This window comes from Panicum virgatum, chromosome 5N, assembly GCF_016808335.1.
Source record: "Panicum virgatum strain AP13 chromosome 5N, P.virgatum_v5, whole genome shotgun sequence".
Taxonomy (NCBI): Eukaryota; Viridiplantae; Streptophyta; class Magnoliopsida; order Poales; family Poaceae; genus Panicum; species Panicum virgatum.
The window spans coordinates 48222021-48348821 of record NC_053149.1 but is presented as its reverse complement, the minus strand read 5'-3'; the positions used below and the strand labels follow the sequence as shown (position 1 = coordinate 48348821).

Genomic DNA, 126801 nt, shown 5'->3' with positions numbered 1-126801 from the left:
AGATACTGACTGGGCCAGTGACCTTTATCTGGTTGGGCCGGGCCAGATGCCCACAAGTCCAAACGCATGTAACTTTTCTACCATTCAGTAGAGTCCACTAACGTGACTCACAAAAAAAAAACAGAGTCCACTAACATTCTGAAGTTTTGCCAAAATTTTCCTGTGAAAGTTTGAAACCCTCTCATTTACACTACCTGTATATTCCCTCATTTGCCATATGATAACCTCAGTTCCCACATCCGCCTCCTGCATGATCCTAAATTTAACATGTAAGGTGAAGCTTTGTTTCAGCTCAGAACAGCCAAGCGGGAAGCTAGCTCACTGCACGTACAGGTCCGTCGTCATCTCGTACGAGATCGTGCGCCGGGAGCTTATCACTGGCCGACCGGCCGGAAGCCCGCGGACGGACGGCTTCAGGGAGATCGCTGACGCTGCGCTGGAGTGCAGATTCTCCAAGACCGAGGACGCTGCAGGTAACTAAGTCTTTGTTTTGTTGCATCTAAAATTATAAAACTTTATAAGATTCTTCATCACATCGAATATTTGAACGTATGCATAAAGTATTAAATATAGCTAAACAAAATAACTAATTACGTAATTTATCTGTAATTTGTGAGACGAATCTTTTGAGTCTAGTTAACCCATGATCGGATAATAATTACTAAATACAAACAAAAGTGCTACAGTACCAAAATTCCAAAAGTTTTTGCAACTAAACAAACGCTAAGCAACACACTCCGAACTGGATACCCGATCAATTTGGACACCTATTCTTCGTCTCCTAACGACGGAACCCTTCCTGCGTGCCGTTAGGTGCGGCGATCGCTGGACGTGGACGATCGAGTAGTGTTGGTTGTAATACTTTGAGATAGATAGCTAGATTCAGTGAACGGAGCTCAAGGGGCCGGCCTTTAGGTTAAGAGAAAGTCCGGACCCCTAGGTTCCCAGTCCTAGGTACTACGGCACTCATTCACAGGAGGTGGTGCGTGCAGGCTTAGGGTACGGAACCAGGCTAAGCGGCTACATGGCTCCGGACCTCCCCGGAGAACGAGCGCGCTTCTCTGAACCTGCAGGTTCCCAGGGGTCCGAACCCCTCTCTTCCATGAGGGGTCTCGAGCTAAGTCACTAACTAGCCAACTCAATTCGAATCACAATCACCGCACAAGAGTAAGAAGCCACGTGGGGGTTAGCGCAAACAGAAAGCGTAGATTGAAATTGGAATGTAACATCCTTAGAGGCGAACTGAGAATAAACTTTTCCTTTATAACTAGATGTACATGAGATGTGCGATGTAAGCCAGAACACGGATTTACGAAGCCGGAGCTGTCCGGACCTCCGGGCCCCCAGTCTTAGGTACTACGGTACCCGCCCTAGGGAGGTAGAGCATGCAGGCTTAGGGTACAGAATCAGGCTAAGCGGCTACACGACTCCGGACCTCCCCGGAGGGTGAATACGCTTCCCTGGACCTGGTTCGCAGAGGTCCGGACCCCTCCACGGGGGAGGCTCACCGGACTGGAGCACACGGAAGTACTACCTAGTTACAAAGGAAAAGGCTTTATTCCCTGCTGGGCTTCTAAGGGTAGGACTTACAGAGATGTAGAGTCGGGGGTGCGACCGGAGTCGGCTTTCCGCCGGAGCGGGCTTAGTGCGACGGGAGTCGGCTTTCCGCCGGAGCGGGCTTGGTGCGACCGGAGTTGGCTTTTAGCCGGAGCGGGCTTGGTGCGACCGGAGTCGGCTTTCCGCCGGAGCGGGCTTCCTCACATGAGTGAGGTATGCTGCGAGCTAGGATTTGTCTCTCCGCCGCTCGCAGCTTGTGAGGGGGCCCTTGATGGGCGCCCTGACTCTTGCCGGCGAGCAGCGCGCGCCGCCGCCGACGGTGGCTGCTCCACAGGCACGGTTGCCCTTGGAGCAGGAAGGCGAGAGGCGTGTGGCGCGGATGATGCCACACCCTCTGTCATCTCCACGTCGTCCACACGAACCATGGAGACGAGGAAGAGATGAACTGCGACCAGCTAAATGCCCCTACCTGGCGCGCCAAATGTCGTGGTGCTGCAAACCACAGCCGGGTGGCGGAACGCACACCGCCTAAGCTCAGAGGGTGTGTACTCGGGGATTAGCTAGTCCTTGTTCTATCTCGCTCAAGAACACGATGAACACAGCGGGATTAGAGTGGTTCGGGCCGCCGGAGTGTAATACCCTACGTCCACTGTGTGTTGTATTGCTCAAGACTGGGTGAGCCTGTGTGTGCTCTGGATTGCCTAGAGTCTGTCTCTGGGATCTCCCTGCTAGAAGGAGGGCGTGCTCTCCCTTTTATATGTCCAAGGGGAGCACGTACAATGAGCAGGGCCCCGACATGTGGACCCGGCGATGTATTATAAATTACACTTTGACCTTCAATGCCTCATATCCGGAGATCTTGTCGTCGGCTTCTATGCGTAGTTTCTGACCAGGGATGGTCTTGAGCTGTCCTGTCAGAGTAGAGTCTAGCCTCTGCAGCCGAGCGTCGAGGTCATGATGAAGCGCCAAACTACTGACTCAGTACACTGTAGCAGCGTTCACTGTTGCTCCAGTTAGTAGCTGGTCATCATGACTCGTCGCCCATGCGCACAGCGCTGAGTATTTAATGCTTGTCTTGGTAACTGACGAGCCGCCTCGGTAACTGGCGATCCACAGTGTGGACTGACAAAAGCTGTCCCGTGCCCAGAGGCAGCAGAGCCTGCCTCGACCACTCGCACTTAATGTGGGTGGGTGAGGGAGCTTCCAGCGGAAGGTTTGCGCTCGCGCCCGCGTCTGCGTGACACGTGGCGGCTCTGGACCCCTCCCGATCAGCTAGCTGAGCCGAGAGCTCTCGGGGGTCCGGATAGACACGTGGAGGTCCCGGACCCATCTGCTGGAGTCCGGATGGCACGTGGAGGCCCCGGACCCACCTGCGGGGGTCCGGATCCGCGGCCACATGTACTGAGTATTTCCACCTCTAGGACACGTGGTGACACCGGACCCGTCCCCGAGCGGGAAGCGGGTCCGGGACCGTTGGTCCGGTGAGATGGAGTCGACCCCAGAGATCCGGCTGCTCAGCTCCTTAGGACGTAGTTACGGATAACTACGCGAGTCTTGGCACAGTAGGAGTGGGTACCCCAGTTGCAGAGTACCGACAAGTAGCTAGTGCTCGTCGGAACTGACCCACAGCGTGAAGCTCGGGCAGAGCACTGCGCACGACTCGGGCCGGGACTAAGCGGACGTTGAGCTGATGTATGCTCCGGCGGATGGCGTTCGCCTCCGACCTCCCCACCGCCGAGTTCGGTGTCGAGGACGACGACCACCACTGCGGCAGCCGATCTGAGAACTGAGATCTGGTTCCCGGCCGCACAAGCAGACAACACCACCTACTTGCGTGAACCACGGGGTACATGTCCGTCCGCGTCGGCGTCCGTGTGCGCGCGGCTCGCCGCACGACCAAGCCGTGCGCGTGCCCGCCGGTCGCCGGAACGCTGCACGCGGCACACGGAAGACGGGGCAGCGCGGAGAATCGCTGCGGCGGAGGAGGTGTCCCGAGGCAGGCGCAGATTCGTTGAGATACCTACCTGGCACAGTGTCGACATTGGACACTGTACGTTGCTATTCCTGTGTCGTGACTTTTTTGTGCGCGTGCAGCCGTGCATTCTTGTCGCTTGTACGAAGAGAAAACCTCTTGGCCAGCGTACGGTAACATTTGGTAGATGTCCTGTAATTTGTACGAGTGGGTGGGCCCGTCTTGTTGCAATGGATGATGATGCAGCAGTGAGCCTACCTGATGACTGATGAGCAGCATCTAGTTCAGCTCATCTTCAGGTGCGAGCTGACCGAACGCGGTATAATTTTGACGCAGACCGAATCTCTGGATCTGTTGTGTTTTCAGATCGAATAATACGCAATGACCGGGTCAACCCGATTTGACTATGACAAACGCTTTCCGGCTCTCATCTATTATTTTATTATTTATTATTTAATTATTTGGCCAACAAACGGAGCCTTTACGTTTGTTCTTAAGGTTTAGAAATTTCCAATCGGTGGAAAAAAAATTAAAATTACCCACCACTGCCATTACAAAAAAATTAATCTAAAATACCCATATATATATTTATAAATTACCCACCAGTGTCATTAAAATATATTTCTATTTATAAATATATGGACGTGAAGACCTAGATGAATCCGCCGCCGCCTCCTCTGGATTTTGCTTGGCCATGGCCGTAGTTTCCCGACGCGGCTGTATTTTACCACGGCGCGCCGCTGGATTTTGCTTCACCACGCACGGCCGTAATAATAGTTCGTTTCATAAAATAAAATAATATGACAAACAGATAGATAAGGAATACTATGACAAACATGGTGGTTCAATTGAGGTCGGATCGAGGAGCAAGGATCTGTACATCGAGGCTAGAGTTGTGGCATCTGCCATTGTTGGAGCCATCAGAGAAACTAAGGATGTGATTGGTTACTTGGTCTATCTCAAGCCTGGATAAAAGATATGCAAGGCCAGCATAAGCCAGGCTTAGACAATGCAAATACGTGTTGTTTCGTTGGGTGGACATCACTTAGACTGGTTAAGGTTATACATGATTGGTTGCCTGGCTTGGCTTGCTTCTTCTCCACCAATGTGATTGGTCCCTCTTTTTGTTTTGGTGAGTTGAACTATCATCAACGCTCTAGCTTCTTCTCCACTGAGCTAGCACCACTGAGCTAGCAACGACTCTTCCTCCATTGCTTCATGTCGCAGCAGCTCAACTACCTCTCCCTTGAGTCTGATTGTAGATACAATCAAAGTATCAGCCATCTAGCACCCAATTTCTCCATTCAAGTAGCAATGGGGAGCATAAAAATCATCTACCATCGAATAAGCAAGAAGCAAGAGGAAAAAGAAAAAGAGAAGAATGATTACCCATCCCTGCCCCCATTGAATCTGATATGCTAATTTGATTTGACTGTAGGGATATGGGATAGCAAAAACAAAAATTTTCTACCACATAAACCAGGATTACTGCAGTTATAGATCATGAGATTACCACTAGACGCGCGGTTGCGGAACTTCTGTAGTGCGTCGGTGTAGTGCAGATGGAAGCCGGCAGTGCAGTTGCGTGAACCACCTCACGAACGGCTCGTTCTTATACAGCAAGCGCAGCACCTCCATGAAATCCACACGTACGGGAACAAGCGTCGCGATCCGGACTGCTAGGTCCGCGAGGGCGACCTAGGGCTTGGCGCACAGGAGGGGAGGGGACGGTACTGTAGCAGCACGCGAGAAAAGGCTAGGGTTAGCCTTGGGTGTCCTCCTTCCCCTTTCTTTTATAGCCCCTGGGCGCTCCCTTAGGTGGGCTCCTCTTGGCCCCCACCTTGGGTGTCTCTTTTGGGCCAGAGAGGTCCATTAGTGCACCTAAGCCCAGTCTAATTTGGATCTCATCCTTATCAGACTTCTTTCCTTTAATTGTGTGATCCCATGGGCTCACATGCGAATAGACATGACCCGAGTACTCTTACTCGGCCCAATAGTAGACAGCGGCCTCTAGCAAGACATGCCAACTCCTATACGCACGCAAAGATCATATCAGACAAGCCGTCACAATGTCATATACATGTTGTTCCTTTTGCCTCACGATATTTGGTCTAGCTCCAAACCAACCGCTCTTTCTCGATCTTGTGATTCGGAATCATTGGTTAACTCTCAACCCCAGTATGGCCATACATTTCCTTATCCGAATCACTCGAGGGGCCCAGAGATATCTCTCTCTTGCAGAGAGGGGCAAATCTCATCTTGACCGATCATGTCTCACAACATGCTTCTTGACAGACCCGAAAGCCACCTTTATAACTACCCAGTTACGGTGTAGCGTTTGATGGCTCCTAAGTAAGTCGGTTCACATCTTAAGTACATACGACGATCTCAGGTCTTGGACACAGCGTACATATTGTGTAATAAGAAGTCAACATCTCGTGTTGGGTCAGTTCAGTCTCATGTCTCACATGAGACCACATTATTAGTTTGACATCCCCATGTCCATGACTTGTGAAACGTAGTCAATCAACTAATACTTGTGCCAGTCTAATATTCATGTGTGTCCTCACATGAACTCCGACTAGAAACATTTTAAAATATCTATACAAGTAAAGAGTTTTACAAATACTTCACATAATTATTAATCAATACAAGTTATCATCCATGGATATTCAAGAAACACTTTATTAACCATGAATACAAAGAAATATAATTGTCTCTCGGGCATATTTCTAACATTGACACCATTTATCTCTGATTCCTTTCATAGCCGATCGATTTGCACTACTGGGGGCAAATAATGGATGGTCTGTGAGCTCTACTGCTATGCTTATTTGGCGGAGGGGTGCTTTTGCACTACCCAAATCTGGCTTAGAGGGATATGCAGGGAACCAAACATTGGTGGGCTGCACTGCAGAAGTCTGGCTAGAGGCTAATCCTGACATCTAATCACACCCTAAGTACCCTCACGTTAGGCCATTGTTTTTCAAGAAAAGAATTCCTATGCATCATAAATGAGACAGAATCTTTTTGCTGGTTGTCATCACACGTTTCCATAACTGAGACGGACTCAAGGTCTAGAAATTCCCACAGTAATAGAAAAAAAATTAAAATTACCCACCACTGCCATTATAAAAAAACTAACCTAAAATACAAATATACATATTTATAAATTACCCACCAGTGCCATTAAAATATATTTATATTTATATATATAAATCTATCCATCATTTTACATGTCAAACTACATATCGTGCATACCTATAGAATACTAGCTACACAAACTATTAACATATTTTACCACACGTATATCTTATTATAGTACCAAAATCTCGAATGCACCTTCACGATTATATTATTATTAATCAAAATAAACAAGATAATTCTAGATTTTGCACTATATTAGACTATCACGTGACCTGCAGTGATCGAGAGGGTGACCAAAATTGGGCCAGTGATGAGGATCATAGAGTTGGAGGCTAAAAGCAAGGGTAAATGCTGCGCCGCAAGTTTCTTCATTCTCAGTGGAGTCTGGAGACTGTTCATCACCTACTGTCTACTGGTGATGTCTGAACGTGCATGTCCGCAGGCTCAATGCAAGCGGATGGCCACTACACATCCAACCTAACCCTTTTCCGCAATCCTCCTGTATCCCTATCCTTACCGAGGGAGGGTCCTTGACATTACTTCAAAGATTTGTTGCCGACATTGCTACAAGACACTACCGCACCTCACTATTAACACCACAAGCTCAAAAATAAATTAACACCACAAGCAGGTCAGGAATCAGGACAATATCGATCAGGCCATGATTGGTATAGTAAGCTCATCAGACTTGAATATGAACATAGGTTGTTGAAATTCTGAATGGAATCTTGTGCTCTGCAATATGGAGATTTGTTGGCTTTCAAAAAGCAAAAAAAAAAAACTTAGATTGATTATTCCCCAACAGAAACTAGTCCATGGAGGCATGTCGTCATGCAATAGACGACAGAATTAAACATAGTATCAACAGACGATTAAGATGGTCATAAAGTAGGGAAGCTAGCAAAAAAACATCTGAGTCAGTTGAATTGAGCAGTGGGCAGCATTACTGCAAGGGCTAGCAGATAAGAAATATGTTACTACTACTAGCGAATGGTAGTAGCTAAGATCGAGGAGATAGGCAGTCATGGCAGGATTAGGGTTGTGCGCTTGCCATGCGGCCACATCACTGACAAAGAAAGATGTAGGCAAAAGGAGACACCACTGCACTAGCAGCAGAGAAGCACTCTTGATTACCGAAGTAAATAGTATGTGATAAGAAAATTTAAATTTATGAATAATAATTAGATTAAAATGTAAAATATATTTAGAATATAAATACTAGCCGCGCATATGCGCAGGTCACCTCACTAGTTTGTAGTGAGTTTCGAGCTGAATACACAGCCGTAATGACCAAGAGGCCATGCATTCGTGTAGTGTGAGTATGTTGTAAAAATAATACTATATACGGTATGTAATTCCAAACTGATTGTTATTGCGGCAGGCTCGAACCAATTTGTCCCCAGCTTTGGCATCATATCATCTGAATGTGTAATCTGGATCATCTGCCACGCTAGGATAGTGAAAACATGTGGAGCACTTTACGAAAATATATATAGCAGGTAAGTGGACGGAGTCTACTCATTGTGCCTGCAATTGCAATTCATCCAAACGTAGCAGCCGAGCGCCCCCGCGCCGCGCCCTCCGACCATTGTTCCGGTGGCATTGCCGTCCTCGGTCCACCTCCGCTGCCAGCGTCCACTTCGATGTCAAACTCCCCACCTCAAACCCATCACACCGGTTATCTGTTACCACCGGCGGCGCCCCGTCTTGCCGCATCGCCCTCGCAACCCTCCTCCGCCTATGGTCTTCTCTAACCCTCTCATCTTTCTTCTAAGACCGCCGGTGGCTCCTGGCGCCCCAATAACCCTCCTTCTTGAAGTCCGGCCACGGCAGCTTGGGGAGAGAGATGAACAGGCATCTTCAACGACCACTCCCGGGCGCAATGAATAGAAGTAGCCCTATCCAGGGTTAACCATTTCGTTTTCCGGTCAAATCCCGGTGTTTAGCGGAAACGGAATTCCGTTCCGAAATTTCGGTAAATTTCGGCGAATTTCGTTGAATTTCGGTCGAAATTTGTTGAATTTTGAATTTGAAAACGAAATATACCGAAAAATACCGAAATTTCGGATCCCGGTAACTAGCGGAAACGAAAAATTTTCCGAAATTTCGGCGAAATTTCGCCGAAATTGTTAACCCTGGCCCTATCACGTCGGCACATCTCGCATGTGGCTAGCGGCAATAATTATGGTGACTGGTCCAGATTGGTCCACACACTTTGGAGCCCTACCAGCAGAGAACAGCCTGATCCAAGTCCAGCACAGATAGAAATTAGGATTAATTAGATTTTTGCCATTATAATTATCCAAGTTCATAAATCTATTGATAAAACTATTGGCTGGCTGCACTTGCATAGCATGAGGAAAACGAGCGTTTTACCAATAGTATCCTCCGCCACAGCCCAGCTATACGCATCATTTTATTTGATGAAACAGGCGGCTCTTTTTTTTTCTGTGCGAGAGGATAAATTCATTTCAATACACTGCAAATCTGCAACGTATTTGCGGTGCCTTTTTTTTATGGGCCTCGCACTACTGGTCCAGTGGTCCTAGGACCCGCTTTTGGGCAAGCCTCGCGCCATCGCCAGAGTGCGTGAACTGACGCGGGGAACGCCCCCGTCTCTCGCCCAAATGATGCCATGCTCTGTGCTCTCTGGTGCACCGGCAGTGCTCACTGCCCACTGGTCACTGCTCCGTGAGAGTGAGACCACCGCGCGCCAGTGGCAGCTTGGCACACGGACAACCCAACTAACCCTACCAAGGTAGGTAGTACGAGAGCCTTTGTTTCTTCGGTTATTACCTTTTCTTTGTAGCCGCACACGTACGGTGGTGTCACAATTGAGAGGCTGTCACTCACTTGTCCAGCATTTCGTGTAGCCTCTGCTCGGTATCCTCTGCCGGCTTTTTGCCCAACCATCAGAACGGGCGCTCTACGATTACGAGATAGATCTGGCATCAAAAGCGCCATACCTCACAGGCTCACAGTCACACCCATCAGTTAGCTCCCTCAATGGCTATGTGGCCGCCCAGCTTAAGCTCAAGCGGGTAATGGTCTGGTTTGCAACTGATTTTACTGGTTTGGGCTTCATCTGGTTGGTCTTTGGTCTGGTGGAAATGGACTAGTATTAGAAAATAGTTTGGCTTAGTTTGATTTGAAGGTAAAAACAGTTTGGACCAATTTGAATTGGGCTTGAATGGTTATGTTACAAATTTCTTCAAACCACATGCTGGCTACCGCATCTAAAGGCTTGTCCGGTGGATTCGCCAGCGGCGGCGCGGCTCGCTGGCACGGCTCTACGTCCGATTTGTCGTCACAGGCTGCCAACCGCCATGCTCAAAAGTGATTAGCTCAACTGGACATCGGCAGCTGGATCGTGTACATGCGTGCTGTCTTTGCCCACACATGCTAGTAGGGTTGTAGCCTTGGTCACTGCGGCGAACCGGTAAAAACCATTTGAGAAGACTTTTGTTTTGATTGAGGCTAATGCATTGGCTTGGTTCGGTTCCTGCATCAAACGAAGTGGAAGTGGATTGGTGTGGTTCCATGGAGAGACAATTATTTATTTGGGGGTGGGGTGATTTCGGTTCAGTTTCTGGATCATTAGCAGGTTGACCTTAAGCCCGTTTCTTTTAACCATTATATTGCTTCGTGCCATTCATTGGAGAGCGGAAAGGAAGATGTGCGCGTGAAAAAGAAAGCGCATAAGAGTATACATAAACGTTGAGGTAACTTGTATCAAGATGTCTGTAACGTGTTCATAACATAGAAGCAGTTTGAAACACGACCTGTACATCTACAGATCTACTATTTGTTATCCTTACCATGCAAGACATTCTGTCTTGCTTCACTTGCTACCTATTCTGTTGCGGAATAATATTGTCTCTTGCTCAATAATACACTATTCCCTTCGTTTTTAAATAAATAATGATGCTTAGAATAAAAGTTAAAACTTTGTGTATTTAAAAATGGAAGGAGCACTCTCTACTACTATTTCTTTGTAAACACTCCTCGGTGTGCAAGCAACTCTAGAGATTCTGGATGCAAGCATGGTCGTGGCCAATTCTCATCATAGATTTGTGCTCACAGGGCGCAAATCATTTTATAAGTTCTTATTCTTCTAAGTTATTGAGAATTTCTTAACACACGACGGATCGAGCAGAAGCTGAGCATCCACTACTAGAAAACAGGCCTTGGGCACCGGCTGAGAAAGGTCAAAGGCACCGGTTTCCCAACCGGTGCCCCGCAACCGCGACCATTGGCCTCTACTTAAGACACCGGGTTTTTCAATCGGTGCTTTAGGCCTCCATTGGTACCGGTTGGAAATACCAGCCGGTACCAAAGAGGCTGCCACGCTGACGTAAGGTGGCAGCCCCTTTGGTACCGGTTGGTATTTCCAACCAGTACCAATGACCTCTTCCCTTTTTTTCCCAAATCCAGTTTTGTTTGTTCTATTTATTACTATTTATTCTTTTATAATTGCTAAACGCACTCAAACTCTATAGTACTCTACGTTCATTGGTTGTTCGTGTTCGTTTTCAGAGAATATTTGAAACTAACTAAAAGTGAAATGTGAGCATATAATTAAGCTAATTACATGAACTAATATATTTACAAATTTACAAACATCAAGGCATAATGTTTAAAAATATTTACAAATGTACAAGTCATGTTAGCCGTCCAACTACTAGTCCCCTCAGGATGTCGATGAAAGTCCTCTATCGATGTGACCATCGTGGTAGAACTCGCCTCTAGGATCCAAGATCTCGTTCAAAATGAATCCGGCGAGCTGCTCGCACACGGCGTTGATTCGATCAGTAGAGTAACATTCATCCCCCATTTGAGACATCTATCATTTAGGAAAAAAGCATTAACATTCTGTGCGTTAGTACAATTATAAAAATATACTAGTGAACAGTTTGGACGTACTCTCGTTTCTTCATCAGTAGCCTTCCCGCATGGAGTCATGATGTGCAAGTAGTCGCATACGTAGTACCCGCACCAATCAGTTCCTTGTTGTTATCTCGCACACTTAAGGAGAAACAAATAAATTACTCAATTTAGAATAATTTGGGATTATATACTTAACTAGACAAATCTTTATGAATGACCATACCGGATAATCCATGTTAACGTTCAGTTCGGGCCTCCATTGACCACGTCCTTTGTTATTTTTCACAATTTTTTTCCAAACCCTACGCTCAAAGTTAAGTTTGATATTCAGGAATTGTTATTAACAGAAAAAAGATTTGATTGTGCAAACTGAACTTACCTGTTCAAGGGGTCTATGATATGTTGGATTGCGGAATATGGATTTCTCATTGAGTCAAAGATTATAAGATTGCCGGTCTCTACGGAAAGTATGAGTAAAATCCAATGATAACTGTAGATATAGATAGGATATATACATAATTGTATTAAACAACTTAGTATTTATTTAGTAATATAACAGAGGAATCCTATCTTCTTCTTCTACATTATTATCCAGCTCAATTCCTCTTTCGCCATGCTTGGTCCAAACATAGTAGTTCGGCATGAAACCACTATTGAACAAGTGACTATGGATGGTTCTTGATGATGAGTAATCATTCTCATTCTTACAGAATTTGCATGGACAACGAACGAAACCGTCATACTTGTGTTTCTCGGCCGCTTCTATGAATTCATGCACGCCATCAATGAACTCCTTTGAACGCCGATCGGCCATGTACATCCATTGCCGACTCATCTAGGTCCACAATACATTTATATACATCATTGTAGTGTACAAATAATACATTCATACTATATTAAATTTGAATTCAAATATATAATTGATAATGCTTATAACTATAATAAATAGATATTATTCACTTATTAAATAAATTAAATGATAACTGTTTCTAAAAACCAATTGCTAAGTTATGGAGAAAAATAACTAACCTTTTTTGAAGAAAAAAATCGCCTCCCCTCCCCTCACTCAGCTGCCATGAACAGTGAGTTCACGGCAGCTTGGAGGGGGGAGGGGTTGGGGTATTTATAGGCGTGGCTCAAAGGCACCGGTTGGTGCTCAACAACCGGTGCCAAACAAAAGGCATAGGCACCGGTTGATGTTACTAACCGGTGCCTTTGTTGTGGGCACGTGGCGGCACCGGGCCATGGCAAAATCCGGTGCCATTGTCCACCCTTTAGGCACCGGTTGGTTCCACCAACCGGTACCTATTCCTCCATGTGCTTTTGGTACCGGTTGGTGGCACTAACCGGTTCCTATATTGAAGTTTTGGTACCGGGTGATGCTTTAACCCGGTACCAAACACCTTACCTTTGATCGCCGCTGGCCAAAGGTACCAGCTGCTTTTGCAGCCGGTACTGATGCGTGGCATCAGTACCGGCTGCAAAAGCAGCTGGTACTTTTGGCCAGCACCTTTGGCCTGTTTTCTAGTAGTGATCCGGCCTGCACACATCATCTTCCTCCAATGCATCGCCACCAAAGCTCCTCGATACACGTCTGCGACGGTGGCTTGATGCCAAACCTCGCTCTATGTTCAACAAGGAACAGAACAATTCACCACCACAAAAATTCTCAAAAAACCCTAACCTGAAACCCGCCACCCGTCGTTGGCGGAAGCTATTATGCGTGCTCTACAATTAAGATGGCACCATTAGCCCAGTATGACACCCATTTGATGTTCCTAATTTGACGAGAAATGGTCAACGATAATCTTTCGCAAAGCGATGGCGCCACCACTAAGAGGATCAAATGCTTTACAAATGACGACATGTCAGTCATATGGTCAGAATAGGTGGCGTGCAAGCTAGAAACTTTCTGACTAGGGATCAGTTCGCTCGGCCAAAAATAGCGACCATTTTAAGCTACCAAAACATGCCTCCAACCGTGGCAATAACGCAGAGCCGAATTCCGCCCCTCGTCGAATTTCTCGTACGGGCGTTGTTCGCTCCACGTCACGTGGGGCTTTCGACCAGCGTCCGGACGGTTAGAGAAGAGCCCAAGTTCTGTGGCACCGGTGGATCGTGCAGAGCTTCTTCATGATCGGAGCTGCAGGACCATGAGAAGTACACGCAGGTCATTGGCTGGCTCGCGTCGCATCGCAAGGCGTGGCCACTTTCGCTACCATCCATCTGCTTGGCCTCCAGTAAGCCATTCGGATCGGGGCTAGCTTGCATCTGTCTCTCCAGCAAAATAATGAGTACAATTTGGCGCCACGTAGGGGAACGGAATAAACAAATGTTAGATAAACCGTCGGGCAGGAACGGCCGAGCCTATAGATGGCCAGATGGGCGGCCCTGCCCAACACGATACTAACCCGATTAGGCACGGTACCAATTGGGCATGAGACGACGAGGCACGATCGGCGAGCCGTGCCGTGCCGGCATGCTGTGCCGCGGCCGCGGCCCTTGACACGACGCGAAAGGCACTGGGTCGCGATGGCACGGCGGCCCGAGTGTGTCGTGCCGACCCATGTTCGTCGCCCGCCCCCGCGCGTCGTTGTTGCCGGCCGCCCCCGCGCGTCGCTGCCGCTCGCCGTTCGCGCGACGTCGCTGCCGGCCACCCCGGTGGCTGACCCGTGCACGCCGGCCGCCCCAGCGGGCCGCCCCGCACACGCCGGGCGCCGCTCGCCCGCGGCCACGCGCCCACCGCTCGCCGGACCTCCCCTGACCGCCGGCCGCCACCGCTGGTCGGCCCTCCCATGCAGACGCGCGCGGGAGAGAGATCGAGAGAGAGAAACATAGATCGAGAGAGGTTGCCTGTGGCGGCTGGACGAGGGAGAGAGGTTGGCTGTGGGCTGTGGCGGCTGGATGAGGTTGGGAGAGATAAGGATTAGGGATTTAGGGTTGAGTGGAGAAGTATGGATTATTAATGAGCCAAATTGTTCCAGATACAAAATTAGTCGTGCCTAATCGGGTTAGGTTTGTTAGTCGTGTCGTGTCCGGATCAGCACTATGGGTCAGAGTCCAAACCCAGGCACTACCCTATGCATAGGTTGCGGGTTGGGCTGGATTAGGATAGATTTTTTTTCGTATCGTGTCTAATACAGCCCATTTGACCCAGGCCATTTGACCACATCAATAGCCGAGCCCCAGCAATCCCCGCCACCCAGCGCAACTACCCCCCGCGTTCCGTGAGCCCCCGGGCCGCGCGGCCACGCTCTTGTCCACGAGTTGGACCACGACCAGCCTGACCGCCTGAGAAAAAAAACAACATGCCTCGGCCGTGCGGCCGGGCCGAGCAGATCGAAGTGCAGAGGCGCGAGCAGTCCACGATTCCGCGGCCGCAGCGCGCAGCGCACACAGGCCTCCTACCTACCCAGACACAGTTGCCTTCCCCCCACGCGCGACGACGACGAGAGTGCCACTGTGCGAGTCCCCTCATCGCCCTATTTATCCACCCCGTGATCCCCCCACCCTGCGCTGCCTGCGCGCACCCACCCCACCCGCGAAAACGCTCGCGAACCAACTCCACCACCACAAAGGCGGCAGGGGGTCCGAGGCGCCGGCCGGCGATAGGCACGCGCGTGCCGCACCGCGCCGCAGAGGCATGGGCGTCCTGCGGAGCACGCAAAGCCTGCAGGCGGAGGTGGAGGAGCTGCGCGCCGCGCTCCTGGGCGGCGGCGGCGGGCACGGCGCCGCGGCCGGGTGGCGCCGCTCGGCGGGCGCCAAGCGCGCCCCGGGCGCCGGCGCCGGCGGGGCGGACGCGCGCGCCGTGTGCGTCACGGGCGGCATCTCCTTCGTCGGCTTCGCCGTCGTCGACCGCCTCCTCCGCCACGGCTACACCGTCCGCCTCGCGCTCGAGACGCAAGGTCAGCACACTTGTCCTCCCTCCCTCCCTCGCCCGCCGGCCACCTACCTACCCCCGGCCCGGCCGCCTTTTCCCTCCCTTCCTTCCTCCTCCTTGCCCTCTGCGGGTTCCCTGCCTGTCGTCGTCCTTCGCCCCCGGCCCTGGTGGTCGTAGTTTGCGTTCCCGTCACGCACCTCGGAGTTTGAAAAATCGGGGGAAAACCCCGTCGGCCGTTGCTTTCGCCGCCCTGGAAAGCGCTCGCGCGCGCGCGAGCCTCGAGCCACCGTCCATTTGGTGGATGCGAATGCGATCGACGGGATTATTTATTAGCAGTGTCATTTACCCGCGGTCAATAGGTATACTACGCGATGCAGGAAGAATGTTCCTTCGCTTGACGCGGCGCCACCGGGATCCAAACATCACGTGCTTCGCCGCCGTCAGATGACAGGAGAAGGAACTATTTGTTCTCCGTTTCCTAATTTTATCCCGCGTTTGATAAAGACCTCTCCGGCGTATTTCGTTTTCCGATGAAATCTCGGTGTTTAGCGGAAACGAAATTTCGTTCCGAAATTTCGGTGAATTTTGGACGAAATTTGTTGAATTTGAATTTTAAAAACGAAATATACCGAAAAATACCGAAATTTCTTTTCCCGGTAACTAGCGGAAACGAAAAAAAACCCGGAATTTCGGCGAAATTCCACCGAAAAGTTAAACCCTACCTATTGCTCCTCTTCCCCCCCTCCTCTCTTGATCTCTCCTCTCCTCTTTCTGCACGATGATGCAGCGCTGCTTGGCCACCAACTTCTGCGAGCGGGTTGGTTCACTTAGAATGTGGCTCATGACAACCCTAGCACTAACCATAAATAACTCCATCTAAAGCATCTCCAAGAGCTCTTGTATCTATGAATAGCTAAATTTTTGATATAACTATTATGTAAAACGAAATAACTAGCAAAAGAAGAGATGAAATCTAACTGCTTCTCCAAATTCCAAAAAGAGATAGGCTAGCGTTCAGTGTTAGGCAAAGATGCCTAGCGGCACTCCCTGAATAGAAAAAGAGGATAGAAGATGAGGTAGATAGAGTTTCTGTTGTATTGAGTTTTTGTCTTTCTTTTTTTAAGCTAATTCACCCAAAATATAAGAGCTCTTGGAGATGCTCCTATAAGCGGAAATGAACCAACTGTTCACTGGCTCTTGGCCTTTTGCCACTCTTCCTCACGAATGGATGTGGGTTGTCTGAATCTCCTGCGATTCTTGCAGTCCACAAATCAAACGCAAGCAGACTGTTGTATGTCCCACGGCTGCCCATGTTTGTTTCCTGATGGAGACGCGACCGTAGAATCCACTGGGGGCCAGCTGCATCAAACGTTTCGTATTTTCTCCCCCTTCTGATAGCCATGACGAATTGTTAGTTTAACAAACTCGTTAGTGGAGTAACTAGTCCCCTCTACGTCTCCCGCGCTCTCAGCAAACATCGTGCGTCGGCTGGGTGCGTCACGCCGGCTTGCAACAGATTGGTGGCCAAGTAAAGCTGGAGCAGACTGAACCTTTGGTGCGAGAAAGCAGACAACAATTTGACAATAAAAAAAGAGGGATGGAACTTAGAGAAGTGGTGGTGCCATGGTGGAACCCGGGGAATGGGTTTAGGTTTCCGAAAGCCTCACCTCAACCTACAACTTTTCTTCGACGGGACACATGGAAAACTCCTTCGACGTAGAGTCTTTCGTTCGTCGGCTACCGGTTGATAGTGATTGATATTTATTTCTGTTTGCTACCTCATTCGTTCTAAATTATTGGTTGTTTTGATTTTTTAAGATTTATAATTTTTGCTATGCTTAGGTGTATTGGTTCTAAATTATGTTTAGGTGTATAGTAAAATTAATATATCTAGAAAACCAACATGGTTAATAATTTAAAATGGAGGAAGTACTATTTATTACGGTTATTACAGCCAAGTTGATTGGGATCTATTATTCGGTTTCTGACTGGCATGGCATGGACCGGTGGTGCCGTGCGCGTGCTGCTGTGTGTGGCAGAGGACATGGACAAGCTGCGGGAAATGGAGATGTTCCGCGAGGACGGCAGGGATGGGGTGTGGACGGTGATGGCCAACGTCACGGACCCGGAGAGCCTCCGCCGCGCCTTCGACGGCTGCGCCGGCGTGTTCCACACGTCCGCCTTCGTGGACCCCGGGGGCATCTCCGGCTACACGGTGAGTAGCACGGCGAGCCTCTTTTTTCTTTTAACTTCTATCAGTAGATTTTTTTTCCCCCGCGAAACATTCTAGCAGTAAATCTGAACCAGTAGCTGCTCACATCACTTTAGAAAAAAAGAAGAGGAGGACACGTAAGCTTTTACAACTGCGCGTGTGACATAAGCAAAAAGATGGTTTGCGAGTCTTTTTTTTTTCTTTTTGCTTCAGGAAAATGATTAAATGAAGAGTGCTAAGGGCCTTTTAGCAGTAGGATAAAATAGGAAGTTTCTGAAGTCGGAAGTCGTTAGATAAAGTAAAAAAGATGAAAAAGCGGGACATTGGGCTAGGGTAAGAAAGTATGAAGATCCATGTAAGACCAAGAGGCGATTGGAGATTTGGAGGGTAGTGCCGTGATCGAGCTGGAACAGATGTTACGATTGGTTGCCGCAAAACAGCGCAAGCACAAGTCAAGTGCCACACTGCCACTGCCGGTAACACCAACCGTATTTAATGAACCGGTTAAACCAGACAGTGATTTCTGGAACTCAGTCTGTCAACCCGTGCTCCCGCACGGACTAATTAAAATTAATGAGGGACCGAAATCGGCGACCAAAGGGGGTGAATGTGAGCCGATTAAAATTTCTTCCGAAATCGATCCGTCGGCCTATATCCCAAAATCACCACAAGCCCTCAAGAGTTCTAGATGAAGTTTGGAATAGCTATGGAAGAGCTAAACCAACACAAACAGGCCCTAGAACGAGTGAGCGAAAACTCGGAAGCAAACGAAAAAAACAGCAGACCTGGCAGACACAGACCGGTCAGACCGCCTGCTCAGACCGGTCGGGCTGGAAAAAGAATTCCCAGACCGGTCAGACCGGTTTCTTCGACCGGTCAGACCGGTCGCTCCCAGAAAGCCCGCAATCAAAGCTTCAAATGGTGAATCTCGATCAAATGAAGTCAAAATTCGATGAAACTCGAGAGATACCTTCACATCTACCCCGTAAACATATCCCCAAGAGATCTTTCCCAAAAGATTAGAGGAACTAGAGAATTCGAGGAAAGATCAAAGAGGATTGGAGTTTTCTCAAGAACGTGAAAAACCTTAATCCAAGGGACTCGTGAATCTTGAGAGTTTAGCCCTAGGCTAGATGGTCAAGAAGCAAATCACGGAGTCCCCAAACCGTCCAAGAGAAGGCTTCGATCTCAAAACCCACCAAAAGAGAGGAAATCAAGCCATGAACAAGAGATGAACGGGAACACACAAGAGCTGCTCAAAGGGGACCTCGATTTCATTCAAATTCATCGTGATTTACAGAGGACCTCACCTATACAAGAGCTAGACCTCCACCCATTCATCCACCCTCTCAAATTTGTGGACCTAGCTATAATCTAGACCACTTTTGCCATGGAGACCTCGGCCTAACCCTAGAACAGAGGAAGGAGTAAGGAGAAAACAGAAATGACTCGTGGCTTCGAGGCTCACCTGTCCAAGGGGGCAGGTGAGACATATTTATCGACTCCCGGGGGAGACCGGTCAGACCGGTCACATCCCAGAAATGACCTCCACTCTAAAATTCAAACTAAAACGCCCGTAGGGGCAAAACCGGAAAAGGGTACAAGATTTCATCCGACGGCGGAGTTTCTTTCTTCAACTCAAAGTCTTCTACGCGATGCCGCCACGTCGATGAAGATCCGGTTTGCGGTTTTTGAGGGGTCCGTGAAACCCGAGTAAGTGGCCGGTTTTGAGAAAACCGCCAAAACTCCTCGCGCGGGAAGATTCCCGCCTCCACGCCGTGGCCCTAGACGCCTTTCCCGCCTCGGCCTTCTGACGGCCCTAGATGCCGCCCGACGCCCATCACCTCCTCGCCCGCAGCGAGGCCCTAGATGCCGTCGACGCCCGTCGCCTCCGTCAGTCCCGAGACCGACGCCCATGCCTCCACGACTTGGCGTCTTCAACCGCTGTCCGCCTGCTTAGTTTTGTGGCGCAAACCAAGAAACTCGTCTTCCGTCGCCGCTTGCGCCCTCAATCCAGGAATGGACGTCACGGCTGCCGCCCCGGCCCGAGCTCCTCCACGGCAACTCTCCGTCGACACTCGACGCCCGTGTACCTGCAATCCAAAGACCAAGCGCACGATCACACCGCACGGTTGACAATTCACTCATCACAGGCAGGATAGAGTACTCAACATTCCTCAATTAATATAAAAATAAAGTCAATAATTATAATTATCCATCTCACGCTTTTTTATCTATTAAATATTCTAATACATATTCTAAAATATATATTTTTATTATTTAGTTACAGTAGATTTTATTTTGTGCACATCTATATGTATACAGTATATGTTTAGTTGAACTATTTGTTTGTGAATTGGTGTTCTTATGTCTTCCATCATATATGAATATATGGTGACATATATTGCTGGTAGTATTTTTATATAAATAATAATATAAACAATATATTAGTAATGATAGAATAGTAATTTTAGAATTTTATATTGGTGCATTTTAATATATTATTGTAATTATATAATTTAGATTCAGATTTATGAGTAATTTAACTTGTAATAATAATGACAATTGGATAATTTATATGTAAATTTAGGGGTATTTGTATTATTTTTATAATGGCATAGGTGGGTAATTTACACAAAGATTAGAGGGTTACTTTAGTTTTTTATAATGGCAGAGGTAGCCGGGTAATTTAGATACATGTTTATGGGGTTACTTTAGTCTATTTTCATAATGCCAGAGGTGGGTAATTTAGATACATGTTTAGAGGGTTATTGTAGTCTATTTTCGTAATGGCAGAGGTGGGTAATTTATTAGGAAAAATTATCCGATGGTTATTATAATTAGAGTTGTTGGATTGATGATTGGATATTTCTGATTTTTGTGAGAATTTATAGAATTTTTTTATTTTTTAGAGTGTCCACCTAGAATCGCCTTCACGTGGAGACTCGAAAGGAGCCTCCAATTAGTAATAGTAAGATGATTGTGGGTGGGGGTGGGGGGGGGGGGGCAACAGAGACAGGTCACTCTCATCATTGAGGGAGCGAGGGACCCGCCAGAGTGTTGACGGAGGAGTGAAGCACGAGGCCTAATATGTTTCTGACGTAGTGCGCGCCGCGGCCGCCATGTTCATTTGCTCGGTGAAAGTGAGGCAATTAGACGTGGATCGGCCTTGCTGCGTGGTCGGCCCGGCCCGCTGGATACGTGACAACACGTGTGCCAGCGAGAAGGGAGAGCCTGCATCGCAGGATAGCCTGACCCGGACACATGCTGCTGCAAATCTGCTGCGCCACAAACATTTAAACTAAGACCTGATCCATCTTTTTACATGTAATTTAGCCTTAGAGTGTGAAGAGATGGATTCCCCACGCCTAACTAGACTACCACTATTGGAGCATGTGCTGAGCTGCTCACCAGAGAGAGAGAGAGAGAGAATGAAAAGCAGTACCTTCAGTAGGACACTCACCAACCCGTGACTTTGGTACAGCTTGGGTTGAGGATCCAAAAGCAAGAATTTTTTTCGAAAAGAACAAAAGCAAGAATAGGTACAGCTTCAGTATATAGGATTGTCGGAAGAGGCTACACGACAAGGGAAATAATGGCAAGCTTTGTGAAGAAAGAGTTCTTGATTCGGACCTTCTCTGGCTGTACATGAACCTTTTGACATTTTGGCCTTCCAACTGACCTGAAGGCAACGCTGCCGACTAATGAGGGATCTCAAGTCCTACAATGTAGTAGCTGGGATGTACTAAGCATCTAGGAGTGGTGTCTCATTCCTGTATTAGATTCCTGAATCTTGAATTGCGCCTACCTAATCTTGAACATATAGCTCGTCCTTGTCGAACACTAGCAACACTGATCGCAGGCCGAGGCCTTCCAACTCGTTTCACCTAATCTAGCTAGCAAGCGCCTGAGATCTCCTGCCCAATGACACTTCCCAGGGCGTAAGGTTTATCGTCAGATCTTTGATTTCACATTTCAGCAAAAAAGAGTTTGACAATGCAACCACCATCAGACCACACCACTCGGCGGCTTCGTACGCTGGGACCTTCATGATGGGTTTATAGCACCCGAAAGTGATAGAAAACTCAAAGTCATCCGAGAGCCGAGCCTCCCTCGCTGAATGGAGCTACTGCTGCGTCAAGTCGTTAGTAGTTAGGAGTTCGGAGCAGCAGGTGCAGGTCCCTTATCACCAGTACAGCAGCCAAAAGATCGCCGTCATATGTTGTGGTTACTAAAACTGACCTGGACAGCCTTTGACTTTCATGCTCGTATTAAGTTCGGTAAAAATCTCGATTAGGTTGCTAAGCCAGTCTTTGTCCTTTCTGTCAATTTGCCTAACGCACCTAGACCTCATTTACAATCTATCTACTGCGGACAAATGCGCTTGTTTCACGAGTTTTAGCGGTGAAACATTTTTCTTGTGCTAGCAAGATATTTTGAATCGATCAGATTGTAGTAGTTAATGGAAGATTGAGATGACATGCAGGCTGAAGTGATTTGTTGTTAACACATGGCGATGTTTGATTTTGACAGAAGCACATGGCAAGGTTAGAGGCCCAAGCAGCGGAGCGGGTGATCGAAGCGTGCGTGAGGACGGAGTCCGTCAGGAAATGCGTCTTCACCTCTTCCTTGCTGGCATGCGTGTGGAGGCAGAACTACCCCCATGACCGGCGGTTCCCCACCATCATCGACGAGAACTGCTGGAGCGACGAGAGCTTCTGCCGCGACAACAAGGTGAGTTTCTTCAGGGTTCGGTGGTGGTGGTAGTGTGGTACTGAACTGCTGAAACCTGAAAGGCCCTCAGCAACCGTGGAAGCATTTGCCACCGAGGCACAGACCAATAAATAGTACTCTAGTTTTTTCTGTTGAAAAATTGAACCAACTAACGATGTGATCCATCGTTCCAGCTGTGGTTCGCACTTGGCAAGACGGCAGCGGAGAAGGCAGCGTGGAGGGCAGCCCGGGGGCATGACCTGAAGCTGGTCACCATCTGCCCCGCGCTCGTCACCGGCCCGGGGTTCCGCCGCCGCAACTCCACCGCGTCCATCGCCTACCTCAAAGGTCCGTACTGTGGAACGCACTACCTCGTAAGTACGATGCGTTGTTCACCAGTCATCATCATTCTGACCGACTCGCTTGACACATCTGGGGCCGCAGGCGCTCGTGCCATGCTCGCCGACGGCCTGCTCGCCACGGCGAACGTGGAGACGGTGGCGGAGGCGCACGTCCGCGTGTACGAGGCCATGGGCGACAACATCGCGGGCGGGCGGTACATCTGCTACGACCACGTGGTCCAGCGGCCCGAGGAGTTCGACGAGCTGGAGCGCCAGCTGGGGCTGCCCGGCGGCGCCGCGGCCGCGCGGGGCGCCGGCGACGACCGGCCGGCCAGGTTCGAGCTCTGCAAGCGGAAGCTGGCCAGGCTCATGTCCTCCACGAGGAGGTGCACGTACGACACCTACTACTCCGTCGCGTTTGACTAGCCACGGACCTGTCTGCGAACAAGGCTAGGATTGGCGCTGATGCATCTCAAGGCTAGGACGGGCGATACCGCTGGTGCTACTGACGAGCAAAGATGGCAGCAAGTGTTGGCTACTCCGACCTGCATTCAGGGGGTCCGTTTGGCTTGACGAGGGAAGCAATAGCTAGATTGCTAGAGCTCGTTCCTCTTGACCTTCCTGGTCGATGGGAAGGAGCAGAGAGCTCGGTTGGGAGTGTATGCAATGATGTACTACTAGTGAGGCTGAGTGCAATCTTGTACATAGTTTTGCCCCAGCAATAAAAGCCATGTTATGATGCGGCTATCTTTCACCCACACGAGCACACAGAAAATTTGTGCAGGTCACTGCCAAAGAAAACAGTTTGCACAACCATGCACAGAGTGCGACCGTGTGCATAGTTCTGCTGCAGCAACGAAGGTGAGTCACACCCACGAGGCATCCCAGCGCCGTGCCCAACCCAAGACTTCACCAAAACCCACACGCCGCGTGACCTGCTTGCAAGCAAAGTTTGTGCAGGCCATTGACGAAGAAAAAAAGTTTGTACAGGAAGACATTAGACATGGCCAGTGCACGTGTCACTCAGGAGCTGCGTCGTCGTCCGTCTCGGGGTCGCCTCCGGCCCCGGTCACCACCGGCGCCGAGAAGGACAGCCGGCCGAACCCCCAGAGCCCGACCTGGTACATGTCCGCCCACACCTCATCCGACGCGTCCATCCTGGAGCTCACCTTCGCCCTGGCCTCGGCGCCGCCGGCCGCGGCCGCGCGGGCCAGCTCGCCCCACTCCTTGCTCCGCCGCGGGCCCAGCTGCTGCTTCTGCTGCTCGTCGTCGCCCATGTCGCGGACGCGCCTCGCCCTCGCCTTCCGCAGGCGCCTCCGGGCGATCCTGGCCGCGCACCGCCGGCCCGCCGCGTAGGGCGCCCTGACGAGCGCCAGCGTGAGGCAGCTGAGCACGGCGCACGGGCAGAGGCACAGCGCCACGCAGCTCGCCACCGCCGACGCGCTGCACGTCCCGCACGACTGCCTGCTGCACCGCGCCGCCGCCCGGTCGTCCTCCTCCTGCTCGGCCGCCTCCGGCAGCGCCGGGAAGCGGTACGGGCGCGGTGGCGGCGTCGCCATTGCCCGCCGCCCGATGCGCTTGCGGCGGCGCTGCTCCGTGCGTGGGCTCGAGAACTCGACCGCCGCCGGTTCCAAAAGCTCTGCTGCCTGTCAGTAGTCAACAATAAGCCAGGACGGACTGAGTGCCAATGGTTTTGTGGATGATACCGGATAAATTCGGTTTTGGTGGTGACGCATTGTCTCTGGTTGATGTATTGGGGATTCGGGGCTCTGCTGTGTCGCCGAAGTTAAGGTGCGCACGTCAGGTCTTGTGGCTGCCCAACCATGGCTGTGTTTAGTTCCCTTCTGTAGCACCAGGGAAAAAACACTGCAGCACATTGTAGTACTTTTCGTTTGTTTGTGGTAAATATTGTCCTACCATGACCTAACTAGGCTCAAAAGATTCGTCTCGCAACGTACATCAAAACTATGCAATTAGTTTTTTTATTTACCTACATTTAGTACTCCATGCATGGGTCATTTGCTACATTTAATATTTCGATGTTATTGTGGGGGTTTTTGGTGGATCTAAACGGGGCCCATATTCCAAACGGTTGCCAACCTCATCATCACCCGAGGTCTACTTTGAACACTACTCGTACGAAAGGACGGTTGACCTTACCATTGTTCCTTTTGAAGGAAATTTATGGAAGATTCTAGAGATGGAGGCCTTGTTTAGATGCGAAAAGTTTTGGGTGTAAAGTACTGTAGTATTTTCGTTTGTATTCTGTAATTATTGTCCCGTCATGGATTAATTATGTTTAAAAGATTCGCCTCGCAAATTATAGTCAAACTGTGTAATTAGTTATTTTGTTTAGCTATATTTAATATTTCATACATGCGTTCAAAGATTTGATGTGATAGGGAATCTTGTAAAATTTTGAAATTTCGAGTGCATCTAAACAGTGCCGGAATTTGCTTGTTTAAAATAGCAGTCCGCTGTCTAACAGTACATTTATGTAGTACTACGGCTGCAGACTGAAGCAATGGAAATGGTCTTGGTCTCTGGAATATCATTGCCCCAAACTTTGATCCAGTAAATAGAACGTCAGCCGCGGCATTGCATTTTGTTATGCAGACCTGCTGGATCCGCTTACGAGCCTACGACGGCTGGCTCCAGCCTATAAACAGCACAATGTCGTCGCCAGAAAATAGAAGAGGGGAGGCAGGGAGAGGGAGAGGGAGAGGACGCTAATCCCAAATCCGAAGTAAAAAAAAAAGAGGCAAAAATGAGCATTGTACTTGGATTCACGATACACTTCCAAGATCGAACATTGCGAGCATGCCGGTTTTTTTTTTGCTGTTTCTTCTCTTTTCTTTTAATGGTAAAATAATAATCTACCTGTCTCCTGAGAAAAGGTCGTGGGGGCAAGGGCATCGGATCGAAATGAAACGACGGCACTGCGGCCATTTGGAAACGGCACGGGTGCGCTGAGAGCGCCTCTCTAGCGTTGCGGTTATCGAAGAAGAAACGCCATGGTAGGGGCAGGGCAAGCACGCACGATCGAGCGGTGTGCAGAAGAAGAAACGGACAGCGCGTACCCGGGGTTAAGGAGGGGCAAGCCGCTGATCGGAGACCGCCTCTCTTCGCCGGCGACGGCTCTCGCGATCACGTCGGGCGGCGGCGTAGAGGACGTCGCTGATCGAGAGATGCCGGAGGAGCCACCGTGCCGCCTGATGCCCTCTGATAGTCGGCGGAAGGGGGATGAGGATCGAATGGAGATAAACAAGGGGTTCTTTGGATGATCACGGGGCACGACTACTTCTGTTCCTCTCGCTGCCACCGTCGCCCTGTTTATAAGGGAGGTTGGACTCTTTCGTGTCAACTGAACAACTCTTCCCCTTTTTTCCCCCCACTCGGAGCGGAACGGAACAGCTGCTGCTCCGGGTGTCCGGTATCGGCGGTATAGCCTGGCCGCCGGGCCGTCGTGCAAGTATTATTGATCGGTACCTCGTTCAGGCCCAGTTTGTCATCTTAAGTTGGGCCAGGCCCAAAAACGGGGAACTGATGGGCTTGGGCTTGAGTTCTATGAGCACCAATCCTATCGGCCCGACGTCGACATGGGTATTTCGTGGATGTATATAAAATACATTCTTACCAGCATTATATTAACAATTTTTATTATTGGCATATCTCGACTTAGTCTGTTTGTTTGAGATTTGTAAACAAACAACGAAACTCTTGCATAGCTTCTGGAATTCTGGAAAGCCAAAAACTGAGAAAAAAATGAGTTTATATAGAAAGCTGAAAAGATCAATTTTGGCACAATCTAAAAGTTACTATTAGCTTTTCAGAAGAAAAAATCAGCAGGAACTTTTTAGAAAAGCTCCAAAACTGCAACTCAAACAAATATGCCCTAAGCCAGATTGAACCTTTATGTGTTCTTTATTAAAAAAAACCTTATGTGTTATAAGGCCATAACAGGATCAGCACAACCCAAAAAAAAAAAAGGATCAGCACAACCTACTGCTAAAAGGCCCTTAGCACAACCCAAAACAACATTTCTTTTTGTTCTTGCACTTTGGCATTGTCAATACTTGTAGCAAACTCTAGCATTATGAGAATCTTAAAAAGATTGGACCGGCATACTTTGGTATTAATAAATTATTATAGCCATTTTATTATGGAGGGGCAAATCATCTCCTCTAAATAAGTAGTGTTGTTAATTTTTAAAATAGATTTGGAAAAATTCGATTACTCGTAATGTATGAGTCCACCTTAAACTCAATGAATAGCTCCGCTATAATAAATCCAATGACCCTCGCTCTTAAAAAGCGAATAGATTGTTACTGGCGGTGACACTTGTGCTTGCTCTGTTTTGCCGGGGGCCAATAGTAACATCTGTTTTGCTCGACCACGACACCACCCTCCAGGTGGATCATCCTACTTTCTTGCCCTAGCCCAATGTCCCACTTTTTTAATTTTTTAACTCACAATTTAATTTTTCTTCCATCAAGCAACGATATCATTTGCTTTCTTTCCAAAAATAATACTTGTCTTCATTTCCCTTCCATCAAACAATGATGTCAATTATTATCCTTTCAAAACAAATAATGACACGAATTATGCAAAAGAAAATAATACGCGGGTATAAAAGGAGGGTATGTAGAAGGATTTGATGAAAAACTTTAGCTTTTGGTGGTTTCTGTTGGAATTATGAGCTTGGCCCATTTATTCTATTCAATGCATTAAAAGAATTAAAAGCCCACTATTAAATGCTAGGGAATCAATTGCTTAATACCGTATCGGGATTTGAGAAGGATCTCAACCGACTTAAAGGGTGGACCTTGGGTACACCACTTGTGAAGCCGATAAAAGGAGGTCGGTGAACCACACGCGTGCGCGCGCTCGCCTCGCCTTGCCGAAGCCGCGGAGATGAGAACATTTTTATTGTTGAATGCAATCAGAGATGAGAACGTTTTTGTTGTTGAATGCAATCAGAGACAATAAACGTTGACAGTGATGACTGGAGAATCATGGCCCCGACCATTACTAGTAACTGATGGCAGTGATTCACCAGTAACTGCCGCTCATCAAAGCCAATTACAGCGTCCATGTTCGTTGAATCTGAGCACCTTCATGCCTATATAAACCAAGTCCTCCTCCACTCATCCACACACCACAAACACTTGCTTCAGGTACTCCCGCTTAGGAGATCTCTCCCTTCTCCCTCTGCTGCTTTCTGCCATTCCCATCGCTAGCACTGCGCGCACAGCTCTAGCGAGAGCAGGCCTCCGGAACCTCTGCTCGCTGAAGGTCCTGCACGGGATAACAGACAATTAGGTTTTTGGAGAGCGTCTTGATGCGACTGCTCGCTCCCTGAACGACTACTTTATCTACATCCCGGCGTGAATGACTACTTCGTCTACTTCCTGGTGACCGTTCGTGGGACTACACTGCGAACATCTTCCTGCATCGACCTCGTTCGGCTACATCAAGCAAGGGCAGTCGAATACAATGTCTACTCCAGCTGGTAACGGCGCACCCGGTGCCTCCGGCACTGGTCCCGCCTTGGGGTATACTCGAAACCTATTTTGGTTTAATATTTTGTTCATGCTTATTAGTGAGAATAATATGAACACAAGCACATATTTTGTTCACACATTATCACTCTTTTATGTCATGAAATTGCTAGTAACATTTAGAATTAAAATATACCGAAAATTGCCTAGTTCTCTAATAGTTTCTGGTAGACAAAATCAATCTCACACTCCCTTTCATCAAATCTTTTGGTCTGATAAGTGGAGCATCCGTGAGACGTAAGATAGGTCTAATCTTGATGAGAAAGGGTTTCAATTATTTCAACTTTTTATAGATAGACTTTATCTAACAACTTCCAACTTTAGAAACTTCCTATTTTGTCCCACTGCTAAAAGGCCCTTAGCACTCTTCATTTAATCATTTTCAAGAAGGAAAAACAAAAAAAAGGACTCGCGAACCATCTTAGTTTTTGCGACTCATTTGTCACACGCACAGATGCAAAAGCTTACAGGAAGTTTGACGCATGGTGCTTCTTCTCTTCTTTTTCTAAAGTGATGATGTGAGAAGCTACCCTATTCATATTTTGACTGCTAATAGTAATTTCATAGAAAAACGTTGACTGTGCTACTCACCGTGTAGCCCGAGATGCCCCGGGTCCATGAACCAAAGCTGCTTTTGCGGTCGACCGGTTGACCATGAGGTTCTAAACTCACAAACTCCAGCAGCGCATATGATGGGCCTCACTAAACATCAACTCCCTCTGGTCCTTCTCCTTTCTTTTTTCTAGCGTTCCCTCTGCTCCCCCCCCCTCCTTTTTCCTCTTCGGATCAGCGGGGGACCCGATTAGTGCAGGGCTAGGACAGGACTCGAGCAAGATGGCTATGGAGGAGAACTCGGGGGCAACACAGGATTGCCGCGAGCTCATCCAAGGACGGATCAGCGGCGGCGGCACTGGAGAAGCAGAGAAGTCACGATGAGAGAGAGAAAGAGCTGGAGGTAGAAGAAAGGTGGATACAAGATGCAACGCTGGCCGCATGAGTTGACGTGGGCATATGCAGTGGCGGAGCTACAGCTTCCCACCGGGTCAGCCGACCCCAACGAATTTTGAGAAAAGCAATGAAAATCACTGTTCATGATTGCTAATAATGCTTTGATGACCCTATCATTTGATAGATATGACCCCGGTGAAATTTTAACCTGGCTCCGCCCCCGGGCATATGTGGGCTGCCGCGTAAGCCCGCAAAAGCAAGCGGCGCCACGCGGGCTTGCAATTTGATCTTCATCTCCTGCAGCTTGTCCAAGTCCTCTGCCAACACAGCACACACATGGCACCACCGGTCCATGCCAGTAATAAACCGAATAATGGAAATCTCGATCAACTTCACTGTAATAACTGTAATAAGTAGTTGAAAACAGAGATAAATACCAACCACGATCTGTTCGAAATCAGCTTCGATTGGCTCGCATCGCGCGTCAGAGAAAGACCAAACCGCTAGCCGACGAAAGCATCACGCGTCAGCGAAAGACTCTACGTCGATCGAGTTTTCCAGGTTGAGGTGAGGCTTGGAAACCTAAACCCGTTCCCCCGGTTCACCATGGCACCACTTCTCTAAGTTGTATCCTTCTTTTTTATTGCCAGATGGTTGTCTGCTTTCTGGCACCAAGGTTCAGCGGACGTATATATGGTTCCTTCCTTGCCGTGCAACGGTTCAAGTTGCCATATCCTACACTAGATCTAGCGTGGCTGGAGCCTGGAGGCCGTGCCCATTTTGTATTAAGGAGAAAGTCATCGATTGTGAGCTGCTCCTCGTCATTTGTCGTGTTTCTTTCGGTCGTTCCAGTAGGCAGTAGGTGGGTTGATCAGATCGTCGTCCAGGTGAGGTGACCCAATGGGATTATATAGTAGAGTAGGAACTGAGCAAGAGTGGCAAGAGCCAGTGAACAATAAGGCTATTTTTAGTTCGCGAAAAAGTTTGGATTTGGTACTGTAGCACATTTTGTTATTATTTGACAATTAATGTCCAATTATGAACTAATTAGGCTCAAAAGATTCATCTCGTATGAAACAGTTAAACTGTGTAATTAGTTATTTTTTTAACTACATTTAATGCTTCATGTATGTGTCCGAAGATTTAATGTGACAGGTAATGTAGGAATTTTTTTTGGAAACTAAACATAGCCATAATTCGATTTTGGCTCTTGAATAGGCTTATTATGGCTAGTGATAGGGGGTATCATTAGCCCCTGTAAATGAGTTGGAAACCAAAGTATAGCCACACCAATCCATTCTCATGAGCGAAAAATAATATTACCCACCCTACTCCAAGCAACCACCACCACACACCAACCAGTCCGAACATTTCAGCTCATAATTTAATAAACTAGTAGCCAGATTATAATTACAACCCAATAAGAATCTATTTCCCAAAAAAAATTATAGTGTAGGTCTTGGCACACCGGTTTGCACAGAGTAGCTGCCAGTCATATTGAGTCATCTCCAACAAATTTCGGTCAATTTCGATAAAATTTTATAGTGTGAACGCGAGATTTTATTTTCAGGGTTCGGCTCTTGACGTAGAACCCAAATATAATTTTAGTCACATTGCTTTGCACATAGTAGCTGCTAGTTATACCGAGTCATCTCCAATAAATTTCAGTCATTTTCGATAAAATTATTATAATATGAATGCAGTGTTTTATTTTTATAGTCCGGTTCTTACGGGACCGACATTTATTATATATAATCATACTATTTTGTATAAAATATCCATTTCAGCTCATCCCAACTCGCCCAATCCACATATACATAAAACCCGTTGCACCTCGTCCCATTACCTAATATCAAAACTCAATCTATTATACCTATTTCAACCCAATTTACAGGGCTAGGTATCATGCACCGCTTGCGGCAGTTCGTGCCAAGCAGCGCTGCATCGTGCAGAGAGAGAGAGAGAATGTTCTTGTGCTAGCAACAACTCCTGTAACCGTCAGAAGCAGGACACGTCCGACGAAACCGGCAAAAGGAAACAGAGGCGAGACGAAATGTTCTTGAGAGAAAGAGGCCGTCGCAAGAAGCCGCTGTCCCTGTCCGCCAGCCAACTCGCGCCGGAGAGGTCTTTATCAAACGGGGAATAATAGGAACGGCGAAACGGGCACGTGATGTTTGGGTCCCGGTGCCGCCGCGTGAAGTGCAGAAACAATGGCACACAAAGAATCAGTTGTATATTTTAATGGCATAGAGGAAATTTACTCCATATTCTACATCCCCCGCATCCCCTATATCCACACGGGTCCACTTTTGAGATAACGGGCGTTCCAATTTCCAACGTCATTCCACTACTAGAAAGTCTAACGTCATTCCACTAGTGGTAAACATCAAAGTGGCTGAGAGCCTTTGTAGCCGGTTGGTGTTTCTTTTTGATTTTACAGGTTGGTGTTTCTACCAGGTGCTAATACCGGATGGAAACATTAACATGTACTTGTACAGCTTTTAATACAAGTTGGTGTTCCCATTCGGTATTAAAAATCCTTCATGGATTAGTTAAAAAAAAGTAAGTTTCTCCCTCAACCACAACTGTTGTGTAGGTGAGATAGTAAAACGAGCGAGACAAGAGATCCCAAGTTCAAATTTTATAGATGATTAGTCTTAATAGATTCATCTCGTGAATTAGCTCTAGCCTTATACAATTGGTTTTATAATTAACTCATATTTAATCCTTCTAATTAGCTTTGAAATATTCAATGTGATAGACTAAACCTTAGCCCTTATGATCCAAACACCCTCTAATTGTTCCCAATATTGGATTTACCTTCACCCGTCCGCACGCCAACTCCCGGTCGATGACCGACCCACGTGGTGGCCCCACGCCCATGTGAATAACTCCAGTCGAAGCTCCCTATCTCTCTGCTTTCTGAGCTCTGTTTTCCTTCTCCTCTCTCTTTTGTTTCTTCCAGATCTTGGCTTCGGCTGTGGGAGCTCTACCCTCCATGGCGAGCGGTGCGGAAGGCCGGCAGCAGGGAGGCGCAGCGCTGCAAGCCGACGGCGGGGAGGCGCGGCGCGGTGAGGTGCGGCAGCGGGCTCCGCCCCTCAGGGGAGCAGCGCAGTGGAGGCGCAGCCCGGTGGCGGTTTCCCGAGGAGTCGCCCCCGCCCCGCGCTCCCGCTCCGGCGGCGGCTTGCTCCGCGTCGAGGGCAGTAGTTTTTCTGTTTTTCTTTTTTCGTCTTTTCTTTTTGATTTTTGGATGCAAATTGTTTTTACAAAAATTTTCCCAAACTTCTCTTAGTTTAGATTTGGAAGCAAAAGTTTTTCTTCAATTTTTTTCCAATTATTTTCTCAAACTTTTCTGTTTCAAATTTTTTCTCATAATCTTTTTTACCCTTTTTCTCTCTTGTAATTTTTTTTAAATTATTCCTGAAATTTTTCTATTTCAAACTTGTTCTCATCCGTTTTTTCTTTTTTTTCTCTTCAAAACATTTTTCTTGAAATTTTTCGTTGAAATTTTTTTTGTCACAAAATGACAAAAAAAATACTAAAAAAGGCAAAAAAATAAAACTTGTCGGAAATCGACCGTACAGAACCCTCCGCATGGTCGCCCGTAAATTAGAATACCCCTCTAATTATTCGAGATTAGGAGGTCATCACCAAGTCAGAGATGGCTACTAGGGCCCTTCCTCGACGATTCATTCCATCCCGAAGTAGGAAAAGCACAAATAATTCAAATCATCTGGAGCCTATAAATACATGGGTATCTTCCATTCGGAAGTTCTCGTCTTCCTTGCTACTTTGCTTTCTACGCCCTGCCTCATAAAATCCATACAAAAAGGGTGCGCAGCGTGCGTGCACCTCATCTATTCCCAAGAGCGCAGGGGCGCCGGCTCGCGGCCAGGCATGGCGATCAAAGGTGAGCAACAGCCGCGGCGCATCCTCTTCTTCCCGTTCCTGACGCCGGGGCACCTCATCCCAGCCGCCGACATGGCCGCGCTATTCGCCGCCCGCGGCGTCTGGGGCACCATCCTCACCACCCCTGTGAACGCCTCCGTCATCCGCTCGGCGGTTGACCGCGCCGACGAGGCCTCCCGCGGCGCCGAGGGCGCCCTGGCCATCGACATCGCCGTCGTGCCCTTCCCGGACGTCGGGCTGCCCCCCGGCGTCGAGTCCGTGCCGGCCCTCAACTTCGATGCCCTTCGACCGGTTCCTGGCAGAGAACCGCACCGACGCCGTCGTGTCCGATAGCTTCTTCGACTGGTCCTTGGACGCCGCGGCGGAGCACGGCGTCCCGCGGCTGGCCTTCCTCGGCACCAGCATGTTCGCGCGGGCCTGCAGCGACTGCACGGTGCGCCACAACCCCGTGGAGGTCGCCCCTGACGACCCCGACGCTCCTGTGCTGCTCCTCGGGCTGCCGCACCGTGTGTCGAGATGAGGCGCAGCCAGATGATGGAGCCCAAGAAACGGCCGGAGCATTGGGCCTTCCACCAGCGCTTGAATGCCGCGGACCAGAGGAGCTACAGCGAGGTGTTCAACAGCTTCCATGAGCTGGAGCCGGAATACCTGGAGCACTACACCACGACGCTCGGCCGCCGCGCGTGGCTCGTCAGGCCGGTCGCTTTCGCCAGTAAGGACGTGGCGACGAGGTGTAAGATTTATGCGCTTGGCCCATAGAAATAATTCTAATAAATTTCAAAGGTCCATTAACGCTAAGAGGAGGTACATCATCTATTAGTCTCGTATTACTAATGGACGAGGGTATAGGGGTTTTTCTCCCTTTAAATACGGACCACCTCCCTCATGGAAAAAGTGCACCATAGATCGCTATACGTGGAGTCCCCAAGGTTTGGGAATTCATAAGAAGATCTAATCTGAGTTAGGGTTTTACCTCCTCTCGTTGCTGCGCCGTCACCGTAGTCTTCTCCATCCCGAGCGCCGGCGTGCACCGGTGAACGGGAGAGCAAGTCTCCGGAACCGCTCGCTCTTGTGATCCTGCACCGGGAGAGGGCGAATAAGGTTTTTGGGAAGCGCTAAGCGCGACTGCTCATCTTCTTCGCCACGGTTCGTCCTCCGTCCAAGTCAAGAGCTGCGGCGTACCGTCGTCTGCAATGCCGGTTGTTGCGCTACGTTCGAAGGACCGTCTTCGTCTCGTCTGCGCCTTTCGTCTTCCAGGCGACTCCCGCGCAGTACGTATTTTGTGATCAGATCTGTTTCATAATCATGTTTTCTGAGATTATATTTATGATATACGTACTGTCTAGTATGTTAGAGTCATGCATGCTAGGTTTAATTCTCGTCATGAAAAATCTAGTTCGGAATTTAAACTTACAGTTGTCTATTTTTCCAACAATCCAAAAACCTTATAATAGGCAATCTGTTGATTTAACAATGGCTGGTTTTGCTGAGTCACTGAGGCCAGAAAAAGTTTACTGGCGTGAACTTTAAGATCTGGAAGTCCAAGGTTTGCCTCTTGTTTACTGCTATGCACATTTGGGACATGAAACTTGGCAAGCCTGAGGGCGTACTTACTGCTGAAGAGCAGAAGAAGTACGATGATGCCAATAATCTCTTTACCGGATGTATCATTAGAAATCTGTCAGACGGATTAGTCCGTGTGTACATTGATGAGATACAGGCGAAGACGCTGTGAGATGCTCTGGTTGCAAAGTATGATGCAACAGATACGGGCAATGAACTGTACCTCATGGAGAGTTTCCATGAATACAGGATGGTGAATAACCGTTCTGTGGTGGAACAGGCACATAAGGTGCAGTGCATTGTCAAGGATCTCGATCTCCTTAAGTGTCCTATTCCCGACAAGTTTGTGGCTGGATGCATTATTGCAAAGTTGTCTTCCCAGTGGAGGAACTTCGCCACAACTCTGAAACACAAGAGACAGGAGATATCAGTTGAAAATCTGATAGCGACTCTTGATGTTGAGGAGAAGGCTCGGAAGAAGGACGTGCCTGAGAAAGGAGATCAAGGCCAGTACAGCGCCAACCTGGTCCAAAAGTTCCCACATGGCAAGAACAAAGGGAACAACAAGCCTAACAAGACCACTACCTTCAAGAAGAAGAAGAACAAGGCTTTGGAAAAATGCTATGCATGTGGTAAGTTTGGACACTTCTTCAAGGAGTGCCCAGATCGGGCAGACCGCAGGGCCAAGAAAGCAAATGAGTCCAAGGATGTCAACATGGTGACCATAAGCAACACTGGAGATGGGTACAGTAATTTACCTACAGTTCTTTCAGTTTTTCAATCCACAAGTTGGTGGTTTGATACGGGTGTTAATGTTCATGTGTGTGCTGACATCTCTATGTTTTCTTCTTACCAGATCGTCTAGGACTTCTCCGTGCTGATGGGGAACGGTTCACATGCTTCTGTTCATGGTGTTGGCACGGTAGATCTGAAATTTACTTCGGGGAAGATCGTGCAGCTGAGGAACGTGCAGCATGTGCCCACTATCAACAAGAATCTGGTCAGCGGGTCAGTGTAACACCCCGGTGTTAATTTTGGCACTAACATTGTGCTTGATCGCTAGTTAAGGCTAATCACCGTCATTAGCGTTAACCGAGTCCGCGCGTTAAACATCTACTTAGCCGTTTTCGATCTCGTTTTTGTCCTTGATCCGAGCCTCAAATCGATTTACGCCCAAAACGAAAGTTGTAGATCTTTTCTTCCTCTACAACTTTTATTTTGGCCAAATTTCAAGTTTCTATATGGAAATTGGAGTTTCAACTAGTCAAACTCGAGCTAAAATCTTTCAAACGAGTGAACAGAGCAACTGCTCGGCACTGTGCACGCCCGCGCCCATACCGGCGACTGAACGCCGGCGAGCGACTCCACGCATCGTCCATCCCGACGATCCTCGTTGTCCGAGCACCGCTCTAATCGTCGCGCGCGCCCTCGAAGCTTCCAGTTCCCTGTTCCCCTTCCTCGTGCTGTGAGCGGACCGAGCGAACCCTAGCTCATCGCGCTAGCCGTCGTTCGTCATCCCGCCGGCCAACCCTCGCCACCCCACTTCGATTCGTCGCACCCCGAGCTGCGCAGCCTCGCCGTCCACCCACTCCGACCACCCACGAGCGCGGCCGTGCCCAAACCCGGCCGAAATCGAGATCAGACCGTCGCCCGCCATTGCTGTCTTCCCTGAGCTCCGCCCCTCTACGCCGAGCTTCCACCTCCGGCCGTTCCCCGCCCAAAACGAACCCTCGGTGAGCTCCACAGCAACCTCCTCTCGCTCCCCGAGCTTTTCCCCGCCGGAATCCGCGGCCGCCGCCGTCGAAACGCCGCCGCGCCGCCGCGGAACGCGCCGCCCGCGCACGCCGCCGGCTCTCCCTGCGCCTCTCCGTGCGCCGACTCCGCGCGCCCTAGGGCCGCCTAGAACCCCTGGCCGCGCCACCGCCCGCCTCCGCCGCCGACCGGCCCTGGCCGGGCTAGAACGCCGCCGCCGCCGAGCGCTCTGCCTCGCGCCGCCGTGGGCCGCCGCGCACGCGCGTGCCCTCCCCTCTGCGCCTTGCCTCTGCGTGCCCCGCCCTGCGCCTGCCTCACCGCCCCGCCCTGGCCAGACCGGGCCGCGCCGCTCCGCCGGCCGGGCTCCGCCGGCGGTAGCGCCGCCTCTGCCGCCGCCGTGCCGCGGCCTGGCCCTGTGCGGGCAAAAGCAGGGGAGGGGGTGCGCCTGGGAGCTGGGCCGGGCTCCCTGACCAGTGGGCCTCGGCTGTCAGCGCCCCCCTTTAATCTTTTGTGTTTATTTCCTTTATCCCGGCTGAAGATTCATAATTTCCTAGAAATTCACAGAAAAATGCGAAAAATGCCAAACAAATTTTGTTAGGTTTCTAAAATCATGATCTTCAGAGGAAAAATACTTAAGCATGCTTTTTGTCACTGTTTCCCTGTTGAAAATTCAGTTTGCGTTTAAGGTAGTTTACTTTGTACCACTTGTTCTGTTCCTCTAAAAATTATGAAAAATTCACAGTGGCTTACTAATTTCATGTGTAGCCCACTGTAAAAGTTTCATGACCGGTTGCTATGCGCTTTTGTGTAGATCTATTTATGTTCCTTTTACCTTGCTAGGGTTATTTAAATGCTTTGTTAGTAGCAGTAAATATTGGAAAATTTGGGTGTCATGCCGTATTGCTTTCACGTTGAGCTGGTACCTTGTGTTGCTGGATCATGTATGCAGGTTAGGGTTTGGCTTATAATTTATTCCTAGCCATGCTCTCTTTCTTTTTAAGTGTTGTTTGTTATTCGTTTCTTGCATGTGGAACTTCATCAAAGCTAGTTTCTGTCTCACTCCGTGCTACCCTAAGCAAGTTTAATATTGTTGTTTTTGAAGGAAACACTTAAGGCTAAGTTGAGTTAATCTTTTCATAGCATTAGGTGCTCATGCATTGCACTGTGTTCTAATTGTTGCATGTCATATTTTATTCGTGTAGACGCCACGAACGAAGCTGTCCACGAGCTGATCGCTGAGCCGGTCCAGGAGCCACGAGCAGAAGAGCCTCAGAAGGACGCCGTTGAGCACGCTCCAGCAGACTTTGTTAACCCCGCTGACCTGCAAGGCAAGCCCCGGAGCATAACCATAATTTAAAGTATTCAATGTTTATTTGAGTATTGTGCATTTATGTTCTAGGAGTTGAATGGAACCATAGTATGCATGTTTCCCTAGATACCGTGGGCCTATACTAGTATGCAGGTGTCGATAGAAATGCTTTGCTAAATAGGATTTCGGTAGAAGTCGAGTGATTACTGTCACTCGCGAGTTTAGGATCTTGATTCCTTAGCTATGGCTATGAAATGAGTGGTTGAGTAAAGAGAAATGGAGACCGGGCGGAAATGAGTTGGATTAATGGTAGGGAATAAATGAGAACATGACCTTTCGCCTGTGTCGATTGAGGACCGTACCGTTGTTGGCCCTGATGACCGAGTTTGAACAGTACTAACCACATACCGGAAGTAGGAGGTAGTCGAAACCGGTAAGCTGTGTACCACTTTACAGCGGTGATTTGAATTCCGTCATGCTACGCTGGGCGTGGGAGTTGGCGGGTGTTGGATAGGATGCCGCCTCCGGGTTCTCCGGGAGTTCACCGCGAGGGGCCCATCACCTGGGTTTTAGCAGGCGTAGTTCAGATGCCGTGGTAATGTGGAAACAGTTGACGCGCGTGGCCCGACGGGGCTTACATGTGTCGTGTGAGTTAGGTCCACCTTGCAAGGTTAAATCGGATCGGTTCGCCGTCTCTCTCGGTTAAGAGAACCTTGGTCACTGCGTCACATCGTAGTAAGAAGTGGAATAAGTATTGAAAGGTAGAGATGGAATGTTGTATCTGTTGTTCTGAAGAATAATCTGCTCCACCATGTGTGCTCTTGATGTTTAGGCAAATTTAGTTAATACTTGGTATACTAAATGGAGCTAAAATATTGAAAGTAAGGATTCACTTCTAGCAGCTTTTCAGCAAAAGAACTCCAGAGCCAAAAAGCCTTGCATGTCTAGGTAATGTGCTAAGTATACCCAAAGTCGGGTAAGCCTTGCTGAGTATTAGTATACTCAGGGTTGTTGTTGTACCCTTTTTAAGCAGGTTGTGTCCCCGCTGACTTCGAGGAGATCTGTGCGTTCTGGATTGGACAGCCGCTTCCTCCGGGTTGGACCGTCGAGTGGGCCCCGTCTTCCCCGTGAAGATTGGGCAGGTTGGCATCACATCGGTGGGCAAGATGTGTAGCTCACCTTGTATCGTCGTCGTAGTTATCGTATTGTATTTTCTAACTCAGTTTTAAACTTCCACTGTGCGTTTGAACTCTGTTGTTTGTATTTAAACCTTTTATGTAAAACCGGTGTTGTATATTAAATTGAAGACTTCTGTGTGCTGGTGTCACCTGTGCTCGTCTTCGTACGGGTCTAAGTGCAATTGTGATCCTGGAGTACAGTAGTTTAATCGGGATTTTACCCGACAACCTGTCAGATTACACCGTTTTAAGTGCACAGTAACTTGATTTAGTATTAAGATGATGGTTAGTGCATTTAAGCCGGTTTAATTTGGACGGTGCTGCTACAGTCAGTCCTATGCAAGGACGGGTTTAAGGTAGTGTTAGAGTCCAATAAATTTGTCATGTCGAAACATGGACAATTCGTTGGTAAAGGCTATGATTGCGGAGGCTTGTTCCGCTTTTCTCTTGCTGAATTTTGTAATAAGTCGGTGAACCATATTTGTGGCAACGTTAGCGATGATGCGAGTGTTTGGCATTCACGTTTGTGTCATGTTAATTTTGGTTTGATGTCTCGGCTTTCCAGCATGTGTTTAATTCCGAAATTCACCATTGCCAAAGGTTCTAAGTGTCATAGTTGTGTGCAATCAAAGCAACCTCGGAAGCCTCACAAGGCTGCTGAGGAGAGACACTTGGCACCTCTAGAACTCATACATTCTGATCTATGTGAGATGAATGGTGTGTTGACAAAAGGTGGGAAAAGATACTGTTGTCGTCCGAAACCCACCGGCGAGCAACGACGGGCAACACGAAGAGCCGGGAGGTTGCTAGGGCGCTAGAGGCACTGCTCCCTCGTCGACGGCCCGCAATTTCCGTCACGCGCCCGGAGGTTTTGTGGAAAACCGGGCGTGCCACCTGACCTATACCCGATCAGGAGGGTGCAGACGTGCTCCGAACAGTTTCCTGCATACAAAGACACGTGTAAACGTAAGTCCGAGCCGTGGTCGGCTCCCCGGGATGACTCTTGCATCGGCTTTGAAGAGCCGATCGAGTCTCGGTGTCAGACGGGATCTGATTGTATCCGGATATGATAAGTAGAGCAAATCACTATAAAACTGCTTCAGTCAAATTTAATTGATCTAATCCACGTTGGTAACAGCTTCACTGCTAGATCAGAACATCCTACACATGACTGGGCCTAGCGAACGTAACAAACAACTGAACCACAACCTAAAACAGAGGCCTAAGAACTAGCAAGAGGCGATTCCCAGAACAATCCCTATCAAGGCTAAGATAAAGCATCTACTACGCCACCGGATCATCCAATCCGTTTGCAAGGCCTAACCTAGCAGATATTATGCCAACTCTTAAGATAAGAGCAAACCATAACAGATCGGATCTACTAAATATGAAAGAAGCAGGGTGTTGTCCTTGTGCGACTAATTCTATGCGATAAGAACGAGCAAGAGATTGAAACGTGACTTCACAGAGACAACATGATATTCGCAGATGATAAGCAATAAGGCATAATAGATCTACAAAAAGCCATGCTACGAACATCAGGATAATTAGTATTACTCGCCATCAAAAACGCTTCAGTACGAGTAATACCAAGGTAAAAGCAAGAACAATACTGCCCTGATCGCAAGAAGCGATCAGGGCAGCATGGCACTTACTTGGATGAAACCCTAGGGTTAGGGGTGGCGATGCGCCGAGAGTTGTTGTTTGCGAGTCGTGATGACGCTCTCTTTCATGAATAACGAAGGATACATATTTATAGTCCGGAGACTTGGGAAATAATCTAAACTAATCTTGTCCCGATTGGACTCTATCTCTAATCTCAAACTAAATCTAAGGATACACGGCCAATGTGGCCCAGACGCTCTCGCAGGAGTCGATTTACAAGCCTTCCTCATCTTTTGCTTTAAGCCCATCTTGATTTCGGCCCATAAATTAACCTTGTTAATTTATGGCGATAACACATGCCCCCTGGTTTTGGCAATGATAGTTCCAAAACCAATCCGTCGCTTCATCTTCCCGTTAATGTTCATTAATCATATTGCAACCACCAAGGAAGACGCAACGTCTCTGCAACGGGCTCCTCGTGGAATGTGAAAACTGCCGATCCGTCTTCCACCTTTTCACTATTTAATCTCACCCGAATCGGCTCTTCTCCACAGCAAACTCCTTCTTCCTCCCAAAGCCAATAACGCAGAAAATCCAATCCTTCACCAGCCATGGCCATCTCTTCTTCCTCCGGCTCCAACTCACTCGGAGACTCTTCTTCTTCATCATCTTCCCCATCTCCTTCTTCCTCCCTCTCGGCTTCCTCCATCGACTCTATCCCAGAGAGCCGAGAGCCGACCCCCGAGTAGGACCCGACAGCAGCCTATGAGGCGCTGGCTCCTCTGCACTGGGATGCAGAGGAGTTCGATTTCGGGGTCGCCTCCGAGGAGGACGAGCCCATGATTGAAGGAGAAGACCTTCGACTCCTGTTCCAAGAAGAGTCGGAGAAGGACGAGGAAGAAGACCCCTCGTCGGATGGAGTCGACTCTTCCACGGAAGAGGAGATCGACTCCCCCTCCGATGACGACGAGCCGATGGGCGGAAAGCCCTTCCAGTTCCTCGTGTCCTCCGAGGAGGACAGTGAAGAGGAGATCAGCGGCGACGACGGCGGCTGGAGCGACTCCGGGTCTGAAGGCGGCAGCAGCGCCTTCAGCAGCGACGACGACAACGACGACGGCAGCGACGACGATGGTAGCAGGGATGTGCCAGCCCGAAGCCCCAAGCGTCGTAGGTACTAGGTACCTACGAACAGTAGTAGTAGTATCGTAGGAGTAGAATCAAAAAGCCGAAGGATCGATTCCTTTGTAAAATCGGCTTTCCTTGTAATGAACTTTCCTTTTAATGAAATCGAGTTCCTTTACATTTTGTGTGTTCGATTGCCTTCCAAAAAAGCCGATGGCAATGCATCAGGCTTCTATAAATATCCAAGAGCCGACAGATTTCAAACTAGAAGCAACCCGCAGAAGAATAGAGTAATACTTTCAGCCTGAACCGAACTCTTGAATCCGAGCAAAATTCAAAAACCACGCTCTACAAATCCGAGCAATAACTCTCCAATCAGCCGGAATTCGAATCAGAATCTCCAGCAATCAAACCCTAAGTCAGCAGATCTGACCATGGCAGATTCTACAGCTCAAACGACAAGCTCTGACGATGCAGCAATCCATGGCCTGAAGGTAATATTCGGCCTAATCTTTTAGTTTTCTTCAGCTCACTAAGCTTCTGAAACTGAAACTCTGAAATATGACACCATACACATACTTTTGAATTTCTGAACTTCAGGTGTCAGACATCCTTCTGCCGCATCCCTCTAATCCAAAATCTTCCTGTCTTGGCCCATAAACCCATGAAAACCCCATAGATTTGATCTCTTGTGAAGCAAATAGGATCCCTTTTGTGAGTCAAAATATCGATCTGAACCTCTGGGCCGACTGCTTAAGAGCCTGGCCTAATCCACCTGAGAGCTGGATTACATGGTACAACAGAGTAGCAAAAGCTCACATGCCCTTATGGCAGGATTTGAACATAGCCGATGCACTTAGCTTATCACTGTCACCCCTTGACAAAGATGAAAATCTTCTGAAAACCATCGGCTATTTCTGGTCTGATGCTCTGAATTGTTTCCTTTTTGGTCATGGACCCATGACTCCCACTCTGCTAGATGTTGTCATGATCACCGGACTAGACATTAGCTCCCCCAATCCTGCTGCTCACAAAATGACAGAAGTCCCCTTTAAACTTTCTTCTAAAGTCAACTGCACAAATTGGGGTAATTACATGAATCAGCACATGAAAACAAAAGGTCCAGTGACTGAGAAGGAACACACAGCCTTCTTAAATCTTTGGCTAGAACACTTCATCTTCTGTGGTCCTTATTTAGCTCCAACTAAGAACTATCTCCCCTTGGCCTATCACCTGGCCCATGGTAATCACACCGGCCTAGGCAAACTTTTTCTTGGAGAAACATACAGATATCTCCATCTGATGACATCTAACTTGCTCAACCACAAGAAACTGAGAACTGGAGGTCCTTGGTGGTTTATTCAGTTGTGGGCACAATTGTACTTTCAACACCATATCCCAAACTTTCAAGGCCTGACCAAGAACTCTTTCCCTGATGAGAGCGGCAAACCAATTAGATGTACTAGCTACGGCCAAGCTTTGTTCAGTCTCCCTGGCAGTAAACTGAATTCAACAGATGCAGCAAACTGATTTAGAGTCTTCTACAAAGGACTGGACAACCCTCTCTACTTCCCATTTACTGAATCTGAATCCTTTGAGAACCCAACTGCCTTCAGACTAGATAGCTTTACCGATGACGACAGCACTCGGCATTTGTATTCTTTGATGATTCGACCTGGCTTCCTCCCCGTTGGCATCAGTACTTCTAACAGAATTATCAAGCCAGGCTATGAATCCTACCAGTCAGTCATAGCAGCTCGGCAATTTGGCCTAGGACAGGTCCCTCCCCACTTCCATATTCACCACTTGGTGGAGAGCAGAGCCGATCTGCCTGACGGTCTTACTAGCTCGAGATGCTACAGCATGTTCGACGACCTCCACATCCCAATACCAGTCGATCTATCCTTCACTTCTTCATCAATCGGCTTTGATACCTGGTGGAAGATGTGGACAACATATGTCTTCAGAAAAGCTCTAGGGCCTCAACTGCAGCAAATTGATCCTGAATATGTAATCCTCGAGGAAGAGGTACTGATTTTATGCATCCATCCTTTTAAATCCTCTACTCCCTTCTCTTGGCTTAACATGCTCATCCTGTTAGCAGCAACAAGATGGTCCAGAACCCATGACCAGTACTGGGGAACCATTTCACTTTCTTCCAACTGCTCCTGATGTACTTTTCTGCAAAGGATCACCACCAATGAAGAAAGTGATAATGTCTGTTCAGCCAGACTTACTTCAGTCGGCTTCCAAGCGAAGACAAGCCTCTGCAGTAGTTGCCCCCCGAGTCTTGACCAAGAAAAGGAAGATGATCACAAGGCGAGTAATCAAGAAATCAGCACCATCATCTCCGAGTCCATCAGAGTTCAACACCAACCAGGTAACTCATCTTTCAAAACCTTCTTCTTTATTTTAGACATATATGCTCTGGTTGACTATAATTCTGTTTCCAGGATGCAGCTGAAGAAACCTCCAACGTAGAAGGCCTGAATCAACATGAGACAGCTGCAACTCCCGATGCACTGATGGATACAAGCGAAGAACAAACTGATACAGTCGAGGCTCTTAACACCAGCTCTGATAGGACGATTGCTCCCGAACCGACCAACACTTCTACTTCAGAACAGGTAACATCATAAAACCAATTCTAAACCAGCCGATAACTATATAAATGTATATTGTTCTAACTCCAGAGATGTCCATAGAGCTTTGACATTTCAGGTTTACTTTCCTTCGACCCGGCATCAATGGGTCTGATTGTCCCTGGAACAGAAGCATTACCTCTGCAGCAATCGGCTAACTTGTCACATCAGCTTCGACTCATCAGGGATTTTCTATCTGCTCCAATCACCGCTCTGGTTGATGACTCCAGCAACATAAAGAACATCTTTGAGCAAATAGAACCCCAACTCCCGGAGCCATTGCAAATCAAGCTCTGGTCAGCCAGCAACCTCCCATTCTTTCGGATAGAAGTCAGTAAAGCACAACAAAGGATGGAAGCACGTCGCTCTCAAGCTTCTCTGAAAGCTGACATTACCAAAAAATGCAAGGCCCTCAACCAGAAGAAAGCAACTCTAGATATCAAAGCTGATGTGTCTGCCAACACGAACCGACTCGACCTCCTGAAGAAAGAACTGGCGGAACTTGAAGAAAAGGTCCGCACCACCAAAGAACTCATCCAGGCCGAGGAAATCTCCATTGCAAACTCCAAACAAGAAACCCAGGCAATAGCCAAGCAGATACAAGCAGAGTTTGCAGAAATCAGCACCTTGAGTCGGCAGATAGTCACAGGCGATGACAAAGATGACGAAGCAATTATAGCACGAGCAGATGCCGTCTGTACTGAAGCCATCCACGCCATAGAAGAATCCCTGAACCAGTAGTAGGCTCAAGATAGAATTAGTACCGCCTGTTAACTTGAGATTGGTAACTGTCCTTTAAAAACATCTTAAGTCGATGGTCACACATCGGCTGTTCGCTTTTCATATATTTCACTAGCCAACTCAAAGTGTTGGCCTGTCATGATGATTTTTTTTTTTACTGGCCAACTCAACGTGTTGGCCTTTCATGACTCTCTTTTTTTTCCTTTTTTGTTTCTTTTTTTTGCGCGCGGCCAACTCAACGTGTTGGCCTATTACAGTGCAGCCAGATGGATCTCATCGGCTTTTTGTTACTCGCCTTCCCACATGCTCGGGAAATATATTAACACTAAAAAGATGCTCAATCGGCGATGGTATCAGATGAATGACCTCATGGGCACTCGCCTTCCCACATGCTCGGGAAATACTTCTTGAGATGCTGACCATTGACAGCAACAAGAAACTTGACGCCGTCCAATTCTTCGAGCATGTATGCATTCCCAGGCAAAACCTGATCAACCTTATACGGCCCATGCCAAGTCGGAGACCATTTACCAAACTTTTTGTCTTTAGTTCCCAATGGCAATACCGCCTCCCAAACCAAATCTCCAACTCGGAAATCTTTAGGCTTGACTTTCTTGTTGTATGCACGGGCAACTTTAGCTTTGTTCTCTTTGATTTTTTCCAGCGACCAAAGCCTTAGCTCTGTCGGGTCCTCCACATTATTGTTCATCAAGGCTGCATACTGTTCAGCGGATAGATCATTCTGAAACTCAACACGCCTTGATCCAGCCGTGATTTCCCATGGTAGCACAGCATCCTGGCCGTAGACTAGATGGTACGGCGACGTCTTGGTGGACCCATGACACGAAATACGATATGCCCACAAAGCTTCTGATAACACCTCATGCCAGCGCCTAGGGTATTCATCAATCTTTCTCTTTATGAGCTTGATAAGGCTCTGGTTGGATGCTTCAGCTTGTCCATTAGCTTGGGCATAATACGGAGATGATCTGATCAGCTTAATTCCCATGTCAGCGGCAAACTTTCTGAACTCCTCTGATATAAAGACCAATCCTCCATCGGTCGTAATGGTCTGAGGGATCCCAAATCTATGAATGATGTGTTCTTTGACAAAGCTGATCACATCTCTCGATGCTACTGACCTCATGGACACTGCCTCTACCCACTTTGTGAAATAATCCGTGGCAGCTAAGACCCATTGGTGACCCTTGCTAGATGACGGGTTGATCTGTCCAATCATGTCCATGCCCCATCCTCTGAATGGCCAGGGTTTGATGATAGGATTCATCACTGATGCTGGCACTATCTGAATTTTGCCAAACCTCTGACATGCTTGACATCCCTTGTAATATTTGAAACAATCTTCAAGCATAGTGGGCCAGTAATAACCCGATCGCCTAATCAGCCATTTCATCTTATGAGCCAATTGGTGAGTACCGCAGGCTCCTTCATGTACCTCATGCAAGAGCCGATTTGACTCTGAAGGTCCCAGGCATTTAAGTAATAGTCCTTCCAAGGTCCTGTAGAACATATCGTCCCCTATCAGAACATACTTCATGGCCTTGAGTCTTATCCTTCTGGGTGCCCCCCGAGCCGAATCCTTCAAGTAATTGAAGATATCGGCTCTCCAGTCTCCGGGTTCAAGAAACTGAACCTCCACGTCGACTCCATCGGCTGCTTCCCTGTACCCAGAAGCCATCTGTGCCAAATCATTGGCTTCATTGTTCAGAGTCCTACGTATCCAGTGGAAATTGATGTATCTAAATTGTGACATCAACTCATGGCACTGCATCCATATTGGGAAAAGAGCCTCGCTCTCACACCTATATTCCTCCGTGAGCTGAGAAATCACCAGCTTCGAATCTCCAAAAATTTCCACCGCTTCTGCACCGGCTTCGAGAAGCAACTCCATCCCTTTGCGAATGGCTTCATATTCCACCACATTATTGGTGCACGGTGTAGTCATTCTGATGGAGAAGGAATAAGTCGCCCCTCGAGGCGACACCAACAGAATTCCCACACCGCATCCATCATCACAAGCCGATCCGTCGAAGAACATAGCCCAAGCACGAATAAATAACGCAGCAATATCAATGCTGATCCTATCCGCAACAAGATCTGCCAGTGCTTGTCCCTTGACTGCTTTCGCAGGCTGGTATCGGATGTCGAACTCTGATAATGCAAACATCCATTTTCCGAGCTGGCCTTTAAGGACAGGGGCCGACAGCATATGTTTTATGACATCTGATTTGCATATGACAATTGTTTCCGCCGAGAGCAAAATATGGCGAAGCTTTGTACATGTAAAGTATAAGCAAAGACAAAGCTTCTCGATTTCAGGATACCTGGTCTCGGCGTCTAACATGCGTCTGCTGAGGTAAAAAACCACCCTCTCTTGGCCGTCATGCTTCTGGACCAGCACCGAAGCAATGGAAGTGTCACCAACGGATAAGTACACATAGAACGGCCTATCTTGCTGAGGAGGAACCAATACTGGAGGCTTTGACAAATATTCTTTGATTTCATCGAAAGCTTGCTGCTATTCTGCTCCCCAGCGAAACTCATCATCGGATTTGATCTTTACTAAACCCATAAACGGCTCAATGCGTCCAGACAGATTAGAAATAAATCGCCTGACAAAGTTAATTTTACCGATGAGTTTCTGTAACTCCTTCTTTGTAGTAGGGGGCCTCATCATCTTCACGGCTTCTTGACTTTTTAGGCCGATCTCGATTCCCCTTTCATGCACTAGGAATCCCAGAAACTGACCGGCCGATACACCGAAGGCGCACTTCTTTGGGTTCATTTTGAGCCCAAACCTTCGAGTCCGTTCTAAAACTTTGCGCAAATCTTCTAAATGCCCTGCAGCTGACTTGGACTTGACCACAACGTCATCAATATAAATCTCTACCAGCTTGCCGATGAGATCATGAAAAATGTAATTCATAGCACGTTGGTACGTTGCACCGGCATTTTTCAGTCCGAAGGTCATAACCAAGTACTCGAACAAGCCGACTGCACCTGGTACTCTGAACGCAGTCTTGTTCACGTCCTCTGGGGCCATGAAGATCTGGTTGTAACCGTCGTTGCCATCCATAAAACTCATCATTTTGTGGCCAGTAGCGGCGTTGATCAACGTCTCTGCAACAGGCATTGGGTATTCATCCTTTGGAGTTGCTCTGTTGAGATCTCTAAAATCGACGCAGACACGCCATCGGCCATCTTTCTTTTGTACCGGCACCACACTGGAGATCCATTCTGCATACCGGCACGGCCTGATGAACCCAGCATCCAGCATCTTCTCCACCTCTTTCTTAACTTCTTCTAGGACTTCGGCCTTCATCTGACGTGCTCGTTGCTGAAACGGCTGAAACCCTTTCTTTAGCGGGAGCCGATGCTCGACTATGCTTCTATCCAATCCAGGCATCTCCATGTAGTCCCATGCAAAGAAATCTCGGTATTCTTTTAGCAGTGTGATCATCTCCTCTCGCAAAGCTGGATCCAACTTACTGCTGATAAATCTCGGCCGTGGCTTATCCCCAGGACCGATGTCAACCTCTTCCAAATCATCAGCTGATGTGAATCCGTATCCGAGTTTGCCGTCATCTAAAAAATCGGCCGCGAATGCGAGTGAGTCTTCACTATCCACAATGTCAGCAGCAAACACAGGGAGATGACAAGAAAAATTATTTGGCCAACCGCACGGGCTGGCCGCTTCTATACTTCTATTATTTCTCAGAACCCAATAGTCAATAGGTAGCCAACTGCTACAGGAGGCCATCATGCGTACATGATGTAACAATTCCGACCAAAAACAGAATTTTTCTATTTTTCAGGGCCGATCGCCGGGATCGGCCTCTCTATTTTCCTTACACCCCGTAGCTAGCCAAGGTGCATCTATTCTGTGAGGCCAGTGGATAAGACCAGCCTCAGTCCGTTTTTTGTCGCCTCAATCCGATCACAGTCTTCCAGGGCGATCCCAGAAATCGGCTCTTGTCCTTCCGCATCCCAGGCGTTCATATCTGCGACCGAGACCTCGCTGGAATCATCTGCAGGGACCATCTCTACTTCATCGCCATCCCATTGGACGAGGTGCTGGTGCATTGTGGAAGGGATACAACAGTTGGCATGAATCTAGTCTCTTCCAAGCAGCACCGTGTATGTGCTCTTGCTGTTAACGATGAAGAACGATGTCGGTACAGTCTTGCGGCCCACTGTCAGTTCCACATTAAGAACCCCCATCGCCTCTGATGGCTGTCCATTAAAGTCATTGAGCATCACATTGGTCTTGATCAAATCGGCAGAAGAACGACCCAGTCGGCGCAGCACAGAATATGGCATCAGGTTAACTGCGGCACCGGTGTCGACCAACATCCTGTTCACAGGTTTGCCGTCAATGAAGCCCTTGAGATATAACCCCTTCAAGTGTTTGTAGCTCTTCTCCTTGGGCTTCTCGAAAATGATTGGCCGTGGGCCGAGATCCAGCTGCGCGATGGCCAATTCCTCCGGTTGGGGTGCTCGAAACTCCGATGGGAGCACGAACACCATGTTCACGTCAGCCGATGGCTTCTCATCGGCTTTTGTCTGCTTGGGGCGCCACTCCATCCTTGGGGGCGCCTCTCTTTCGTCTGCGGTCGCCTAACTTGCTCCGCGAGATCCGGACGCGCTTTCCTCAGCACGTCAAGATACTTTGCTTCTGCGTCTTCGAGGTTGCGCAAGTGCTGTAATCTACGCTTCTGCGACCAATTGAGCCCGTCAGGACACCACCGCGGGCGATGGTACCTGTCTTCTTCCTCTAGCTCTGAATCACCTCCGGATGGGCGCCCTACATGGTCGTCCTGACGTGTTCTGGGCCCCAAACGCCGGAACACCGATGTCTTGTCCTGTTGGTGCCCTCGAGGCCTGCACTCCAAGCAATCATCTATAGTAGGTAATCGGCTCATGCCGGAATTCCAATAGTACCTGAAGAACGGGCAATGCCAGTGGTCGCGTATAGCCTGGCGCCTGCCCAATGTCCTTCATGAGCGGTGCTCGTACTCGTCTTCCTCCGATTTGTATCGGCAGCGTAGCTGGTACTGGTACTGGTATTTCTCCAGAAGCCGATTAAAAACTGGAAGCTGATTGCGGATGTGACGTACTTGCTCTTCAGTCACATGCTGCTGTTCCAACTCGTGTTCATTCTGCGGCTGCTTGCCAGAAGCGGCCTCTCTCCTCTGCTTGTCATGGCGGCGCATAGGTCCCACCATGTTGATGTGGAATGCCAAGTCCTGGCCCTTGGACCTGAAGTCTGACAGTTCCACCACGTTAGCTTGTGGGAAAGGCTTCATGTCCACCTTCATAGTGTGCTGAGCCAGGATTAATCGGCCTTGCTCGATAGCCGATTGGATCTGGTGACGCAGCTGCTTGCATTCACCAGTGGCATGAGTAAACGAGTGGTGCCACTTGCAGTATAGCCTTCCCTGCAACTCTTGTGCCGTCGGCAGCTTGTGATTTTCTGGGAGCTTCAGCTGTTTTTCTTTGAGGAGCAGGTCGAATATCTGCTCTGTTTTGGTTACGTCGAAGTTGAAGCCCTTCACAAGCCCCTGCTGCTTGATCCACTTGCATGGGACAGGATTTGCCCCCCGGGTCCACTCTGCCACGGCTACTTCTTGCTCTTCGCCAGAGTCATCAGATTCCTCAGCTTGTGCCATGTTTACATGGCGCTTGAACTTGTCCTGGTACAGCTCAGGATGGTAATGCTTGTACGCTGTAAGCTTCTGCACCAGGTGAGCCAAAGATGTGAACTCCAACTGGAAAGCCGCATCCTTGATCGGCTTAGCGAGTCCCAGGACAGCCAGATCGACTGCCTCCTTCTCTGTGATGCGCGATGAGTAGCATCGGTTCTTGATTTCTTTGAAGCGCTGTATGTACTCCGACACGGTCTCTCCTCGCTTTTGCCTGACCTGGGCGAGGTCGGCAATTCTAGCTTCAGCAGCCTCCGAGTGGTACTGGGTGTGGAATTGATCTTCAAGCTGCCTCCAAGTCCGGATCGAATCCGGAGCCAGTGATGCATACCATCAAAAAGCTGGGCCTGTCAGGGATTGGCCAAAGAACCGGACCCTCAATGGATCCGATACTGAGATCATCCCAAGCTGCGTTAAGTATCGGCTCACATGCTCGATGGAGCTGGCTCCTTCTGATCCGTTGAACTTGGTGAACTCAGGAAGCCGATACTTGGGTGGCAGTGGGATCAAGTCATAGTCGCTTGGATACGGCTTGGAATAGCCGATCGCTTTCCTCTTGGGCAGGATGCCGAACTGGTCTCTCAGTATTGCACTGACCTGCTCCACACTAAGAACTCCTGGGGCCGATGGCTCAGCACTCGGCCCAGTAGCGTACTTTGCCAGCCACGCTTGTTTCTCTGCGTCTGCTCCAGAAGCTCCTGGGTTCACCATCTGCACCGAGCGTGCTGGACAGACGCTGTCTAGGATGTAGGCGCACGTGTAGCCGTGCGGGATCTCCTTGGGTGGCTCGATGAGGAATTGGCCTTCTCCAGGATCACCGCCGATCTTGTGGACGACGTAGATCGGCGAGCTCTGTGGTCTGGGAGCTGCAAATGAGAATGGCAGTTGCGGCCTAGAATGCAGTGCAGCTTCCTCTGTGTGACTCCCCAGGGTTGGCCCCGATGGAGAATACTGGTTCTTGATTATCTCCTGGATGACGCGGTGCGCCATGCGCTCAAGCTCGTTCATCAAGCTCTGAGAGTGCCGATGAAGCGCATGGGCCACCATGTAGTTCATCTCATGACGCAGGGCTCTGGTGCATTCTTCAGATGGTACAAACAGATCTACATTGTCCAGAGCGCCTTCTGGTGAGAACCCCTTCCACTTGATGCCATGGTTGCGAGTCCTCTCAAAAGAGCCGATGAGATCGGCTTCCAGCAGAGCTTTGATCTCATCGTACTTCTTCTTGTGTTCAGGAGGATGCTCATCATATGTGACGGGCTTGGGAGCGGGTTCTTGATCTTGAGCTCCGGTCATCATTGCGGTGGATGTTGTTGCCGAGGGTCCCACCGAGCGTGCCAGAATGTGTTGTCGTCCGAAACCCACCGGCGAGCAACGACGGGCAACACGAAGAGCCGGGAGGTTGCTAGGGCGCTAGAGGCACTGCTCCCTCGTCGACGGCCCGCAATTTCCGTCACGCGCCCGGAGGTTTTGTGGAAAACCGGACGTGCCACCTGACCTATACCCGATCAGGAGGGTGCAGACGTGCTCCGAACAGTTTCCTGCATACAAAGACACGTGTAAACGTAAGTCCGAGCCGTGGTCGGCTCCCCGGGACGACTCTTGCATCGGCTTTGAAGAGCCGATCGAGTCCCGGTGTCAGACGGGATCTGATTGTATCCGGATATGATAAGTAGAGCAAATCACTATAAAACTGCTTCAGTCAAATCTAATTGATCTAATCCACGATGGTAACAGCTTCACTGCTAGATCGGAACATCCTACACGTGATTGGGCCTAGCGAACGTAACAAACAACTGAACCACAACCTAAAACAGAGGCCTAAGAACTAGCAAGAGCCGATTCCCGGAACAATCCCTATCAAGGCTAAGATAAAGCATCTACTACGCCACCGGATCATCCAATCCGTTTGCAAGGCCTAACCTAGCAGATATTATGCCAACTCTTAAGATAAGAGCAAACCATAACAGATCGGATCTACTAAATATGAAAGAAGCAGGGTGTTGTCCTTGTGCGACTAATTCTATGCGATAAGAACGAGCAAGAGATTGAAACGTGACTGCACAGAGACAACATGATATTCGCAGATGATAAGCAATAAGGCATAATAGATCTACAAAAAGCCATGCTACGAACATCAGGATAATTAGTATTACTCGCCATAAAAAATGCTTCAGTACGAGTAATACCAAGGTAAAAGCAAGAACAATACTGCCCTGATCGCAAGAAGCGATCAGGGCAGCATGGCACTTACTTGGATGAAACCCTAGGGTTAGGGGTGGCGATGCGCCGAGAGTTGTTGTTTGCGAGTCGTGATGACGCTCTCTTTCATGAATAACGAAGGATACATATTTATAGTCCGGAGACTTGGGAAACAATCTAAACTAATCTTGTCCCGATTGGACTCTATCTCTAATCTCAAACTAAATCTAAGGATACACGGCCAATGTGGCCCAGACGCTCTCGCAGGAGCCGATTTACAAGCCTTCCTCATCTTTTTCTTTAAGCCCATCTTGATTTCGGCCCATAAATTAACCCTGTTAATTTATGGCGATAACAGATACTTCATGACGTTAATTGACGACGCGACTAGATTTTGCTATGTTTATTTATTGCGAACTAAGGGCGAAGCGTTAGACTACTTTAAAATCTATAAAGCGGAAGTTGAGAATCAACTAGAGAGAAAGATCAAGCGTCTAAGGTCAGATCGTGGTGGCAAGTATTTTCCCAAAATATTTGATGAATTCTGTGAGGAGCATGGAATTATTCATGAGAGGACGTCTCCCTATTCTCCCGAATCAAACGGGATTGCCGAGAGGAAAAACCACACGGTGACTGATTTGGTTAACTTCATGTTAGACACAGCTGGTCTTTCTAACGCATGATGGGGGGATGCTATATTGACTTCGTGTCATGTCTTGAATAAAGTTCCAAACAAGAATCAAGATCAAACTCTAAATGAGATGTGGAATGGGAGAAAACCATCACTTTCTTATCTGCGCACGTGGGGGTGCTTAGCGAAAGTTAATGTGCCTATTCCAAAGAAGCACAAGTTGGGACCTAAGACAGTGGATTGTGTCTTTCTAGAATATGCTCAGAGGAGCATTGCTTATAGATTCTTAGTGGTTAAATCTGAGATAGCAGATGTGCATGTTGATACTATTATGGAATCTCGTGATGCAACATTTTTTTATAATATTTTTTCTATGAAAGATATGCATAGCAATTCTAGATTTTCGATAGAGATAACTCCTCAACTTGTAGCACCTATCGAGTCTTCTGAATAATCCGATGAACATGAGCATGTCCTAGAGAAGGATGACAGTGAAGCTCCTAGAAGGAGCAAGAGACAAAGGATTGTAAAATCTTTTGGTGACAATTTCACTGTGTACCTTGTGGACAAGACTCCCATGTCCATTGCAGAGGCATATGCATCTTTAGATGCAGATGATTGGAAAAAAGCAGTCCAAAGTGAGATGGACTCAATTCTTTCTAATGGGATATGGGAGCTCACTGAACGACCCTATGGTTGCAAGCCAGTAGGATGTAAGTGGATATTCAAGAAGAAGCTTAAGCCTGACGGTACTATTGACAAGTACAAGGCTCGGCTTGTTGCTCAAGGGTACACACAAAAGGAAGGTGAAGATTTCTTTGATACTTATTCACCTGTCGCTAGATTGACCACTATTCGAGCATTAATTTCCTTGGCTTCCTCATATGGTCTTATCATTCATCAGATGGATGTTAAGACAGCTTTCCTAAATGGAGAGTTGGATGAGGAGATCTACATGGATCAGCCTGATGGATTTGTAATGAAAGGTCAAGAAAACAAGGTGTGTAAGCTTTTGAAGTCTTTGTATGGGTTGAAACAAGCACCTAAGCAATGGCATGAGAAGTTCGACAGAACTTTAACTTCTGCGGGCTTTGTCATTAATGAGGCTCGTAGATGTGTGTACTATCGCTATGGTGGGGGTGGAGGAGTGATATTATGCTTGTATGTGGACGACATACTGATCTTTGGCACAAACATTGATGTGATCAATGAAGTCAAGTCCTTTCTTTCAAAGAGCTTTGATATGAATGATCTAGGAGAAGCTGATGTTATCCTTAACATCAAGCTTATTAAGGTTGAGAATGGGATTACTCTTTCACAATCCCATTATGTGGAAAAGGTCTTGAGCCGTTTTGACTATATCGACATCAAATCTTCTCCAACACCTTATGACCCTAGTGTGATGTTGAGAAAGAACAGAAAAATTGCCAAAGATCCACTGAGATATTCGCAGATTATTGGTTCACTCATGTACTTAGCTAGCGCAACGAGACCCGACATATCTTTTGCTGTGAGCAAATTGAGCAGGTTCATGTCAAACCCGGGTACTGATCATTGGCATGCACTTGAAAGGGTTATGCGCTATCTAGTAGGTACTATGAGTTATGGGATTCACTATTTTGGGCACCCTGCTGTGCTTGAGGGATATAGTGATTCAAACTGGATATCTGACGCTGATGAGCTATATGCCACGAGTGGGTATGTGTTTACCCTTGGAGGTGGTGCGATATCATGGAGGTCTTGCAAACAGACCATTTTGACGCGGTCAACCATGGAAGCAGAACTTACTGCTTTGGACACAGCCACTGTTGAAGCAGAGTGGCTGCGTGAGCTCTTGATGGACTTGCCTGTGGTTGAGAAACCAGTGCCGGCCATCCTTATGAACTGTGACAATCAAACGGTGATAATCAAAGTGAACAGTGCTAAGGATAATGCAAAGTCATCAAGACATGTTAAAAGACGACTGAAGTCTGTCAGGAAGTTGAGAAACTCTGGAGTGATAAGTGTGACTTATATTCAAATAGACAAAAACCCGTAGATCCCTTTACAAAAGGATTATCACGGAATGTGATAGATAGTGCATCAAGGGAGATGGGTATGAGACCCGTATAAATTGCCACAGTGGTAACCCAACCTATGTGATCGGAGATCCCGTGAATTAGGACTTGGGGAGAACAAACTGATGGTAAACTGAGGAGAGTAATGGTTAAACCCTCTCTAAGAAAAGATGCAATACTCTCAGGTGCTGTAAGGCAGGTTGACTATTTGACTTAATGTGTTTCTGTTGGCTCTAATGAGCAAAGGTGCTGTCCTACAGAGCATTCTTGAAAGAACACACATATATGAGTCTGATTGTCTAACGTCGCAGTCTGTGAGATTTGGGTGATCTCTAGTAAACTCATGAAGAGACCAGGGAGTACGACGTATATGCTCCACCCGCGGAGAAGGCTACTGGCAGCCATGTACTGGTTATGACTTTGAGTGAAATTTGTTCGCACCAAACTTGCAATTCAAGGCGTAGTCTATTGTTCAAGTTGTGGATAAGTGTAGCTTGGAGCTTTAGGTGAGAGTTCAACTTAACATTCCTCACTAAAACACTGGTATATCAAACAGTAGTGAGAAACAGGCAAAATCTATAAATGGGTATTTGAGATCTGGTGGGGGATTGTTAAATTTATGGGCTAGGCCCATATAAATAATCCTAATAAATCTTAAAGGCCCATTAGGGCTAAGAGGAGGCACACCATCTATTAGTCACGTATTGCTAATAGATGAGGGTGTAGGGGTTTTTTCTCCCTTTAAATACGGACCACCTCCCTCATGGAAAAAGTGCACCATAGATCGCTATACGTGGAGTCCCCAAGGTTTGGGAATTCATAAGAAGATCTAATCTGAGTTAGGGTTTTGCCTCCTCTCATTGTTGCGCTGCCACCATAGTTTTCTCCATCCCGAGCGCCGGCGTGCACCGGCGAACGGGAGAGCAGGTCTCCGGAACCGTTCGCTCTTGTGATCTTGCACCGGGAGAGGGCGAATAAGATTTTTGGGAAGCGCTAAGCGCGACTGCTCATCTTCTTCGCCACGGCTCGTCCTCCGTCCAAGTCAGGAGCTGCGGTGTACCGTCGTCTGCAACGCCGGTTGCTGCGCTCCGTTTGAATGACCGTTTTCGTCTCGTCTGCGCCTTTCGTCTTCCCGGCGGCTCCTGCACAGTACGTATTTTGTGATCAGATCTGTTTCATAATCATGTTTTCTAAGATCATGTTTATGATATACGTACTGTCTAGTATGTTAGAGTCATGCATGCTAGGTTTAATTCTCGTCATGATAAATCTAGTTCGGAATTTAAACTTACAGTTGTCTATTTTTCCAACACGAGGGGCGCCGACACGCGGACGGCTGCCTGCGGTGGCTCGACACGAAGCCGGCCGGGTTGGTGGCGTACGTGTCCTTCGGCACGCAGTCCCGTTTCTCGCCGCCCGAGCTGCGCGAGCTCACGCGCGGCCTCGACCTCTCCGGCAAGAACTTCATCTGGGTTGTCGGCGGCGCGGACACCGAGGAGTCGGAGTGGATGCCCGACGGGTTCACGGAGCTGCTGGCGCGCGGCGAGCGTGGGCTCGTCATCCGGGGCTGGGCGCCGCAGATGCTGATCCTGAACCACGCCGTCGTGGGCGGCTTCGTGACCCACTGCGGGTGGAACTCGACGCTGGAGGCCGTGAGCGCCGGCGTGCCGATGGTGACGTGGCCGCGGTACGCAGACCAGTTCTACAACGAGAAGTTGGTCAGGGAGCTGCTCAAGGTCGGGGTCGGCGTCGGGTCCATGGACTACGCGTCGAAGCTGGAGGCGCGGCGCGTGATCGGCTGCGAGGTGGTCGCTGAGGCCATCGGGAGGGTGATGGGCGACGGCGAGGAGGCGGAGGCGATAAGAGAGCGGGCCAGGGTGCTCGGGGAGAAGGCCAGCTGCGCAGTGGAGAAGGATGGGTCCTCGTACGACGACGTCGGGCGGCTGATGGACGAGCTGATGGCGGGGCTTGCTAATCAGAGCGCGCCAGGAGCGCTGCTAGCGCACGATCCCCGACAATGGTTGTTTTTCCATTTCTAGAAAAAAAAATTCCCCACACCTTTCCATTTTTGGAAAATTATAGCTTGTAAACATAACTTGTAAAAATTTTACGCAAAACTTTTTACTCCTTCTATGAGGTAAACTCGTATAATAATTTTTATGATACACATAACTTTTATATATAACTTTTTTCTAACAACTTGATGCATAAGTTGTTAGCATAAATTTTACGATACGTACACATTCCATGCAGCTTTATTTTTTCAAATGACTTATAGAGGACAACTTTTTAGTACAAATTGTATGGAAATGTTATCCGAAAGATTTCTCACACAACTTTTAATCACACAACTTATACGTACAAATCTTTTTAGTATGATTTATATATAAAAGTTGTCATGAAACCTTCATATATAATAGAAGGTAAAAGGAAAAACCTGGAAAGGAGAAAAAAAGATATGCCAAAAAATAGTAGCACTTGTTATTATGGAATGTAAAGGAATAGAAATGAAAAGAGAAAATAAATGCATACCTGGCCCGTGAGGTAGGTCCGTAGGTGGGCGCAGCATGCAGGCACCTCATTTCGTGATTGTCAGTCACCGTGTTGCATGGCTTCGCTACGAAGCGTTGTAGCGCGGGACCCTAGAATTGGATTTGCGGCTGATGGCTCGCAGGGGCCTCGTCAATGTCTGATTGGTAAAAGCGTGTCGAAAAGTGGAAGGTTGCGGTTCAGTGTACACGAATGTGTGGGGCTTCTTTCCACAGAGCTAAATTTTAATTCTATTGCATCAAAAAAATCTTACTTCCTCCGTTCTAAATTATAAGTCATTCCAAGAATTTTGGAATGTCAAACCATCTCAAAGTTTGACCAAAATTATAGAGAGAAACACAAAGATTTATGACATCAAATAGATATACTATGAAAATATAGCTAACAAAGAATATAATGATACTTAATTGGTATCATAAATGTTATTATCTTGTTATATAATTTTGGTCAAACTTGAAAAACTTTGACTCTCCAAAATTCTTGGAATGACTTATAATTTAGAACGGAGGGAGTACTATTTTAAAATATTAAATAAAAGAAAAGAAATTTACTTTTCCTCCCTCAACTATTCTAAAACTGATTTTCATCCCTCTACTACAGGGGCGGATATGGGTCTAGGGTAACCATGGCGACGGCCTTAGTCGCGGCCCAAAAAAACTCTTAAACCTCCTGTAATTTTTCATGGCCCAACAATAATTTATGTTGAGTACTCATCCAGTCCAAACTGTTTCTTTGCCCACCGGCGCCCTCCGGCGGTCCGGCCTGTCTCCGCATCCGCTCGCTCGATTGCCACAGCTAGGGGTGGTAACGGGCCATGATCCTTATGCCTCCTTCACAAGCCAACTCGGCCCTAACTAATTTTAGCTTTAAAATGTATAGCATTTTAGCCTGGCCCTTATCTAGCCCGACCCTTGATTTTGCTAGGCTTAATTAGAGTGCCCTTTACCACCCCTAGCCACAGCCCCCTATCGAATCGTGGAGCGCGAGCAGAACCTGCCGATCAGCCTGACGGCTTATCTCCGAAGTCCCAACCCTAACTCCCAAAACCAGCAAGCCGGCGACGAGCATGGTGCGGGCGCGCAGCGTCCCGGCCACTCGGGCGCGCAACGCGGCGTCCCTGCCACTCGGCGTCCAGCAGCCTCGCACCACCACAGCACCACGCACCAGCAGTCCAGCACGGCAGGGGCGCAGGGCGCCAGGCGATCGGCCAGGCGGCCAGCGGCCTCGCACCCAGTCCTGCTCGCGCCACTAGCAAGGTAGCAAAGGAAGCAAGCTGAGCAACCAAGGTCAATTTCTCAATTAGTCAATTTGATTCTATGTCCCCAAGACCCCGATTGGTAGACTAGAATTGGACCCCAATAACAACAGCGCCCAGTTCTGCTTGCAATGCACATTCATTATGATCTTATAACCCTTAGAGAACAACTTGATGTGCTTATTAATGATGTGAGAAATAATCCCAAGTTTACAAATTGTCATGATATCGGTGATCTTGCTATCAAGATGGTTCAATGTGAGATGGGCAAAGATTTTAGATTGGTTTATCGCCTTATTCAATTAGTTTTGGTTTTGCCGATTGCTACCGCCACCGTAGAAAGAGTCTTCTCACAGATTTGAAAAATAAGATGGAGAATGATTGGTTGAATCATCGAATGACATGCTATATTGAGCTAGATGTTTTTACTTGCTTTAAAGATGAAGATATTTTATTCCATTTTCAAGAATTGAAGACTAAGTTGCCTCCACGTAGTGCAAGTGGTATGTTACATTCAATTATCATTTCCACTAATTAATTGTATTTTGCAAATTACTTGCCTAATTCCTTTGAAATATCCAACTCACTTGTGTAGGCTCAGATTCACTTCCTACATTTGGTGAAGATATGATAGATTGATAGGCGGGATAAACCGACTCGGTACTTGTTAGGTATTTCTTTACCATTTTTTTAAAATTTTATTGAGTTTGATGTACAATTAAACTTGGAATTGGAGATATAATCTAAATCATACAATTCAAGCATTTTTTGCTATTGATATTATGACTATTAGTATGTTGATTAGTTTTGCTTTAACCACTTAGATAAGTGGCCCTAGGCATAAAAAACTGCCAGCTCCACCATTGCTCTACTACAAAATCCGGTATCTAGTCTCCTCTAACTATAAAAACCGTTTATTTTACCTCCCTTGGTTGTTTCACAAGCGGTGTTTGTAGTTTTTTTCACTCAATTGAGGTAGCAAACGTGGATCACAAATAAAGACAATTGGCACAATGATAGAGAAAAGTACAGAGAACCCAATTACACAACCTTTTTAAGTTGAAACTAAAAAAATGAAATTTGAAATTTTGAAGAAAGAAATCAAACTTCATTGAATTTTTAAAGTATAAAGATGAGCTCCATCTTTAACAAAATTTCAAATATGTGATACATATTAGAGGTGCATCATTAGGGAACTTTTGTGTGTATAGATTCTATAGCAGAATTTTAAGTTTCTTAGGAAGGGTTAAATTTGGCCAAATTTGATCTTTTTCATTTATTTTCACAACATTTAAAATCTACTCGAGCATTTGCATATTCATTTATACATATGCAAATTCTTGAGTAGATTTTAAATTATATAAAAATAAATGAAAAGATAATATTTGGCTCAAATTTGACCATTTGTAATAAACTTTGAATTTTGCTACAGAACTTGTACTCCCAAAAATCCCCTAGTGATGCACCTCTAATATGTGTCAAACAGTTCAAATTTCGTCAAAGATGGAGCTCATCTTGATGCCTTACAAAATCAATGAAGTTTGAATTCTTTCTTCTTTAAAATTTTAAGTTTCAAATTTCTTTATGTTTAAACTTCAAAAATTTGCAAAATTGGATTCTCTGTACTCTCCTCTACCACTAAGCTAATTTTCATAACTTTTGAACCACGTTTGCTTCCTCAATTGAGTGAAAAAAGAGAGAACCAAGAAAAAATCTATGACAAAACAATGTAAAACCACCGAGGAAGGTAAAACAAACGGTTTCGATAGTTGGGGGAGACTCTGTACCCTGTTTTGTAGTTGAGGTATGAAAATCAAATTTTTGCGATAATTGAGAGGAAAATATATGTTTTTCCTTAAATAAAGTCTAATTTCAAAACTTTTTCCACAAACGGGTGCTAATTTGCGACATGAATCTAATGAGCCTAATTAATCCTTGATTTTGCTAAAGTGGTGCTACAGTAAACATCTACTAATTATGGAAAAAATTGATTAATTAATCTAGCCATTAGAGAAAATAATTAGATCTAGCTTAATTTAGATTCTATATCTTAATGATCCACATACGCTATTTAAAAAAATTGATCTAACCTAATTTTGGTCTTTTGAAAATTTGAGTTTATAAAATAGTACCAATCATATTTATCCTAACTATCCTTCCTAATCTCTTCAGCTTATTTAAATCAAATAGTCTATCCGCTAATCAGGTATAAGTGCATCTATCTATGTATAAAGAGATGTTGTCCTTTCTAAAAATAAAATTTGATGCTTTTATAATGAGCAGCATGCATTGGTGTTGACCAAGATGAATAGTAATAGGATAGAGCGTATTAGTCATGATTGTGATGTATACAATTTAAAGTATGTTTACTTGTAAAAAAATAAAATATATTAAAATTATATGTATTATAGTGTATAAACAGAAACTCTATTGGGCTAATCCCTTCATTCGAAACTATAGGTCATTTTAGTTTTATTTTAAGTTAAATTTTTCTATGTCTGATCAAGTTTGTAGAAAAAAATCCATAAGTTTTAAGTTAAATTTTTCTATGTCTGATCAAGTTTGTAGAAAAAAATCCATAAGTATGTGCAATATTAAACTAGACTCGCCGGATAGACCAAAATATGTCTCATTCTATATTTTTCAGAAACTTGGCAAAAATTAAATGGATCTTCTTTAGAACAAAGATAAAATAAATTATAATTTAGAATTTAAAATAGATGGAGCGTCAACTAGGAATATATAACTATAAATTACTCGCACATGTAATTGCACTGGTTAATATGCTAGTATTATAAAAGCTAGCCGTCAACCATCATGAACGTTGGATACAACCTTGGTTGCTGGCTCCAAAGTGGCAAAGTCCAAACTCCGAGCAACTCGACGAAATACTTTTCCGCACGATGCCTGCACGGACTCTACGACTCCAGTCAGGGAATGGTATATGGTAACCATATTCCGATTCGTATACGCCACTGAACCGCAACCTTCCACTTTCGACGCGCTTCCACCAATCAGACATTGACGACGCCCCTGCGAGCCATCAGCCGGCCGACGTCATCGTACGAGGACCCGCCCTTCTCCACGGCGCGCCTGGCCTTTTCCCCGAGCACCCTGGCCCTCTCCCTAATCGCCTCCGCCTCCTCACCGTCGCCCATCACCCTCCCGATGGCCTCGGCGACCACCTCGTCGCCGATCACGCGCCGCACCTCCAGCTTCGACGCGTAGTCCGTGAACCCGACGCCGACCCCGACCTTGAGCAGCTCCACGACCAGCTTCTCGTTGTAGAACTGGTCGGCGTACCGCGGCCACGTCACCATCGGCACGCCGGCGCCCACGGCCTCCAGCGTCGAGTTCCAGCCGCAGTGCGTCACGAAGCCGCCCACGGCGGCGTGGTTCAGGATCAGCATCTGCGGCGCCCAGCCCCGGATGACGAGCCCGCGCTCGCCACGCGCCAGCAGGTCCGCGAACCCGTCGGGCATCCACTCCGACTCCTCGGCGTCCGCGCCGCCGACGACCCAGACGAAGTTCTTGCCGGACAGGTCGAGGCCGCGCGCGAGCTCGCGCAGCTCGGCCGGCGAGAAACGGGACAGCGTGCCGAAGGACACGTACGCCACCGACCCGGCCGGCTTCGTGTCGAGCCACCGCAGGCAGCCGTCCGCGTCGGGCGAGAGCCCTCCGTCGTCGGCGCCCCTCGTCGCCACGTCCTTGCTGGCGAAGGCGACCGGTCCGACGAGCCACGCGCGGCGACCGAGCGTCGTGGTGTAGTGCTCCAGGTATTCGGGCTCCAGCTCGTGGAAGCTATTGAACACCTCGCCGTAGCTCCGCTGGTCCGCGGCGTTCATGCGCTGGAGCAAGGCCCAGTGGTCCGGCTGCTTCTTGGGCTCCATCATCTGGCTGCGCCTCATCTCGACGCGGTGCGGCAGCCTCGGGAGCAGCACGGGCACTTCGGGGTCCTCGGGGGCGGCCTCCAGGGGGTTGCGAACATGCTGGTGCCGAGGAACCCCAGCCGCGGGACCAGTCGAAGAAGCTGTCGGACACGACGGCATCGGTGCGGTTCTCCGCCAGGAACCGGTCGAAGGGCTCCCGAAGCAGCCTGAGCGCCTGGAAGAACTTCTCGCGGTCGGCATCGGAGGTAAGTCCCGGCCCGGACTCGACGCCGGGGGGCAGCCCGACGTCCGGGAAGGGCACGACGGTGATGTCGATGGCCAGGGTGCCCTTGGCGTCGCGGGAGGCCTCGTTGGCGCGGTCCACCACTGAGCGGATGACTGCGGCGTTTCCAAGACGGCCTTCTCTATCGGATACGGCTCTATGAGTATCTGGCTATGTCATTTGGGCTGACCAATACCCCTGCTCACTTCATGTACCTCATGAACTCGGTGTTCATGCCTGAGCTGGATAAGTTTGTCGTTGTTTTCATTGATGACATCCTTATATATTCTAAGAATGAAGAGGAGCATGCAGAGCATCTTCGCATTGTTCTTCAACGCCTCAGAGAGCACAAGCTATACGCCAAGATCAATAAATGTGATTTTTGGCTCAAGGAAGTTCAATTCTTGGGCCATGCTATCTCTGAGGGCGCTATTTCTGTTGATCCTAGCAAGATTCAGGATGTCTTGAATTGGAGCGCTCCCACCTCTGTTCTAGAGATCCGGAGTTTCCTTGGGCTAGTAGGGTATTACCGGCGGTTTGTTCTGGACTTCTCAAAAATTGCTAGGCCCATGACTGAATTACTCAAGAAAGGGGTGAGATTTAATTGGGACGACAAATGTGAGCAGTCTTTTCAGACATTGAGAAAGCTCTTAACGTCGGCCCCTGTCTTGGCTCATCCGGATATTACTTGACCTTTTGATGTGTATTGTGATGCATCAGGTATGAGTTTTCGCTGCGTTCTCACTTCTGTTTTGACTCAGCCCGTTATTCCTGGTCCCTTTGATATTTATTGTAGTTTATCAGGTACGGGTCTCGGTTGTGTACTCATGCAAGATAAGAGGGTAATTGCTTATGCTTTCAGAGCCCTCAGGCGGCATGAGGAGAATTATGCTACCCATGACCTGGAGCTGGCAGCAGTGGTGCATGCCTTAAAGATTTGGCAACATTATCTTCTGGGCAATCCGGTGCATACATACTCAGACCACGAGAGTCTCAAGTATATCTTTACCCACAGTGAGCTAAATTTGCGTCAGAGGCAGTGGTTAGAATTGATCAAGGGCTATGATCTGGAGATTCATTATCACCCCGGCAAGGCTAATGTCGTTGCCGATGCACTGAGTCGCAAGGCGAGTTGTAGCTGTGTCTCAGCTACAGTTCTACAAGAAACTTTGTGCCAAGAAATGGAGAAAATGAATTTGGCTATTGTATCTGAAGGCACAATTGCTAATATTACCCTTATCCCTACACTTCGAGATCAGATTATTGCTGCTCAGAAAAGTGATAAGGGCATGGGTAAGATTAGACAGAGGCTCAGTGAAAATGATCCCAGAGTTCAGTATTTTCATCAAGATAATGAGGGGGTGTTATGGTTCAAGAATCGATTAGTGGTACCTAAAGATTTGGAGCTTAGGGAGCAGATTCTTGATGAGGCTCACCTCTCTAGGTATTCCATCCATCCCGGCAGTAATAAAATGTATCAAGACCTGAAACAGCAATTTTGGTGGATAAGGATGAAGCGGGAAATCGCCAGGTATGTGTCGGAATGTGACACTTGCAGAAGGGTTAAAGCAAGCCATTTGAAGCCCGCCAGTATGCTTCAACCCTTGAGTATTCCATTAGGAAAATGGGAGGATGTCAGTTTGGATTTTATTGTCGGCTTACCCAACACCTCAAAATGGTATGATTCTATTTGGGTAATAGTCGATCGATTTACGAAGGTAACCCATTTTCTTCCAGTAAAGACCTCTTATACGGCGAGGCAATATGCTCAGTTGTACTTGGACCGTATTGTGAGTCTAAAACCATTATTTCAGACCGTGGTACACAATTTATTGCATGGTTCTGTGAACAATTCCAAGTGCGAGCTACAACCTCACGACAGATGAGAAGAGAGCCGTGTGCTAGTGGCTTAGGGTTGTGAAGGTGCCGACCTGTTTCTCTTCCAACATCATGAGTCTGGTCTCGATGAAGGACCTCACACTAACTAGCTTCAACGCACATGACTGCCACGTCATTCTCACGGTTTTCCTCCCAATTGTGATTAGGGCTATCGTTCCAGAGTACGTGAAGATAGCCATCACACGCCTCGGTTACTTCTTGAACTTCATCACACAAAGGTCATCGATGAAGCTCAGCTGCCACGCATGAAACAGTTCATCGCAGAGACTCTTTGCTAGCTCGAGATGTGCTTCCCGCGTCTTTTTTCGATATTATGTGTAACACCCGAGTGTTAAACTTGGGTTTAACTAGCTAACTAGTGATCCGATTCTCTCGGTTACAAGTCGAGTCACAAATCGACTCAAAACTCGATTTCAAATTCTGGAGCCAGAGGAACCCGGATACTCCGGGTTTGAATCCGGAAATTCCGGATTTACCCGAATACTCCGGATCTTATTCCGGATAGTCCGGACCTAAAGTGCTTTATCATGTGTTTTGGCCTTATGACTGTTCCCACACGTTAAAACACCATTCACTTTTCCTCTTTCTCTCCCTCACGAGCTCTCCCTTTCCCCTTTAGCTCTAAACTCCAAATCCTTCCTTTCAAATCCATTCCCAAGACCAAGGAAGCTCCAATCAGCGTGGGGATCATCTTCTCCAGGTATTCCACCATGGGGTGGCTTTGTTTTTGAGTTTTCTTGCAAGGAGAGCTTGCTCAAGGTACTAAGAGCTAGGGCAAAAAGGGATTGATCGATCTAGGGTGTTTAAAGCGATTTCTTTTGGGTCAATCATCTCCTTATGAACCATTCTATTAGAACCTGAAAGGGTTTCAAATTTTGTGGGTTGGTTTTGCCAAAAATCAAGATTTCAGTTTTTGGGGGCGAAAATGGTAGGAAACCCGGAGACTCCGGGTGTAAGCCCGGATACTCCGGAAAATCCGGATATTCCGGGTTTTGCAGAATTTTAGATGTCGGGTTGTCTCGGGTAGTGGTGTGTGTATACGGTTTAGACTTGTTTCAAAGTTACAAATCATAATCGCATTTCTCATATCATATGCATACGTGTAGCAGCTGCGACAGAGAGGGTAGTGTACGAGGTGGTTGCGGAGCCACAGGAGCCGCTAGAGCAGGCCCAGCAGCAGGAGGTTCGCGAGGAGTTGGCCCAAGGCCCAACTAACCTTAGTGTTGAGCAGCAGACACAAGGCAAGCCCCGGTGCACATCCTATTATTTTAAATTATGTCACCTATATATGTCTCTAATATTTGTGCATTAGGTTTAGGAATTGTTTGAAACCTTAGTTGCATGATTCCTAGGTTTTCCTGGGCCTTATACTAGTATGAATAGGTCGTTAGCACTGCTATGCTTAATAGGGCTCGATAGAAGTCGAGTGATAATTCTGTTACTCGCGAGATATAGGATGTCTTTGTATTACAGGATATGAATCATTATATTTAAGATGGAAGATATGGGTTGGGAGACTGGATGGGGGAATGTGTAGCCCCATCTGTGTTGATTAAGGACTGTTCTGTTGTCGTCTGTGCTGATCGGGGATTGAACTGTACTAACCGCATGCCGGGAGTAGGAGGTAGTCGAAACCGGTAAGCCGAGTACTGCTTCGCTTCAAAAGTACAGGAACCCGCACCCAACTTCTGGGGTGGTCGAGTAGTCGCGGAGAGTTGGGGATGCATATGTTTACTTTTGGTGGTCTCACGTTGAGCTCGGCTGACCATATGTCGTTGGGCTGGTTCCTGTAGTTCGAGGCGGGGAGGGGAAATGTTGGTGCGTGGGGTCCGACGGGGCTTTTGCGTGCCGTGTTGGTTAGGTTCACCTTGCAAGGTTAAATCGGATCGATTCGCCGTGTCTCGCGGTCATGAGATCCTTGATCTCTTGGTCACATCGTAGCAAGGAAATGAATTAAAAGAGATGAGATGCGGGCTGATATTATCTAATTATTGATTTGTTCACCATGATTTCTGTAGATTTGCAAATCATAGAGGATTAGTAAATTGATTACTTTATATTGAAGCTAAAACATGTAAAAATAAGGACTCACTTGTAATTGCTTCTTTTCCGCAAAAATCAACCACTAGCCAAAAAGCTTGCATGTCTAGAATATGTGGGCTAAGTATACCCAATAGACGAGTAAGTCTTGCTGAGTATTAGTATACTCAGGGTTTATTGCCACAATTCTTTCAGGACACCCAGACATTGACTTCTGCCCCTGCTGTGTCAAGTTCATCCGCCGGGATGCAGAGGGGTGGAAGGTGGTGGAGCGAGACCCTTAGGTTAGGGGATTGTCGGGTTGTACACTTGAGGGCAGAGTGTTCAGCCTTTCTATTTTGCGCAGACAGGTCTGACCGGTCCCACCATGGGACCGGTCTGACCAGTGGTGTCGGCAGGGTAGTGCCGACCGGTCCAACCGGTTGGGTGTACTAGTCTGACCGGTCATGGTTAATCAGGGCTTTTGCAGGCTAGTGTAGTTGTAGGATCTAGTCTATTCGAACTTCAGTACATCGGTTGTAAAATTTATAAATTATGCAACTCTTGTAAATTTATATGTATATTTGAACTAGGGTTGTAAAACCTAGTCCCTCCTTCCCCGTTTATAAGGCATGGTGGAACATGACACGGTCTTCTAAACAACACTTTGACCATTTATTTATCATATATTATATCACTTTTGATTATAAACTTATAATCATTGTAAAATATATTTGATTATGAATCCAATCATATGAAATTTGCATTATAAAAATAAAAATTTAATAGTCAAATTATTGGTCAAAGATGACAAGGTTTGAATCTTGATATACGTGTATGCCTTATAAACAGGGAAGGAAGGAGTAATGTTTTGTACTCATATGGTGTTTGTATTTTTAAGTAGGGAAAAGCTAAAGCACACCCGAGTGTTTCTGTCCAGCACTTGATTTTGTGACCGTCTGATCGTTGGTTTTGTTTGCTATTGTCTGTCCGATCCATCCAGCTGTCCGCTGATCTATTGTGTATTTTATTTTTGACGATAAGCTGATCCCACATGGCAGGATCTCCACCCAACACACCACGTTCATTCTGAAGTCGTCGTTTCATTTCTCCTTCCTCCAGCTCGACCGCTCGAGAGCGGCGATAGGCATCAGTCTTTAGGGTTCGTTGATTCAACTCTGCTTTTCTGCTTGTTCTTTGGCTGATTCCATTTTGATCTTATGTGTCTGTTCCCCCTTTCTCCCAATCGATGTAGTTTCAGTTGCGGATTTTCAAGGGCTGCGCCCAATGCGATGTGTATTTGTCGTGAACTTGTAATGAATCACATGTGATTTTTATGCAATTTGTTGGTTTAGATGTTTGATTCGCTTGTCAGATCTGCCCCTATCTGTGATAAGCGGTTGAATCGTGTTTTGGTTTCTGCACAGTTTGGGGATCGATTGCTTCCTAGGTTATTTGGGGGCCTGAATGAATGGTGATCCCCCCGTCCTTGGAGGGGCAGTCAACTGAATCGACTTTTTATAGTATTCTACCTATATAAGGTTGGTATATCTAATTAGTAGGAATGCTTGCCGATGTTTATGTTCGTGAGTCAATTAGATAGGGGTGCCTGCTTCTGTAGGTCACACTTTTTTCTTCATATTCCTGGGAACATTTGTAGTTTCTTGCCTAATATTTTAATGAGATTTTACTATGCACCTTTCTGTATGAGTCTGTTCACTTTGATAGTCATTTTATATCCATAGTCTTGCAGATAGACGGTGTGCTCAATCCTATTATATGATTACATTTCCAATTGGTGTTAGTTTGTCAGCATGATACATGTGTTATGATATTTGCACTATTTCCTACAGTTTTGCAAGTCTTGCATTATCTTAGCCTTCCTGAGATTGGGTAAGATCATAAATCCCTTGCATATCAAAAGGCTTCCTGCAATAGTATGCTTAGCAAATTTTGTGTAGCATGAATTCTATTAAGTTTTTTTCATTATCGTTACAAAGTATGCTAATCTGATTCATACAATGCATTAATTACACTATCATTTCGATGTAGTTTTTATGTGACTATAATTTTATAGTCTAAAATGAGATTCTGTTTCAGAGAATAGTAAGTACATAGATAAAGGTCTTATCTGACTAATTGCTATTGTTATATCATTAATTACACTATCATTTCAATGTAGTTGTGGTGTAAATAATTACCCCCACATAGGTTTGAATCCTTTTAAAATTTGGTTTTCTAAATTTACAGTTAGCACTTACTATTTTTACACCATCAGTTACATTGTCATTTCAGTGTAATCTAGGTGTAAATCATTACCTCCTTAGGTTTGAATCCTTTTAAAATTTTAATTTCTAAATTTACAGTTAGCACTTACTATTTTTACACCATTAATTACACTGTCATCTAAGTGTAATCAAGGTGTTAACCATTTTCCCTTTTATGTATTTGAATATGTATTTGAATTTCAAAATGGTCCTGCCATTTTATTTTGAATTTTGAATCATTTTATTTCCTAACTAATTGTCTGGTTCCTTTTATGCAGAGCGGATTTAATGTTTTTGTTGTGAATTGATATCTGAGGTTAGCATGCATCTGATCTATTCGATTTGCTTGATCCACTCCAGGGTTCTTCAGTTTCCCCTTTCTTCTCTTATTTTCTTTTGTTTTTGCTTGTGGATTTGGATCATTTCATTGTGAATTGTTGGTTGCTAGCATCCATCTGATTTGATTTCTTGATCATTTTGTTCATCAGACCGCATCATTTCACAAACCTCTATCTCAGCGTTTTAGTTTGAATTGTTCATCCTGTTCTGTGCTTTTGTGCATGTCAATAGGAGCAACAGCTCACTCTTTTTAGTGGCTCATTTTTCTTTTTTGCAATCTCATGCATTCAAGATTGACTGTTCAATAGTTATTGGCTACTCATTACCTTGGATTAGTTTATTCACTTGTGCTTATTCATTTTATATAATTTTTGCATTACTAATACGAGAATATGAAGATCTTGTATCTATCTTTTTGATGTATGGAAATATAAGTAGTACATCCATATGTATATATGAAAATTTTAAATCTTACACTACGAAATCCAGTTAGTTATTATATAGATGTTTACAGTTCTATTTTTAAACTTACAGTTGGATCATATAAAAGTTACAGTGACTTGAGGACTGCAATTCCTATATAATAGTGGTGTAACAGGTCCATATATTTGCAAGGGCTATGAGATCCCCTCTGGTTTAATATGGGACAATTTCATTTGTTAACTTTGTTATAGTAAAAGTACTTGCTGCACATCTACTTCCCATTTGGATCAGCCTAGTTTTTTTCCTACTATGAATTCAGAAGCTCGATGTCTCCATATGTTGGATTTTAATAAGGCCCCTAGAAATTTAAATATTTGGAATCTGTAGAAATATTTCTAAAAACTTTGATCTGTTTGCTCCTAAAAATTCCAAGGTCACTCTACATGGTCATTTTTTGTTAAACAATAGGGAAGATCCCTACTGGATCACTCTACATGGGCTTATTGGTGTTAGGCCACTTGTTTTGCCTTCTGGATCACTCTATATGGCCTTTTTGTCTTTGGTTCTTCAGATGGGAGATAGGTACCTGTAGACCTGCCAGAACATTTTACCACTTCATAGGCATATGCTTATGTCAAAGTATATGGTTCTCCTAAAAACTGTATAAAGTTAATTTTTGTTGGCCCATGATTAGTTGCTATTTTCATATCTGTGCTGTTTCACTAAGTACCCAAACTATTTTTGGCAATTGACTGAAGCTAGAAACAATGTTACCATTATATTTGCAAATTTGTCGTATGCATCTTATGGGTTTTGAACTTTCAATCAAGCCAAACTATGTATACTTTAACTGGCCATAGAAATAATCTTCTTTCATATGTACATTCATGATTCACTTAGGACCCAAGTTATATTTATGATTATGAATATGTATATTTGCCATTTGCATATGTGGGGTTTCACTCATTAGATAAACTATGTTATTTGACTAACCATAGAAATATTTTGAGTGTTTGAGTTTTTTATTTGATATTTGCATTTTTTGAGCTTCAATTAAGATTCAATCTATTTTTTGAGAGGTCATAGAAATAATATGAATTTGAATTTTGTTCATTGCATCTGTTTGGATTGACTTAGGATCCAAATTCAGTGTTTTGATCCAAGTGAAACTTTTATCCATCGAGCCGGCCTCCAGCTATGAAAGCTTGTCGGGACATGCTAGTTGATGGAGTGTACCTACTGGTACAGTGTCCTTGTGGTGCTGCACTTTGTGAATGTATATGAAATCTAGTGTCAGCAGATACCGTTTGCATTGTTTGTAATCTAGTGCTGATACAGTGTCCTTGTGGTGCTGCACTTTGTGAATATATATGAAATCTGGTGTCAGCGGGTACCTGTTGCATTGTTTGTAATCTAGTGCTGTGAGGTTGAACAAGCTCATGGCTATCCGATCATGTTCTGTGAAACATGAGTATAGCTATCGTATATGCTTCTCTGTCAATGTGATTTGTGTTTGATTAAATTTGAGAATATATATTTGTCTAATTGGATGTCTGAGATGTGAAATATAAAATCTGAAATTGTCACAACTACAATACACTAGGCGAGAGGAGCAGCTGCACCTGTACCATTAGTATGTTGGTTTTAAAATCGGGTGCTAGCTTCCCGAGAAACACTCGATTTGTAATCTGAGTGCATTGAAGTGTCAAGGCAAACCAAAATGCTCGGGTGTTTAATCCTTCCAAAACACCCAAGTTACATATAGACAGATCCTTTAAGTATTATGTTGTGCTTGAACCACCTGCGCCCTCCTTCGTGTGGGACTACCGGTGATGTTTCGATCGGGCCGTGGGTTGAGAATGGATCGCCAAATTAAGTCATTAAGCTAATGCGCCCGATGTGTTCAAATGACGGCCATTACGCTTAATTATAGTTTTAATTTGGCGGTTCCGTCGCATTATGCCACACCTGATGATGCACATGGTTGATCAGATATAGGACCTTGGGCCCGTATACCTGCACCAGATGTGGACGTACGAGAGGTTCATGTCGACCCTGAACAGATATGTCCATAATCTTGCTCCGGGCCTTTACTATTGACCATTAGTTATCTTTCTTCGATTCACATGTGGTTGTCATGGCTCCTGATATAACCTTCTTTTGATCCTTTTTCAATAAACCACACTTAAGTTGAAACATAGACCAGAAAAAGAAGAGTAAAAAAGGGCAAGCCTTATCTGGAGTAAAGACAGTAGATTTGGAGTGTGCTATCCAAAATGATTGCACAATGTCGTTTCAAGTGTAGTTGAGTAGTTCAATATTTAATTGAAGAGCATATTGCACACTGTCAAAATTTACTATAGCAGTTCCAATGCTAAAATGGTTATTTCGCTGTTCTGAGTACACGGCGTTTAGGAGCAAATTAGTTGATGTTTCAATTTATTGGTAGATAAGAAATGTGGGCAAGCGAATCTTTATCTCCGGTCATCAGTTTAGTGCCAAAAACGGAGCTCGAACACGGTGCTGTATTTTCAACAAACTTACAAGAAGGTTTAATGTGCATGGCGCTATTTTGTTAGGTATTATTTATCTTACGGGCTATGATTGACCAGCTACCTTATTGCAGCAGCTATTTTGCACATTGTATGGTGCATATCTGCAGCCATTTTGGACATTTATGCCCTGCTTGTTAGGAGATCGTTATGAAACGGTCGGGTTGTTGGTTTCCTTGCCATTGGAGATGCGGTACGTGAACCATTTTCGTTTCTTGGTTTTCATGAAGTTTATAAAATGGATTAAATCAATCTCCCATGTTATTTTGTAAGCACTGGCGGAGCTACGTTGTGGCCAAAGGGGGCATGGCCCCCCTGGCTATGCACATTTTCCACTAGATGAACCATAATATTGGTACTGTTCATTGAATTAGCAGCTTAATTACCACGCTGCGGCCGCCGCACACGCCGCCGCGTCCAGCCGGCCGCCGCACGCACCGCCGCGTCCAGGTCCAGCAGGCCGCCGCGCCCGCCGCTCCAGCTGCTGACTTGTGGCGGGCGGCGGGTGGGAGCGTGCGGCGGCGGTGAGGGCGGCGCACGGCGGCCGGCGGCACGTGCGGGAGGTGTGGACTCGCGGCGGCCGGCGGCGCGTGTGGCTGGGTGTGTGAGGTGCGCGACAGCTGTAGCAGAACCTTTTTTTATTATTTTAAATCGATTTATAGAGGCGGGTCACCCCATCACCCACCCTTAGAAATAAGTTTTTAGGGGCGGGTATAACATCCGCCCCTGCAAATAACTATTTTTAACTGTGAAAAACAGGAATGAGTGTGGTACCCATTCTTAAAAATAGTTTTTTTACCCGCCCCTAAAGACTCTTTTTGCAGTAGTGATCGTGTATTGCAAAGCGAATCTCTACACAGAGGTTACAATACCCTCTTATTTTGGGTTACCCAGTTAACCCACCGGTAAAACCCCAATATGAATCAAAAAATTATTTAGTCGGCTCTATAGGGTAGTAAGACTAATTTTTATTTTTTGGGTATTGGGTAGTTAGGTCAACCCAACAAAACCTACATCCCGAGTTACATCGATATAAAATACTAGAAGCTAACCAGGGCCGGCTCATATTTTCAAGGGCCCCAGAGCGAGCCAGATATTATGGGCCCTTTAGGCCAACTATTTTCCATTTGAGAAGGTAATTAAAAGGAAGATAGAAATTCTACCAATATATGTAATTCATGAAGAGTAATATCAATATTACAAACTAAAATGATAGGAACATGAAACTATTATAACAATAATATGAATTATGATTACCTCAAATAAGAATCAAACTCCAATAACTTCAGCATTACTTAGCATTACTCATAACTGGAAAAAAAAAATCTATGTAGAGCATCCCTCTACAATTCAATCAACTGCTCTTCTCGTTTTCATTTGTTTCTTTTCTGAGCACCCAACAATTGCATCGAAGGCAACATCTAACATATTCAATAAATACATTGAATTAGAAATTGAAAACCTAACAATACTTACGGCTCATTAGTCAATAGTCATTACCTGGTAGTAGAGGGAGAGCTCGCAGTGGAGCACTAGTGCAGTAGTGCTAGCGAACTAGCATCTAGATCAGGTACTCTGGTAGGCAGCAGCACGCAAACCAGCAGGCGGCAGACGCTGAGATGCAGGCTACGCAGCAGGAGCGGATGCTCGCTGACGCCGCTCGTGCAGTTGCGTGGACCGCGGTGCCTGGACAGGTGCCGTCGCGTCGGCGGGCGGGCAAGCGTGCGGACTGTGGCGGCCGCCGGCCGGTGAACTTGCGATCGATCGCCAATCACGGCGCGGTCGCGTGGAAGGGCGACGGAAGGGAAGTCCAAAAACCTGTTTGCTTGCGTGCCTGTGTGTTTGCTCTATCCTCTGAGTTGGGTTTTAAACCAAATATTACTACTACCTAGTACCTACTGTATACTTGATTTTGGGCCCTCTTATTTCATGGGCCCTGGGTGGTCGCCCCGCCTGCCCCCTATAAGCCGGGCCTGAAGCTAACGATTAAAGCATGTCATTTTTAACAAAAATAAATTTAGGCGCACATAATCACCACACATCGCACTCCCAGTCTCCCACGCACATCAATTTGAGCACCAATATCTCATGTAAAGCGGGTAGCCGCACATGTTTTTCAATTATTTATTAATCAAGCATGAAGCATGCATATTGTAATTTTATAATGAGCTACAATTTAAACTTTGCAAATTTCTGCTGCGGTTTGCAGTTCGAAATTTCGATCCAGCTGACGAGGAGAGAGATATATCCACTCGACCAAATCAAGAAAAAATGGTTTAACCCGGCACACACATTCCGGGCAAAGAAAAAAGAAAAAAGAAATCTGGATTAACATCACACGAATGTCACAAGAAGGACGATAAGGAGTCGTTGCAATTAACCTGGAGTAGCGCTAGCCTGCTTTTCTGGCACGGCCGGCCGGGGTCGATCGATGACAGGCGCATGTCATCTACATGTGCGTGCACTTGCTCTCCGGAGCTAGCTCAGCTGCTTTTATTTGTTGATCGAAATGCAAATGGACAGCTCGATCGAGCACGGGGTCGATCCATGACAGGCGCATGTCATGTTCGTGCACTTGCTCTCCGGGGCGGGGCTAGCTCTCAGCTGCTTTCGTTCATCGAAATGGATAGCTCGATCGATCGAGCACCTAGCTCACACGCACGCACCTCCTCTACCACTCATCATCATCATCATATATATATATATATATATATATATAGAGAGAGAGAGAGAGAGAGAGAGAGACCCTCGTGCCGAGTTTTCCCGTTTCAAGCATCGCTTCCGAAGTGTTGGACGCCCCCATCCTGAATCTAGCTGTACGTGCATTCCATCACCAAATATGAAACTCGTGATGGAAAAGATTACGTGACAATAAGTGACACGTACGATGGATCGGATGAGCATGCAGCTCGATCGCCTAACAGTCGGAGCAGCAGCACAGCAGCGATCAACTCTATCTCCACCACGGCAGCCAGAGCAATCGTTCAATTGCTACTGCAACTTTCAAGAAGCATTTGTGCTCAAAGGCATTGCACTTGTTTTTGTTTACCGATCGAGCATGTTAATAGTAGTTCTTGCTAGCTAGGAGTACTCAACACTGAAGTAGTACCACAAGCAAGTAATTGCCGGTTGCCGCGTGCACTCTTCAGAATGCACTTGCCACCGGTTTTGTCTCCCAGAAATTCTCCACAGCGCTCCAGAAAGCAGGTGTCACTGAACAGGGACGAGAACAAGTACGGCGGCGTCAGAGCGTCCACGCCGACGGCCGTTTCGGCGTGCCCGGCGGCCGAGCTCATCAGCTCCGAGTAGTCCGGGCAATAACTCGACTGCTGAATGCGGCACTCCGACTCTCTGGCGGTGGGGCTGTCAAGGCTCGTCAGCGCGGTCGAGGCGCCCGCGCCCTCGCCGCTGACGGCCGCCGCCGCCGTCGACGCAGCTGCCATGGCGGCTTTCTGGCAGTAGTACGCAGCTTGCCGATCGGGATCGGCCTTCGTGCCGCACCAGTAGTAGTTCCCCGCGGCGGAGCTGGAGCCCTCGCTGACGGCCGGCGTCGGCTGACGCGGGGTCGTCTTGGCCGCCGCCTGCTTCTTCTGGATCCTGGTCCTCCAGTAGTTCTTGATCTCGTTGTCGGTCCGGCCGGGGAGGTGCTTGGAGATCTTGGACCACCTGTTGCCCAGCGCCGCGTGGAGCTCCCGGATGGCCGCGTCCTCCGCCGGCGTGATGCCGCCGTGGCGCACGCCCGGCCGCAGGTAGTTGAGCCACCGCAGCCTGCAGCTCTTCCCGTTGCGGTTCAGACCTGATTCGTGGAGGGACACTCAGATCAACTGGTCCATCGGGAAAGCACACACGCGTTCAAGCAATTGATCGACCGAGGCTTACCAGCAGCGCGCGCGAGCTTGTCCCAGGAGCCCTCCCCGTGCTCGGAGATGTGGCCGACGAGGATGAGGTCCTCCTCCAGCGTCCACGGCCCCTTGCGCACCGCCGGCTGGTCGCCGCCGCGGCCGCTCGTCGTCATGCCCACCCTGCTTGTAGTAGCCATCTACTAGCTTGCTCTTTTTGAGCGTGGATCGTGCGATGTCACCTCGAACTGCCGCACTCTTGCCAGTGCGCGCTGCTCGAGGATGCCGGCAGATCGATGCGCCCGGTGACCGGTTGGTGTGCTAGCTGCAGACCGTTCGGCGGCGGCCGTCATGTATACAGGCGCGCCAGCCGACCGGCCGGCCGGTGGCGGGATGATCGGTACGTGTACTCGTCAAACGCGCGCACGTTCTTGTTGGGAACCAACCACTTGTGTGACTGCCTTGAGGCCGCCTGCATGCGCCTTTGGCTCGGCTGGGAAAGGCGCTTCCATTTATACAAGTTAAAACCAATGCAACTCCAAACCACGGATCAGATTGGAGGAAGAACAATAATGTCCCAACCAAGTGCGAACTGCAGAAGCTTGAGCAGAAATTGGCCACCAAATTAGCCGCAGTTGTACTACTAGCTATATATCCAGCTGGACTTAGCCGCTAGTTCAAGTTCTTTTATGAAGAATTTGATCTTCTCATGTGGTCAAGTTAACCCGCCCCACCTAGATCGGTAACCCACATGCTTGAGAATTGGCTTCAAAATTCTAACAGGAGCAGCAGCTCTGTGTTGGGCAATATAGCGTTGTTGAAATGATATTATCTTTGATAACATTAAACATTCATCCTTTTATGCAGGTTATTTTTAGGGGATCTACTGGCTGTGATTTTGGTCAATATTGCAGCATAAGGAGATGACAAAGAATCTGGTCATGAAGGTCAGTACTTCTTTGGAGATGGCACCTTAGAACAGTTTGCAAGTCATGGATGGAAGCATAATAATAGACTTTGTCCGGCTTAATTTTGCTTTTTGGCTCTCCTGCTAATTCATCTATTGAAGTTGGAAAATATAATAATTAAAGGCTATGTACACTAAACTGTAGAGGCCGGAAAATTCCATTATCTAAAAAGAATGTGATCAAGTTAACATGCTCTGTTCCGAAAACAAAAGCTAGGTTATTAAACTGCCGTATACTGTAATGCAGTAAAGCAAGTCCCCATTTGTATCGTCTCTTTTTAATGCTTCCGCACTTTTTCTGGAGAAATGCTTTCTCGAGCAAAATCAACTGATGACTGCACCATCCATGTGCTGTGCACGAGCACTATGAGAACACTGCCTTCTGAATCGGGGAATGAAGATCAGTGCTGAGCGATGCAAGTGAGAGAAACGGAGCTGTAAGCCGACTGCAATCTTATCCGCGAGCAGTAGTGCAACCCCCAGGCTCTCGCTTTCGGTGCGCGATGGACTGGCGGTGACGAGTCGATCAGTTTGCCACTGTCGCCACGTGCGCAGCCCTCGCCCGTGGACACGCGCTAGCTCTCCCAGCCAGCCAGCGTCGCAACGCTCTCGAGTCTCGACGGCCACATCTTTATTGGCTGCCGGAACTGGAACGCTGGCCGCGCTCGGCATGTTACCAGCGGCGCGCCTCGCGCCATTTATCGCATGCCTGAAATGGAACAGGATGCCGCGCGCGCTCGCCTACTCTCGGAGATGGTTAGGCCGCATGCCCAGTTCCGGGGGAGGATCGGAGTTCCGCTGTGCCCGACGGGTCACACTCATGCACACTACTGCATGCTGGATACTGATTTGATGGAGACGTGCGGCGGGCGAGGGACCGGACGTGTGTGCCGGTTCTGCTGCTGCGCTGGAGGGCAGAGGGCACGTTTCGTTTGTGCTGGGAGGAGATAGCTAGAGAGCTTGGTCGATCTTGCATTGGTGACCACTAGATAGAGGCTAGAGAACCAAGGCAGCGCGGAGGTGTTCGATGATAGCGGAACAAGATCGAGAGGGGCAAATAATTAAAATCCATGGAACTGTACAAATTAAAGGGGAAATGATCTGAGCCGCACAACCTTTCAGATGGATCTGTCAACAACAACTTTCGGTTGCGCTTGTGAGTTACACTACACAGTCAAATGTTTATGCGGACGTACGAGTAGGGGTGGTAAAGGGCCCAACATTTTGAACTAGAAAATCTAAGGATCGGGCCCTAAAAGAGCCGGGCTCTAAACATATGTATTTTTGAACTAAAAATTTTAAGGATTTTATTGGGCTGTGAAGAGACCATTAGAGCCATGGCCCATTACCACCCCTACGTACGAGTAAGATAAACTGGGATGGAAGATGTGCGTCTTTCTATACTGTGTAAAAAGCACAGTGTACGTCGAAGGCAGCGCACCAGCGGTCAACAACGTACGAGTACGAGCCATAGGCAGATCACGGACTCAACGTACGAGCACAGTGTTCGTAGATCCTGTTTCAAAAAAAAAAACCGGGTTCGGCTGCCGTCCCGATCGCAATCGCATTTCACAATTGAACGTTCAAGTCTAGTGCATCCATGGCTACTCAAACACTAAATAAATTTGAAACATGGAACCTCAGAAAAAGCCAGAAGTGCATAGCTTCGCCAAAGATTTAAAAAAAAGCACGATACTGAAACCACACGTTCAACACCTACATATATACCAGGGTTCATGCATGCTCCGAAAATGATGCTATTTTTCTGTCCTTTGTACTAGCTACTACCTATAGCCTCTCAGAAGTACACGCGCTGTATGATCGGATCACTTCAGAATAATGTAGCATCTGGAACCGGTAGAGTTCCCCAGAAGTCGTCGACGACGTTCCAAAAGCTGTCGGCGTCGACCATTTTCACGCCGTCGGCGGCGGCTGCGGCCGAACTCAGCTCGGAGTAGTAGTAGCGGTCACTGTAACTCGTCTGCATGTGCCCGTCAACGCCGGCGGTAGTGGTGGAGCTGTCCCGGCTCGTCAACGCCGACGACGCGCTCCCGCTGTCGACGCCCGCGGCCGCCGCCGCAGCCACGCTCTTGCTCTTCTGGGAGCGGTGCGCTCCCTGCTCGGGGTGGTTTGGCCCCACGTATGAGTATGACCACCAGTCACCGGCGGCGGAGCTGCCGTGGCTTGCCGCCGCGGACGACGACGACGACGCGCCCTCGCTGGCGGCCATGGCTGCCGCCGTCGCGGTCGCGGTCGCAGGCGCGCGGTACGGTTGCCGCTGCTGGGCGCTGGCTACTGGAGCCGGTCGCCTCTGGATCCTGGTCCTCCAGTAGTTCTTGATCTCGTTGTCGGTGCGGCCGGGGAGGTGCGCGGCGATCATGGACCACCTGTTCCCCAGGCTGGCGTGGAGCTCCCGGATGGCGGCGTCCTCCGCCGGCGTGATGCAGCCGCGCCGCACCCCCGGGCGCAGGTAGTTGAGCCACCGTAGCATGCAGCTCTTCCCGTTCCGGTTCAGGCCTGATCGATCGGGCCAACACATGCATCGATCATAAATGGCTCATCAGGCTCAGTCCACGCGAATCTTCTTCAACATCAACGTTGATCCAACAGCAAGAAGTAGGCTTACCAGCGGCGCGCGCGAGGTTGTCCCAGGAGCCCTCCCCGTGCTGGGAGATGTAGCCGACGAGGACGAGGTCCTCCTCCAGCGTCCACGGCCCCTTGCGCACCGCCGGTTCGCCGCCGCACATCCTGCCCATCTTCTTGCAAGATCTTTATTATTTTGTGTGTGGACTGTGGCTGATCGTTGCAGCTGATCGTTCGGCGGCCGGCGGTCGTTTATATAGGCGCGCCGCCGACTGGATCGATCCTTGCGTCTACGTCACCACGGCATCACACACATGTTTGTGTTTGAACTCAGCCACACGCTCTTTTGTGGCTGTGGCTTGCGGCCTCAAACCTTTGCCTCGTTTGGGCAAGGAGAGCGGCTGCTTTCGACTGAGTCAGTGAGCCGCTTCCATTTCCGGGCCCGTGAATGCTTCCCTTCGTTCTCTCGCAGCTTGCATTGCCAACAGAAGAACACTGAACACAGCTGTGCAGCACAGCAGTGAATAGTGATCATCTCCGAGCAGTTCAGTACGCGTAGGCTCTCTCTCTCTCTCTCTCTCTCTCTCTCTCTCTCTCTCTCTCTCTCTCTCTCTCTCTCTCTCTCGGCGCGCGACGGATCGACGGCGAGGAGTCGGCTTCCACCACGTGCGTAGCCCCATAAACTACACGCACAGCTCTCCCAGCAGCCGGTGTCACCTTCTCGATCGAATCGCTTGATCACGCCTAGCTCGCCCTGCTGCTCGGTCGCCACTTGTCCTTGTCGATCACCGCTAGCTAGAACCTCGTGGCTCGTGCTATGGCCGTGCCCGCGCCTTCCTGAAATAGAAGCGATCCCACCACCTCGACCGACTGGTTCCTCATGGAAGAACTGGTTACTGGTTCAGTTGTCTGGTTTGGCGACCCGCCCGTCGATCCGGAGAACGAAGGGGGTGTTCTCGAAGGATCTATCCATCGCTGTGGATGCTGATCGCGACGTACGACGACGAGGAAAACGTGGCCGGGGCCCGTGCTATAGCCTATAGCGAGTGGCGGCGTAGGCCACGTTTTCTTGATGGGGAAAGAGAGTCGAGCGCTAGTCATCACTTGCAAGGGGCAGCTGTTCGGTCGAACTGAACATGGAGACGTTCTCCCTGTTCTTGACCATGTTTGGTTTCCTTTATTTTTATAAGAACATTGGCGAATTTTTGGGGTCCTATATATCTTGTGCAAGATGGTTAAGCAACTTATCCATAAAACCTATTAAAGCCCATTTATACTGAAAAAATATTGAACTAATATTTCGAAAATGTTGAACCAATATTTTAAAAAGGGAAAAGCTATAGTTTGCTCGAGTGTTTCTGGCGTCGCTGTCACTCGATTTTGCCACCGTCCGATATCTGTGCTGGTTGCCTCACGCTCGTCTGATCTGCCCTGTTGTCTATCTTGTTTCTGTTAGCTGGCATGTATGTGGGCCCAGTTTGTCAGCATATTTATTTGATTTTTTGGGAACCGCGCCCATTTTCCTTTTACACGGGTTGGGGTCGTTGAGACCCAGCACTTTCCCCATCCTTTCTCGTCCAATCCGGCGAGGGGGCGATCCCCAAATCCAGCCGGTGAGTTGCGTCGATCCACCCCTCGCGTTTTGATTTTGCTTAGCGATCTCCCCGATGATTGCCTGTGTTGTGCTTTTTGGTTGGTGATCAGAGTTGTTTGGGGTTGTTTTGGACGCTGATTTTGTCGATGCTTTTTTAGGAGTTTTCTGGCTCACTTTGATCCCCCGCGTTGCGCTCCGCATTCATCGTCTGCTCCCGGGCGTATAGCTAATCTGACGTTGATTTGGTTGGATATTAGTGTTGTTGGTGGCTTCGGCGCCTATTTTTCTGTTGGTGATTTCTGGAGATTTTTTTGGACCCTGCTTTGATTTCGCGCACGGTGCTATCCATTCCTGATCTGCTATGCCCCCTAGCTGTGCTCAAGTGTTTGATTTCGCACGCGCCGCGCCCCTGGTGCGGATTTCGTGTTTGATTTTCGCGCGCATCACCCCCCATTCCTGATCTGCTATGTACCTAGCTGTGTTCTAGTGTTTCATCTCTGCACGCACTGCCTGCTGGTGCAGATTCTCGTTTTGACTTCGCGCGTGTCGCCCTCCATTTTTCCTGATCTACTATGTTCGCCTAGGTGTGTTCTGGTGTTTGATGCCGCCCGCGCTGCTTGCTGAGCCTTCTCGTTTGTTTTGTTTCTTTCACTGACAAGTGGGTCCCACTTTTTATTTTGCTTTTTTGATTCTACGGTTACTTTCCTCTTTTATTCCCCGCTCGTTGCCCTCGTTTCTGTTTCGAATTCATTTTTCCTCCTCCCTTTTCTGAGCGCTCCGAGCTGCCCCCTTCTCGCACTCGCCCTGCTCCTCTTATCGTTCGTCGGTTTCTAGTGTTTTAGGTGAGTTTTCTTGAGTTAGGGCGCTCTATTCCCTTCGCATTGTTCCCCGGTTTGTTTGTTCGGTTGATTTTTGCTTCAATTTGTTGCTGTTTTTGCTGGATTTGGTTTGTTCGGTAGAGTTCATGGGTTCGTTCTGTTTGGTTCGATCTGTTGTGGTTGATTGATTTGGAATCAACCATTCTGTTGGTTTCTGATGTTGTTTATGGTGCGAGTTGAGTTGTGCCTTTGATTTATTTGTTCAATTTCTCGGTTTATTTTGATGAGATTGGCGCTGTTGTTGGAGTTCATGTGGTCCTATTATTCAATTCGCAGTTGGATCCGCTTATTTGTGTATGGCATTTCCTAGATCTTGGCTCATATTGTTTCTGACGTTGGAGTTCATGTGTTTATTTTACTCGATTCGCAATGGGATCCGCTTTTTTGTGATTCATTCTAGTTCATCGCTTCCTTTCATTCGATTTTGCCCCGCAGCTTATCACTTGTTGTTGCGTTTCTGTGTTCCCCTCCCCCCCTTGAATTTTGGGTTTAAGCAACTTTTAGGTTGAGCTTGCATTTTGTCTGGTGCTCCTCATGAAGTTACACAGTTGTTTAGTTAGTGTTTATGTAGTTTCTTCAGATGGAGATATTCATTAGAGGTTTCGTTTCTCCTAGGTTTTGTAGTTACATAGTTTTTTTTCTGTAGATTGTTAGTTTACAACTTTATTTGTTATACTGTGTCTGACAACATTTTGTAGCATTGTGGATCTCTATTATGATATGATCTAGTTTGCTTTTATTTTAATTTGTACTATCATGTCAATGTCTGATATATGCTATATTCATATGCTTTCATAATTTTCTTACCTCATCACTGAATGCTATGCAGATGGCGAGGAAGAAGCGTAAAGCTGTTATAGATTTAGAAAGCTCTGAAGAATGTGATGCTGGGAAGTTTGATGGCTTGTATGATTCTGAATCTGATCTCCATATTGATGTTGACAATCTCAGTGATGTATGTTATTTTTTATTTTCAGATTCAAGCATTTTGCTACTATGTTCTACTTTTTGTATAACTTTTACATTCTTTTCTGCATGATGGTGATAACATTCTTACTATGTTTATTCTGAATTTGTTTGTATTTTGCTGTTTATAACATTCGTATTCTCCTGATGATGATAGTGTCAAACGTGCTGCTTATAAACAACTTCTTAAGGAGGTACAATATGCATTCTTCGTCGATATGGATTTTTAATTTCTTATTTAAGTTATACTATTGTTTCAATCTGTTTTTTTCATCAATTTCTGCAGTATACTGAAATTAAGCTTTTGACGAGGAAGTTGGCCTTGTCTCTCTCTAAAGAGGTTATATTTCTTCTATTCTTCTTATTGATTTTCATCTAGTTTGTATATGATAGCGAGAATTTCTGCAGTATATAGGATTCTAGAAAATTACACCAGCTACTTGTGTAACTTACAGTACAATGAGCACTATAATTTTACAACAAAAGCACTGTCAATATAATGCCAACATCCATTTCTTTTCTCCATTTACTTTCGAAATAATATTACACTTGATTTGTACAATTTTTTTGTCTAATTTAATTTGGCTTTTACTTTTGTACTATGTTTTATTAGTATTTGGATTAACATTTCAATCTTTTTTTTCAATCATATTTTTTTGAATGCTTTTTTTTACGCTGCGGATGATAGTATTTCTGTTTCATGCTTTTTAGGAAAAGAAGTCCCACTCATTGAAAAGGCCAAAAGATGCTTTTACAAGATTCTCTGTTTCCAACCTTTCGTCAGTCATTGATTCTTTGACTCCTGATCAAAAGAAGATTATTGATAATTTTGGATTTGGTTCTCTACTTCATTTTGATAAGTGCTTTGTTCCAAATAAGTTTGCTCAGTGGGTTGCTAGGCTTGTGAATCATAGATCTGGTGATATTGTTATTGATGGCAAAGTTATTTCTCTTACAAAGCAATCAGTACATCTAGTTCTTGGTCTCCCAATTTCTGATAAACCTTTTCCTGTCAATCCTGCTACTGGTAAAGCTGTGGTTCTGTCTAAGTTTGGAAAGAAATCTATCCCGCCGGTTTCCTTCTTTGCGAACAAATTCTTGGATAAAGAACCTATGTCAGATGAAGAAGTCTTGATTTGTTTCATTCTGGTTGCTATGCATAGTTTTCTGTGTGCTAATTCATCAGTGACACCTAGTTATAAGTATTTTGGTATATTTGAAGATCTTCATAATGCCAAACAGTATGACTGGTGTGGGTATATCTTGGATTGGTTGCTTGATTGTGTTAAGACCTTTAACCGAGGAAAATGTTCAAAGGATTATGATGGTGGTACTCTTGGCGGCTGCCTCTATTATCTTGCTGTAAGTCTTGTTTGTACTTTTATTTAAAAAAATTCTACTTTTTACCATTTGTTTGCCGTAAGTTATGTTACTTTGATCATAACTCTTTTCTTTGTTTATGTATGTTGATTATTATAGGTGCTTTATTTGGATCATGTTGATTTTGGTGCTCGTCAAGTCTCTGATAATGTTCCCCGCATAACTGTTTGGAAAGGTGGTATGATTCAGGAATATGCTGAATTTGATATGAAGTCTACTGGTTCTTATGGTTATCATCCCTTACTTGATCATTCTCATACTTGCTATGCAAAGGTATTGTTTTTAATTTGCAAATTCTTTTTGTTATCATTTATTGTAAATACTAATCCTTTTTTTAATTAATAGGATCTCAGATTCTTGGACAACCCCTCTGCTTTGAATTTGGATGAGTCTTTTCTAGAAAAGCTTGATTCATTTTCTGGTTGCAATCTTCCTCTTACTTTGAAGAACAATATCTGCTGCCTTATCCAGAAATTTTGTTTCAATTGTGGTGTTTCTATTAATATGAATGTCCAATCGATTAATTCATTACCTGATGATTTGAAAGCTACATTATGTGCCCTACTGAAGCATGTTTATTCAATTGATTCACATTCTAAGAATTTAGTTCTTGATCTCATCAAGCTGCTTGCTGATTCTTTTGGTGATGATGATCTTGGTACTGCTCCTTCTGGTAGTGGCCCTCATGGAAATAGTCCTGTTTTCAAAGATGATGGTGAAATTAATGCAGGTAACAGACACTGTTTTAATTTTCCAACATCTTTCGATTATTATACATTTTGTTATAAATTTTTTCATTTTGTATTTCTATCCTTATTTTTTCAGATGTTAATGACGATGTGCCTTTGTCTCAATACGAGCTCCATAAAGCAGCACAATGTTCCCCATGCAATGATAATTCTCACATTGGATAGGTTATATTTTTTTATCTATTTTGTTTTCATGTTTCTTTCTCTAAATCATATTTGACTGTTTTTTTCAATTTTAATGTTCGTTTATGTTTTTTTGTTTTTTAGCTACACTCTTCTCCTTCCACTGCAGCAAATCGATCTGTTCATGATATGCGAATTGTTACTCCCTTGCCCGTTCCTAACTTGAGTCGATCTGCCTCTAAATCATGTAACCCTAATGTATGCTTTTTTTATTTCTCCTTTTTTGTAGTTGTGCTTTTCCTTTCAGTATTTCATTGGTTAATTTAATAGGTTTTTCAATATTATTTTCAGTTGACTTCAGCTTCTGTTGATAGAGTCATGGCAAATTTAATGAAGAAAAGTAAGTTTTTTTGCTCATTGTTTTTTGTTAAATGTTTGTCTTGTTCTATTTATCTTTTTAATATATAATTTTTGCCCCAGCTCCTGTTGTTGAAACCTCTCCTAAATTTGATTCTGCGCCTTCCAGTTCTACACAAAGGAGTACGTCCTTTATTTCTTATTTATTTTACATGTTGTTTATAAGCTTTTCATTTTTTTAATTTTTCAATACTCTCATTTATTGTTTTCTTTAGTTCCTCATGATATCAAGACTACCTCCAAATTTATTGTTCCTCCCTCTGGTTATCCCCCAGATCGTAAGTCTTGTTCCAAACATGATAACTGTTTTTGTTATGTTCTCATATTTTGTTTTGTTGTTCTAATTTTTAATTTTCACTTTTGCTTCTCAGATCCTGTGTCTCGGTCTTTGAACAAGAAATACTGTCATTCGAATTCTAAACCTCTTGAATCTGATGAACTTAATGTTAAGACTCCACTTTCTGATTCTAATAATCATGTTGAGAAGTCTGTTTCATTTGGTGTGCAAGCTCCTGCTTCAAATGATATTATAATGCTTGATGCTGAGAATAGATGTGTTCCAGATTCTGTTTCATCACCATCTCCCAGGCCTTCTTTATCCCGTTTAGCTTCTCTTAAGGTGTTTTTTTATGCTTTCTTCATAATATTTATCTTGTTTTCTCTGATCTAATTCATCATTATTTAGTAAATTGTTTTCAATTTTTTTTTCTAGAAGAAAAGTGGCAAAGAAAATGTGCCCCCCGATTCAGCTAATATGGTTTGTTTTTCATGTCTTTGGGTTTCAATCAGTTGCATATATTCATTTGCATGTAAATTTAAATATTTTTTTCATTTCTAGGATCAAGTTATAATGCAAACATTGGACTTCACTCCTCATAGCTCTGATAGAATTGATTCCAGGCTGCCTAAACCTAGATCAATTCTTAAATCCCAAGCTTGGCACTCTAAGTCCTGTTCTCAGAAGAGGGTTTGTTGTTGTACATCTTCTATCATATTTCCATTAGTTGTTAGTTTTATATGATCTTTTGATTTATTTTTTGTTTTATTTTGTAGTCTTCTCCTGATGTTCAAATTCTTGGTGAACCATCTCTAGAAGAGGATGTGCTGAATATGTCCAGAAAAGCAGAACAATTGTATAATTCTAATTTACAAGTGTCTGCTAAAACTCCTAATCCAGTGACTGCTGTTGGAATTTGTGCTTCTGCTCATCATTTTACTGGTGGGAAACAGCCATTGCATGGTCCCAGACGTTTAGCATTTCCTGGTCCTGTTCTTCATGGTGATTTTGTTACTAACATAAGAGGTTTGCTGTTACTAAATCTGAAATTCAAAACTACAAAGTTATTTGTAAGCTTCTTCCTCCAAGTTTCAAAGGTTTGGCCTATGTTTCATTTACTTCTGTGGTTTATGTTCTTATTTTCTTTGTAATTACTTTGCTTTATGATTTTTTTATTTTTCATTATTAGTGAGGATGCTGTGAATCTGTTTGGTGTTTGCTGTACCTTTTGGTGTCTTGGTGAATCACTGAAACCTGGTGGGCAAGTCAAGAGTTTTATTGTCTCTGCATTCTGCTTTAGTTTGTTCCAAAAACCAAATGGTCATCCTGATACATCAAAGAGACACTATTTTTTCCCCAACATTGGTGTAAGTTTTAAATATATTCTTCTTCAATTTTATTATATTTATTACATTCAATTGCTTTTATTATTTTTATAAATTATTTATTTTTTAGGAGAATTTATTAAAAGATATTGATGATGCTGATCAAGATATTTTGGGGCGTGCTTTTATAAAGTCATCTAAAGCAAGACCCTTGAAGCATTCTAATTTGGTACTAACTTTTTTCTTAATCTGACCTTCTTCTTTTAGTGTTATTGCTTTATAACTTGTTTATTTTTGCTGCAGCTCGTTTTTCCTACATGCTTTGAAGATCATTGGTTTGTTTTTATCGTTGATATTAAGGATAAGAAATATGTCATGCTTGACTCTTATTATAAGGAAACTGATGAATTTCAAGAAATCGTTCGTGAAAGAATGGTTAGTTCTTTTACTTAATATTTTCCCCATAGTTTTTTTCTTTTTGTCCACTCACCTCTTCATTTTGTTACTTATCTTTGTTCTTTTCATAGAGAGATTCTTTTGAGCATCATTGGAAAAAAATTCTTGGTTTCGAGATGGGATTTGATGACTATGATTTCATGTATCCAGTAGTACCCGAGCAACCTCTTGATAACAAGTAAGAATCTTACTTTATTTGTTTCCCTCCTTTTTTACTAACTTCATCTTTCTTAGTTTCCCATATTTATATTCTTTGTAATTATAAGACTTACAGTTTGTATGCACTGTTCTTACACCTATATGAGCACTGTAAATTTGAATATTAGTGACTGTCAAATTTTTTTTGTCCCTTTTTATATTTCTTTATAAGTACTAAACTTTTCAATTTTTTTATCAACAGCTCTGATTCTGGTATATATGCTATGATGTTTATTGAGCATTGGACATCCCCACGCACTTTGCTTACATCTGTTTTCACGTCTGAGGACATTCCCAACATCAGAATAAAGATTGCAAATGATTTGGTATTTCAACCTAAGAATACAGGCATGAAACATCGTGTTACTCATTTTAATGCTGAGGTATATTTTCTTTTATACTTGAGTTCTTGTTTTTCATTTATTTTTTAGTCTGAAATGTTCTTATTCCTTAATTATTTTCATTTTCAGGATGCTTAATTGATGCCCCAAATTTTGATGCTCATCTGTTAAAGATCTAAACTCATACCCATTCTGAAGATAGAAATCTCAATTACAACCAGTAGCTATCATATACTCTCTGCTGTAATAGGATAGAAATAGTACTTTGCTTAGTCTATTACATATGTTGTAATATGATATAAATAGTACTCTGCTGAGTCTATTACATAATGTTCTTAAACTGGTCCATTCATATAATACATTACTACTAAACTCTGGTTTTCTTCATTTCCTTCCTTTTGGATTATTCCTCCATTTGTTCTTTGTTTGTTGTATCACCCTTCATCTTCATTTTGGTCTTGTCCTCTTCTCATCTTCTTTTTGCTCTTTGCTATTGGACCTGCCATGAAAAAATATGTTAAATTTGTAATATAATTTTCAGATAATATGGAATATTTGTTGTAAGCAAATCTCACTTGAGTTTGATGGTTTCTTCTTCATTTTTTTCTTTGCCTCTGCTTTTGCCATTTTTTCCCACATCTGTTCTACCATTGGTTTGAGTCTTGTTGGGTTTTTAGGTCTCCCTTTTTGCTGGATTCTTGTTGGATCAGCTAGTATAACAATTCCCTCATCATTTGGCACTCCTGCTCGTTGTATTTGTGTCTGTTCTTCAAACTCTGTTGTACCAGAACATGAAGTTCCTCCAGTCTCTGCTAGCAAGGTTTCAAGATGTTTATCAATGCGGTCCAATTCTATCTTCAGGTAATCTGTTGCTATTTCTTTTTTAGCTGCTTTAGATGTCAATATTGCTGCCTTCCTTGATAACATATTAAATCTCAGCAACTCATGTGTTGAATTTGTTGGCTCTATTGTAATGTTTCGTAGTCTCATTTCTTTTTTCCTCCAGCGGTCAATGAAATATTTCTCTGGAATTTTCATAACTTCTTCTTCTACTATCACTTTCAGTATGTGAGTACATAAGATTCCATCCTTGTTGAACTTTCCACATATGCAGCTGAATTCCTCTTCTCCTTTTTTCAGATTAGTAGTCACAATGTACTTTCTAATCCTCTCATGTTTCTTAATCTGATTGGACTTATACCATACTTCAAAACATGTTCCCCTTTCTGTCTCCGTGTATTTGTATCTTTCAGTCTGCTTCAGTTGGTTCATAAATTTGAGATATATGTTTCTGTTGTATAGTCCAATCGCTTGCTGTTCAATAGTGTATCCATATTGTAACTCTTTTGGTATTTTCTGCTTGCTGAAACTATCCTCTATTTCTTCTTTCTTTCTTATACTGTCCACTATTCGCTGGTACTCTCTCAAGAAGCTAACTATACTATATGTAGGCCCAACATTGTCTTTGAACCTAGCATTTGTACCTTCACTCCTACCTGTACTTTGTATGAAAGGAAAGAAGTCATTTTTGAAGTAAACAGGTATGAACCTTTTCCTTGTATCCCACATCTTACTGAAGTATTTGTTGTTCTCTAATTTGAAATCAAATATCATTTTCTGCCACAACATCTCAAATTCCTCTTCTGTAACTGAGAAGTTGACTGTGTCTTCAAAAATTTCAGGTAGTCCTTTATTTGCAGTGAAGCACCTCAAGTTTTTATTGTAGCACTTTGATTTTATATGAAAGAAACAATTTCTGTGCCTGGTATTTGGAAATACTTTCTCAATAGCTGATTTCATTGCCTTGTCCTGATCTGTTATTATAGACTTTGGATGTTTTCCACCCATTGATTCTGCAAAAGTTTCAAACACCCATTTGAAAGTCTCTGTTGTTTCATCTGACAGGAATGCACATCCAAACAAACATGTGTGGGCATGGCCTGTTATTCCAACAAACGGTGCAAATGGAAGGTTGTATCTGTTTGTCATGTAAGTTGTGTCAAAACTCACACAGTCACCATACTCTGCATACCATTGTAATGATATTCCTTCTCTCCAGTATAAATTTTTGACCTTCATTTCATTGTCTACTTGAAATCTGTAAAAGAAAGTTGGATCTTCTGTTTTCCTCTTTCTGAAGTATTCCAATGCTTGTGTCATGTCATTTCCTGTTACCTCTCTGTTTATCTTTGTTCTTACATTCTGCACATCCTTGGTCTTGTATGGTAGTGCTGTCAAACCTCCCCTAAGATAAGAAAGGATTGCTATCATCTTCCTTGTTGGGATATTGTTGTCATTTAGAGTCCTTATTACTCCTTTTTCCATGTCAGTCATATACTTCTTTCCACTGAATAATTGATTTCCATCCTTAGGGCTCAGTTCATGATTGTGATCTAAATCAAGTCTAACAACCTCCAGATTCCATTAATTTCCTTCACTACCATCACACATCTGCAGTCTGTTTTAACCTGTACATTTGTTCTTCTCTTTGTCTTGTCTTCATTATTCCCCTCCACAAGCAATGTTTCTTCTGTCTGGTATTCTTTCACTTTCTTTTCTTGCTTCCCATATCTGTGGCATTTCATTTCTTGTTTATATATCTCCTTGTTCCTGTTCTTTGCAGCTGTTCTCGTCACATGTGCTACCACGACTTCAAATCCAGCCAGGAATCCGTAGAATGAGAAAAAATGGTTTGCCTCATCCCTGCTTTTGAATTCCATACCTATCTGTGGTGTATATTTGCTGTCTATGTCTGCATTATTCCCCTGTGCTGCAGCTTCTTGTTCACTTCTAATGAATTCTCCAATTTCCTCTTCTGTTAGAATCAGGTTCCCCTGTGTTCCATCCTCAATCTGAATTCCATCTTGTTCTGTATCATGACTTGTACTCAATGTCTCTGGCCTTCTTGTACTTCCTTCTTCAACCTATCATCAATTATTTGTTTGTAAGTAATCCTTTTATAAATTTCTTCTTTTCTAGGTACCATGAAATGATATAAATTTTGAATATATAATCGCACCTCTTGCAACTGCAGTGTACTGAAAATATCTGCTTCACATATTTCATCTCCTATGTTCATATCAGTGCTTCCATCATCTATTCTTGTTGTCCCCTCAAACTGAAAAAGTAACATTTTCAGTATCATTTATCTTACAACATCATGGTTCAATTATTTTTCACTTCATATATAATTTACCAACAGTTTACCTGATTGTTCATTGACTCTTCATCATGGTTGTAACTGGTCACATAAACATTCTATGATCTTTCATTCTGTAATTGCAATCCCTGCATATAGTTATTGTCAATTCAAATTCTTTGAGTTCAAATTTTGTTATAGACATTTAAATTTGAAGTTTTCTTACTTCACTTCCAAAACTTGCAGTTGCCATATTCAAGCATGATTCTTCTGGTACCAGGTATGATTCTTTTGCTACCTGGTATGATTCTTTTGCTACCTGTGCTACCTGTTCATTCAGTTACAGTCAGTTTTCATTAAATTTACACTTGTGTGTACCTGTCATTTTATTGAATTTGTACTGTCATTTTTATATCTCAATTTTTTCAGCTTATCGTGTACCTTATAATTCTGTTGTTGGCTTCCATCTTCTTGAGAATTCCTAATTTGCTCAAACATCAGACCTGTGTAGTATCCGTGTCTTGAATATGTAGCATCTATGTACTGTCTGCTGTGGCCTCCATTGATATTGAACATATCTGTAGAACTTCCATCCATCCAGTGGACTGTTCTTGCCAATGATATCTGCAAATGTTTGACAACATCACATTTTGTTATGAAAATTAGAGTTGTCAATAAGTACTTCTGTTTCTATCTCTTCTCTATCTAATCTCATGAATGTGAATGTGACTTACTTGATTGTTCATTCCATCTTCACTTGATGCCCCCCTCATTTCTGCATTTAGTATGACTCTTTCTGTTTGACTTGCCTGAGCATTGTACACTGCAACCGTATGCATGGCTTGTATCTGTTGTTGTTGGCTGTTAAAATTGTTTAGTTGTCCATTGCCATCCTGCAGTTCCTTTTGTTTCTCCATGTATGACATCTTGTTTGCTGTTTCAAGTTCCTGCAATTCCAAAATTTACATTCCCATTAGCTGTGCTTCTTTTTTGATTAACAAATTCTTTAATTTTCTTATTTGCCATTCCCACCAATACCTGATTGTATGTTAGGAAGCTTTGCCGATTCTGTCCATCCTTGTACCTCACCCTCGCTGCATTCCAATTTCCTATTGATTGCTGCTTTGGTTCAAAAAAAACACTAGTTAATTGAAACAAATTTTCCCCCTTCTAACTTGATTCCAGTTACTGCTGCAATTTACAATTTTTACATTGCAAAATTATCTGTCATATCTTCTTACTCGACATGTAATCCTTGCAGGTTTCAAGTTTATGATTTCTGTTTGTTGGTCTAATTGAGAAGAGACACGATAGGATCTGTGAAGTAAAGAAAGTTTACAAGTAAGTAATAAGCTTACCTCTGGATCTTCCATCTCCTCTTTTAATTATCTCAGTTGTCTTCCCCGAATCCCCCTTTGTCCTCAGGTTTTGCTTTTGCCCATTGCTTGATTTCCTCGCTGTATCTGAGATCTGATCGCTGACTGCTTCTTGGAGGACAAGTTTATGTTTCTATTTTCCTCTTTCCTTTTTTGCCCCCTTCTTTTTCTCTTGGGCCTGTATTTGTTATCTTTGCAGGCCCTGTTAAAGTTTTTACTTGGGCTTGTTTTAATATTGCTTTGCATGGGCCTTGTTATTATTTGTATGGATTTTTTTTATGTGTGGGCTTTTAAAGCACTGTTGGCTTCCTATGGGCTGTTTCTATTTTTACTCAGCCCATCTCTATTTCTATCCTCTTATAGTCTCACTGCTGATGAAACTCTCCCCACTGCGTTTTGGCTTCTGCTTTGGTTTCAGTGTTATTTCTCTGTTTTTTGGTCTGTTCATTTCCCAGTCTCCTCTTCCCGCAAGCAAACCATTTATTACCACCTATCCGCCTGTTCCCCTCTTCTCCTTTCTTTTTTCATTCTATGCATCTGCCCTGAGTACCCCAGGAAAATGTGGATTCTGGTTCAAATAAAATTTAGGCTACATTCAACCTTTTTATTTTCTTTTAACTGTTCATACATATTCTTTCAACTTACAGTTCAACTATGCTATAATGACAGTGTGCCTTTAACTGTCATATATTCTATATCTTGGTGTAATTTTTATTTTCGAATTTTCAAATTTGTTTCTGCTATATGGATTTGGCATTTGTTAGGTTTAGGACACCCTCAAAATTTCTGTGTTTGAATTCCATACAAATTTCTGTTAAATTTTGATATTTGTTTTTGCTATATGGATCTGGCATTTGTTGGGTTTATAACACCTTCAAAATTTTTGTGTTTGAATTCCATAGAAATTTCTATGGAATTTTGATTTATGTTTCTGCTATATGGATTTGGCATTTGTTGGGTTTACGACACCCTCAAAATTTCTGAGTTTGTATTGCATAGAAATTTCTATCCAATTTTGATATTTGTTTCTGCTATATGGATCTGGCATTTGTTTGGTTTACGGCACTCTCAAAATTTCTGTGTTTGTATTGCATACAAATTTTTGCCTAATTTTGAATTATGTTTTCTTAATTTTGAATTTTTTGATACAAGATTATTAGGTTTGTGTTGTTTCTCTGATTTGTGTGACATTAGTATTCTGAATCGCTCATCTTATGTTGCAATATGTAATTTGTGTGATTTGGTGCCTACTGTCACTTGAGTGAATGTTGTTTCTGTTTCACTCGATTTCTCTTGTTGTTTATGATTCGTGTGATTTGTTCCTTCTAATCACTCGAGTGTACTAAGCCTCCAAATCACCCAAGCATGATATAGACGGTCCCTTTAAAAATGTTGAACCACCATTTCGAAAATGTTAAAAAATGTTGAACCAACATTGTTTTCCTCATCTTCTCTGGCGGCGGCGCGGTGGCACGACGCGCGAGCGCACCGACAAGGCAACGTAGGCAGCGACGCACGTATCAACGTGTGTGGTCGGCAGCGGCGGGGGAGAGAGGAAGCTACGGTTTGAGGTGGATCCAAGGGCTATGATTGATTTGCACGAATCTCAAACACTAGAAGTTAAGTTGGAAAAAAACTTTCGAAAGATAGATAGGTTTTCCAGAATTATTGGGCTCAGTAAAGGTATATTACTCAGCGGCAGAGGCCAGGAAAAGCTGGATTCGGACCGAGGAAGACAATGGCCGACTCGGACGGTCGGACCGGCCCAACCCACCGCTGTCGGGCACGCGAAGCATTCTCACGGCGTCAGTCTTGTCAGGGCATGTACAACAGGAGTTATTGCCTCGTCTATGAGCGGGTTTTTTCCTTCCCCAAAGCTGAGTTATTGCCGAACCGCTCCTTGCCGTCGTCTCGCAAGAGGATGGCGTGGGCTCATGGCCCGAGCGCAAATCGACGCCTTGTCGCCCGTTGTATAGTGCGGCGGCGACCCGGCGACGGCGTGGTCGATCCCATGCTCCCAAACTTGATTTCCCGCGCGCGTGAATTCTTGATGGCGGCAAGTTTCCCGAGCGCGCGCTCCCCCCTCTCCCTATTTCCTCCCTTCCCCATCAGCAACAGCCCCAGTACGAGTCCCTTGATTTGTTCGGGAGCTGCTGCACCTCAATGGGGACGGAGCAGCACGGCAGATCGGCGACGCATGAGTGCCTGGCTGCAGCCGCGGCGCGCGAGCGAAAGGATCTCGCGGCGCGGGCACGGGCGTTGAAGCTCGGTGCGATGGCGGCGCGGGGCGAGAAGGCTGCGACAGCGGCATGGGGCGAGAAGGCTGTGACGGGGGTGCATGGGAGGAAGTGTGCGACGGCGGCGCAGCAGCTCGGCCGCCCGAAGAAGAAAGGTTCGCCGCCCCAAGCCTCGCCGGAAGATCAAGCACTGCCCCAGCTTTGCCCCCCCCCCGGCGGCGGAATCTTCCCCGTCACCCTAAGGTCCAGTGGTGGCATGACCTTCTCCAGCAGCCCCAGGTTGACGTCGTCCACCATGGCCAGGCATGAATCACTTTCTCAACCTTGGATTCGTGCCGATCCGAGAGAATGGTAAGTTCTCTGAGTACATTCATGTGTGAAATTTGGTAGTAGCAATTACAGTTCTACTTTTTATGCATGTTTCATTCAGATTGTTTTCTGCTCTACTTGTTGTGCACAAGAACATGAAACTGTCTGAAACAATGGTTAACACATTCAAAAGAAAGCTAGCCTACCCAGGGGCGGGCAGGGGCCATGCCCCCCCCACATTGGTGTAACTACACAGAGAACCCCCTAATCTCATTGCTAATATTGCTCATTAACAAGGTGCGGCCCCCACTAATTGTTGGCATTAGTAAATTGGCCCCCTATATTTCAATCCTGGCTCCGCCCCTGAGCCTACGAGATATTGGGTTGGATCTCCACTACATGTGACGTTCAATGCGGGCTCAGCTTTCTGTGTAGTTACACCAACATGCTGGGGTTGCCTCTACGGGAGACGCGAGGAAGATGGAAGTCAACTCGTTGTTCATCGCGCAGGGGCGGAGCCAGGATTGAAACATGGGAGGGGGGCAATTTATCAGAGGGTCTAAAAAAATCTTGTTAATGAGTAATATTAGTAATGAGATTAGGGAGTTTTCTGTGTAGTTACACCAACATTGGGAGGGGGGCATGGCCCCTGCCCGCCCCCCTTGTCTCCCCCCCCCCCCCCCCCCCGCGCATCTGTCAGGCCTGCTGCTTCACATGACACTCCATCTGATTGGGGCAACTGCACCGGCATCGGAGACTGCGACCAGGGTGCTGAGCTTCGTGCTCCCTTTTGTCGCGGGCGTCATCCTCCACCTCATGCTCTCTTGAGCAGCAGAGAATCTGGGTGAGTATATGTAAATATGTTGCTTTTTCATCCACGTTCGCTTTCCCTATCTCGATGGAATTCAAATGACTGTTCGCTGTTGCAGATCAGACACGGCCCACTCACCTCTCGTCCACCGCACGTCCGCAGCCCTGATGAGTGAAGGCTACTGCAAGTAGCTACTACGGAATAATAATGTACAGTTTGATTTGTGTTAAGTTTTCTGTGATGTGATGACTTTTGCTCCATATTTCCCGTGTGCATGGACCTTGTGACAAGCTGAAGAACTGTGCATGTTTTTCCACTGAAGCTGAGGACTGGTCATTTTTTTCTAGTCGCCTGGTTTCATTTCTTTGCTATGTTGAGTTGAGCCATGTCGTCTACATCTGAAACATCAGAAGATAGTGATACAGGTAACTTTTCTTCACTGCTCAATGCACCTGGTGTTCACTGCTCAATGCAGAAAAACTCTCTGTTATAGTTCCTAATTCCCTATTCCCCAGCCAAGAAATTTGACATGTATATATTGGACATATTAATTCTGGTATTCACTGTTCACGACCAAAGGAATAAGTATGACATATGAACATTCAGAAAGCACTTTTACCACCATGTCATGGTTAAAACAAAATGAATTATGGAGATATCTTTGCAAGAATTAGATCAAACCTTCCTGGTCAAGATAAATTTGTTAGTTACATATTTAATTCCAATGTTAAAGATTATTTTGTAGAGAAAGGTATGCATGTGTTCTGCACTTGCAAATTCAGAATAGAGAGGTATGCCGATTCTGGAATTGAACAGCCTATTGATAGTTGCTTGTTTGTTCTAAATCTTTACCAGGGATACAATTTGACTATGAAAAACAAATCCCAGGAAATGTGTACAAGTCATGGCAGAACGATGCATCAAGTCTTGTCTCCAAAAGGCGTCAAGTATACACTGTATGTGCTTGTGTTACAGATTTTTTTGTTCGGTCAGATGTTTGCATGACTGAAACACATCTTTAAAATCAATTGCAGAAGTTTGATCTTGTTGAGTCAAACAATTTAAATGATGTCATGAACATGCCCCCCAGTTGCTTTATCTTACATGGACAAGTCATGCACTGATCTCTATTATCCGAAGCCACTTTTGCAACTATGGAAGAATTACACTGAACCTATTTCTCCTGAAAGTTCAGAGAGTGAAGGCAATGGAGGGTTCACTGTGCTTCTAGGTATGTCTCATCAGAATATTAAATTAGCCATAATATAAGTTCGCAAATTAAGTGTGCCATACTGTACTGCAGATGACGAAACCGATGGCAGTGCACATCTTGAAGAATTTGATCCTGCTAAAATATATACTATGGAAGACTTTATGGCTGAGGAAGAAATCATTGAGAAGATAGAACTGAGAATCAGTGATAGCATCAAAGCAAGAACTGCTGCAAATGCTTCTGGTCGTCGCCGTTGTCGCCGCCGCGGTGGAACAAGGATAATCATTCCACGAAATAGAGAGGCTGGTCACGAAGACATTGTTGCAAACTACTTCTCCGACAACCCCATATACACCAACAAGTAGTTCCGTCAAAGGTTTAGAATGACAAAGTCACTCTTCCTTCGAATTGTGGATGCTCTCGGCGATTGGTCACCTTATTTCAAGCAAAGAGTGGATGCAACAGGTAGATATGGTCTGTCACAGCTACAGAAATGTACTACGGCCATAAGAATGCTAGCATATGGTACCCTGCTGACGCTCTTGATGAGGTTATCAAAATTGGCACGAGCACGGCTTTGGAGTGTTTGGGTAAATTTGTTGAAGGTGTGATTGAATGTTTTGGTCCAGAGTACTTGCGTCCTCCTACGGCTGAAGAGCTTGAAAAGATATTGGAAGAGAATGAGTCCCGTGGTTTTCCAGGAATGATCGGAAGTATCGATTGTATGCATTGGACATGGAAGAATTGCCCGACTGCTTGGATAGGCATGTTTACACGTGGTGACAAAGGTGTCCCTACTATGATCCTTGAAGCCTTAGCATCACGAAATCTTTGTATTTGGCATTTCTTTTTGGAACAACAGGTTCTAACAATGACATCAATGTGTTGAATAGGTCACCACTGTTCATTGATGTTCTAAAAGGGACGGCTCCACAGGTTCATTTCACTGTTAATGGGAATCAATATGATACTAGGTACTACCTTGCTGATAGAATATATCCAGAGTGGGCGGTCTTTGTGAAGACTATACCAGGACCTCAAACACAGAAAGATAAATTATATGCAAAAGAACAAGAGTCAGCAAGGAAGGATGTTGAGTGTGCATTTGGCGTTCTGCAATCACGTTTTCATATTGTTCAACGGCCAGCACGTCTTTGGAAATAGGATGATGTTGTCAACATTATGCAGACTTGTGTAATTCTACACAATATGATAGTAGAAGATGAGAAAGAATCGGTTAGAGTCCCATTGGATTTGAATGAGAATCCAAATGCATCAATTGCGCTACCACCAGAAGTCGATACTTCTACCGCACCAAATCCCGTATTCGCCGATGTATTGAGGAGAAATTCTGTTAGTCGAGCTCGCTCAACACATGTTAAACTCAGGGAAGATTTAGTGGAGCATATATGGCAGTGCAAAGAAAACAAGGAAAATTAGTTCTCATAGTGCAATTCAACTATATTCAGATAGTATCATGTATTGTATTTATCGGGTATAAATTATTTACTTGCATGTGACTTATTTGCATATAAATATATTATCCATATGATTTATTTCCCTTCACAAATTATTGTTTCGTGTATGCCACACAACAATACACAAAGATCCATTTCACATATTTGATCACTTTGTTTTATGTGCCAAGGCATGTAATAAATAGCTAGCAGACAGCCACATAGACAGACTATTGTACAGGTTGTTTGCTCTGTCGTCTGCGTGTAGTATTTTAGACACACACTATAGCCGTCTAACCCTCAATCGCCATTCGCCAGGGTGAAGAGAAAAAAAGGGTTTTTTTGATTGGTGCCATTACAATTTCTGGAGTTCGGCTATATGCCATTACAATTCACCTAATCTGAAACATGCCATTACAATTCCAAGTTTCACCGAGACACACCATTTTCTACGTATCCCTTGGCACAGGGCCCACCCGCAAGCATACGCATACGGTAGGACGTCCATGGGTGGACGCATTTGCCCCTCCGCTCATGAGTAAAGACGCTGGCAGCCCTCTCCCTCCTCTCGCCCGCTCTCACTCTCTCCCCTCTGCCTCTCCTCTCCCCCCCCGGGCGACGGCGGCGGAACCCTAACCCTAGCCCGCCAGAGCACTGAATCCATCCCCGCTACCGCCTCCAGATCTAGGGCTGTAGCTCTGATGCTGATCCACTGACTAGAATGGCGGATCCCGCGGAGCCGGAGCACGGTGAGGAAAGGTATGGATCTGCATCCTTGATCTGCTTTTACAGCTCCGCTAAGTTGCACTGACGCAATAGGCATTCTCGTTGCATTGACCCTAGTATCGTTTTTCATCGGCTCTTGATGTTTGCTGGTAGGGTTCGTTTATTCTCGTTGGAGATTAAAGTCGAAGGGTTCTGTACAACAGACAGTAATGGTAGGAAATCATACACGAAGGGTAGGGTGATTAAGTGGGATGTCGAGGTAGGATCGTTCTCGTTTGACTTGCTGATGCAGAGCTTGAGCAATGAGTTGAAATGGTCCCCCCTCCAGAGTCCCTGTTTGTGGATCTTTGACAAAAGGATGTGTGAAGACGTCAGACTAGTGAATGACCTTCAGATGGAGGATATGTTTGAGATGTATAAGGAGCAGATGCAATGCGAAGTTGTTGTAGGCATATTTGACAAAGAAATTGCAGATGCTGATAAGTTTGCTGACCTAGAGCCCCTTGAATTCATTCCACCTAATAATCAAGAACCAATTTGGCATGACAGTCCCCATCATGAGCAACCTATCACTCCTGATACTGATATACCTATCCCTCCTGATGCTGAGCAGCCTATCCCTAGTGATGCTGACCCAAATGGAGGAACAGAGTATCCTCCAGACAGAGAGCCAGACATATTTGATAATGAGGAGGAGTATGTGGGTTTTGATGATGAGGGAATGTACATGCCAGTACCTGACAATCAAAACACTAACAATGCTGGTCCTGCTAACAATAATGGTGGTGGTGGTGCTGATGGTGGTGCTAACAATGCTGATGGTGGTTGTGGGTCTAACAATGCTGCTGCTGAAGGAGGCTTTTCTCTTGAGGCAGAGGTTGATGATGCAGATCCACTGGAAGCGCATGTGATTCATGATCCAGAGAACCCCAAGATCATCAAGGGAGCGCAGTATCCTGATATTATTACATTCAGGAAGGCAATTAAACATTTTGCAGTGAAGAAAGGCTTTGAGTTTGCTAAGCTCAAAACTGACAAGACAAGGTTCATTGCCCAGTGCAAAGGAGAGGGGTGTCCTTGGCGTATACATGCTTCTAGGATTTGGGATGACAAGACAATAGAGGTAATTATGTCAGTAATGCTTTATTTCAGTTGTTTTCTGTCTTTGTGCAATGCTCCATTCAGAATGTAACCCATTGCTATATTCTTGTAGATCAAAACACTAGTTGATGAACACAACTGTGCTACAACAAAACTTAGAGAAGGCAAGATGGCAACTCAAGGTTGGTGTGCAGACAGGTTGGCAGACTGCTGAAGAAGAATCCAACCAAAGGTGCATCTGACTGCAAGGAGAAGTTGGAGACTGACTATGGCATCAAGTTGAAATACTCCAAGGCCTGGTCAGGTATGAAAGTAGCATTGGAGCAGATCCATGGTAAATATGAGGAAAGTTTTCAGCTTTTGTTCAATTGGGCTGCTCAAATTGAAAAAGTCTCACCTGGTAGCTTAGTACAGATAGAGCTAGACAAGATTGGTGAGAAACACAGGTTCAAGAGGATTTTTGTAGCTCTTAGGCCTTGTATAGATGGATTCAAAGCTGGGTGCAGACCTTTTGTTGGTGTAGATGCATCCAGTTTAAATGGCAAGTACAGAGGCCAGTTAGCTTCAGCAACAGGTGTAGATGGACACAATTGGCTCTATCACATAGCCTATGCAATCTTTGACTCAGAAGCAGAAGACAATTGGAAGTGGTTTATGGAGCATCTGTGCAAAGTCATTGGAGATGTTCCAAACTTGGTCATATGCACAGATGCATGTAAAGGACTAGAGACAGCAGTGGGTGCTGTGTTCCCACAAGCTGAGAATAGAGAATGCATGAGGCATCTCTATCAGAACTTCATGAAGCACTATTCTGGTGAGGTGATCACTAATCATTTGTACCCTGCAGCTAGAAGCTACACACAAGACATGTTTGAATGGCACATGAAGAAGATATTTGAGTTTGATCCTGACACAATAGATTACCTAGATCAGCACCACAGTAGGATCTGGTACAGATGTGCCTTCTCTGAAAGCTCAAAGTGTGATTTCTTGACAAATAATGTCCAATAGAGAGTGCCAGGTGACAGGCAAGCCCTGCAAACATGCTTTGGTATGGATTCTGTCCAATAGAGGGTTAAAGATTGAAGATTATGTCCATGAATACTACTCTGTGGCTAAGTTCAAAGCAGCCTATGAGGACAGAATTGAGGCTTTGCCAGATAGGTCACAGTGGCCACAAGTGCAACTTGGATTCAATGTCTATCCACCATTGCTGGGTAGAGGAGCAGGAAGACGCAAGGTGCAAAGGATTAGAGGTTTCTTGGAGAAAAGAGCTGCAAAAAAGAAGGTTAGATGCAAGAGATGTAGAGATTTTGGTCACTTTGAAAAAACTTGCAAACTGCCAGAGGTTGGAGAAGATGGTCAGACAGCTGCACCTAAGAACAAGTCCAAGAAAAGGTATCATTCTGTCCACAATTGCAATCTTTGTAATCTCACCTTGACAATATCTAATCTCACCTTGCTAATGTAGGAAGGAGCATCCAACAGATGAAGCTGGTCCCTCCCAACCCAAGAAAAAGAAAGTTCAGAAGAAGAAGAAGGGCACCCCAAAGAAGAAGAAGACGCCAATCAAAAAGAAGAAGAACAAGGCCGCAGCTAACCCACCCACTACTGTTCTCAGTAGCATCAAAAAGCTTATGTTTCCAAACTGATGAACCTATGTGTTCAACTTGTGTTGTCAAACATTGGGGCTTGTAGAATATGAACCTGTGTGTTCAACAACTCTTTGTGGTATTCTATGAACTTGTGTATGGCCTTGTAATGGTCTGATGGTTTGTGAACAACTGTGAGATTTCTGTCAGCTAATGTGATGCTAAGTTATGTCTCAATTTCTGTCATTTTTTGTTATATTGCTGTGTCGCTTTCAGTCATATTGCCGTGTCACTTTCAGTCATATTGCTGTGTCACTTTTCTGTTACCTGATCATTTCTGTCAATAGCAAAACAAGCATCTCACTCTGAATTCAGCAATTCATTACCATTCAAACAAGACATTCCAGTGCAACTCACAAAACACACATGATAGCATTCAAACAAGTCAACATTTCATTCATTTCAGAGCATCTCACTTCCACATTTCAGCAACAACAACACCAAATAGAACACCTACAAGGCCTACTAACAGAGGCACTACAACTGATGACTCAAGCACAATCTGCAACTTTCTAGACTCTTGTTCAGACTTCTGCTTCCAAACCGCAGCTCCAAATCTATCAAGCTTTTCCTTCACCTCTGCCAATTCTTGCTTCAAATCCTTCAATTCGGCGCACCAGTCACCACCTGCAGCTTCGCACCGCTGTGGATGTGCTTCCAAGCCCTCATACTCTGCCTCAGAGCGGATAAATCCACAAGTAGTGGGATCACCCTGCATCGAATTGGAGAATCAGAAGAAGAAGGAGACAGTTCAACCAAGAATTGCATGAACCCAAACCTTGATGTTGAACGGGCACTTCAAGAACCACTGCCCAAATGTGTCCTTCTGACGGCTCTGGATCCGCACCAAAGGAACCAGGCAAGACAGGTACACCCTCCTGCCACTCGCCATCGCGCTCGAGCCCGTGGACTTCATCGGGCTGCCCGTCCGCTTCGACGTCATCGCTTCACGGCCTAGGTTTAGGGTTGCGCCGCCGTCGGGGGGAGAAGAGAGGCAGGGTGAGAGCGAGCGAGGAGGCGACGGCGGGGATGAATTCAGTGCTCCGGCGGGCTAGGGTTAGGGTTCCGCTGCCGTCGCGGGGGGGGGAGAGGAGATGAAGAGGGGAGAGAGTGAGAGCGTGCGAGAGGAGAGAGAGGGCTGCCAGTGTCTTTACTCGGGAGCGGAGGGGCAAATGCGTCCACCCATGGGCGTCCTACCATATGCGTACGCCTGCGGGTGGGCCCTGTGCCAAGGGATACGTAGAAAATGGTATGGCTCAATGAAACTTGGAATTGTAATGGCATATAGCCGAACTCCAGAAATTGTAATGGCACCTATGAAAAAAAACCCAAAAAAAAAAAATCGAAGCGGAAGTGCGAGGAAGGCGCCCGTCGCTCCAATGGCTGCGGGCCTCCGCCTCCTCCCGCGCCTTCTCGCCTTCTCCGCCTCCTCTCGCCCGCTCTTCGCCGCGCACTCTGGAGCCCTGCCCCTGCCCGTGCGCCGCGCCGGCCCGTCCATGCCCCTCGCCGCCCGCGCGCGCCGCGGCATAGGCTCCTCCACCGGCGCCGCCCCTCCCGCCGAGGACGAGGACTTCGCCACGGGTCAGCCGCCACCTCCTCCTCCAAAAGCCCTCCGGCCACTAGGCGACCTCTCCACTCGATCACTCTCGGCTTACTTGGTTGATGCTGTGTTTCACGGTCTGTAGCTGCCGACCTCCGGTTCGAGCCGCCGCTCGAGGTCGTCAAGTACCCCGACCCCATCCTGCGCGCGCGCAACAAGCGCATCAACACCTTCGACGCCAACCTCCGCGCCCTGGCCGACGAGATGTTCGACGTTATGTACAAGTGGGTCCTCTGTCTGTGCCTTGCGCAATTTTTGTTTCCATCGTTCTAAGCTGTGTGCACCGCGACTGTTTGATGGAACGCGCAAGAGAGTATCGTGCTAATAGGCACCAAATCGGCGTGCTGTTGTTTCAGAGAAATAAGCGTGCCTTTGTTAGCTTGATTGGATGGCCACAATAGTAGGCTTTAGCTATGGGTTATTTTTGTGAAATTCTTTCTATGACTGTTTAATTGAGGGGGCATTTGTTTGTGTGGTGAAATGGTGAGTTTGTTCGGGTAGTTCTTAGATTAGTACAAGCTTGACTCAATAAGGGCTAGTTACATTAGGCATGCCTTCAAATGTGAGGAAAACATCCGATCATAGGACTGCCTGCTGTTTTGAGATAGAACTGTACTGGTCTGGTTAAATAGTTGGTTTCTGTACAGGACTGATGGCATTGGTCTCTCAGCACCACAAGTCGGAGTGAATGTGCAGCTTATGGTGTTCAATCCAGCTGGGGTGAAGGGGGAAGGAGAGGAGATTGTCCTTGTCAACCCAGTGGTATACAAGTCTGGGAAACGATTGCTTGTGTTCGAAGAAGGGTGCTTATCATTTCCTGGAATATATGCCAATGTGGTGGTGAGAATAGTTTACCATACTGATTTTGTTACCTTGCAGAAGACTTTGGCTGTCCATTATCTGACCTTAGTGTGATGCTTACCATTAGACATTTTCATAACATGCCACATTTAGGATTGACATTGCTACATGTTACATGGCTTTGACATACTTAATTAGTATGTAATTTTGGAATTATCAGCCTCTGCCATTTATTTTTTGAACCAATCAGCCTCTGCTCGGCAACTGAAAAGGTGCACAATTAATAAATAAAGTTAATTTTATGACCATTGTTTACTTGCAGAGACCAGAAAGTGTGAAAATTGAAGCTCAAGACGTTACAGGAGCAAAAATCAAAGTAAAATTATCTGGCCTACCTGCAAGAGTTTTCCAGCACGAGTTTGATCATTTGCTGGTATGTATTTAACCACTATCTAAGTGAATTATCAGGTCCATCTGCACAATAGTAATTCTTTGAGTTATGTCTCCTTTTCTCTCTTGACATGCATTTGTCCACTGAACAAACTGATGACTCAGATATGTTATTCTCATAACGGAGGGATGCATTTAGTCGATGCCAAATGGAAGTGTACTTAATAACATAATCAAAGCTACTCAGTTTTGGAGTCTATGTAATATACACATATGCTATTTCTGTTTAATTTGCTATCACATATACTCCCTCTAATTGCAAATTGAGTCATCCTATTCCTAGAGTTGTGTCTGTCAGGTACTTTCAGTTTCAGGTTAACCATCATCATCATTACATAAAATAAATCTAAATTGGACATGCAAAATTGATATTACAGTAATTAGATATTTTCCTGGTTTTTAATGTCTAGTACTCCTATCATATAAATTATTGGTTAAAGTTTTAATTTGCATACGGAATATGTTATCAGGGGCTCAGGGCCATGCATGTGTGACCAGTGGCTCATCACTGTGCTGCTCATGTTGTTTGTGGATTTGCAGGGCATTCTTTTCTTTGACAGAATGACAATGGATGTTCTTGAGACTGTACGGGAGGAACTGAAGGTTAGTACAATGTGGTTTTGAGTACATCACGGGGGATTATGTTGAAAATTCTTATTTGGTAATTGGTTTCTGCATGTATATGTTTTCCATCCTGCAATGATGTCAGCTTAAGTTGCCTTTCATATATAACCAAAATTAATAACATGTACGTAAACATTTCTCCAAGGCTGCATGCCAGTGTATAATTTGCCATCTAGTGGTTAATATTTTACATTTTTTTGTATATGAACTCATACTTCTTTCCTTGTTATTTCCTTTTTCTAAAAAAAAAAGAATCTAGAGAAGAAATACGAGGAAAGAACAGGACTGACTAGTCCTGAAACTGTTGAGAGCTACAAGGGTACAAAGGATGTCTTCAGTTTTTCAAGATGAAGGTTGAAGGGTTGTAGCAGGTCTGTTTCATCTCAATACCCTTCTAATTTGGCTAACTTCTCATTCACTGTCTGGTGATTATAAGAAAATTTTGTTTTCCATTTTATGGACAGACTACGGAAATTTTGGAAATACATCATCAAGCTGAGCTTTAGCCTGAAGAGTTTTTTGGACAGCTCACACACTCGCACGCATTCGCGCGTGCGCGCACACACACACACTACTTTAGTTGCAGTGCTGGCAATCTTGCTATGTCTAATTTTCTGCGATATCAATTAAACTAGAGACACCAAGTTCACTAGTTACAAATGAGGTTTAATTTTCAATGCTTATGTCTGTATTACTGTTTTGTCTGTGTATTTATGACTCTTGGATAAGGAGATATTGTAGAACTGGTTTTCCCAGAAATTATTTATGTAATGATCATTTTTTTTGTTTCTTCAATTTCTTATTAATAAACATACCATAGAGACATAATTTTTTTTAAACAATGAGATAAGTTCGTAGCTGGCCCTTACTGCATGCAGATGCATTATTTTTATTGCCACAATAGGAACACATCATAATATAGTGTACCATCATCACCTTTTTCACTATGTGATGCAAGTAATGGTGATGTTACTTTTGAAACTAACATTTGTAGATCCCAGAATCATAGTTAATGGACTTGTTTCATTTTCATGGTTTATCCTTTATCAAGGAGTTTGTGGTAAGAGCTTGCATGTTTGTACTTAATAGGCCTTACAGTTTTTTTTGTAAATATTATCTTTATATCGCCACATCTGTTTTGCTGGTTTGATTATTGGACAAGCACACTAAGACAGTATGGATTGCAAATGACATACCTCTTTCATTAACAAATGGTTGTCACCAGCAGCCCGAAACTTTTGAATTTTGGCCACAAATATGTTTTAAGATATACAGAACGTCGACGTAAAAATTGTAACCTTGGATTAATCAATAGGGAATGCTTCCATGGACTATATTTCTATTTGATTATTCGACAGGTTTCTATGTTTTAAATATTAATTGATGGCTTAAAACTCCAAGGTCTTTGCATCCAGAGTGGGGAAAATAGTATGTACTCAAATAGATATGATTCTTTGTTTTAAATATTGATTGATAGCTTAAGTTTTAATGGACTGAAGATTATGGTAGAAGAAAAAAAATATTGTTGAGTATGGCACAAAAGCAACATTGTTAGCATCCCAGAATTATTCTAGCATCAAAGAAGTTTTCTAGGATCCCGGAATCAATCTTCTTGTGAAACTAACATTTATACCTCAGTTAATGGACATTAAGAGTATGGTAGAAGAAAAATTCTCCATCAATTCATACTTTTGCTTTGAAGTTGGCGACACATAACATGCCTAGTTGTAATCTTTTTTTTTAAAAAAAAAAAGAAAGGCAAAGAACTACATACTCCATCTTTTGTACTGGATCATATCTTTGACAGTTCTAGATCCTGTTTCAGTTTCCTTTTTCCTCATTATGTGTGAAAGATTTGGCGAAGCTAGTTACACGACCTGTTATTCCCATATTACATATTTCCTACATTTACACTGTTTTGTTCTCTTGTTTGGCTAAGGTTCTAGAAACACATAAATACAATATTTATCCATAGGCATGTTACATGTATCCGACTTATAAATTGGCACTTTTGCATGCCATGTTCTTTTGATTAGTTATTAATTTAGATAATCTACCATCCTCTTTCTGTGCATTATAATTAATAATTTTGGTTAATCTATCATCCTTTTCTGTGCATTATTATGCAACTACTTTGATATCTTGGAACACTTGTTGCCCCCATTTTTCAAAATAATTGCAGCTGAACCCATTGGTATCCCCCAAGTGTTATGTCTACTGTCATATACTCATATTGCAATTAACAGGTGGCATTTGTCATCTAGAAACTGACTATATTACAATTCCTCATTTTTCTAACCATTTTCTAGTGTCCTTGTACATCCATTTCCTTTTTATATTTAGTCAATGTAATTTTCCCCTTAAATTTCGTTGGTAAGCTATTAAATTTTATATATCCTTAGCTATCGATCTCTAGGCATTATTTTGATTATCCAGGTTATGTATTCACCAATTTCCTTCGAACCCTTTGCTGTAGCTCTATTTACACCTAATAAAGAAGACAATCTTGGTCATCATGTTTACTCATATTTGGAAAACTCAAGTACATACTCTTGCTGTATAACCATTCAAATGATTATATGTATGTTAAAAGTTCTAATAAATGGCATCAAAATAACTGTATATATGCACATAACCAAGCAATGGTGCAAAGGGGTCGGATGTATCACAACGACCACTCATGGTAAGCACCAATCAACAGACGAGGCACTTATAGTGTATCAACATATATCGTTATATGTCTGCAAGTTGTTCCCAGCAGGTTTTCCAATCTGCAAGCAAGCTATGGGAGGGACAGTCGGGGTGTAGAGTTCCCCAAAAGCCTGCCAGCAGAATGGGTTGTTCAGATGGTAGTGGGGTACTTGCACTGGTCTGAGTTGCACACCGGTAAGGGAGATCCCTGAACAAGGTAAGCTGTCACTGCATGCAAAGTGGACAGGTTTGATTGTAAATGTTCCTCTGATGTTCTCATACTGGACCCCTGATACTGCCACTGCTGATGTTTGATTTCTGCAAGTGCTTTTGTCACAATAAAACTGATCTATAATAATAGGTGTTTGAACTTCTGAGACTTGTATATTTGAGAACCTTATGTCTTGAACCAATCCTACACCACCCTGCAAGAAACGAAAGTTCAATTTATTTAGCTGAGTATAAGTATTATTGTTTTGCTTGGCGTCATCATTTTTTTCTTCTTGGAACCTTCCAAGGTTGTTGCTTGTATAGCTATCAAAAGATTACTTTTCTTTTTTCTTTTTAGTTTTTCTTTTGTCAGGTTGTCATGTGTCTGCTGTTGAACTAGGATTTTTTTTGTATGTATGTGCCCAGGCTTACCTGCCAGGTCTTGATCCTGACACCATTCATGGTTCTGAACATGTTGACATCTCTTACTGTAACATTTGACACACATGCTTTTGTGTTGTCCCGTCCCAGTCCACCTATGCTGATTCCATGGCCTGGTCCACAATTCACGTTGTGTATATTTATGTTGCTGCATCCTGTCTGGATGGAGATACAATCGTCACCTGCATTGAATAAGACAAATTGGCCACGTTGATGTTATACTACTTTGGATTTACTGTGAAAGGTGGCTGGATGTTTCAAGTACCCTTTACAACAGTTTTTCAGTGTACCCTTAACTCTGAAACCTGTCCTTTGACATGCAGACTGTACTGGAGTTACAGAACTGAGGTGCAAGCTTTCAGTTAACCCTAGGTAATTCTTTTTAGGTTACAAGTTTGTAGATAAGGTCTCATATATTTAGAACATATGAATTGTCTTGTGTTGAAAATTTCTTCTTCTTGCTAAAGCTTGGCAAAACAAAACTTTTGAGGTTAATGAATATAGCCTAGATGCCTCTTGACTTTGGATGAAACAAGGAATTACCGCAAGCCATGTTTGTATGATGAATGCTGACATCTTTGGAGTTCTGCAGGTGTATTCCGTCAGTGTTGAGACTGTTCTCAGGGGAGGATATAGTCACATCGTGGACCATCACTCCTTGACAGTTGTCAAACTTAAGATGGCACTGTGAGCTGTTGACAATAGTGATGCCAGCTACTAAGATGTTGAAACTACCATAAAACCTCAATGCCTGCATCAGGTTACAAAATCTGATTTATCATAACTTTGTTTCTGTACGTGATAATAATGCCAGAAAGATAATTGATATTCTTACTGTAGGTTTAATCTGTGGCATTCTATCGAGCTCCACATCGTACTGCAGGAAAGTATCCAAGGTAAACAAACACAACCAACTTTTCATTCGATTAATTTATTGACAATCATGCACTTGGTGGCTAGTTCTTACAGTGTCATCATCATCCTCATCCTCTGGGTCTGAGTAGGTCCACCATTGTTGCCCTCTGCCATTTATGATGCCACTGCCTTGAATTACTATTCCATTTAGTTTGGTGAACTCAAGCCACTGGAGCAAGCCAGAACCCCAGGCTTTAGCACTGGTTGGAGCTAGGATTGTTCCTTCCAGCTGCAAAGTAAGTACAACATGAAACAGAATTATTCGTTGCACTTATTCTTACATTATCAAATTAGACAAAATACAGTCCTGCCCTATCTTTTTTTATCAGTTTGGGCAATGAAAGTTATTGGGAAAGTGTTTTTATATCTAATTTGGGACTAAGAGCATAATTTACCTGGAAAACAATGTTTGGTTTGCAGTAAGGCCCAGAGAACGAAATTGGCCCAACAAGGAACTCTAGTTCTGGTGGTACGAGAACTGTAGATGCCCCCTGCTTGCAGGCAGCAGCCCAGGCTCCTTCAAAAGCCTGTATGCAAATGCACACACAATTATTAGCTCTAGCTTCTACCGAAAAGACAGTCCTCTGGAATCTAGCATCACAAAATCAAATAAGCAAGGGGTAAAACACATTCTGTAACACCTAGTCTCCCTAAGATAGATAGTCAGCAGTTGCACTGTGCATCTTATTGTTTCGGCTGCTGTGCTGGAATGAGAAGCAATTTATGACCACTAAAAAAGAATTTGAAAAAAAACTAGGTTCTTTTTAGTGAAAATATAAAAGAAGTCAATATAATTGATAAAGCTTTCAAACCATACCACAATGCATCTCAAAATATTTTTAGATGAGGTTTAGTCTCTTGCAAATTCGCTACAAATTTCCCATGAGTTTTTTTTTTTGCTTTTTAATAAGAACATGAAAAATGTTACTATTGATTCATGCCGTGTGTTATTGCAAAAAAAAAAGGACTAGTTAATGCCAAAGAGAGTTTGCTATATTATATATCTATAAAGCCTGGGGAATAATTTTTTGTTTGTTTCCTTGGCACATAGAAAAGTGTTGCAAGAGCTGTGGAAAAGGTTCTCGTGTTGTGGATCCTGACTTCTTTTGGTGTAACCTTTGTTCTCTTACATGACTGTATAAATAAAAAAGCTTGACCAGCTAGATGTGTAAATGCGTCTGTTCTGCATTAGATGCAACAATCATGTGAGAAGGAAAGAATAAGCCAAAGTAGTGAACAAATCAAATTGTTGGCAACACATGCAGACATGCGAAAAAAAGACTCCAGAAAAAAATATGGCGCTTGCGACAACTCTCTCGGGCTCTGCACTAGAAATGTTTGGTGGTGAGAGTAAACTGGTACCATGTTCATAGGCAACATTGAACTGCACACCACCATAGATTGCAGCTGTTCTGGCAAATAAATTCGGGCTACCAAAAGCATTTGTAATAAAATCACATTTCTAACAGTAGACAATAAGAAAAATATGCATGATAAATTCTAATCTGAATATGTCAATGGTATGACAGTTTCCACTGGAGGTGATCAACATGGAGTTTATGTAAGTCATGTGGAAGCGAGTCTGAAACAAAGCGTTTGAAGGGCAAACTGGACAAAAGGAATTGGCATTGAGAATTTCCAACTCAGAGAACGCATGGTGCTTGATAATTTTATAAATTTAGTTTGAAACAGAGCATTTGATGGTGAAGCGGGCAACCTTAGTATCATCTGTTACTCCATCACCCTTGGCTCCAAAATCAACCACGTTGAAGACTGCACCCTGTGAGGCAGGTGGTGGCAGTGGTGGCCGCAATGGCTGTTGATGACCCTTTCCACAGCTTGGAGTCGGCCGCTTGGGACTCGGATGCCTACTGCTGTTGGCAGGGCTTGGACTTGGGCTGACAGGGGCATCCGGAGTTGGACTTGGCTGGTACGGATTCTGATTTCCTTTGCCAGCACCAGGGCTTGGTGTTGAGCTGACCGGAGGCTTCGGACTTGGCCGGTTGTTGCCATGTTGCCTGTGGGAGCTACTCTTCTTTCCTTCGCCTTTCTTCAGCTGTGAGGAGCCTGGTGAGCTCCTAGGCCTCCAATGCTTGCCTCTTCTTGCCTCGCTGACATCAATGGTGGAGCAAAGAGCAAGGAAGGCAAGGAGAAGCAGGAGGCCGAGGCCTTTTGCTCTCAGCTTCATCCTTCTGTCTGTATCTATTGGCTGTGTGGACTGTGAAGGTTGGATTGTGTATGTGCTGGGTAAGTAGATAGAGAGCAGAGAGCGAGAGGCCTGTGCGGAGGGAAAGAGAGGTGGTTTAAATAGCAAACCACAGAGCCGGCCATGTTCTCGTGTTGTCAGGATTTTAGATGAAAATGAAATGGAAAATGATTGGGGAATGGGACCCCCAAGTCACGTGCACGCAAGGTTGTCATATGCTTCAGTCTTATATCTGCACAGTGAAGTTGTAGCGCCACCTTTTTACTTTTTCGTCGCAACTATAGTCATTTGTAGCGTTTGAAGGTTAGGGGATATGGATTGATTTGTCTTTGACTGCTAGTAATACAGGGCATTAAAGGTTAGGCGATATGGATTGATTTGTGAAAATGGAGAATCTTCTGGTTTTGGTCAATTGCTAAAGAATAATTGTACATTGTTAATGTACATGGCGTGTAATTAGTGTGCGATAGGGAGAGCACGCCTGCAGGCTGCAGCTGAACTTGTCTAGAATGAGGCATCCACAGAATTTTTTTGGAGAGCGAGGTGTTTAGGGGCAAAACTGAGAGAACTTGCACCGAGATGGTGCCTAGCTCATGACAACCCTGGCGAGTGTTGCCTCGTCCTGGCATCCTCGGCATGTGCCCATGTTCCAAAATATATATGCACGACTCTCCGTACATTTGATCCCAAGATAGGTCATCGTGCCCTCCCTTTTCTTCAATTTAAGGAGCATTACTGCGCTTCTGCCATCGTGCCATGGCTGCGCTAGCTACTGTACAGCCATGAGTGTGCCGCCAGGGCCAGGTCACAAATTGGCTGCAGAAGCCAAAGGCGGGGCACGCGTGGGTGAGTGGGTGACCGATTCATTCACTCGCCAAGGCTCAATTCAGCTTCCTCCGAGCTTGTGGCCGCTGCCACTCAAACTGCCCGTGTGTGTGGCTTGGAATGACCTCCGTAATCCATATTTTCGCGACCGTGTCTGAGCACATTTTTTATGCGGCCAAACAGAGTTTGATCCATACAAGAGTAAAAAAAGACTAAAAATAGAGAAATACTGAAAAAACACACAAAAACGAGGAAATACTATGACAACACGAACAACCGCAAAGTAACACGAAGATAACAAATGGCACGACCCATGCACACATCTAGTCAGAATCTTACAACTGAACCTGCAAGCAGAAACAACAACGTCCAGAGTGTAAGGGCCTACGACATAACAAAGGTGGCAAAGCATCTACCCGATCAACCAACCGCGGCGGCAAAGCATCCGCCCGAAGCAAACTTCAACCAACGCGACGACAGCGGCAAAGCATCCTCCTGACCTCGGTAATCCATTTTATAACTCGATCGGGGTATAACATCCCCACATATTTTATTAAGAAGAAACGACTTCGACTTTCCAATTGAGAAAAATTCTCGAACCTTAACTTCTCTATCCATCGCGGGGGATTTTTTTAGTCTCAACTTGAAATTCGCTCCTACGGAAAGTTGAATACAGTCGGAACCATCTAACCAAAGTCAGCTAGAAACTCTCTCGCAATGCGGTGTCTTGTTACGAGTATGTGGCTAGAAATGACAGTGGTGCGGCGAGGAACACCGGCGGCATGCGGCAAGCCGGCCGGTCATACTAGGCTGCACGGGGGGCCGCGCTCGGCGTGTCGCATGCACGCGTTCCCGTCAGTCCTCCGGTGGCGCTGGCAGGCGGAGGCAGATGATCTTGCCGAAGCCAGCAAGCGTCCACGAGCGGGTGCCGGCCGTCCGTCCGTCGTGGCCCATGGGAGGGCATCACGCATGTACATGTGTGTGCTCTGCGCTCTCCCCCGGGTCACATGGCAACGGTCACGGGCGGAAGCCTCGCGCTTGTCCGCACCTCGCCGGCGGACCCCAACCGCCCGCAACCGGCCGGGCCGTGTTCGGGTCCCCCACGCGGCCACGCGAAAGGCTTGGTAGGCAACCAAGCGCGGCAGCAGGCACAGGCGCACAGCCACCGCTCTCCCTCGGCGACTCTGCGTCCTCCACTCCTCATCCAATCATCCATCCATCCGCCTGCAACCGGCCACCGACCTCTCCGTGCAGTGGTTCCGCGCCGTCGTCACCGCCCTTCCGGATCGGGGTGGCTCTAGCTGGCTCCGTAGGTCACGGCTCGCACGACGCGGCCGCCGCGCCGAGGATCGAGGGCGGATTCAGATCGTAGCGAGCTTTTCAGGCTCCCCTCCTAGGACCTACTACATCTACTTGCTGGCTGGCTGCTGCTACCGTAAAATGCACACGGCAAATTCGTCTGTTCGAGTGACGTTTTTTTTTTCCTCTTTACGCATCGATGTGGTTTGTTGGACGCTAGCTGGAGCAGAACCGAGGCAATACGGAGGTTTGCATGTCTTGTGACGGTAGGAGACGGGGAAGGCCGTGTTTAGATGTTTTGTAAAAAAAAATTGATAGAATATTATTAATTTGAAGTACTAAATAAAATCTATTTACAAAACTTTTTACACAGATGGGTTGTAAATCGCCAAACGAATCTAATGATGCTAATTAATCTATGATTAATTAATAATTAGCGGATGGTATTGTAGCATCGCTGTTGCAAATCATAGATTAAGTAGGCTCATTAGATTCGTCTCGCGATTTACAGCCCATCTATGCAAAAAGTTTTGTAAATAGACTTTATTTAGTATTTCATACATGTGTCAAAATATTCGATGTGATGTTTTTTTTTGACATTCGATGTGATGTTTTTTTTGTGTTTACGGATTTATGGGGTGGCATGTAACCCAACTCGCTGCTGCTGCCCTGCTCCACGTACATGTCGAGGTCAGGGACCGAACGAACACCGGCGCCACAGCTCCCAGCGCTAGCTGCAGGTGCAGCGCAGACGGTCGCGGAGGCCGACACGTACGTACGTTTTCTGCGCCAGCACATCCTCTAGCTCCGTTTCCTGCGGTACATCACATGCATGCATGCTCCGCGGTCCGCGCAGCTAGCTACGAATGCATTGGTCTCCAGTGTTCTGATAGGTTCTGATCGGAGTTTATTCATCACAAGAACCTTGAATACTCAGTTAATTTTCATCATGCATGCCACCAACGAATTGGCCGCGTGCGTGTTCGCCGTTCAGCGCTCATCACTCACGAGATGGAATCGGAGATCGATCCCCGCCCAGCCAGAAGGTTTAGCAATACATGGGCATCGTGCCCCAGCAACTGAAAGGCAACAACAAGTACACCGACATGTCGTCGGAAGATTAATTCAAGGTGGCAGATGGATACAAACATTTTGCTTCGAGGCAACAGCTAGGTAGTAACGCGGCCGGCGTAACAGGGGGTATAGGCCTGGTTTAGTTGCGAAATTCAAAATTCAAAATCTATCGCATCGAAAGAGAATCTTACATGTATGGGGTATTAAATCTATACGAAATAAAAAATAAATTACATAGTTTGCTAGTAAATTGCGAGACGAATCTAATGAGCCTAATTATACTATGATTAGACACTAAATTGTTACAGTAATTGCTATAGTACACATACTCTAATGATGGATTAATTGGGCTCATTAGATTCATGTCGTAGTTTACAGACGAGTTCGCCGTCTATGTTTCTGTAATTAGTTTACACATGGTATGATTCTGTAATTAGTTTTATGATTAGTTTATATTTAATACTTCAAATGTGCAAATATTCTATTTTTACAATTTTACACGAGCAATTAAACAAGGCCATAATCTCAAACATGATTTTTGTACTAAAAGAATGCCATCGGGCGTGGTCACGTCACGCGCAATTCCCCGCTGTCGGATCGACCGGGAGGACAACCTAAATAGTACGGTTTCCAGCCATCTTGCAAAAAAAAATCTAGAACTTTAGAAAAAAAAAACAATCCACGTTCTGGCCTCCCCTCTTAGGTAAGTTTACGAAATAATTCTCAATTTTTCTCAAAATCAACTCTCATTCTAACAGTTCAGGTTCAAAAAAAATTGTAAAGAAAACCTTAAGTTTTCATAAAATTAACGTGCCATCCTGATCCTCTCTTAGGAGTTTTCTTAGAAAAACCCTCATATATTTTAATGAAATCAAACCCCAACCCGTTTCATCTGTTATTTTATTCACGAGCAACATTCTATGTACAATTTGAACACCAAAACGCGGTGGAATCAAAAGTTACTCAACATAGAATTTCATCAAAATTCAAAAACTAACTTTATTATAGAGTAAATTTTTAAAATTCAAAACACTCTCATAATTCGTTTGCACAAATGCGTACATGGGACCCGTTGCACCTACAATTTGGACACTAAAACGTCTTCAAATAAAAAAATGATCAACACAAGAGTTGCCTAGAATTCCAAAATCTGCATCTTACTATATAGCAATGTTTTATAAATTCAAATTGTTTTCGTAATTCGTCAACATAACACCTTATTTTGCTAAAAAAATATAATATCGTACCACCATTCGTCTATGGCTTCTCGTGATACCTCCAGCTCCAGAATAGCGCGGATATTTTAAAATATAACCGCTACTTCCTTAGAAAAATAACACATCTATTAATTGCAATATGATTTCACAAATACATTTAGTTTATAACTACTTGTGGTTCACCTCCCTAATAAATTATTTTACCCATTCTTTCACCACAATAAATACAACAACAAATGTCAAGCTCCATTTTGATATCCAAAATAATATACCACTTAAACAATATCGTCTCAATAATAGAATGCCCACAATGTATATACCAAGTGCAATAGCAGACTGTCACCTATGCGAAAATAACAAGCGACAGATTTATCTTAATTATGTTGCATAAAAAGAAAAACTACTACTTATTATAGTTAAAGTTCGCATCAACTACAATACTACAATACCGAATACGGAGCAGCGGCAAAGCCGTGGGGGCCATTCTAGTACTGATAATGAACTGCACGACCCGGGCAGCAGCGGCCTGCAAGATCGAGTCGCTTGTACTCGTGCGTACCCACGCGGCTAGCTACTCCTGCTGTCCTGTCAGCAGGGGCTCACGAGCGCATGCAGGCCTCCAACTGGATCAACCTGACAGCGGTCGTGAGATAACTACAATCTATACAACCAGGCACGACATGCATGCAGATGCGGCTCCGTCGTCGTCGCTGTGTCCATCATCAGTGTAGTCTGTCCGGCCGGCTGGTGGTTGGATCCTTAGATCGCTATTCGCTTGGGGGTGTGTAATTAATAAACCAGCTTTAGCTTAGCATGTGACTCCTAGTTATATGCGAGTTAATGATGCCTGGGAAGGATCACAAGGCGACGTATACGGCCTCGCCGCTTTGTCAGTTTGCCGGCACGCGCGCGCCGTCGCGTTCTGTTGCTAGCTGGTTGTTCTCTCTCTCTCTCTCTCTCTCTCTCTCTCTCTCTCTCTCTCTCTCTCTCTCTCTCTCTCTCTCTCTCTCTCTTGCGGGTGCTGCTGGTTGTTCTTTGCTTTGACAGCGCTGCAGCATGCAATTCTAGCTGGGCGCGCGCTAGACAGGTGGCTATTTTTCCCTCTCTTTTTTTTCCTTCTTTTTCCTCCCTCCCTCAATCAACCTTGCTGTCAGAGGCAGAGCGAAATAGCAGAGATGATTGGTACCTAGCGAGAATGTTTACGTGTTGCCGATGTTGCATTGGTGTTAGTTAAAGAGAGATGATATATATGTACCTATATATGCTATGGCCGCTTTTGTTTACTCGAAAGTTTTTTGTTTGTTTGTTTGAAGAAGCCCTCTGCTGTCTACGGTCGTGAGTAGATAGTAGAGACACAAGTAATTAATGTCCCATCTTCTATTCTAAATTGAATAAAAGCCATTTTAATTCAGACGTTGACATTGCCTGCTACACACATCTACTATCTCATATATATTTTGGGACCATACGTGAAAGCATGCCATATCTGTCCATCGCGTGCTGTAGCTATCTTGCCAAGAGCAGGTGATGAGCACCATGCTTATCTCTTATGTTTGGATCACGGCGTCTTCACACACTACAGGACAATAATGACCACGGATGTCCTCATACACATTCATATATACTACACCACACCAGAGGGCAGAGGACATGTATGTAGCCAGAGTAGCCCCACTCGATAGTCGATACACTAGCTATTCGCTACACACACACAGTCAGCCACCGCCTCACCGATTAGCAACTGCTCGACGCACAGTACAGAACACAAATCTGGCAGCAGCGGTTCATGTATCACAAATAAAGGCTCTCTCATCTGCAGGCATAGCCACGGGCACTGCAAGCCTGCAAACAATCCTCCTCACAATTCCCAGATTGAAGGGCAGCTTTGGACCCCGTGGGCTGCTGGCTGCTGGCTGCTGCTGCGGGTTGTTGTCACTAGGGGAAAAAAGGTGCGGGGGTTCTAGCAGGGGCAAGGCAAAGCCTCCGCCTAGCTAGGTAGCGCGCTGTCCGGTTGCGCGCGCTCGTGAACCTCGGGGAGGGACGCTCGTGAACTCGATTGATCGATCCCCTCCCCCACAGTCCACGCCGGCCACCACGTCCGCCCGCCGGCGCGCGATCGAGCTGCAGCTCCCTTCGGTGCTCGATCCGTCCGGTTCGCAGCATCCGCTTCCCACGTCCTGGTGTCTCGGCACATTGGTTTCGGCCGTATTGCCGCACGCCTGTGTTTGTGCGGTGCCATTGATGGGTGTGCGTGACCTCGATCAGCTTAACTTGAGACGTTTCTTGTTTTTAAATAAAAAATGGGTGGCAGATGCGATGAGGATTCTCATCAGGTGCGTACTCAATACAATCTTGGAGTTGGAGATGTGGCCATGTGGTGCATACAAAGATTCATTTAGATTTGATCACCTAGTGTTATGTGTTCATACTTGTATTAAATAACTCGTAGATAGACTCACAGATATCTCATTGTACAAGCTATTTTTATTGTTATCTGTGTATGGTGTTTTAGACTGTTACAGACGACAGCTGTCTACAGGATTGTACATGCCTTTAGGTCAGTCTCAGTGGGTGTGTCACAACAGTGTCATGAGAATTATTGCTGATATGGTAAGGTTTTATGAAGAGAGAGGATGAAAAGTGTCATGCAATGTGAAAAGAGTGTCATCATCATGACACTCTTTCAGCTCGATTATCTAATTTATAGTTTTGGTAACTGTGTCGATGACACTCTCACTGAGATTTTATAGGACATGAAATTGGCTTCCGCCCACCACACTTTCCTAGTTTCCTTGGCCGCACGTTCTCGATTGCAACGCGCCGCGGCCCGACCAAGTGAGAGATGTCTGCTGGCCCTAAAAACCGGGATGGGCTAGTCAGCCCAACCCAAGAATACACAACCGAGGGCCTACCGGCTTGACCCATCAAACAACGGGTGCAATTAGCTGGTGGGCTAGAGGCACTCATGTCAGGCTTTTGTCTATGCCGAAATGCCGATCAATCTGGGCCTTGTTTGGTTTGCCTAGGCTATTCTGGACCTTGATCATTATATGTGAAATACAATCCTAGTTAGAGTATCTCAAAAAAAAGAGAGAGAATCTCTTCTGTATGGCGGGCTAAATAAAGTCCATTTGTAAAACCTCTTCAGAGATGAACGTAATTTTTCGCGACGAATCTAATGATGATAATTAATCGATGGTTGACTACAGTAATACTACAGTAACCATCCTCTAATCACGTGGTCAAAGACCTCATTAGATTCTTTAGGGTTTCTAGGGCAGGGGTTTTGGAGTTGGTTTTATAAACTGATTTTATTTAGCACTGTAATTAACAGTCAGTTTTCTAACACTTCCTAGCAGGGAAATCAAACAAGGCCTTGAGTGTGCCGGCAGATCGAGGTGCAGTAAAATGCCATCGCCTGTCTCTGCCTGCCGCAGAGCTTGACTTTGCGTTGCGCGCCATCGGAGCTACTAGCTATTTGACTTTGTGTGTGTAGTAAACGGGGAGTTTGAAGCGGCGCCGTGCCAACTTCCAACTACTCGCAGGCAGAGCCCCAGGACCGAGCCCCGAGGCCCGAGCTGCCATGCCGGCCAGCTTCGCATGCCGGGCGGTAGGGGCAGGAGGGACGTGACGCGCGGGGGCGCCGCTGCCTGCACACCCCCTTGATTGATACGTACTACTATGCATCATCACTGGCCCTCGAGCGCGCTTGGGGATGGACGGAAAACTCGCATTGGCTTGTGCTGATGCGGTGGGAGAAGTCGCGGCCATCCCGGGATTCCAGAAGCCAGCGGCCGGTTCGTGTCTCCGCGGTTGGAGAAAACAACGCGCGCGTCCAGCAGTACGAGCACGCAAAGGCTACCGAGCATCCCATTCCACGGTTGTTTCGAGTAGGCAGGAGCTGCTCATCTAACTCCACACGCGCACGGCTCGTGCACGTACACTGACCTGATCGTGATTTCTTTTTGAAACGAGACCTGATTGTGATTGTGATTGATACGTACACCTTTCCCGGTTGACATGCCAGATTGTAGCAGCTCCAACACTAAACATTTCCTCGGCACGGCAGTCGGGGTCACGCTCCATGTTCAGTGGCACTCCAATCTCGTTATGCTCCGCGGATTACGAAATCGATTGGGGGAATTAATTTGAGACCGGCCTGGCAACTTGGCTGTCCCTTTTTCCAGCGGGCAGCAGAACGACCCCACGGAATTGGCACGTACAGTGCGCTCGGGTGGAATGAGACATCCAAGAGCGTGTGGTTGGTTCACCTGTCCATCTGTTAAGATCTTTATGACGCTGACGAGATCATGAATCTCGCCGCGATCCCAAAGATGGCCCTTTTTTCCCCTTCGTTTTCCACAAGGATCCACGGTGACATATTGATCCAAGTTGCACGGATAACGTAGAAAAAGCTCAAACGCTAATAGTTTGGAACCGAGGGAGTAACTGATAATTAGTTGCAATGGTGGAACTAGAAAGAAATTTTAAGAGGAGCCGAGGCCGAACAAACTTCGATAATAATTGTAGATACAAAACTTCGGCAATTTGCATTAATTTTTTTTATTAATTGTGCTAATATGTGCTTTAATCATGCAATGACAATTCACAAAATAAAATAGGAACGGGTTAATATGTCTTGTTCATTTTAGTTTTACCTTGGTTTTCTACAAAAATTAGGCTTAATTTAAAAAATCTATTCTATTATGCGATACGAAATCAACAATGCTTACAGAGCATACCATATCAACAATAATAAATTTATATTGGTTTAAATTGAAGAAGTACAGACATAAGCCATGGATTTGATGCTAATCGCATTAGTGGGGCAGATAGGTTTGTTGTTGTCGTCCATCTCGGCTGTCGATGCCTTGGCGTGCATTGGCGCTATGTCGATCGTGAGACGTGAGTCCGCTGGCACCTTCCAATGAGATACGGATTGAGTCCGCTGGCACCCTCCACTGAGATACGGATGAGCTATGACACGAGAGTAGCCACACACGGAGAATGGAAAGAACTTCCGATGCTAGAGATCAGGGTGGATTTGTGTGAACTTCCAAGGAACTGAATAATATTGTGGGCTTTTGTTGTGGGCTGAATTAGGCTAAGATTAAGACGTACTTAAATACTAAAAAGTACTTGCAAACATGAGCTAAGATTAAAGAATACTTAAAAACTTAACTAGGATTAAAATGAGATTAAAAAGTACTTAACAAAAATTATTTTTTTAGGGGGGGGGGGCATGGCCCCTGCCGGCCCCCCTCAGCTCCGCCACTGATTAGTTGGACACTATATTTACAAAATCCTAGGCTGATGCACCGTACCATGGTGGGGAGGTTTCAATACAACATGTTAATTAAGAAAGAAAATAAACGTGGAAAATTGGTGCTTGTTATGTAAGACATTTAATTTTTCAACACGCAACGAAATTATTGAATTGCATCAACCTAAAAGTGTATTTCGTTGTACAAAATCCAACTACCCACACTGAGCCAGAGACGCACCGTACCATGGTGGGTAGGTTCAAGACAAGGAATTTAATCATGTTAATTAATACTCTTTCTATTTCAAATTATTAATTATTTTGATTTTTCTAGATGCATTAATTTTTCTATGCATTTAAATATATATATATATTATATCTAGATGTATAATAAAATTTATATATTTAAAAAAACTAAAATAAATAATAATTTAGAATAACGACTAATAATTTGGGGCGGGGACAACATTCTGTTTGGTTCAACTACTATTCTTCTTTGCCTGCTACCACAATCCTCCTCTTTTCTTTTCCTTTTATATGGCTAGTGCCATGCATGCATCTTGGATCGATCATACCACAATTATTTGGCCCCTTTCTGTAACGAAATTTTTGTCCCCACCCCACCTTATTAAAAGGGAACAGGCTACCTTACGGCCGGCCTTAAGTTAGGCCCGCCGTATGGCCGCTCCTTTTAGGAAAAATCACTGATTACAGTTTCCTATTTTTGTAATCTTTCCACTTCGAAAAAATACTGTAGTTTCAATACCGAGTGTCCAAATCAAAATCCGATTACACAGTTGCACTCGTTTCAACAAGAGCTTCGAAACAAGATCCCACACCACTATATTTCGAATATATATTTTTTTATTTGAGAAAATGCTTTTTAATGTATTCTACTTTGCTTATGAATTTTTGCAAAAGTTGCTCATCATTTTACAAAATATTGCTTGACTAGTCTCCGTCTAGTTAAGTGGATATTGATGTTGATGTTTAGAAGATATCTGGGTGGTGTGATTAGAGGATGATGGCAAATAATTGTGTTGGCGATAGGTGGATGTGTTATTGCATGATCAGTGATAGGTAACTTTAGCAAGTTAATTGAGCAATTTTACTAATTTGTGTTGGCATTTTTCTAATCTATGTAAGCAATTTATGTGTATTTAAAAAATATTGTTGAAACATATGCAAGTAACGTCTTGTTTTGAAGGTCTTTTCAAAGAAAATACAGCTGTGCAATTAAAATTTGAATTTGACAGATGTTTTGAAAAACTACAAAAAATTTTAAGAGAGAGCAATAGAAACAAAAATACTTCTTCATGAACCGCTCTCTATAGATGCATGCGGCCGTGCAATCAAGTTAAAATACGGCCGGCCAGTAAGAAGTCTTAACCTATTAAAAGTGGTCGAAGTCAGACTAGAAGCTAGCAGTACCTGTGCTAGGCTGCTCGTGCTAGGCATTGTACTGTCGTCACTTCCCGCGCGTAAAAAAAATGTCTATCGTCCCGCGCGCTGAAACGGAACGGTAGAAGAGGTGTGCTGAACAACTCGCAACTACCACTCCACCCGGCCGGAACAACTCAATCACTACTCCCCTGCATTCCGTTGCCCCGCCCCGTGCCGTCCGATCTTATAAAAGGTCAGGCCATCCAGAGTCGGACTCTCTCATCACCACACCACAGAGCCCAGCGTTTTGCCAGAACCCAAGGCGGTTTTCCTGTTGCCGCGCTGTTGTCTCCGAGACGGTGGTGCAAGCGCGCGCAAGGATGGTGAACCTGGTGGAGGCGCAGAAGCCGCTGCTGCACTTCCTGGTCCGGAGGGCCGGGCTGCGGCAGCACACCGTCGACGTCGACGGCGCCGGCACGGTCATCACCTTCTGGGTGCCCAAGGACAAGGTGCCCAGGGACAAGCCCACCGTGCGGGACGCCACCACGCTCGACAGCAAGCTGCCGCCCCCGCCGGCGGCCAAGAAGAAGGACAGGCCCGCCGTCGTGCTCGTGCACGGCTTCGCCGCCGAGGGCATCGTGACCTGGCAGTTCCAGGTTCGCCGTCCGCGGCTCGTTTCAGGAGTCATCATGCATGCCTAGCTGGTCACAATCAAATGGCCGGTTTTCTTGTCCGTGCGTTCACTCATGTCGTGAGTCGTGACACACACACACAAACGCAGGTGGGCGTGCTGGCGAAGCACTACGACGTGTACGTGCCGGACCTGCTCTACTTCGGCGGGTCGACGTCGCCGTCGTCGGACCGGTCGCCGGGGTTCCAGGCGGAGTGCCTGGCGACGGCGCTGCGGAAGCTGGGCGTGGGGCCGTGCGCGGTGGTCGGGTTCAGCTACGGCGGGATGGTGTCGTTCAAGATGGCGGAGGCGCACCCGGACCTGGTGCGGTCGCTCGTGGTGTCGGGCTCCGTCGTGGCCATGACCGACTCCATCAGCGAGGAGGCGCTGGAGCGGATCGGCGTCAAGTCGTCGGCGGAGCTGCTGCTGCCGGAGTCCGTCAGGGGGCTCAAGGCGCTGCTCTCCATCGCCACCTACCGGAAGCTCTGGTTCCCCGACCGCCTCCACAGGGACTACCTCGAGGTGAGTGAGTGAGTGAGTGAGAATCTCCGCCGTGGACCTACACACTTGCCAGATCCATCATCGACGGCGTGGTGGTTTGCGCACGCATCGCAGGTGATGTTCACCAACCGCAAGGAGAGAGCGGAGCTGCTGGAAGGTTTGGTGGTCAGCAACAAAGACGCCACCGTGCCCGTCTTGCCGCAGGTACGGTTCGGTCACCGCCCCCGTTGACCCCCGGCGCTGCTCTGCCGATCGCGGCGTGCCATCGTAGGCAGGAGTAGTTCCAGCTCGTTGTCGGTAGCCATTTCGCCCGGGCTGGTCGTCTGGTCGATGCATTTTCCATGAAACATGGCGGCCCTCCCTACACATGAGCTTCCGTTCGAGAATCTTAGCCAGAACAGTGGAAAAAAAATTCCCTAGTAAGTGTATTTCCTAGCAAGCATTGATGGTCTTCATCAAATCTCTGAACCTGCACGGGCGAACTGGGAGGATCTTTCCTCGGCAAGTGCATGATGCAGCCTGCGGCGTCAATGCTTTGGCGTGCCTTCCTGAGCTCGCCGGCCCAGGCTGCACGCCTGCACCTGTACCGTGACCCGCTTGCCTGAAGAACTGGCCAATAATCACAGGATTGGAAATTGGAAATGGCATCCCATCAGAGGCCGGGAATGGCTCACCAGTCATGAATCGGTCCATGCCATGCCATGAACTCACGAAGTACTAGAAGTTAATGATCGATAGTATAGAAGTCCCTACTGTTTCAGTTGGTTATTACGCTTCAGTCTGACAAGCTGAGACGCTTAAATAACTTTGCAGAAAATACTTCTGCTGTGGGGGGAGAACGACAACATCTTCAACATCGAGCTCGCCAAGACAATGAAAGAGTAAGCTTGGGACCTGCCTGAATCTTATTACAATTCCTCCAGCACGAACCAGCGTAGTCTGCTTAACTGAGATGAGTTCTGATTTGGACCTGCAGGCAGCTGGGCGAGAAGACGATGCTACAGAGCATAAGCAAGGCAGGGCATCTCGTGCACCTGGAGAGGCCCTGCGTCTACAACCGGCTCCTCAAGGAGTTCCTGGCGTCGGTCACGGCCGCGGAAACCCCCAAGCAGTGACGACAGGGAGGGGAGTCTACCTACAACTACAACTCTGGAAAGGAAAAGAGGCTGCCAGCACCCAATATCTACTGTATTGTTTTTGTGAGAGCACGAGCCTAATAAGTGCAAGAATAGACGCATCGCCCCCTTGTACTAGTTTTTTTTGAGTTAAATACACCCGCGGCCCTCGAACTTGTCTTGAGGTGCCACTTAGACCCACAAACTCGTAAAATCGAAATCTGGCACCCTGAACTTGTTAAGTTGTGTCATTTCGGTCCATACCCCTTGACGTGGTGCCACATGATATAAATA

General features: G+C 45.6%; 10 protein-coding genes, 3 long non-coding RNA genes and 3 pseudogenes across 14 annotated transcripts; 10 read left to right on the top strand and 6 right to left on the bottom strand.

Annotated features, from left to right (window-relative positions):
• Nucleotides 1-14970: 14970 nt before the first annotated feature.
• LOC120673814 (cinnamoyl-CoA reductase-like SNL6) lies at nucleotides 14971-23463 on the top strand. The gene is made up of 5 exons (XM_039954824.1): nucleotides 14971-15468; nucleotides 17483-17658; nucleotides 22189-22389; nucleotides 22563-22716; nucleotides 22813-23463. Exons 1-5 carry the CDS (start codon nucleotides 15207-15209, stop codon nucleotides 23133-23135), a joined length of 1116 nt encoding a protein of 371 aa, XP_039810758.1. The 5' UTR covers nucleotides 14971-15206; the 3' UTR covers nucleotides 23136-23463.
• LOC120673815 lies at nucleotides 23361-24450 on the bottom strand. Its single transcript, XM_039954826.1, has one exon. The coding sequence runs from the start codon at nucleotides 24266-24268 to the stop codon at nucleotides 23729-23731; it is 540 nt and encodes a 179-aa protein (XP_039810760.1). The 5' UTR covers nucleotides 24269-24450; the 3' UTR covers nucleotides 23361-23728.
• An 8548-nt stretch (nucleotides 24451-32998) lies between these two features.
• Nucleotides 32999-35234, bottom strand: LOC120674885 (annotated as a pseudogene).
• Nucleotides 35235-35570: 336 nt separating this feature from the next.
• LOC120674884 (anthocyanin 3'-O-beta-glucosyltransferase-like) lies at nucleotides 35571-57691 on the top strand. Its single transcript, XM_039955986.1, has 2 exons — nucleotides 35571-35698; nucleotides 56947-57691. The coding sequence occupies exons 1-2, from the start codon at nucleotides 35571-35573 to the stop codon at nucleotides 57689-57691; spliced, it is 873 nt and encodes a 290-aa protein (XP_039811920.1).
• A 4454-nt stretch (nucleotides 57692-62145) lies between these two features.
• Nucleotides 62146-63829, bottom strand: LOC120674883 (annotated as a pseudogene).
• A 12424-nt stretch (nucleotides 63830-76253) lies between these two features.
• Nucleotides 76254-77244, bottom strand: LOC120674882 (annotated as a pseudogene).
• A 2501-nt stretch (nucleotides 77245-79745) lies between these two features.
• LOC120674881 (MYB-like transcription factor EOBI) lies at nucleotides 79746-80670 on the bottom strand. The gene is made up of 2 exons (XM_039955984.1): nucleotides 80541-80670; nucleotides 79746-80431 (listed from the first exon to the last, which is right to left on the bottom strand). The coding sequence occupies exons 1-2, from the start codon at nucleotides 80668-80670 to the stop codon at nucleotides 79746-79748; spliced, it is 816 nt and encodes a 271-aa protein (XP_039811918.1).
• Nucleotides 80671-84078: 3408 nt separating this feature from the next.
• On the top strand, nucleotides 84079-86229 carry LOC120674880. The gene is made up of 6 exons (XM_039955983.1): nucleotides 84079-84129; nucleotides 84222-84275; nucleotides 84647-85297; nucleotides 85415-85588; nucleotides 85661-86045; nucleotides 86141-86229. Exons 3-6 carry the CDS (start codon nucleotides 85049-85051, stop codon nucleotides 86227-86229), a joined length of 897 nt encoding a protein of 298 aa, XP_039811917.1. The 5' UTR covers nucleotides 84079-84129; nucleotides 84222-84275; nucleotides 84647-85048.
• Nucleotides 86230-86329: 100 nt separating this feature from the next.
• On the top strand, nucleotides 86330-86820 carry LOC120676889. Its single transcript, XR_005676024.1, has 3 exons — nucleotides 86330-86445; nucleotides 86539-86587; nucleotides 86668-86820. It is a non-coding gene; the product is annotated as an uncharacterized LOC120676889 (long non-coding RNA).
• A 358-nt stretch (nucleotides 86821-87178) lies between these two features.
• Nucleotides 87179-87808, top strand: LOC120676890. Its single transcript, XR_005676026.1, has 4 exons — nucleotides 87179-87223; nucleotides 87317-87361; nucleotides 87443-87571; nucleotides 87658-87808. It is a non-coding gene; the product is annotated as an uncharacterized LOC120676890 (long non-coding RNA).
• A 501-nt stretch (nucleotides 87809-88309) lies between these two features.
• On the top strand, nucleotides 88310-89588 carry LOC120676888. Its single transcript, XM_039958222.1, has 5 exons — nucleotides 88310-88435; nucleotides 88510-88641; nucleotides 88734-88840; nucleotides 89063-89243; nucleotides 89331-89588. Exons 2-5 carry the CDS (start codon nucleotides 88582-88584, stop codon nucleotides 89337-89339), a joined length of 357 nt encoding a protein of 118 aa, XP_039814156.1. The 5' UTR covers nucleotides 88310-88435; nucleotides 88510-88581; the 3' UTR covers nucleotides 89340-89588.
• Nucleotides 89589-90830: 1242 nt separating this feature from the next.
• On the top strand, nucleotides 90831-93967 carry LOC120676045. 2 transcript variants are annotated; one of them, XM_039957261.1, is made up of 6 exons: nucleotides 90831-90883; nucleotides 91107-91190; nucleotides 91825-91891; nucleotides 92024-92145; nucleotides 92587-92620; nucleotides 93602-93967. In XM_039957261.1, exons 2-6 carry the CDS (start codon nucleotides 91137-91139, stop codon nucleotides 93637-93639), a joined length of 315 nt encoding a protein of 104 aa, XP_039813195.1. In that variant the 5' UTR covers nucleotides 90831-90883; nucleotides 91107-91136; the 3' UTR covers nucleotides 93640-93967. The 2 variants fall into 2 exon arrangements, with proteins under 2 accessions (XP_039813195.1, XP_039813196.1); XM_039957262.1 differs by lacking the exon at nucleotides 90831-90883 and having other exon boundaries at nucleotides 91086-91190.
• A 10573-nt stretch (nucleotides 93968-104540) lies between these two features.
• LOC120672696 (peptide deformylase 1B, chloroplastic-like) lies at nucleotides 104541-107492 on the top strand. Its single transcript, XM_039953225.1, has 7 exons — nucleotides 104541-104803; nucleotides 104908-105046; nucleotides 105470-105662; nucleotides 105946-106056; nucleotides 106614-106676; nucleotides 106950-107068; nucleotides 107162-107492. Exons 1-6 carry the CDS (start codon nucleotides 104602-104604, stop codon nucleotides 107046-107048), a joined length of 807 nt encoding a protein of 268 aa, XP_039809159.1. The 5' UTR covers nucleotides 104541-104601; the 3' UTR covers nucleotides 107049-107068; nucleotides 107162-107492.
• Nucleotides 107493-109191: 1699 nt separating this feature from the next.
• LOC120672695 (polygalacturonase At1g48100-like) lies at nucleotides 109192-113522 on the bottom strand. Its single transcript, XM_039953224.1, has 7 exons — nucleotides 112672-113522; nucleotides 111350-111481; nucleotides 111007-111183; nucleotides 110875-110916; nucleotides 110583-110790; nucleotides 110031-110221; nucleotides 109192-109813 (listed from the first exon to the last, which is right to left on the bottom strand). The coding sequence occupies exons 1-7, from the start codon at nucleotides 113140-113142 to the stop codon at nucleotides 109418-109420; spliced, it is 1617 nt and encodes a 538-aa protein (XP_039809158.1). The 5' UTR covers nucleotides 113143-113522; the 3' UTR covers nucleotides 109192-109417.
• LOC120672697 lies at nucleotides 110654-112674 on the top strand. Its single transcript, XR_005674254.1, has 4 exons — nucleotides 110654-110799; nucleotides 110880-110935; nucleotides 111044-111190; nucleotides 112484-112674. It is a non-coding gene; the product is annotated as an uncharacterized LOC120672697 (long non-coding RNA).
• Nucleotides 113523-124494: 10972 nt separating the features above from the next.
• LOC120676221 (epoxide hydrolase 3-like) lies at nucleotides 124495-126765 on the top strand. The gene is made up of 5 exons (XM_039957452.1): nucleotides 124495-124877; nucleotides 125003-125413; nucleotides 125507-125596; nucleotides 126206-126273; nucleotides 126369-126765. The coding sequence occupies exons 1-5, from the start codon at nucleotides 124602-124604 to the stop codon at nucleotides 126505-126507; spliced, it is 984 nt and encodes a 327-aa protein (XP_039813386.1). The 5' UTR covers nucleotides 124495-124601; the 3' UTR covers nucleotides 126508-126765.
• Nucleotides 126766-126801: the final 36 nt, after the last annotated feature.

What these genes read in the sequence shown, in the direction of transcription:
- LOC120673814 (XM_039954824.1), top strand. Translation starts at nt 15,207, where the DNA reads ATGGGCGTCCTGCGGAGCACGCAAAGCCTGCAGGCGGAGGTGGAGGAG. An exon ending in GGGGCATCTCCGGCTACACG is followed by an intron (nt 17,659 to 22,188) that starts GTGAGTAGCACG and finishes TGATTTTGACAG; the next exon opens with AAGCACATGGCAAGGTTAGA. An exon ending in GTCCATCGCCTACCTCAAAG is followed by an intron (nt 22,717 to 22,812) that starts GTCCGTACTGTG and finishes CTGGGGCCGCAG; the next exon opens with GCGCTCGTGCCATGCTCGCC.
- LOC120673815 (XM_039954826.1), bottom strand. Translation starts at nt 24,268, where the DNA reads ATGGCGACGCCGCCACCGCGCCCGTACCGCTTCCCGGCGCTGCCGGAG.
- LOC120674884 (XM_039955986.1), top strand. Translation starts at nt 35,571, where the DNA reads ATGGGGAACGGTTCACATGCTTCTGTTCATGGTGTTGGCACGGTAGAT. An exon ending in AACAAGAATCTGGTCAGCGG is followed by an intron (nt 35,699 to 56,946) that starts GTCAGTGTAACA and finishes TTAAACTTACAG; the next exon opens with TTGTCTATTTTTCCAACACG.
- LOC120674881 (XM_039955984.1), bottom strand. Translation starts at nt 80,670, where the DNA reads ATGGGCAGGATGTGCGGCGGCGAACCGGCGGTGCGCAAGGGGCCGTGG. An exon ending in CAACCTCGCGCGCGCCGCTG is followed by an intron (nt 80,432 to 80,540) that starts GTAAGCCTACTT and finishes CCGATCGATCAG; the next exon opens with GCCTGAACCGGAACGGGAAG.
- LOC120674880 (XM_039955983.1), top strand. Translation starts at nt 85,049, where the DNA reads ATGTCAGATGAAGAAGTCTTGATTTGTTTCATTCTGGTTGCTATGCAT. An exon ending in GCTGCCTCTATTATCTTGCT is followed by an intron (nt 85,298 to 85,414) that starts GTAAGTCTTGTT and finishes TGATTATTATAG; the next exon opens with GTGCTTTATTTGGATCATGT. An exon ending in CTCATACTTGCTATGCAAAG is followed by an intron (nt 85,589 to 85,660) that starts GTATTGTTTTTA and finishes TTTAATTAATAG; the next exon opens with GATCTCAGATTCTTGGACAA.
- LOC120676888 (XM_039958222.1), top strand. Translation starts at nt 88,582, where the DNA reads ATGCTTGACTCTTATTATAAGGAAACTGATGAATTTCAAGAAATCGTT. An exon ending in AAATCGTTCGTGAAAGAATG is followed by an intron (nt 88,642 to 88,733) that starts GTTAGTTCTTTT and finishes TTCTTTTCATAG; the next exon opens with AGAGATTCTTTTGAGCATCA. An exon ending in GAGCAACCTCTTGATAACAA is followed by an intron (nt 88,841 to 89,062) that starts GTAAGAATCTTA and finishes TTTTATCAACAG; the next exon opens with CTCTGATTCTGGTATATATG.
- LOC120676045 (XM_039957261.1), top strand. Translation starts at nt 91,137, where the DNA reads ATGGCCTGTTATTCCAACAAACGGTGCAAATGGAAGGTTGTATCTGTT. An exon ending in CCGTAGAATGAGAAAAAATG is followed by an intron (nt 91,892 to 92,023) that starts GTTTGCCTCATC and finishes CTCTTCTGTTAG; the next exon opens with AATCAGGTTCCCCTGTGTTC. An exon ending in CTATCATCAATTATTTGTTT is followed by an intron (nt 92,146 to 92,586) that starts GTAAGTAATCCT and finishes CAAAACTTGCAG; the next exon opens with TTGCCATATTCAAGCATGAT.
- LOC120672696 (XM_039953225.1), top strand. Translation starts at nt 104,602, where the DNA reads ATGGCTGCGGGCCTCCGCCTCCTCCCGCGCCTTCTCGCCTTCTCCGCC. An exon ending in ATGTTCGACGTTATGTACAA is followed by an intron (nt 105,047 to 105,469) that starts GTGGGTCCTCTG and finishes GTTTCTGTACAG; the next exon opens with GACTGATGGCATTGGTCTCT. An exon ending in ACGAGTTTGATCATTTGCTG is followed by an intron (nt 106,057 to 106,613) that starts GTATGTATTTAA and finishes GTGGATTTGCAG; the next exon opens with GGCATTCTTTTCTTTGACAG.
- LOC120672695 (XM_039953224.1), bottom strand. Translation starts at nt 113,142, where the DNA reads ATGAAGCTGAGAGCAAAAGGCCTCGGCCTCCTGCTTCTCCTTGCCTTC. An exon ending in TGCCACAGATTAAACCTACA is followed by an intron (nt 110,791 to 110,874) that starts GTAAGAATATCA and finishes AACCTGATGCAG; the next exon opens with GCATTGAGGTTTTATGGTAG. An exon ending in TCAGGATCAAGACCTGGCAG is followed by an intron (nt 109,814 to 110,030) that starts GTAAGCCTGGGC and finishes CGTTTCTTGCAG; the next exon opens with GGTGGTGTAGGATTGGTTCA.
- LOC120676221 (XM_039957452.1), top strand. Translation starts at nt 124,602, where the DNA reads ATGGTGAACCTGGTGGAGGCGCAGAAGCCGCTGCTGCACTTCCTGGTC. An exon ending in TCGTGACCTGGCAGTTCCAG is followed by an intron (nt 124,878 to 125,002) that starts GTTCGCCGTCCG and finishes ACACAAACGCAG; the next exon opens with GTGGGCGTGCTGGCGAAGCA. An exon ending in TCCACAGGGACTACCTCGAG is followed by an intron (nt 125,414 to 125,506) that starts GTGAGTGAGTGA and finishes CACGCATCGCAG; the next exon opens with GTGATGTTCACCAACCGCAA.